Raw genomic sequence first — 144,179 nt, forward strand, 5'->3', positions numbered from 1 at the left:
AAAGCACAAAACACTCTTGAAAACATGGTTCTTGGTTCGTATTCGAAGTTTGCTGAAGAGGTACTAGTGCAACAGGTACTAGTGCAACACTTGTATATCTGTCAGGATTTCCAAAAGGGGGTTGAACAAATCAACATAGGAGATAATCATTCTGTGTATGGTGGGTCAAGGGAACTTATATCAGACATTGTACTTTATTTGTTCTACCTTTTTCTTTCAACACTTTTTTCTTGATGCTGGAGGAAGATCTGCAGTCAAAGTGGCCAGCATAAAAACATCTTTTGTCTGAGTATTGAAACAATTCATTCACTGCAATATTCATCCATTGAAAGAATAATGTAAGGGAAAAATTGTTCATACTGACACTGGAATCACAGGGTTGCTGCTGGTTGTATGTACATTAATTCTGATACTTGTAAATGTAATCAAAGAAACATATATAGTGTAATGGTATATATACATTTTCTTCTTTTGTGAACAGCATGTTGAACTACAAGTTGCAGTTTGAACAATGGACTAGAGACACTACATCATCTACTCTCAGACTATCTGTTTCTGTTTATCATAAAATATCAGTCTTTGATTACTCTGTCACTCAATTAGTTATTGATTGGTTACACTAATTAAACTATATTAAATAAATAAATAATTACATATATGATAAAAATTATTTTGCTTTTAAATTTGTCAATTCAATAACAGACCTAGGATAAGCATGCGTAAGGACGACGATTTTTTTTTTGTTATTGTTGATATTTGTGATTTTAGACAGACTTGCCTTTTTTATGTTTCATCCAAAAATCTTTATATCTAAGCTAAATTATTAATTTGTTTTTCTTAGGCCTGAATCATATTTTATGATAAATAATATTCTATGTAATTAATGAAAGAAGTATTATTACATATCTTCTAAAAGTTATACTTTTTAGGAGGTTAGAAAGATTTGAGACTATTAACTCATACAAAAGTATAATAAATTTGTAAGGTTATCTAATTATATATTATTTAGTTTATTTATTTTTTTATAAAATATGAAACTTCCAATTCACATTTGAATTGAATTTTTTAACAAATATAGGAGATATAAAGTTTGAAATCCTGTTGTACTAATTGCAATGTCAGAATTCTTTCAATAGCAGGTGGCTAATTGTGTAGCAGAATTTTATTTTTTTTCAAAATTAACGCTACAGCGGAGGAGAATTAATTTCAACATTAACGCTACATTTAGTATTTGGATTATTTATTGGATTTTGTTGTTGTGAGACCACTTTTTATTAAAATACTATTTTGAGAAGGGGTTGGGCATGACCTTTTTTAGGCCCAAAGGTCGACCCATTTTGCGAACTTCCAAGATCCCCTTTCAGTCCTAACATCTTTCATTTGTTACCTTTTCTAAAAACAGTTCCATCTCCTTCCTCCAACTCTTGAGCAGCAGCTCTGTTAGGGCACCAATTTTTGCCTCGTTGAGTTAGTGAATCTTCCTTGTTCGGAGCTGCCTGAGCTCACATCTCCATGTAATTAGACCTCCACCATCTTTTACCAGCTGTTTTGTTGTGGCCCTGCCTAGGGTTCGTCTTAGTAACTCTATTTTGTTTCGGGTGTCAATATTTTCAGCCCCTTAATCTGTTCCTGGAGCTGTGGTACTCTTCCTTGGGGTCTTGTTTCATTTGGCTAAGTTTTATTAAGGTAAGGGGATCTACACCTTGTATTCATGTTATTTCTATTTTATGTGATTAGTGTTTTGTGGAATATGAGACAATATTGGGGAAAACGTTAATTTTTGGTGTATTTTCAAGTTAGGGCTTCAAATATTCATGAAACGGTGATATTTGACGTTATTTTTCGTATTTTAGAAGAGTCGGGTGGTCGTTGGGCGAGTGCCTTGGTCGCTGGGCGACTATGTCTTTTTCTGATATGCGCAGTTTTAGTAAAATTGACTTTTCCGACTCATTAACTGTTGAATTGAGCTCAAATTTTGATATTTGGATCATACATTCTATTTTGTGGTTTGACCGGTTGGATAGTCGATTAAATGTCTGTAGCTTGAGAAATGTGTCACACATTACTGTAGTGATTTTGGTTTTGTGATAATAAATTTTCTTAGGAATTTTGGTGTAAGAATTATGGTTGTGTGTTGTGCTTGATTGTATGGAATTGCATGTACTTAAATGTTGGCACTCACTTATTTGAGATGAATACTATTTTGTGATATATGTATGTCATGGTATGCATTTATAAAGTATGAGATTAAATGAAATCTTGTTATATTGAGTATGAAATGGAAAAAATAACTTGTTTTGTTGGTGGTGGATTGGCATGAGATTTGAATGATTGAGATGACATGTGAAAATTGTTGGTAAAATAGTTTCAAAGGAAACTCTTGGTGATGGTGGTTAGTGTATACCTTGATATATGAGATATCTAGATAAATGAAGGCATCCTGATTTATGTGGTGAGAGTGGTAGGAGGTCCTAGTCTTGGGACATATTGAGCCCAAGACATTAGAGGATTAACCATGTGTGTGGTTGGGTGATAATCCCTTGCGTCTAGACTCTACAGAGTTTAGAAACCAGTACAGGCGCATACTTCCTTTAGAATTTTATATCAAGAGTATGATCCAGATAATCGAGTCAAAGAGTCCTGTATTTGTTTGCTTTAACATTATTTGGGTGCCTACTGCTTCATATGATTTTAATCTAATTTAGCTTTTATTTGCCCTGTAACATGATTAAAAAATTTTACTCTAGCTTAACCTGTTTGTTTGGTGTATGTCTTTTGTTTGGTTTTTCCTTTTGCGATGATCATCAATTAATTGGTGTGAGCATATGCGGAAACCCTTGGTGGTCATCAGGATGATGGGAGTGTTGCGGTTTAGATGAACCATGCTTTGGTGCTAGCTCATTAATGAGCCCCTTTTTGGAAGAACAGTAACTGTGTTGTAATTCTCTGCTCTATGGGCAGTTCTTTTGCGTACTGTTAGCTTTTATATTCTGTTACTGGTCATTATTTTGTGCCTTCACTTTTATTCCAAGTATATTTTGGATAACTGTAATAGTTAGTACATGTATGCTTCATGTCATGTGCTCTTTTATATTATAATCATGTGATGTTTAATTTTAGTAGATTACTCTATTTAAAATGGGATGTCACAGTTGTTATCCCTTTATTTTATCTTATTGTAAAATATTAATTTTTTAATATTAGAATCAATATATTTTGAAAATATACTATGTAGTATGAAAACTCAAACAAAGAATCTATACTTGAACATTAATTATTTATTTTGATTAGAATGGCTTCTAATTTCTACTCTTAAATGTAATATTATAAGTAATAGTCTACTAATGGCACTTTTGCATATAATTTATAAATATAAATATATTTTGTTATGAAATTTATGGATGTCCATTGAGTTGCTAGCAGTTACCTATGATTGATTGCTATTGATGTTATCATTAGTATTGTAACTATTGAGTTGTATCCCTTGGGTTGCCTTTTGTATATATAAATAAGGGCTTCTCCTATTGATAAATGACATACAAAAATCAGTCTCTACTCTCTATTTTCTTTCTCTCCTTTATTTTATAACACGTTATCAGCATGAAGGTTATCCAATTGAGTGATGGAGATTGTAAGACCCGGGAAAATTATTAATTAAACAATTAATTAATTAATAAATGCGGGAGGAGAGCGTCTTTATGACATTAATTGATGTATAATGTGACGTGGAAAAGTACTAGCTCATGTGGTTGAGAGTACTTTGATTGTGTGAGAGGACTTGGGTTTGAGTCCTATGTATGCCAATTATGTGTGATTGTTTTTGTTAGTGAGTTTTAAGGATATGTATGAGTATGTGATTAGTATTGTAAGATATTGTTGATTTGTGAGTATCACCAAATGTGATTTGGTATAGTGGTTGTGATATAGCCTTATGAGTGGAAGGTCATGGGTTCAAACCTTGGTGGGCAAATAATAAGCTTTATTTTTGCTAACTAATAGTGGTGATATGAATGTGAAGGGGTAAAGAAAAGCCTAGTAGAATGGGCAGCCAAGGGGCTGAGAATTTATCAAATAAGTAATATTGAAGAGGAAATTAAAGGCCCAAAACTCGTTTTATTTTTAATACCTATTTTAAAGGCACCTATAAAAGCCAAAAATTAGGTAAATGGAAGGGTTTTGGCATTGCTGGAATTTGCTTGAGAGAGGAGCACGAGTTTGAAAGGCTGAACTGAGTTTTGAGGTGCAAGGGTTGAAGCAAGAAAGGGTTTTGAGTCAAGGGGGTTCTGCCTTCACAATTGTTGAGCAATCAATCCAGGTTAGGGGAGCTGAATTGAAATTATATGTTTTTGGTCAGATTTTATGCTTGGGATGTTGTTTTGCCATGAATTTTCGAGTTCTTTATGAGGGAAATTAGGGGATGTGTATTTGGTACTGTTGGATTGGGAATTTCATGTGAATTGGTGCTCATGATGACTATTTTGTGTTGTGTATGCTTTTATGGTATGAAATGTGAGAATGGGAGTCTGTATGGCAATTGTACCTTGTATTTTGTGAGTGTAATGTTGACAATTGAATTGGTGGGTTTTGGGAGCATTTTGTGTCGCTGATGAAGTGCTTGGGTGCATAAAACAGTGCAGAACCTGCATTTCTCGCTCAGGCGGGTGGGACTCGCCCAGGCGAGACATGCAGGGACTCATATTCTCACCTTGCTTGAGGTTCTCGCTCAGGCGATTAGCTTTGATTTTAAGCGACTCATACACTCGCTCAGGCGAGTGGGGTTCGCCTAAGCGAGATAGCGAGGGAGTGACGCGTGTTGAGCGCAATTCCTCGTCCGGGCGAGGGGTTTATTGATTTTGAGCGAATCAGGGTTTCGCCCAGGCGAGATGACCTCGCCTAAGCGAGATGTCTTGGTCGTGTATGGTGTTTTGCTTGTGTTTTAGCCCAAGCGAGATGATTTTGGGCGAACGTGTGGCTCGCCCAGGCGAGAGGATCTCGCCTAAGCGAGATGATGTGTTTTGGTTGATGAGTTAAACTCGCTCAGGCGAGGTGGACTAGCCTAAGCGAGATTGAGGGTCTAGCTTGGGCAAGGGGTCCCTAGCCTAAGCGAGTTTATGCTATTTACTATGTTTCTATGTTCCTGTGAGTGGGTTTGGTTGTTATACCATGGTTAGGTTGTATATGCATGTGTTGTGGTGTGTGGGCTAGAAGGACTAAGTCCATTAGGGGTCTGGGATGTGCTCGGTGGATTGGACACATGATGGGCATGGAACTAGTCGAGTTCCCGTCGGCTACTAATGGGCGAGGAGTCCTTAGTATGGTTATTGCATGTGTCGGGCGCACGATGGGCAAGGAACTGTGATGTTCCCGTCGGCTACTATCGGGCGAGGAGTCCATAGTATGGTGATTGCGTGCGTGCCAAGGTCCAAGTGTGAGACTTGGATGTTTTTACTACAGACAAGGAGTTTGTGGGGCAGGACTATGAGCGAGATAGGCTCATAGGGTTGGACCACGAATGAGTTAGTTTCGTGGGAGCACAGGGAAGTCCCAAGACCTAGTTCATGCATATGACTCATGAAGGACTATGAGGTCATGGTGGGGTGATTATGAAATATGAAATTAGTTATGTTATTTTGGGTTGGGAAACATATTTATACTCATGTTTCTTTATATATATGTTGTGCATAGCTCACCCTTTCTGTGTCTGTGTGGCGATGATCGGGTAACTTGTTATCCGGGAGCAAATGATGTGATAGGTAGGCCAGGAGATGCTTAGACTCAGAGCGAGGGCTAGCATGGGATATTATGTAGATACATATGTATTTTGTTTATTATTTTATCCTTGTGAAGATTATGTAAACTTGGCAGGAGCCATTGACTTTTATTTCAGTTTTATGAATTATGGATTCCTGGTTTTATAACTCGTATATTTAAAGTTTTAAATTTCCCGTGTTTTTGGGAAATGAGGTATTATTAAATGTAGTGTAATTATTTTACTTTGATTTATTTTATTAAATTCGTAATATCCTGACGGGATGTTACAGAGATGTTTTCTCTTTAAGGACAATGCTCTGCGTACATCAATCCAGACTCTTTCTAATCCTTTCCTTATTGATAATTTTGTGTTATATTTTTATTTTTTGTGATAAAAAATTATTTTACTTTATCAAGTTTCATATTTGTCTTATTATCATTATTATTATTTTTATTATGATGATGATTATTTTTATTATTGTCTATATTAATTTTATAGTTTCATAAATAAAATTTGATTATTATCAATATTTTATGAGCCCGTTTTAAACGAGTTAAACCTTACAAAATTTGAATTTGTGAATTTTGATATTACAAGAAAAAAATTACTCATATTTTTTAGTATTAGAGACTGAAATACATCTAGATGCAATGAGTCTTGATGATGCTCTAAAAAAAGGAAGGAGGAAATAAAGCTTCTGAGTAATGATTTGCTCTTGTAACAACAATATCATGAAAAAAAGTATTTCACAAATATTCTCAAATTATTTTATGCCTTCTTATAGCTAAACAAAACAATGAGTTTTTGATGAAAAATCATGAGACTAAATTGGTTATGCTTCATTCCTAGAAGTGAATGCAGCAACATCCATGAGACTAAGTTAGTTATGCTTTATTCACAGAAGTTAATGCAACAACATCTAATCCATATTTTTGTGATCATAAAGGAAATTTCGAAGAGAATCAGAAGTGGCACAGTAGTATGAAAAGGAGAAAAGAAAAAGATGAAAACAATGATAAATAATATGAAAATATAATTTATCACTACGGTGGTAAAGACCATTTGGGTCATACTTGTCTTATATCAAAGCATCCTAAGAAACAGGGAGAAGAACATAGAAACACACTTTGTGTTTATAAAGATGATGACTTTTGATTTTGGCCATATAAATGTCACTCATCTTGATATTATTATTTTTTCTTTGCTAAACTAAATGAAATGGAAGATGGAAACATTAATCACCTCGTTGGTGATGGAAGTATTAAGAATTTGTATTTTTTTTTTATAAAATAGCAGAAGAAGTTTCTATGTGACAGTAAAAAATATATTTTTATATATTAAATTATTTTTATTATAATTTAATTAATCTAAGGTGAATTCTTTATGGTATTATTACTATATAATATATGCATGTTTGATGTTGGTTATGTATAAGGAAGAAGAATCAAATTTTCTTTTATATTATGAAATGTATATGTGAAATGAGTGTATAATGAACATTTATTATTATTATTATTATTATTATTTTATAAACTTTATCCTAGTAAATTATTTAAAAAATAAAAATAATTCAATTTATAAGTAATTGAAATGTTATATTTTAATTTCTTAAGATTACCAAAATCTCTCGCCATATTCATGTTGTTAAGTCTTTGCTTCTCTTTTATTGCATTGGCATTGAGATTATTCTTATAATTTCCTAGTACCTCTCATTTTAGTACATCTTTGCAAGTTGAGTGTTGCATGGCAGAAGAAGAAAGCCATTGGAGGAAAGGGCTATGGGTTACAACTTCTAATAAAGAACATGTGTTCCCCATTAGCCACATTTGGTTGTATTTTCCTTATTCCAATACTCTCTTCGTTGTTTGTTATAACATAGCTTTTGTTCCTCCCTTTCTCTCCATTCTCCTATTTCGATGTGTTGGATTAGCCTGATTAGTTAGCCAAAGTTTATTTACATTACTGTGTTGTCTTCATTAAATTATGCAATCAACTACGATCATTATATAATCATTTGTTTATGTTTGAAAAAATAATTCCCTTAATTGACTACACCAGTGCAGAAAAGGGCTTTTGCCGCGGTTATTTTGGTCATTTGGCCTCGGTTTAAGACCTGAGGCATATCTAGCCGAGGTAAAAAAATCCACCTTTCTGCCCCGGTTCTTACCCGAGGCATATCTCATCATTACTGCCTCGGTTCTGATACCAACCAAGGCATAAAATACGTTAAAAATTAAAAAAAATAATTCTGAAATGGCTGAAACCTGCAATAACACAAGCAAGCAAAAATGCAACTCCACTAGTTCGCAAAACCTCAACACCTCGCGCGTCCAAAATCTCGTGCCAACAACCATTAAATCAACCATTATGTGAAGTTCACCTGCACCAAAACGTGAGGAAACACAGCAAGACGAACCCCAACCCTACAAGAAAAACACCCAAGAAAATGGATTCAAATCGCAAAATGGAAACGCAAAAAATACCCCAATGTGCGGACGAAGGTAAGCTGTTGTTCTCGTCGGAGGAGTCACAGCGCCGGCAGCAATTGGAGAAGGCGGGCATGGCGGCGGATCTGCGATAGTGGGTCGCGGGACTGAACAGTGAAGATGCATCTGCAGCAGTGATGGCAGAACGGCGTGGAGGCACAGGCAGCGCTAATTTTCGAAGGTAGAAGATGCATCTACAGTGCAGTGGATTTGGGTTTTTAAAACCTAACTGGCCTTACTGCCTCAGTTGATTCGAAACCGAGGCATATACTCACAAAAAAAAAATCAGCCACATGGAAAAATTCTGGCACTAATAGGCCTCGATTCAGTGGGACCCGAGACATAAAACTGCCCAATTATTTTCGAATTTTAAAAAAAGCGGGAAAGTGTGAGTTTCTAACAGCGTTACTGCCTCAGTTGAATTTATAACCGAGGCATAAACATTCATAGGCCTCGGTTGTTTAGTTAACCGAGGCATAAAAGTTGTTCGAAATCACAAAAATGCCACCGCGTCCTTATCTACCTCGTTTGCGCAAGAACCGAGGCATATAGGACGCTGTCTAAACATGAAACTGCACTAGTGCTATGTGCATGCATAATCTTAATATTTATTTACAATCTTAATATTTCAAAATATAAAATACATGTGAAAAATAAATTAAAATATATTTTGAAATATTTATTTTCATAATATTTATAATAACTCATATTTTCTAAATTTTAAAAATTTTAGTGTCCATACAATAATATATCTTTTTACCCATACTAATAGAATAAATATAATTAAATATTATATATTGTTATAAAAATATATAATGAATATTTAATATTAAATGTATAAGGCGATTATATATATGTGTTTAAGGTTTTGTTAGATATCGGTATATGTGGCATTGTATTTTATTTGGATTAAATATTAGATACAGTGGATTTTTAATAAAATATGGATTTGATGATTTTTAATATATAATGTTATTTTATTTGACTCATGGTTTGATTCTATATATAAGGTATTATTATATTACGATTTTGTGTTTATATGGATATATGTAATTGAGTTTTAGAATTATTATATTATATCTATACGAATCTTTTAATATATGAATATTGTTTGCCTCGGTGGTTAAGGAAAATATTAATATTGGAATTCAAAGTTGATTTATAGTGTTAGTTTAGACAAAGATGGTTGTTGTTGTTGTCTATTTTAAATATATATATATATATATATATATATATATATATATATATATATATGATCATTTTGATATGCAGTAATATTGGATAGACTAAATATAATGTATTTTGTTGATAGTGCAAGAATTAAACTCTAAAGATTATTAATTTATTTTTCTCTTATTTGCTTATTCGAGAAGTCAATATTAACATTATTTTTATATCACAAATAATGTTTTAAAGGCTCCAGAAGAGCTACTACACTTCTACAAATAAGTCTAATAGAAACTTATTAAGTTCTAAAAATATTTGTTTAAATAGATATCATATTGAGACAAACAATGAAGAAGATATGAAATATCTTTATATCAATGGACTTGGGTTGAATAAAAATAAATAAAATGTGTATTGGAGAAATTATCAATCTTCCCTTATGGCTTGTACTAAACATATATTAGTACAATTGAAATGCATGTCATTGTAAACCTGAAGTTTACGAATCAAAAAGGAATTTCTTGTTTGGCATGATCAGTTGGGTCATCTTAGATCTATCATGATGCGAAAAATAGTTGAAAACTCTTGTGGACGCCCACTTAAGAGTCAAAAACTTCTTCAATCCAATGATTTCTCATGTAATACATGATTACATGGAAAGTTGATAATAAAACCATCAACAACAAAAAACTCTAGAAATGAGTCAATCTCATCTTTTGAAATGAATACAAGGTGATTTGTGGTCCAATGCACCCATCATGTGGATCATTAAGATATTTCACAATTTAATTGATGCATAAGCTAAATGGTCACATGTTTGTTTATTATCAACTTGCAATCAGACATTTGCAAAGTATTAGCACAATTAGTTAAGTTAAAAGATCACTTCCCAGATTATTCGTTTAAGAAATTTTGTCTTGATAATGTTGGTGAATTTACATCTTATGCTTTTCATGAGTATTGTATGTCAATTGGAATTGAAGTTGAACATCCAGTAGAAGATATGTTCATGCTCAAAATGGACTTGTAGAATTATGAATAAAACGTCTAAAGCTGGTTGCAAGACCACTACTTATGAGAGCTAATCTTCCAATGACTACTTGGAGATATACAATTTTACATGTTATAATATTGATTCGCATCAAGCCAACAAGTTACCATAATTACTCTATTATGTAGTTGGTTTTTGGTCAGCAACCTAATTTTTTCATTTAAGAATTTTTGTATATGATCGAATCTTCCCACCAAAAGGGACTATGATGAGTCTTTAGAGATGATTGAGAATATATGTTGGATAGGAGACATATTTACAGTTTGATTTGTCAACTGTCATTTTTTATGAATGAGTTTTTCCAACATTAGGGGGAGAAAGAAAACAATTGGAAAAGGATATTGGTTGGAATGAATTATCATTGTCTCTCTTGATCCTCGTACAAAAGAATGTGAACTCGAAGTCCAAATGATAATTCATTTACAACTTAGTCAATCAATTATTAGATGTTTTTAATGACACAAATAGGATAATTAAATCACATATACCAACTGTTAATGCTCCCAATAGAATTGATATTAATTCATTACATGATTGAAGCGTGGTAAGTCTATTGGTTACAAAGATAAAAATCCTTAAATGAGAAAAGGAACTAAAAAGACAAGATGAACTAATTGAGGAGGTGTAAATCACAAAAGATTCATTTGACATAATTAATAATTTGGTTCTAGAAGAACCTTGGTTCTAGAAGAACCTCAAGTACTTGAAATTGTTGAAAATGATGATATCTCAATAAATTATGTCATGAATAAGATAATATGGAATCAAAATGAAGTCAACGTTGACGATGCTTTAGCATATAATATAACGATGAATTTTATGAGTGACAATGAGGATCAAGATTGTCGACAAAGAAATGATTGGCCAAATGGAAAGATGAAATAAAAGCAAAATTAAATTTGCTTGTTAAACAAAAGGTTTTTGGACCTGTAGTCCGCACACCTGAAGGTGTAAAACTCATTGAGTACAAATGAATTTTTGCACAAAACAATATTATAAAGAATGATAATTATATGAAAATCCCTGAAGGATTTAATTTACCCAACAATGTAATTTCTAAAGTTGATTATTCAATAAAATTGAACAAGTCCCTTTTATGGATTAAAGCAATCAAGATCTATAGTTGTCCTTGTAAGTACTTGATAAAAGAAAGGTACTTATCGTTGTATTTATGCGAAAATATCGATAACTGAATTTGTCATAATCGTTGAAACTCCTAATGAGCTCACAAAGGCAATTGATTGTTTAAAGAAAGAATTTGAGATGAAAGATCTTGGAAGTACACAAGTTTTGTTTAAAATTACAAATTGAGTATTTAAATACAAGTGTTTTTGTACATCAAGAGGTTTATATAATGAAGGTGCTTAAAAGGTTCTATATGGACAAGTTATATCATTTTTGCACTTCAATTGTGAGGTTCTTAGATGTTGATAAATGTCCTTTTGGACCTTACAATGATGAAGAACTTCTTGGTTAAGAAATACCATATTTTTAATGTTATAAGAGCACTAATGTATTTTGCTCATTGTCCTTTTGGACTTGATATAATATTTGTTGTAAATTTGTTAAGCAACATATAATTCTTCACCTACTAGAAGACATTGAATTAGTGTTAAATACATATTTTGTTACCTTAAGGGTACTTTGAATATAGGCTTATTTTTATCCAACTGATTCAAAATCAAATGAGTTATGTAGATGTAGGTTATTTATATGATCCTCACAATGGTTGATCACAAACAAGAAATTTCTTCACATGTGTTAGCACAATGATTTCATGGCAGTTAGTGAAACAAACCATAATAGCAATAGAGGTGTCAATTTGGCCCAACCCACAGGGTTTGGCCCTGACCCATGTGGGCTAGGGCCAAAAAAACCCATATTGAAAAAAAGCCCCCAACAAAGAAGCCCACAAGGCCAAAAACCCTACAAAACCCTGTGGGCCAAGGCCAACCCATGGACTTTCATCTTCCATATGAAAAATACATTATTTTTTAAAATATATTACTATCTGTGGGACAGGCCCAACGAACCGAACAAGCACGACAGCCCGAATAGGTTGAACGACCCAGACCTGCCCGACGACCTAGACAAGAATAACGACTCGAACGTGCCCAATGATCCAAAGAGGCCCAACGACCCGGACAAGCCCAACGACCCAGACGAGCCCGACAACCAAGACAAACCCGACAACACGGACGGGACCGACGACATGGACGGGCTCGATGACCCGGACCGGCTCGACGACCGAGATGTGCCCAACGACCCGAACGGGCTCGACGAACCAGACAAGCCCTATCACCCAGACAAGCCCGACGACCCGAACGGGCCCGACGACCTGGACGGACTCAACGACCCGGACGGGTCCTACAACCCAGACGAGCTCGACGACCCATATGGGCCTGACGACCCGTCCTTATCATCGGGCTTGTCCAGGTCATCGCGCCTGTCTGGATCGTTAGGCCCGTTCGGGTTGTCGGGCACATCCGGGTTATCGGGCCCGTTCAGGTCGTCGGGCCTGTATGGATCATCGGGTCCGTCCGGGTCGTTGGGCCCGTTCGAGTCATTAGGCCTGTCTGGATCAGCGGGCCCATTTGGGTCATTGGGCCCATTCGGGTCATTGGGCCTGTTTGGGTCGTTGGGCCCGTCAAGGTCGTCGGGCCCGTCCTTGTCATCGGGCTTGTCCAGGTCATCGCGCCTGTCCGGGTCGTTGGGCCCGTCCGGGTCGTTGGGCACATCCGGGTTGTCGGGCCGATTCGGGTCGTCGGACCTGTCTGGATCATCGGGTCCGTCCGGGTCGTTGGGCCCGTTCGAGTCCTCGGGCCCGTTAGGATCGTTGGGCTCGTCCGGGTTGTTGGGCATGTGTGGGTTGTAGGGCCCGTCCAGGTCGTTGGGCTCGTCCGGGTTGTCAGGCCCGTTTGGGTCGTTGGGCCAGTTTGTGTTGTCAGGCATGTCCGAGTTTTGAGACTCGTCCTTGTCGTCGGGCTCATCTTGGTCGTTGGGCTCGTCCTTGTTATCTAGCTTGTCCTGGTCATTGGGCTCGTTTGGGTCGTCGAGCCCGTCCGTGTCACTCGACTTGATCTTTGACTATGACTTAATGTAGTATTATTTGTGGGGCTAACCCACCTTAGCCCTAGCCCTAACCCACTAGAGAGGGGGCTTTATGGGCTGGGGCTTTTTTTTGGCCCCCTCATTTGGGCCCCCCCTAAAAGGGGGCTTTATGAAGAGTGGGTCAAGGCTAGCCCATGGGCTAGGGGCCAAATTGACACCTCTAAATAGCAACATCATCAAATCATGCAACTTTTAGCATTACATGAGGAAAATGGAATCAACAACCATATATGAAAACAACAGTGCATGTATTGCTCAATTGAAAGAATGATATATTAAAGATTTATTTACAAAGTCTTTGCTAAGGAGAATCTTTGAGCAATTGCTTCACAAGATTGCACTCGTCATCTTAAAGATGTAAGTTTACATGAGGGGGAGAAATAAAAGATGTGATGAATAATATTATATCAAAGAATGAAGAATGATGTACTCTTTTTTCTTGACTAGGTTTTTATCCCAAAGGGTTTTCCTAGTAAGGTTTTAACGAGACATGTTCTCTGATCAATGGACACCCAAAGGGGAGTGTTATTAAATTTATGGATGTCCATTGAGTTGCTAGCAGTTACCTATGATTGATTTTTATTGATGTTATCATTAGTATTGTAACCATTGAGTTGTATCCCTTGGGTTGCCTTTTGTACCTATAAATAGGGACTTATCCTATTGATAAATGACATACAAAAATCAGTCTCTACTCTCTATTTTCTTTCTCTCCTTTATTTTATAACATATTTATAATTTTTCTTGATTTTTAAAATGATTTTTACAACTCTTATATCGTCTAGAGGGAAATAAACAAGATATGCGTATATAAAATCTCAACAAATGATAAGTCAAGCATGGGACATATTCAAATGATATCTCAAGAAATATGCTATCCATGGATTTGATGAACCAATACAGATTAACATTTTCTTGGGAGGATTGAGAGCACAAACAAAGTTGGTGCTAGGTGCCTCAACTAAAGGCATGATCAAGTAAAAGACACCTAAAGAGGCCACGACGTTGATAAAGAATATGGCAACCAATGATTTTGAAGTGTAAAATGAGAGAATTCAATTGAAGAAAAAGGTGTATTGGAACTCCAAATTCAATATGTGTTGCTAGCCTAAAACAAGTTGATGACTCAACAACTAGAAGCCCTTATGAAGAAACTATCAACCCTAAATCCTAAACTCTAACCCTAAACCCTAACCCTAAACCCTAAACCATAAATCTTAAATCATAAAAGCACAAAAGCCTCTATTCGCAATCTGGAAACCTAATTGGGTCAATTGGAAAACCATATGGGGGAAAATTTGAGAAAAATTTCACTGCTAACATTGAAGTAAATCCAATAAAGACTGTAAGGCTATCATAACATCGAGTGGAAATGTATTAGAAGAGAGGAAGGAAAAAAGGAAGGTTGAAAAAGTGAGAATGATGAGAAAAAAAATTGAAAAAAATGAGATTGAAGAAAAAATGAGTGAAAAGAATGAGGAAAGTTGAGGAAGGAAGTTAAAAGAAGAAAGAAGAGGAGAAAATTAAAGAGAAAGGTATGTAAAAATTTCTTCCATACCCACCAATTCCTTCAAAGAAAAACAAGGAGAAGCAAGTTACTCGCTTCATGGATATTTTCAAGAGGCTGGAGGTCAACATTCCTCTTTCAAAAGCATTACAACAAATGCCTTCTTTTGCTAAATTCATGAAGGATTTCCTTAATAAAAAGATGAAGTATAAAGATGAGGAAATTGTTGAAGTTCAAGGAAACTACGGTGCTATTATCCAAAAAACTCTTTCTCTAAAGTTTAAATATCCTAGGAGTTTCACCATCTCTTGCACCATTGGGGAACAAGATATGAGAAAAGTTCTCATTGTCTTGGGAGCTAGTATTAATTTGATGCCACTTTTTGTACTGAAGAAGATCGGCGGACTTAATGTTAAGCCAACAAGGATGATAGATGAAGTTATCATCGATGTTGATGGGGGAAAGCTGAAAGTAAGAAGTCAAGATGGAGAGGTGACAGTCAATGTGTTTGAAGCTGAGAAAATTGTTCAGGATTTCTCTTCACAATTTGATAATAAGAATAAAGAGATATCAATGCAAGGAATGGTTAATGAGCTACATTAAGTTAATGGAATCACTAAACTAAACGAAAAGGGTGATAGAAAGAATGCTCATGGTATTATGAATGAAGAGAATAAATTTAGACCAGGCCAACCCGTGAAGTTTTGTCAACCCAAGTGGAAGATTATTCCTAGAAGATGGAAATCCAAATGGTCAAAGATATAGGTTGTTAAAGAAGTCAAAATTGATGGGAAGTGGAAATTGAAGATCCTTATTCTAAAAGGACAAAATATGTGATTGGTAAAGCGTTGAAACTTTATAGGTGTGTTGAAGAGAAGAAATACACTAGTATAACTAATCACAAACCATAAATTACAGACGTCGAGCTAAAAGAAGTTAAACAAGAAAACTAATCACAAACCCAATATTTTCTTTTCTTAAGTTTTATTTTCTAAGTTTTTATTTTCCAATGAATAAGCATCATTGTTTCACAACTCGTTGGGCTACTCTGCTCGCCCAAAAAAAAAAAATTAATTTGTGCCTGAACATGCTTAATTATTAAATTCTATCTGAATTTGTTCTAATCATGTTCTCAAACTATGAGTTGAATGTTTTGATGGTCAACTGTGTTAAGAATATGATTGAGCATTGATTTTCTTGTCTTATAATTAGGTGTTCTTCAATTATTAGAATTTAGCCTTGGTTTTGGATCTTTGAATTCACTCACTACATCCCAATCTCAGTTATGATCATTGTTTTTCTTTAGTTTCATTATTTCAAACATGTTCATGGATTTAATTTCTATTTTGATTCCAGTTTTATGATTTATCCATTTTAGAAAATTAGGTTTTCTAGTTTAGTTAATCCCAACTTAGAAATATGATTCTACCCTTGTTCTTGATGTTGATTTTCTATTTTAGTTTTCAATTAACATGATTATAAACCAATTGGTATGTTACATTCATGATTCAGCCCAATAAATTGCATCATAATCCAATTTTGCACATAAGACTTCATAATGCTTAGTTTGTTATCACATACATTGTTCAATATGCCGATTCTAGTTATTGTCCTATTTTGTTTCTTGGTTTGAATATGATGTTTTATGGTAGTTTTATAGTTTCATATTCATTCCTTGCATAGTTGCATTGATTCAAGTGTGTTTATGCAATTACCACAATTTGTTTCACATTTTTCTTTCACTTAAACAATTCATCAAATGCCTTTGCGTAATTATGTTTTTCACTTAGGCATTTCATTAAAAACTTTCACTACTAATCAATATTTTTTTGTTGTTTTCATTATTTTATTGTGTTTTGTTGACGATACAAGGCAGAGAGATAAACAAAGATAATGAATAAGAGAAAATCATATTTGTCTCATCTTATTCATGACCATGAGTGCCCATTATATACAGTGAAAGAGGAAAGAGAAAAGGCATAACAAAATGAAAGATATTGTGAGACCACTAACAGAATGTAAAAACAAAATACAAAATAGAATATAAAATATCTCAACAGAAAGATATTGTAGCAGATATTGTAGCAGGATATTCACTAAAAGTCCCCTGCCAACTCAAGGTTCATGAAAATAATCAAGAACTTTGAGTTTGTTACGCAATTGACAGAACCGTGTTTGAGAAAGCGGTTTTGTGAGAATATTGGCCATTTGATCACTTGCAGGAATCTGAGTGATAACTAGGGATTGATCTAGAACCTTTTCCCGCACAAAGAAGATGTCCAATTCCATATGTTTGGTGCGGGAATGTAAAACAGGATTGTGGCTTAACGCAACCGTGCTTTGATTGTCACAATATTTGGTAGGAGTAGCATAATTAATGTTGAGCTTTTTAACAAGAGATTGTAGCCATAGTATTTCTGAAGTAGTGATAGCAAGACTGCGATATTCTGCTTCAGCATTGGACCGGGCAACAACTGTTTGTTTCTTAGATCACCAGGAAATAAGATTGTAGCCAAAGAGGATACATGCACTAGAGGTGGATCTCTTGTCATCTATATCAGATGCCCAATCTACATCACAAAAAGCAGTGAGATTGTACTGATTAAACGAAGGAGCAGGTTGAAGATTTAAACCATAGGATATTGTCCCTTTGAGATAACATAATATGCGTTTAACGACTTTCAAATGTTCAAGTAGTGGTTGGGATATAAATTGGCAAACCTTATTCACACTATAACCAATTGTGATTGTAACATATTGCAAAGCACCAACAATGGAGCAATAGAGAGTTGGGTCTTCCATATAAGCAGAGCCATATTTGGGAGAGTTTTAAACCACTTTGAAGGGGAGTAGAAATACCTTTTACTGTTGACATTCCAGCTTTGTCAAGCAAATCATAAATGTATTTACATTGAGAAAGAAGAAGAGAGCCATCATGGAAACATTTGACCTCTATTCCCAAAAAATAATCTAGAGCACCAAGCTGTTTGAGAGCAAAAGTGGAATGTAATTGGGAGGTGACAGATTGCAGCAACAACTTAGATGAACTAGTGAAAATGATGTTGTCAACATAAATAAGAACATAAAGGTAGTGGCTAGCCTTGGGAAGAGTAAATAAAGAGGCATCACATTTGCTATGAACAAAACCAAAGCCAAGCAAAGTAGAAGTAAGGCGTTTATACCATGCCCACAGAGCCTGTTTTAATCCATAGAGAGATCTGTGAAGTTTGCAAACGAGAGTAGAGTCGACATATTCAAAGCCAAGAGGTTGGGCCATATAAACATCTTCAAGGAGAATGCCATTGAGGAAGGCGTTGTTGATATCAATCTGTTGTATATACTAGTTATTGGTAAGAGCTAAAGTAAGAACCAACCGAAAATTAACTGGCTTCACAATAGGAGAAAAAGTCTCTGAATAATCACACCCAAATTTTTTATGATAGCCCTTGGCCACTAAATGAGCTTTGTATTTGTTAATGGTGCCATCCGAATTTTCCTTAACACGAAAAACCCATTTACAACCAATGGTACTACATCTTGGAGGAAGAGTAGTGAGGGACCAAGTATGGTTAGTCATTAAAGCATCATATTTAGCTTGCATCGCTTGACACCAATAAGGAGAAATTAAGGCTTGTTTGACAGTTTGTGGTTCTACAACCGTAAAAAGTAAGGTGGGGAAACGACGTGGTTTAACAATTCCAGACTTGGAACGAGTTTGCATAAGGTGAGTTGAGTTAGAAGATGAAGAATCATCATGAGCCGGAGGAACAGACACAAGACTAGGTGCATGCTGAGGGCTATGAAGTTGAGAAGGAGAGTTATCAAGTGGAGTAGGGTCATCAGGAAAAGTGTCAACATAAAGTTGAGAAGTGTAGTTATCAGGTGGAGCAAGGTCATTGGGAAGAATGTCAACAAGGGATTCGTGAGTAGCATGTTGAGAGGGAGAGTCAATAATAAATGGTATGATGCCAAGAGGAACAATGCAAGAAGATGAAGTAGTGATCACATGAGACTGCACTGAAGTAGAAAATGGAAAAGTGTTTTCATAAAAAACATCATATTTAGAGATAAAGATTTTACCATGAGAATCAAGACACTTATAACCTGTATGGCAAGATGAGTAACCCAAGAATGTACAAGTAGTGGAACGAAATTGCAATTTATTGGTGTCGTAAGGCCGAGTATAAGGATAGCATGCACAACCAAAAGTTTTGAAAAACTTATAATTGATGTTGTGATGAAAAAGAGTGGAATGGGGAACAAAATGAGGTGCAACAAAGCATGGAAGACGATTAATTATGTAAACAGCAGTGTGAAAACCATGATCCCAAAAGGTTATAGGAAGAAAAGCATGGGAAAGAAGTGTGAGACCCATTCCAACTATATGACGGTGCTTTCTCTCAATAACACCATTTTGATGATGTGTGTAAGGACAAATAAGACGATGATGAATGCCAGCGAAAGTAAGATATTTAGTGAATGGCCTGAATTCTCCCCCCAATATGTTTGAAGTTGTTTAATAGAATGATTAAGTTAAAGTTCAACAAAGGTCTTAAATTTTTTAAAAATGGTTAAGGTCTCAGACTAATGCTTTAAAAAGTATATCCAAGTATAGCGACTGTAATCGTCAACAAAGGAAACGTAATATTTATAGCCCATGGAAGATTGAACATGAGAAGGACCCCAAAGATATCAGAAAACAAGTTGTAAATGATGATTGTAATTAGTTAAAGAAGATTGAGAAGGAAACTAATGAGACTTTGCCATAAAACATGCTACACAGAAATCCATAGTTGTATTAAGTGATGAAGAGATATTACATTGCTGAAGAATTTTATTTAAAATAGAAACAGAGGGATGGCCTAATCTATTATGCCAAATAAAGCGTATGGAGAAGGAGCGAGAGGTAGAAGGATGATCATTGGAGATAGTGGAAGAAAAAGTTGAAACAGTAGGTAGATGTGAAGAACTGGAAGGGAGGGCAAGGGAAGAAAAGGAAACTGGTAGAGTCCATCGGGACCAAGATAGCTACAAAGTAAAACAAAATGATCAACCTGAGACTTGACAGAACAAATAGTGGGGTGAAATTCAAAATAAACATGATTATCATTGGCAAATTTACTAACACTAAATTTTTGTTAATGGAAGGGACATGTAAAAGATTTTTGAGATGAAGGGCGAGATGTGGATGAGTAGAAGAGGAAAAGGTTGCAGAACGAGAGAAATGTATGGGCAAACCTTAGCCATTGCCTAAGAAGACATGGCCGTCTCTAGTAGCCGAAATATGATCCATAAGATATGCAGCGTCAGTGGTGATATGATGAGAGGCACCATAGTCAATAAACCAGTTATGACACTATTGAACAATAAGTAAGGGTGAGTAACATAGGCATGTGATTGTGGAGAAGGCATGTGATGTTTATAAGGTGGTGTCAGTGAAGGCAATAAAGGACATGGCTGAGAAGTAGAGCTTGGATGGTGATAGTGTTGTGTCGATTGGGGATGAAATTGATAAACCATATAATTAGGGTCAAAGCGGTGGTAGAAGTGAGTAGCAATATGTCCAAATTTGCTGCAGACTTGACACTGAACATGTCCTCGTCCAGAATGGCCACCTTGACGACCATGGGAGGGTCGACCGCGTGAGAAATAACAACCTCGGGGAGAGGAAATTGGTGAAAAATTATGAGGACTCAGATTGAGTGTGAGTGAGGTGAACGGTGGGCGTAACAATTGTTTGAGAATTTGCATTAGTGAGATTAAGAGAAATAGTATCACAATCATGCTTGAACTTTTTAAGGCAAACTTCTTGAGAAACGAGAAGGGAGGCAATTTCATCCATCGAGAAAATGTCAAGCTTGTTGTGAATGAGCGAAAGAAATGAGTCATACTCAGCCAGAAGGCCTTCAATCAGGACATCAAGGTATTCATTGTCAGAAATTGGTTCACCAATCGAAGTGAGAGAATCAATAAGGGCTTTGATTCGTAACATAAATTCATTAATCGAAAGATCCCTTTTCTTAAGAGTACATAGCTTAGTGCGGCGTTGACGAGCCCTAGCTTTGGTTTGGGAAGTAAAGTGCGTATGGATCTTTTCCAAAACTTCAAAAGAGTGCTTAAAACCAATAATGTGGGTGAGGAACGAGGCAGAAAGAGACGATTGCAACCATGAAAGAAGCAATTGATCTTGGGCCTCCCAGATGGTGTAGTCGGGATTCTCAGTCCCTGTTTGACAATCAGAGAGGGAGAGAAACTGAGAAGGTATTAAAGGGCTAACGAGGAAACGATGGAGACGATGGGCTTTGATGACATGCTGCACTTGTTGTTTCCATAGTAAGAAGTTGGTGTCGAATAATTTCTCGGAAATAGAGTACGAGAAGATGACATGAGGTGTCGCAGCCATGAAAGAGGAGGCTCAGGACCCTTAGCCATAAAAAGTACGTGTTAAGCTCTTGATACCATGTTGACGATACAAGGCAAAGAGATAAACAAAGATAATGAATAGGAGAAAATTATATTTGTCTCATCTTATTCATGACCATTAATGCCCATTATATACAATGAAAGAGGAAAGAGAAAATGCATAACAGAATGAAAGATACTGTGAGACCACTAACATAATGTAAAAACAGAATACAAAATAGAATATAAAATATCTCAACAAAAAGATATTGTACAGATATTGTAGTAAGATATTCACTAACATGATTCTAAGCTAATTGGTATGTTACATTCATGATTAAGCCCATTCCATCGCATCATAATCCAATTTTGCACATAAGACTTCATAATGCTTAGTTTGTTATCACATACATTGTTCAATGTGTCGATTCTAGTTGCTGTCCTATTTTGTTTATTGGTTTGAATATGATGTTTTATGGTAGTTTTATAGTTTCATATTCATTCCTTGCATAGTTGCATTGATTCAAGTGTGTTTATCAAATTAGCACAATTTGTTTCACATTTTTCTTTCACTCAAACAATTCATCAAATGCCTTTGCACAATTATGTTTTTCACTTAGGCATTTCATTAAACACTTTCACAAGCTAAGAACGATTAATCTCAGAATTTATGAACAGAACACAAATTTGGCAGTAGGTGCATTCTCATACATTGCCACTTACCTTCCTCGACGATGCAACCGCAAAATCAGCAGCCTCCCTTGCACCCCGGTCACACGAACATCCCAGCCTCCCTCAGTGGTGATTCACAGTTGAGGGCGCTGGCACTAACAACACCATTGTTCTGATTGGATCTTCACAATTGGCAAGCTTTTTCCAAGCGGGGCGAGAAGGTGGGGCGAGAGATTGTAGAGAATTGGGAGTGGGGATGTTGTGGGGAGATGACTTGATTTGGGGTAGGGAGTTTGAAATGTTTAAGTTTTTTCTCGACTGACATACCGAAGGATTTATTGATGGAAACGATTGTCGGTAAGCCCGTTGGTAAAGGTCAACTACCTTACCAATTACATTATCGACGAATCAGTGGTCCAGTATATATTCTCACCGAATCAGCGACGAATGTTTCCATCAGTAAATTTTCCATACAAATCTGTCGGTAAAGAAAAATTTTCAAAAAAAATTGTTTTGTTGGTAAATATCCGCCGGTAATAATACGTATTTTTGTAGTGACATTCATTTTCCTGCATTTTTTTAGCCTCAATCTCTATGTTTAGTGCATGCTTAGGCAGAATATTTGTAGTTTTAATGTTCATTTGCATTTTCTTTGCTTTATTATCCCACGGTCTTTGCATTTTACACATCTATAGATCAACACTTCACTTGAATGAGATTTCCTTCGATTGACATCTTGGTAGACCCTATAATTAGGTGAAATTTCAGAAGTTCCCGCTTGAATCTAAATGTGACTAAAGGATTAATAAGTTGATATGACCTAAAGGTGGAGATGAGTTAGTCGAGCCGAAGTTTAAGAAGAGTTGGCTCAGGACGAAGGTCGAACCAATTCGTCCTAAGTCGAAGGTCAAGCCAATTCGACCTGGGTCAAAGTTGAGTCGATTCATTGAGAGTTGAATGATGGGTTTAGTCGGTTGTGGTTGAAAGTCAAGATGAGTTGGATGTGTTGAACATCAAGACAATTAGACTCGGACGAAAGGTTGAGAAGGATCGTCGACATGAGTCAAAAGTCAAGACAAGTTGGTTAGATTGAAGATCAAGACAAGTCGGTCTATGTCCATATTTGAGATGAATAGCCTCATACCGAAGGTCAACATGAGTCCACCCGGACCAATAATATTTTGTATTTTTATTATAAAATACCCGATCATATACTTGATTTTTTTTTCTTTAAAATATTCATTTTTCAATGTCAATGTACAAGTTATGGTATATTTAATTGCAGAAATGAAAGAATTAAAGATATATAAAAAGTAATGAAAAATGGGAGAAATAAAATAAAAATAAATATGGTTTAGTATTCGTTTTATTAATAATTCTTTTTACTGCGATTATTTATTTTCAGCGTCTTTCCTTCTTTTTCGTTGGGCAAAAATTTAAACAAGATTTGTTTTTTAAACTTGCAGAAACTACAGAGCATAATTTTAAATATAATGCAAAGCATTTAATTCAAGAGATTAAAAACATTGAAATATTTATAATTTAATTTTAAAAAAAAGCTACTTTACTAAATTAAGATAAAAACTTGCAATCAATCACAGAAACACACAACGATTCAATGGTTATAGTGAACTGAAGCAGCTTGTGTGTGAGAAATATTCTAGGTTTCCTTCTGTGAATGTTGTCATTTCAGAAATTTATGAAGCTTTCAAATCAGTAACTCCCCTCTCTAGGAATTATCCACACACAGGTGCTTGTTTAAACCATGACAAAGACCCTTTCTTCCTCTTCCTGTTTCAACCATGACCTTGACTTAGACCAAATTGTGCACTTCCCTTTATGTTTCAAACACTTCCATTACCATTTTAAGACCTTACTTCAGATATGTGTTTCGTTTTATCATGGGAATTCGTGATTAATTAACCTTCTTCTGATTTGATGGTCCATCCCTGATTATTATACACATTTGTTTGTTTGTGTCCCCCCTACAACCGTTTTTTTTAGGTTTCCTTTCAATAGCAATGTAAATGAAGCAAGTTTTGCTTCTCATGTGAATAGTTTAAAAAACATATATAATTTTGAAAAATCATTTTGAAGGAATAAAAAAATTTATATTAAAAATCATCACAAAGGGACACCGGGAATCAGTTGTAAGAAAAGGCTTTTGATTTTCTAATGTTTTTATAGTTTACTTATTTTAATAAATTTCACGAGTTTCTAAATTAAATTCATGGGTGTTATTATATTTTGAAAGAATTGTATGCAATAAATGCTTAGTTAAACTCTTAAATGTTGTGGCGTAAATTAAACTCAAAAAGTATGTTTTATATTTTTAATTTTTATTGATACTAACACGAGTGTTTGTATTAGAATCTAAAGGAATAACATCTCCATCATATCATCTTATATAGTAATCACATCATGTTGTTTAGTGATCATATATAGGATCACTTTAAAATATCAACTAATAACTTAAAATATTTTTTTCATTTCACTCGCTTATAATAAAAGTCTTCACATTTAATGCTCTCTAGCACTAATACACACAAATTTAATTCTGTTTCATCATTCAAATAAACCAGTTTCTTTACTTTTTAAACAAAATATTATTTATAATTATAAATAGCAATTCTAATCTCTACTTTTCAAAACCAAAATTTTCATTTTTTTTCTCTTTCAAAATCCCTATTCTATCAAGCAAAAGCTTGGCTACCAAATTCTAGCTTGGAAAGTCATGTGCTCATGTATATAACACAGACTTCAATACAAATTAATTACGTGTCGTTCTAAGCTAGCACCAAACCCAATTTCACAAGTCACACAAGCACACCCTACCCTTTCCTACCCCATGATTCTCAACCCTAGAGATAATAAACCATTTAAATAACTAACTAAGAATTTCCAAAAAAAAAAGAGAAAAAATTGCCACAAAGCATAGCAATTAAATGACCATGAGAGTTTGTAAGGAGACCAATGGTTAAGAAAGTGCGACAACTAACAAAGCCAAATCAAACATCATGTAAAAGCTACTTGGGTTGGCTTTGTCACTTTTCCACTGTGCCCCTAAGAAAGTTCCTTATCCTCAAACCAGTTATATCATGTTGTTACCTCTTCTCTTACTTTTATCTTTGCAACCCTCTCATCTTCTCCATTTCACAAGCAAGAAAAACCAGAGAACATAGAAGAGAAAAAAAGTGTGAGAAATGGGGAGGGGAAAGATTGAGATCAAGAGGATCGAGAACTCCAGCAACAGACAAGTTACCTACTCCAAGAGAAAGAATGGGATCCTAAAGAAGGCTAAGGAAATCACTGTTCTATGTGATGCACAAGTTTCTCTTATCATCTTTGCTGCATCTGGGAAGATGCATGACTACATAAGCCCTTCCACCACGTAAGGATCTTATAATGTTTGTGTATACTTTTTTTTTTTGTTCTTGTTCTTGTGTTTCTCATGTCAAGTTTGTTCTTTGTTTTTGATTTCTGTTCTTGATTCATAAAGGGTAGTTTTATGAAGATAATACTATTTGATTGATCTGCAAATTAAAGGTCTTAACTTTGTGATTTTTGTTTTGGTTGAGGAAGTTTGATTGACATATTGGAGAGGTACCACAAGACCTCAGGGAAGAGGCTTTGGGACGCCAAGCATGAGGTTGGTTAATATGTGGCTCCTATTTTGTGTTTGCTTTCGATTTGTCCGAAGGAAAATATGACCTACTTTTGCTAAAAATATGCTATGAAACATGAACTAAGAATTCTCTGAGTAGATCTAAATTTGGGTTGTACCTTCTACCTATTATATTGTTTTTTATTATTATCAAAAAAGAGAAGCAGGAACTACAAGAAATGTAACATCTATGAACAGATCTGGCAGTAAAACGTTACTCGCTTGCTTACTTTTTTACTTGCAAAAAAATGAAACAACATGTGTAGGAATAAAGACCTTATATATGCAAAATAACGTCTTTCACATTTGATGGATCTCTCCCTTGTCTGACATTACAACCACCATAGAGAGTCAGATCTACTCCAAATTGCTCTTTCTTTTGAGAATTTCTGGCTTTATGCAACATCGTACTCTCCCTTCTGTTTTCTATGTTTATTTTTCTTGAAGAAAAGACAACTAGTGTGTTTTAGGGTTTGTGACTACTAATGTTGTTGAACTCAGAACCTAAACGGCGAAATTGAGAGACTCAAGAAAGAGAACGACAGCATGCAAATTGAGCTGAGGTATATTATTATAACATGATTTGCACCTTTTAAAACCATTTAGCGTTCTTATTTATCTCTCTCTCTCTCTTCATCTTTCACCAACTATTTCATTACAGGCACTTGAAGGGGGAAGATATAAACTCTCTGAACTACAAGGAACTCATGGCCTTAGAAGATGCCTTAGAAACTGGTCTCGTCAGTGTTCGTGAAAAACAGGCAAATGAATCTTCAAGAAGCTATTTTTTTAAGTTTTGTTGCTTCTGCCATTCATATGCATTTAGAAAGGTTTAAAAAATGTAAATAATTGAAAAATATAGATCTTGTTTAACTAAACTTCTCCCTAAATACTTTCAAGAAAATGAAAAGAAAAAAATCAAATAAAAAAATTCTTCAATAAACAAAAACTAATTCATGAGTGAAATTTTTTATTGGCATGAATTATTTTCTACATAACTATTATGTGGAAAAAAGTTATAATTCATTGATAATTCTTTTGTTTTCTTTTTTATTCTCTTTTCTTATAAATGTTTATAAAGAAATTTATTTAAATATACCATAATATATAGCTTCTACTGTTAAGGAATGCATTTAGTGTCCATGGTAGCTAATTATTTTGTTCACTGAAAACTCAAATGGAAGCCAAAATCAAAAAGATATATATATGACAGATGAACTTGTTTTTTCTCTGCAGATGGATGTGTACAGGATGTTCAGGAGAAATGTATGTTTAATTGAAATCTTTGATTTATGATTTTGAAATTTTATATATATATATATATATATATATATATATATATATATATATGAAAAACGAACTTTATCATTTTTTCTTGCCATTGCTGTTCAGGACAAGATCTTGGAGGAGGAGAACAGGGAACTTAATTTTCTCTGGGTACGTAATACATTACACAAACCCATTGTCTTAATGCATGGTTACTTCCAAATCTCATACCATGAAAAGTTCCTAATTTCATTTTCTTTCCATTCTAAAACTACTTAGTAATCTTTCCATTCTTGATATAAAAAGTGGCATCTGATAATACATAATTAACTAAAAACATTATCTCACCAATTCATTGAATAAATAGAGGATTTAATAATGTATTTCTTTAGGCAAGGTACACCTTATGAGTTGTTCTAAAGTGAGGTTATGGTTAAGAAACTTTAATAATCTGGTTTTAATAATGTGTCCAAAAGCTTTTATGTTGTGACTACAATTGAGTTATAGACTACAATTTTTTAGAAACTTATAGATTACCATTAAAACCACGATTTATGTGATAACCATGATGCATCATATATGTCCAAAAACCCCACCTCAAAAACAGCATATAAATAAAATAAAAGAAGATAAAACCTTTAATGTGGTTTTCTTCAATGTCATGTATTAGATTCGATTAGTGTTCTAAAATTTTTAATTACATTATAGTCTTACAAAATTGTTCACCACTTTAATTAATTTTCTAGATGTTAGCATCTATATATATATATATATATATATATATATATATATATATATATATATATATATATATATATATATAAATACATGATCACACTTTAAATTGATAAGAGCTAATTTGGCTTCAAAAACTAACATACTGTATTTTGGGAAGAATGAATTGGGGGCTTTCTGAAATACAAATTATATATATATATATATATATATATATATATATATATTAAAGAAAAGGAAATACAAAGTTATACGAGGACTCAGTCTAATTTTTGATCAAAATCTATGGAGACACTTGTACAAAATAAAAAGATAACTTTTATTTTGAAAAATATCATAACTAATACAACTATATATTTATATCAAACCAGTAAGAATTTTGCTCATGCATGGAAAACTTGAAGATTGCCAAAACTATTAGTACAAGAATTACCTTCCCAAAAACGAGAGTAAAAGACAATGTAAAGACATTTCTTTCAATCTAAATCTTAAATTCCAAGAAACCAAATTATCATTTTGAAAAGTTTTTATAAGATAGGACTCACACTTAATTGACAAATTTTGTTATCCCTTAATATTAACAGCAATTGATTAAAAACTTTATTGCATAAAAAATGGAATACATAATTATTCATCACACTTAGTGGATGCCTACTTCTATGCACGGGTTCTTCTAATGGGTTAATGGCAAATAAATTGTTTAAAGATTATGACTTACCAATCTTGAAGGGTAATAAGATAGTTCTAAAGTTAGAACTTCATTTGTAAACTCGTGCAGTTTATTTGCTACTCCATTAACTATTTTTTATTACCCACAATTTATACGTTACCAATATTAAATCTTAGAAAATATTTATATAACGATGGTCTAATATATTAGGTTTATAATAAACCGTGCTCCTGCAATTTTTAAATGATAGAAATATTCAAGCAGCATTTGCATATTGCCATTTTTGACATGGTATTTGTTTTTTTCATTTAGTAAAACTGTTGTCAATTTCATGTTTACGGAATTGTGTCATAATTGTGGAAATTGAAAATATTATAAGAACGTTTTGTTGATGAATGAATATATTATCGTCCATTTTGAACATAAAAATCATAATATCAATCCTTTTAATAATTTTAGTATTTTAAAAAATTATTCTTTTGATTGTAAACTTATATAAGAGATCATGACCATTTTTAACCTAAAATATTAAAACAAAAAATTATGAATCTTTTATTTATACAGTGAAACTTTGTCCATCTTACTTATCTGGAATTCTTAACGCTAACTTGAAATATCCTGGGTTTATCTTAAAAAATATTTTAGTGAATTTTATACTCATTCTTGTCTCCATCCTAACCACTACCTTGACATACATATATGTAAATAAAGTAAAATAAATAGGAAAAAGAATCACCCATTCATGGCATATTTTAATTGCGTAACAGTCCAAGTTATGTTTTGTTTTTCTCTTAATGAAAAAGGTTAAAATTTGTGATTAAATGACATTGTAAGATAGTTTAACCCTGTGCATGGCCATTTAATTCATTGTGTATTGTGTTATTTGAACAGCAACAGCGTTTGGCAGTGGAAGGTGCAAGAGAAGTGGAGAACGGGTTTGATCAGAGTGTGAGGGATTACAACTCCCATATGCCATTTGCATTTCGTGTGCAGCCAATGCAGCCAAATCTTCAAGAAAGGATCTGATATAATAATACTCTCTTTCGCCACAACTACTGAAATCAAAACTCCACCTTGGTGTTTTCATCACAATCTTATGTGCATGTCACAACTTTTTAAGTATCTTTTGGTATCTGTTTGTTCGTAATAAACAACTCAACTTCACTTCGTCATTCAACTCACTCTTATGCGTCTCCGACTTTTGTTACCTATTTGTGTGCTTCTCTCAATATTTTATATATACTTTCACCTTCTCATTTTTCTTATCTCGTGCTTTTATTTGTATATATATGGAATCAAGTTCAAAACATTTTATGTTTTTTGATATACTATCTCCTCGATTATGTTAAAATTCAAGAATCCAACTAAACTTCAAAATGGTGTTTCTTAAAGTGACGTCTTTCATAAAGAAAAATATTTTTTATTGTATTTAAATATAATATTATATATTTAAAATTAATTAGTAATTAAAAAACGAATGAGTATAAATGTCTCTATTGAAAGTGTTTCGAGGTTTGTATTTTTGTAAAGAAAAGTATATTGGATCAATTTTTAAAATAATTATAATCCATGTAATTCGACGACTAATTTAACCAAATAAATAATTATTTGAGAGAAAAAGTCAAAGTTGATTAATTTATTTAAACATGAATTTTCTTCCCTATAAATATGAGATAAATGACTTAGTAAATTAAATAAAGAAAGCATGATTTTTCTCTATTTGGATATACGCTTTCAAGACACATAGTTTCGTCTTTGAAGGTTTGTATCACTAAAAGAAAGTAACAATATTGCATTTAATCCGAAAGGTGAGGGTAGAGATCCATTTAACTTCAAACTAGTATTATAACCGTGCATACGCCTCTTTTTCTGTTAATTTTGTGTTTAAAAAATTACTAAATACTAATTATGATGTGAGACAGTAATTAATTTATGTAATGCTAGTATTTTTTGAATATTTAGTGGAATTTTGAAATAGTTTTTATTATTCTTTAAATTAATTATTGTTCATTATTATTAGGCAATTTTATTGTTGTTGTTATAGAAACATTAAATAGAAATGAATGTTGGTAAGGGAATATGTCTTTTTAGGAATCAAATTTAGGTTTTTTTTCAGGTTGTAGACTTTTGCTTTTGTAAATTATACAATCTTTTATATCAATTTACACATTTGTTTCCAATAAAAATTTCGTTTTCACTCAAGAGTTTCGAATAGTCTTCTGATTTCTTGGTTTTGACGGTGCTTAGATAGATTTGTGGCTTGTGGACGAGTGTCTTCTTCCGCAAATATAGCTTCAAGAACCTCTTCCAGAATTTTATTTGCTTACTACATCCCAATGATGGAAGCTATTTTTCCATATCATTTAGGGTTTTATGTAATACATTTGTTGATGTTGTTGATATTTGAGATTTTATAAACTGAGTTCGCCAAGGTAATTACTTTCCTTTTCATTCTATTTATTGTTATACTGTATTTCAGCATTTGTAAATTATTTCTTACATATATTGGGGATTTTTGAAAATGCATAACGTGTGCCTTTTTGGAAAAGTTAGTTTATTTCTTTCAATATATGTATTTTATTTTCATAGATGTTTGTATGTATGTGTGTTACTTGGTTTTGTTGATTTTGAAGATGATTTTTTGGTTGAATGGGAAAACAAACTATTGGAACGAACTATTTCACATACCCCAATGGGAAATGCTTTCAATATAGAGTTGGAGGAGCCCTTAATTAGAAAAGGAATATTCTGAATATCATTTGATTTTGAGGAATTATATGAATTGGATGACTTGCATTATATTTGTACTTTGTTTTTGTGGTGACAGATAATTCCAATTAAGAATTTTTGATACAAAGTGGGTTGAGATCCAATATCCAGGGTTAGGAAATGAGGTTGTTGTAGAGCAAAATTTAGTATGGTCTAGGTTTATGTCATCTCTTAAGGTGAAGTTACGCCCCCTCAAAGTTCAAAGTTTAGTTTCAAAGATTTATTAATTATTGTTTTATATAATGTATTTTTGTATACTTTGAATAGTCTCTTCTTTTGTTAATACAGTCTATTATTCGATTGGATGCATTTTTCAGTTATTTTGGGAGAAGAAGATTGTTTATGGTTAGGAGATTGATGAATATCACCCTACAAGACTTTTCAGCTTGGGCCAATGGCCTGGCCCATTTAGTTTCTCTTTATGATTAAATAAATAATCATTTTGGGCCTTATACTTTTATTAGGTCATTCTTTTGTGCTATCTTTAATTGTCTTGATTCTTTTTATGGCTAGGAGAATACAAGAGGAATGGGCCTCCAATGCACATACAAGGCACAAGATGAACTTTACATGGGCCAAGGAAGATGTGAAGACTTAGCCTAAAACTCTTTGTTTGTAAATATTAGAATAAGGTTTATTTTTGGGCTTTGTATTTTGGGCTTTGTATTTTGGGCTTTGTATTTTGGGCCTAGTAGAATAGGGTTTTCTTTGGGCCATGTATTGGGCCTTAGAGGAAATTGGGCTTTAGAAGTAATTTTGGACCAAAAAGGAGAATTGGGCCAAATGGGCCAAGAGTAGTGTGTCTACTCTAGAAAAGCCTAGAAGCTTCTCAAACTTGCTCTCCAAGGATGAGAGTTAGCTCCCCATGGCAAGACAAGTGTGACTTGCTTAGGTGGCAAGTCACACCTCCCACATGCTCTTTTTTGGCTCCAAAATTTAACTTTCTAGATCCTTTTTTCCTCCACTTTTTAGAGACTCCTTGGTCTCATTTTAGCCTATAAATTGAGAGCTTAGGACCCTTGTATTTTCATTCATGAATATAGTAGAGAAATTCTGTTGAGATGACTCCAGACTCCTCTCTTTTTGTGAATCAACTTAGGCTAGAGTTCTCCTTCTTGGTTTCCTCTAGCCTCCTTCCTTGAGTGTTGGCCCAACCTCACTTGAGAGCTTCTCCAAACACCATTGGCGCACCACTTCTCCTCTCATCTTCTAGCTTCCGTACCTTCATCTTTCTCCATGGAAGCCTCATCAATTCCGCATGGCTTCTCCTTGGCTTCCTTACTCTTGAAGATGGACTCATCAGAGATGTAATTGATCGATCCTTGTTTTAAAAGTTTTAAGCTTAACTTTGATGTAAAATCGACTGGTATAATTCATTTAAATGGTGTTGTTCCAAAAAATGATTCAAAACTATATTTTGAAGAATATTTTCTTATATAAGCTATTTTCATTAGAAGGGATAGAGATCAATTATTCTGCAGATATCGATTCTTCTTCTGGTATTGGAAATATTCCTAGCAACATTGTTGAGCAACAGGGTAATCTTTCATTGGTTAAAAGTTTGAGTTATTTTTATATTGTTGAATCCTTCCTAGTATTTGTCTGTCTTTCTTGTATTAAGAATATTGTCATTTGTCTTTGTTTTATGTTTTGAATTCGTTGATTGATGTATTTAATGTTAATTCCAGTATTTTAATGCTTCTTTCATTACTACTACATTTTCAAAGTCAAGGAAGAACTATATTTTGTGAAACGGGAATTCAATGTATTGGTCCATGCTCAATCAGATGGTCTCAAGAACTCCAACTGAATGTTATCTCAGTTGTGGATGGAAAAAGTTCATCAATGACAAAAACTTAGTTGTTGATTCCATAAAGTTGGAGGTTGACAAAGATGGAGACAATTTAATTATAGTTCAAAAAACTTAGAATGGTTTTTACTTTTTAGGTGTTGTGAACAATGTTTTTTTATTTTTCGGGGATGTATTAATTTAATGTTTCTATCTTTTCCGCTTAGGTTTATAATGATTATGGTATTATTTTGGTTCAAGACAACAGTCTTAGACAATTAATTTTATTTTTAGTTCACTTTGTTAAATATGAATGTCTTTCTTTAACGCAAATAAAGAAATTGCACTAGTGCAGAATCGTGTTTTTACATCGCCTTATAGGCCTCGGTTATTGTGAAACCGAAGCCTATAAGGACGCGGTGACATTTTTGAAATTTTTCGAACTCTTTTGCCTTGAGTCCCAATCCAACCGAAGCCTATAAGGGCTTTTATGCTTCGGTTATCACTCAACCGAGGCCTATAACATGTCAGAGTTCTCTAAATTTTCAAAATTGTCATCGACAGCAGAGGCTTTGGCCTCGAGTGGAATAGGACTGAGGCCTATTCCACTTTATGCCTCGGTTATTAATTGAACCGAGGCCATATCCCTTATTTAGGGTTCCAAATTCGCGAATCCAGCACTGTTCATCTTCATCCCAAACTCGAAGTAGTTGTCCCTCTCTGCGCGAACTCCACCACACTCCATCGCACCATTGCGCCACCGTCCACCACAACCACCACTGTTCTCCGACGAAGGTTGTCACTGCTCTGTGCCACTTTATTGCGACGTTGTGGCTATACGTCAACGGTGCAGGAAGGTGGGTTCGTTCCAGCAAGTTCGTGTTCGTGGCGGAGAAGAATGAGGTCCTACGCAGTTCAGGGGTTGTTGCCGCAATGGTCTGAGGCAGTTGCTCCGATGAAGGTTCGAAGGTGCTGCTGTGGAGGAACTCTGGTTCGTTCCAGCACCTCACTCGTGCTTTGGGGTTTCATGTTGGTGGCAGATGACTCGCGTTCTTCTATTAGGCGCGATCTGGATTGCTTTTTCATTGAAGATGGAGGCAGCGTAGTGATCTCTCACGATTAGGGTTTCGAACGGTGGTGAGGTTTGTTACGATGGAGTTCGTGGCGAAATGGTGGTGAGGTTCGTTTGCGGTGAACGGTGGTGAGGTTCGCTACGGTGAATCTCTAAAAATTTAGAGACTCTATGACCTCGATTTCTAGGATAACCGAAGCATAAACGTGGATCTATGGCTTCGGGTCACACCCGAGGCCAAAAACCTTCACCTTTTGGCCTCGCCCCAATATGCTTCGTTTCGGGAACCGGTGCAGAACATAAAAAACAACCGTTGCCAAAAGCCCTTCCTGCACTGGTGTTGTTATGGAATTTATCATCTTTCTACCATGAAAGGATAAAGATCAATTTAAATTTTTGATGGTTGATTGACCATTTAACAATGTTTGTAACTATTTTGGATATCACTTAAATTCAAATAAGTAAAGCTTATGAATTAGAATACAATTTACCTCTTTGATTGCTTGTTTCAAAATTACGTATTCATACATTTATCAAAAGCATAATTGATCTATTGTAATGGTTAAAAATAAATTCTTTGTGTTATATAAAGATGAATACATTTATCAATTTGAAACTATGTTGACATGTATTAGTTATTGTGTTGAATTACTTTAAACGTAATAAATATATTTAATTTTAACAACAATTTTGGGATTTATAAAATATTATCAATATTATTGTATATTAGTATGTAGAATTATATATGGAAATATAAATACGTCGTTATTATATTATTACACTAGTACAAATTATTGTTTTTAACTCTTCTTATATGTCTCGGTTAACAAAAAACCGAAGCATATAATGACGCGGTAGTATTTTTGTAATTCTACCAAACTTTTATTCATCGGTTCACAGAACACCCGAAGAAAAAAATGGTTTTATGCTTCGGTTGATAAAAAACTGGTTGTGGAGACCCGAAGCTAAAAACTTGCATATTTGACCTCGGGTGACAAACGTACGATGCCAAAACCAATCATATGCCTTAGTTATTAATTGAACTAAGCCATATAGCTTATTTAGGGTTCAAAACGCGAACCCCTTTTCTTTTTCTTCTTCCCCACACTCTCCATTTCTCTCCTTGCCACCTACACCTCCATCAGACCAGCCACCATTCACGAAGCCATTGCGCACCTCATCCACGAAAAACGCAGCAGGTCCACCACGCCTCGAAGGAGAAGAATGAAACCTCCACTGCAGCGCCTGGAGTCGAATGAAACGCAGCCCACCACTTCGCCTGGAGTCGAACACCTTTGACGAAGCACTCTTCCACGTCCACACGAACCTTCTCCAGAGAGTTTACCTCCTGCAACTACATCAACAAAGATCTGCATAAACAATGTTCACACAGCCAACAAAAACGTGCATTTAGCAGATCCTGAACGCTGGGAAGCAGATCTAGAACGCCGGGAAGCAAATCTGGAAAGCATATATATGGCTTTGGTTCAGGCGTGACTGGAGCAGAAAAAATGCCTTTATGGCTTCGGTTGACACCCGAGACAAAAAATCACCCCCTTTTAGCCTCGTCCCAATATGCCTCAGTTCTAAAACCGGGACAAAATATCAAAAACAACCGGGGCCAAAAGTCCTTATTGCACTAGTGTTATAACCTTACATTTGTTTAGCATATTTGTAAAACTTTTATGATGGCATCCATAGTTAACATGTAATTACAAGTTTGGTACATGTTTGGTGGGTTTTTCTAAGTATTAGTGTTTCAATGTGGGCTCACCAAATTGATTTTGTGAAAACAGACCCACTATTGAAAAAAAATGTTATAGTTCAATTCCTTAATGTATAAATGAGAACATTGTATCAATTGAATTTGTGGTGGTTTGGAAAGAAAAACCATGTGTGAGTTGAGACCATAAATGTATTATTCATTATTATTTTGTTGGTTAGGGTGATGGTTGGTATTGTTTTAAATGATAGGCCATGTTTCTTTTGCTAAGAATATATTACACAAATTGTAAGATAATGATTTGAATGAGAAAAGAAGAGAAATGAAGATTTACACATTGGTAAGATTTTTTTTTTACTGCAATTTGTATTTTGATCTGTGTTAATTTCATACTCCTTCTAGTTACGATTTCACAACAAAGTATACTTTAATTTGTTAGGGTTTTTATAGTTAATTTCAATATGTTGCTCATTGGGTAGTTAATTGAATGAAAGATGGTAAACATGTTTGAGATCTTTGTTTCAATATCTCTCTAGTTGAGTCTAGTTTGGATAGTTCTTTATATTGGACTTATAACATTCATTTTTCGTAGAAGCTGATTTACATAGCTTAAACATGCCCTTAGGTTCATTTTTATTGATTGTATTTTATTTAAAATGAATACAAAAACGCAGAAATATTATATAATCATCATAATTTAAAATATCAAAGTTAACAGATTTGTTATATATTGTACATTTTGAAAGACTTCTTTGAATACAACATTTGTTGTAGAAGTTAGTGGTCTTACGTCATTATCATGGATTAAGATCTTTAATCTTGATTTACTTTAAACCCTAGAAACAACAACATACATTGACCATGGCTAAAAACTGGTTTTTTGGAAAGTATAATCCAACATAACACAAGGATTGACCTTGAGATTTGTTTATAGTCATGGCATAAGATAACATAATAGGAATTGTCTTCTTATAAACTTGATTGGCCATGGAGATTGAAATGGTGACATAGACATATGCGAAACATAAACCTCATTTCCTTGCTTCTATTACATGTTTTGTCAATCTGGTGATAATTAATTTGCTTCCGTTACACATACTCTCTGCTTGATCCAAGTTGTAACATCCCGACCGAATATTACGGATTTAAATAATAAAATAAAGAAATAATAAATAACTTCATTTATTGAAATGTCATTTCCTAAAAACGCGGAAAAATTTAAAACTTTATATTAATAAGTATTCACAAAACCTCTATTACAACTCAAATATAAAATCCATACTCAGTATCAAGTTTAGCATATAAAATATTACACTTTATTTAAAACAAATCATAAAACTCTAATAAACTCTTTTCTCCCATACTAGCTCCGCTCCGGCTCTATGTAACATTCCGACCAGATAGTACGAATTTAATTAATAAATTAAAGAAATAATAATTTAATGTCAATTGATAAAACTTCATTTCCCAAAATCACGGAAAATTTAGAACTTTTATTACTTTCAATAATATCTCAAATACGTTATAAACTCATATATAAACCAAAATCCATGTTCATAATCAAAGTTTACAATCTGTAAAATCCATAATGAAACAACTATATAAAAATCTCCCCGCTAGACCTTGCTCCGTCATTATGCCTCACCAGATCCACCTACAACATCCTCTGTTCACGTGTACCGCGTACACGATCATCGCTAAACACAAGCAGATAGGGTGAGATAACATAATAAACACACATTCGTATATAATTCAAATACATAAATCAAAAACACATCAAAGGAATTACATCCTTCCATCCCACATGGCCACAACCATGTTTGATATCAAAATCACACCAAAGGAATTCCATCCTTTGACCCCACAACTAATGTGCCTCGCCTAGGCGGCGAGTTAAACAAAGCACCACATCAACCCTCGAATTCTCGCTTAGGCTGCTATAGAGCTACCAGGCGAAATTGTAAGACCCGTGAAAATTAAATAATTAATTAATAAATGCGGGTAGGAAGAACATTTATGGTATTTAATTCTGATTTGTATGATGTGAAAAAGTATTAGTTCAAGTGGTTGAGAGTACTTTAATTGTGTGAGAGGACTTGGATTCAAGTCCTATGTATGTTATTTATGTATTAATTAATTATTATTGTTTTAATAATATGTGTAATTATGTTGTGGAATAATATAATATGTGAATTATATTAGTTAGAAAGAAACATGAATTGGCATGATGGTTTAGCATTGATTTGGTATTGACATGGTTGTGAGTTGAGTCTTGGAGAACCCAAATTAAACTTTATTTTTGCCAAACTTTAGTTTTGGATTGAATATGAAAGGGTAGAGGAAAACCCTAGCAGCCAAAGAGGGTTGGAAAACCATCATGAGACAACCAATTCAAGGACATTAACCATAATTTAATTGGATTTTCGTTTTAGACCATTAAACCACATTAAGAGCACTTTTAAAAGGCTAATTAGAGGTAAGAAAGAGGGTTTTGGTGGGCTGTTATTGTGATTGCAGAAGGGAGAACGAAAATTTAGTATTTGTGAGGATTGAGAGTGTTGAGAAGAACCAAAGAGGGCCATTGGTGATCAAGGGAGAATTTTCAAAGTTCTAAGCAAAGGAGACCAGGTTAGGGGAGCTTTTACGCGTTAACTTTATTTTTAATTTGAATGGCATGCTAAATAGGGTAATTCATGCGTTGATTAATTTAATTCTGATTGGTATGCTGAATTTAGTATAATTATGTATGATTCGTATATTCCATTTTTTGGAGTTTGTGATTCTGGGAAATTTCCAGAATTAGTCTGGTTGGTGGTGAACTGCCGCCATACTATCTTTTCATTGTTAGGCCAATTAGGGTTCCTATAAAGGAACCACTTGCCAAAAAATAGTGTAAAAATAGTTTGTTGACTGATGAGTCATTATTTTCTTCTATTCCACTAGCCTTTGTGCACCCATTAGACAGTTGATTAGTGCTTAATTGTTCATCATTAGAGTGTTTTTCATCTGTTGGGCTTTATTGGGCCACTATTCCGAATTTGGACTAATTTCACATTATTTGGCCTAATTTTTGTTTTTAATTATTTTTAGGTATTTGGGTGAAGCAATTTTGGAGCTTGGACATTAATATTTAGTTGAAGAGACTTTCCACATCATTGCCACATCGTTTCCATGTCATTTCCACGTCATCAAAGTCAATGGGTCAACATTTGAGGCCCAGAGTGGCATTTTTGTAAATCTGAGTGGCAGAGTGGCAGTTTTGTAAATATGAGTGGCAGAGGTGATATGACCACGAATTAGGTCTGCATGAAAGGAGGCCAGCCGCTCCATCATCTTCAACCTCTCTTCAAAAACCTCCATTTTCGTTCTCCAAGCTTCCATGGACGCCCCCTTGCGGTTTTTCACGTTTTTGGCTCATTTTTACCGTTTTTATGCATATTTGATAGCACCCATTGAGAGTTTTACGTTTTGAATTCGTTTACTTGCTTGGGCAGTTCATTTTGTGGGTTTTATTGACTTGGAACAATACCCATTCATGGGGTTTTCGTATTTATATATGACAATACCGTTTTGCATTCCATTTAAGCTTTGAAATCTCTATTTTTGCTCTTAAATTGCGTTTTTCAGATTTCATAAGTTAGGGCTCTTAGTTCTGTTTTGTTATTGCAGTTTTGAAGTGTTTGATTGTTCATTTTCCATGTCTAGCTAAGTTTTTCGTATTGGTTCCTTGAAGAAACTGATTTGAAATCATGAGGTTGATGTTTTGCAGTGCACTCCAATTCCTAATTTCTCTTCATCCTATTCAATTTCGTAGCTTTGAATGAAATGGAATTTGTGATGCTTAATCGTAGGTTCATATTTTGCACAATTTCAGAATCCTTGTCATGCTTAGTGAGTTCGGGTTTTGGCCACAGTTGCTTAATCTGTGTGTGTGTGTGTGTGAAATTGAAAGTAGGATGTGTGCTATGCTTAATGGCATAATGAAGCTGTGTTAATTTTCGCATAGTTGATTAATTCGGATTTCATGAGAGTAAATTGGATAAGAGACTTGATTTAGTAACCTGTGATTGGTGGAATTTTAGTGGAATTAAGGGACCAATACGTTTTGAATTGTGTGTTTAATTCTGTTTTGGTGTTTTGATTAGAATTTAGCAAACCTGTGTGAATCTGCCAAACCCCCCCCCCTTGTGTTTTATTGTTGTGTTAATTTGGAAATTTCGCTTTAAATGAAAATATTGGTCGTTGGGAGACGACTTGGTTCACTTTCATATACTATATTTAATATGTTTTAATTTGGTGGGGTAGGGCCTCTATCATTGACCAATTGTGACCAAGCCTTGCCCAGAGTTGACCAATGTTAACTCTTTGACTGTCCGGTGAGAGGCTGCCATGTGTCAGACCAGTCTCCCTCCCAAATCAGATTTTCATTACCGCAATTAGGGTTTGGCTGTCGTGAGGGCTGCCACAAGGTACATTTCACAGTGTCACGAGTGGTTCAGCGAGTTCATGGTGGTTGTCGCGGTGGCTGTCGAATTGACGGGGTGCGAGTTTGAGGGGGGTCGCGACGTGAGTCGCTCGCTGTCGCAGGCATGGAGGCGCCGCAGTGAACACGATTCCTCTCACGGTGAAGGAGACGGATGGAGGTTGCCAAGCTCACGGTAGGGGTGAACAAAGTTGCTGGACCGCGCGGATCTAAAGCAGCGAAACATGAGGGCTGGTTCGCACAGGGGGTAGCGAGTGAGGTGCGATGGAGGCACAATGGGGGCTCAACGATGGTGCGGGAGTGGCAGGTTTGAGCTCCTGGAGCACGACGGTGGCTTCCGCAAGTTCCACGAGTGGTGCGACAATGGCGGACTTCCGGCAGCGTCGACGTTGGAGATGTCGAGCGAAAAGATGGCTGGCGCGGAGGAGACAAGTTGACGAAGGTGTGGTGACGGCTGGCGTGGGGGCAGCGGCTGCGGTGGCTGCGGGATGGAACCGGAAGAGAGAGAAAGAAAGATTTGGGGTTGGTGCGGAAGAGAGAGAAAGAGAGATCAGGGTTAGGGTTTGTGTTGGGAAGGAGAGGATAACGTGGCAACCATTGATTGGTGATTTGAGTTAGTGGAGGAATGATGAAGTAGCAAGCTTTCATTGGTTAATTTAGTAAGTGAAGGATTGCCACGTGGCGAAATCTGGTGGATTGGAGTTTAAGTGACATTAGGGGTGCATAATAGAATTTGAAAGTCCAATTATAGAAGGGGTGAAAACCTGAAAACAGGGGGTGCAATTAGCTCCAGAAATGTTTTTTTTTTCAGAAATAGATAATGCAATTGGAAAAAAGGGGTGTAAACATGAGAATTGGGGGTGCATTTAGTACCAGAGTTATTCCTCTCCAAAATTACTATTTTGGGACTTAATTAATGAATTAAAATATTCATTATTTAAACTCTTAAGGACCTAAATTAAATTATTGTTGCATTATTAAACTCAAGAATATCCAATAATAAATTTGATGCAACTAATATCAAATTTGTAAGCGCAAAAATAATATTAAATTTCCCAAAAGTTAATTATTGAATGTGAGCCAAGGTTTGACTCATCATACCTTCTAGGCGGTCTCGAAGCGGCAGTGCCTGGCGGTACGTGTCCCCCGCCAGACGATTTTACTGTCGTAGTATTGGTGTGATTGTGTGATATATATATATATATATATATATATATATATATATATATATATATATATGTATGTATGTATATATAATTGTGCAATATTTATATATATATGTGTAATTTGTTAGCTCACCCTATCTGCTTGTGTTTGGCGATGATCGTGTACGCGGTACACGGGAGCAGATGTTATTGCAGGTGGATCTGGTGAGGCCTAGAGACGGAGCGGAGCTAGTTTTGGGAGAAGATTTTACCAGAACTTTTATGAAGTTTTTATTCTTTCAAATAAATTGTAATTATGAATATTCTAAACTTTTAGAAAATTAGAATCTTATTTATACTTATGAATTTTGGTTTAGTGTTAAAGTAATAAAAGTTTTTTTTAATTTTCCCGCGTTTTGGGAATATCAGTTATAATAAATGAATTTTTATTATTTACTTCATTTTTTATTATTTAAATCCGTAATATCCGAACGGGATGTTACAGAAATCCACTTCCAGACTGCTTGGCGAGGGACACATTCCGCCAGGCACCAAGTGCCTTAGAGCACCCAGACTTGCAAGCATCGCCTAGCGGGACCACCTTCATCGCCAGGCGATACACGCTCCAGAAGGTCACTATTTTGTAGTTATCGCTTGGCGGCTGTAGTTCTACTACAAAGTGCTACACCAATACAGTGAAGGGTACTGATTTTTCACAACCATCTAAGTTTCTTACACACCATTCACTACCTTAATACTGATCATAATCCAAATATGTAGCGAAATATAACCAGCGTTGTCCTTACTCATCACATTCCATCCTGGTTGCATTCCATTAGCTTTAGGTTGTTCCAAGGGTACAAGCTATTACATTCATTCTTATCAATTTCATTGACCAATATTACACCCTTTCCAAACACTTTAATATACTCCTGATTTGCCATTACTCAGTTATTCTCTTCAGCTCATGCCACATGATTCAACACTTATACACACTAGCTACACTCTTAGCTAATTAAGCATTTAATAATAATCCCAATGCCTAATCATTTCTCTTTTGCCTTTCCCAGCCCACCTTGTCCATTGATCCTACTTTAGGCACTAAACTGTAAAAGGCAACATTCCAATTCTTCCTACTCCATCTCCACCCTCAAACTTATTCATTTCTAACCTACCTGATAAATTCTCAAAATCAAATTTTCACCAACAACTGGACGCCCAATTATCCTAAAACCATAATTGTACCTCGCAGCCACGCAAAACTCACTGTCTTTGCGTTGCCGCCAGGAGGTGCATGTAGTTCTAGGAAAATTCCTAGAATTTTAGCACCTGCGAATATCCTTTTACACTTTCCCAATGCTTTCCTCTGCCTATCTTAGCTTTTTCGCATATGAACATAATAACTGTGATACCCTTAATCAAGATAACTATTTCCAGCCACAATTATAGTGCAATTAACAACCATTACGCTCAATTCATCAAAACCCTCCAATTCTTCCAACCCTAAAAGGTGTTTATGGTAACCTCATCAATTTTGACCCCTAATCACCTGAATTCCAATTCTATAAGCATTCAATTTTCAATTAATGTTGAAAGCTCTTATTTTCCCCAATCGACCTCAACCCAGGACTCTAAAAAACCTCAAAAATCGAGCCACATTACTCGTGTCGCTTGGCGGGTATTCATCACCGTAGGCAGTTCAAACAAAACCCAGAAACTAGATGAATCAGCCACGTGTCGACTAGCAGTTCAACATGATCAAGCATATTATTAAAATAATAATAATTAAATAACGCATAAATGGCGCACATAAGACTTGAACTCAAGTCCTCTCAACACAATCAAGTACTCTCAACCAGTTGAGCTAGTACTTTCTCACATCACAATAATCAATAATTGATGTCATAAAGGCTCTCACTACCCACATTTATTAATTAATTATTTAATTAATTAAATTTCACGGGTCTTACACAAGTTTCTTAGAAGCGTTATAGGTGCTCCGATTTTTAGTTTTGTTTTATGACTGCATATTCCTAAAGTCATCAATCAATTTAGGAATTCGGGAGTAATGAAGTCGTAGTCATCAGTTACTAAATCCTCGAATTTATCAATTGAATCTTCACTTAGATATTCTTTCTCTTCTCCTGCATAGTATTATTAATAATAGTTATTTGACATGTAATACATATAAAATATATATGAAATGTCAAAAAATGTAAACATATTTACTAAGAATCAAGGATAATATGTGTTCGTTGATTTCTTCAACTATTTCTATTCTATTTGGCCAATATTGCTCTATTCTACAAGAAATTAGTATTACTATAGTTCTCTAATATATTAGGTGATACTATTGTTTGGATTGGATCATTAAATTCTGAAATAAAAATTCTAGTGGTATTTCAATATCCATTATACCATCATTTGCTTCACATAACATACCATCACCAAGTTTAACTATCCAATCTGAGAACTATTGACTTTCTGAAGTTGTAGTTCTTTGTAAACCTGTTTGTAATAGTCTCATGGCTTTGGTCAATGTCAATACCTGATAGTGGTCCTATAAGTATGATGCATTGATTGTTGTATGAACAATCACTACAAAAAATTATTATTTAGTAGAGGTTTTTTCTTTTCAATCTGTTAGGGTGTTCGCTCTCCACAAATTAATTTGTGGGGGGTTTTCTAAATCTTTGCAGTTAGAGTCGCCACAAGTTATTTGTAGAGGTTTTGGGCGACCCTGGTATCCGAGTTATATTGTGGAAGTTGTTTTGTGGAGGGTTTTAACCTCTTCTATTGGTGACTATATTTTGTGGAGGTTTGAAACATCCTTTATTTGTAACTACCCACCTACATTCATAATTTATTAATTTAAGGAAATTATTTTTTCTTTTCAATCTGCGGGGGGTTTCGCTCTCCGCAAATTAAGTTATGGAGGTTTTCTAAACCTTTGTAGTTAGAGTTGCCACAAGTTATTTGCGGAGGTTTTGGGCGACTTTGGTATCCTAGTTATATTGCGGAAGTTGTTTTATGGAAGATTTTAATCTCTTTTATTGGTGACTATTATTTTGTGAAGGTTTGAAACATCCTTTATTTGTAACTACCCATCTACATTTATAATTTATTAATTTAATGAAATTATTTTTATCATAAAAATTTAATAAAATATATAAATTCATAAAGTATATAAAATTAACCAAAATTAATTTTATTAATAATTTGATAAAGTTCTGACAATTACAATGTAAATATAAAAAAATAAAATACATCATGTTGAAAAAAGAAAATACATAATGGATTTATACATTTAACAAAGAAGACAATAATGTTAGGATTTCGTAATGAGCTTTGGAACCATAGTAGACATTCCGATTGTTGAATTCATTGTGCTGTGTTTGAAAACTTCCCGTTCATTGGAGAATTTTTTTTTTCGTAGTTATAGAGATAAGTAATACTCATTCTAGAATGGCACGAAAATGAAAAAAATATTGTTCCTAAACCTTTTGCTATAATGTCTTGTCAATTTAATAAACGAAAAAATGCAATGAGTGTTGATAATTTTGTGGATTTAAGAAAATAAAATATATAAAGGACAGATCATTGATTACATTCTCATTACCCACCATCAATTTAAACCGTAACTTTCATATATTTCTATATGTTTTTGGCATTTGAGTTTCTATCATCTATTGGAAGAATCGGAAAAAACAAAATATGAAATTCTCATTGCAATGACTTCATCTCATAACTGTATAATCAACTAGCATCCATTTTGGGTTTCCATACTTAATCTGAGCAAGGTTGTTTCTTTCTCCATAACTATGGTATTATCCGTGAAAGAAAAAGCAATAAATTGTTTCATTTGATCATGTTGGATTTTGAAATATAAATGTATATTCTTATTGTCTTCTTCGTCAAATGATAAATAAGTACTCTTATTGTGTTTGAGAAATTTATTTTGCCTGACGCAATTGACATTGAAATTATTAATATTATTTTATAGTATGTACAATTGGAAAATAATTCATTCTTTTTATATAGTTAAGAATGTCAGATGATTTATCATTTTCTAAACGTATAATTTCTCTTAAGATATTTAATTATGAATATAAATCAAATCCATCAATATCCAACAATTTATCTTGTTTGAAAGATTTAAGCAATTTTTCATTCAAAATTGTACAATCCAGTGACTTTAATTTTTAACACTAAATAAAAAACAAAAATATATTCATATATTTTAAATTGTTCAAATCTACCTTAAAGTGTGGTGATTGTTTTGTCTACAATATATAAAATGTAATCAATTCTAATTGATTATTGAAGAGATTTTACGATTTCATTCATAATATTTTCATCAAATTGTTTTTTTTTTGCATCTAATACTTTTTTCACGAAACTTAGGTTCTTTTCAACTTGATAGTAAGTCTTTTTTTCCTAAACTTGGATTATCTTTCTACAACAAACCTAACTTTTAATTATACTCCAATTAATCTATTATTCATCAAAAGACTAACTCCTAATCTAACTAATAATTTCATAGAAGAATTACAGTTCCTCTTTAAGATATATGCAAAAAAAACTATCAAAACTCATAAATCAAAAAGTACTGAAAAAAAAAATTGAGCAAACGAAACAAATTTCTAGTTCTAATACAAATCCAAAAGAAGATAAAAACAACAATACAATAGAAATAGAAAGAAAAAACATACTAACCAAAAATAATGACGATGGAAAAATTGGTAAACACAAGCAATATGAGATTCAAGGAATGTAATATGCCAAAACTAAAAAAAAAACTCTTAAAAGAGAATAAAGTAAGGAGAGACAAAAGAAGTCATAAGAGAGATAAAAAGATAAAAAAAAAAACTAACTCTTTTCTTCGTAAACAAAATTATAATCTTTTAACTCATTAATTATCATTTTTAATACCAATAAAAGTTAACAGACACTAATAATAATTTAATTGAATTTTATTCTCAAACAAAAACTTATAATTACTTTAATAGAGTTATATTAGTGATAAAATATTTTTTTGAGACTTTTTTTAAACATAATTTTATAATTAACTTAATAGGGTTATATTAGTAAAAAGAAAATTGAGATCTTTTTTCTTAAATAATTGTATAATTAATTTAATAGAAAAATATTAATAATAAAAAATATTGAAATCTTAAGAAAAAAATCGTTGTTTTTGAGTAAAAGTGACTACTTCATTACAAGAGTCCAGAGCAAGTGGCAGATATTACACCAAGCTATTGAAGATTGATGTTTTTCATAAGCTTTTGGGATGACTGATATAAGCTAATTACTTCAAAGCATTTATTGTAAGGAGGGAAAGTGAAGACGTTGCAATTTCTGTTTTAGAATAATATCTAGTAGTTACGAAGATATCGTGGCCTTTAGGGATTTCTTTGTTTCTGTTATTTTGTTACTACTAGCCTATGTTTATGTTAAATATGGGTTTGCATTTTACTGTTACATAATATTTACCGCATATCAATAACATAAAATGCAAGTCATTTGTTACTTGCAATTTCGGTCATTATTCATATATCCACTTTTAACATAAATACTCTAATGACTTCATACAACAAATGAAAGTCGTTCTTCCATGTGCATGTATGGTACATATAGGGATGGCAAAAAAATCCGCGTCTGCGGATATCTGCGGATAAAATCCGTGACGGATAATTAGTACCCGCAGGTAATAGATACAATTGGATTTGGGCCTGTATGAAATTTGTCTTTCACAAATGCAACTATTGAATGTGTTTTGTTAGAACTTATTGATAAATAATTTAATTATATGACTCATGTGAATATTACGATGAGTTCAAATCCTTTATAGAAAAGATACAGATATAAATTCATGCTAAAAATTTTAATTTATATTTTGTACTTTAACAATCAATTGCAGAAAGTATACAGAGAATTATGGTTTATCTGGAGTCAAAGTCTGCGTTTTCAGACAGCTTTTTTAAAGGAAAAAATGAAGTTGCTTAAGTAGGTGCGAAGAATTGTCTTCCCAAAACAATAATTCAATGATAGCCATACACAACACGACCTTATCAAATTCTTCGAAATTCATGCCCCCAACTGTGTGATGGAAGCTTGGTATAGTGAGTTAAATTCCTGTTCAGGTTGTCATTTATCTTCTACGCGTAATAACGAAGAAAAGTCAAGCCAAAGGCTAATGAATACTACATGTGACAATGACAAAAGTTTGTTCCAAGAAGTAACTGAAGTCTGTTCCAAGAAACACATAAAGACCGATAAGTATTCTCTCTTTTATTTCAAAATATACAAAAAAAAAATGATGAATTTAAATATCATAAGCAAATTTCAACATCCTCAACTATAACTATCTTTATACTTAAGTATATTTTCCGTAAACACAATTTTAGGATAATTTAGTAAAAGTATCTATCTCTCTGTTATAAATGCCAACAAGTAAATTTCCCTTAAACATAATTTTAGGATAATTTAGTAAAAGTATATCTCTCTTATAGATGAAAACATGTCATGTCGGATATGAGTGTTGATCCACTATGTTAAGAATTTGAGAGACCTAAAATAAATTTAAAAATAATTTTTTTTATGTAATTTTATTATTAATTTTTTTATGCAAAATTATGTTGTAATTAATTTCGTACAATACTTTTTTAATAATAAAGTTAATATATTTAATCTTTGTTGAGACATTAATTTTATTCGTTATCCGTTGTATTACTTTATTACTCGTTCATTATCTCTATCTTGATAGCATCTCCATTATGCACATATCCTATATTTCAAATTCACGTGATTTCAACCTTCTAGATGGGTTATATTTTTTTCATATGATTTGATTATAATCATTGACCAAGAAATTGTGATTATATATATATATATATATATATATATATATATATATATATATATATATATATATATGAGATTAGTTTTATACACAAGACATTTGACATCATTTTTAACTAAAAGAATGTATGTCTTAACAATTTTTTTTTTAAAAGGGTTAGTGCATATTTTATTCTTTATCGGAAAAAAAAAACTCAAAACCTTAAGGAAATAGTATTGTGAGTCTTTATTCTTATATAGTGTTTAATTTTGTCTACTTTATCCAGTATGAAACTTTTGACTCACACTTGAACTATTCCCAACGTGAGACTTTTGACTCATACTTGGACTATTCCTAACACTAATCTTAGTTCGATATCGAGATGCAATCAACATGTCATGTATGTAAAGTAATAGGTAGACAAAGGAGACAAAGGATTGTAAAAGGCCTTCTACAATACCCTTAGGAGATAATAAACCAATAAGACCACTTATACCATAGTCTATGATATTTTTTAGTCCATTTAACTACTTTCTTTAGTCTACATATAATTCTCCTAATCCTCCAACACAAAACCTTCCGAGTTTGAATATCTTCCTCTTGAAGGCTATGGAAAATTGTTCTCTTAACTTTTAGCTACTCAAGTTTCATTCTCAACTTACCACAAGAGCCAACAAAAAATAATCTCATTGTACCAACTCCTTCTTTCTGGTTGTGGCTCTTGGTTACCGATCAACATTGAATCAAACAAAATGCTCTACTGGTTAACAATTTCTTTTATCTCATTATAGTTTCTTATGGATGGAAGGTTCCTTTGTGCCACTGAATGCACCAAGCCCAAGTCAAAGAGTGGATAGAGACCAATATTCTCTTAAAGGGAGTCAAGTGGATAGGTTATAAACCCTCCTTGAATTCAGTGCAAGATTGAGGGTATCCTCTAGGAGAGTGTTGTAACTGCATTATGATTTGTACAAACTCTTATTGTTGTTAGTTAAACCAATTTTTTCTTGATGGAAATGCATAGAATGGACATAGGATTAATGATGATCCCAAACCGTATAAATGTTTGTGTTTAGCCCTTTTTTGTAAGACCCACTTTTTTCAACCCTAATGTTTAAGGGCCTACCCTAATCAGTTGGGCCTAAGGCTGGCCCATAGGGTATCCAAAGCCCCTAAACCAGCCTAACACTCTCACTTTCTACCACTTTCAAAAACCTGTTCCTCTCCTTCCTCTCACAACTGAGAACGTAGTGCTCTGCTAGTGTTTGGTCCCAACTTTGGTCAAGCTAGCTCAAAACCATTTCTTCTCCATGTAAGTTGTTCCTCATCTAATACATTTCTCTTTTCTAACTCTGTTGTCGTGATTCCAACTAAGGTTCACTTTGGGTAACCATTTTTTAAATCTATTTCCACTATTTTCTAGCTCGCTAAATTGTCCTAGGAGCTGCGGTGCTTCTCTACTTGTACCTAAAACCTCTCACAGCAGCTTTTCCAGGTAAGGGAAGCTAGGGTTTCACACTTTTAATGTATATTTTCTGTTTTTCAACTTTGTTCCGTGTTTTTGGTGATTATATGATGTTTAGCATGTTATGAATATGTATTGTGCTTGGCGAACTGTGTGTTGGCCTGCGTGAACTGGAGAAAATCTGTGTGTTGGCCTGCGTGAACTGGAGAAAATCTAATATTCTTGCCCAAGCGAGTGGGTCTCGCCTAAGCAAAAGTATCAGGAGCTCTCCTAGGTGCTTGCGCGAACTGTCGCTCAAGCAACGAGCTCCAATCTTGAGCGAGAAGCCATCTCGCTCAGGCGAGGAGGTCTCGCCTAAGCGAGAGAATGCAAGAGCACCACTGTTCCTCTTTTCGAGCTCTCGCCTAGGCGAAAGGAGCTCGCTTGAGCGAGGCCTTTTAGCCTGAGCGAGAATTCGGCGAGAACGTGCTCATGTGCTGTTTTCTTCTCTGTTCTTGAGTGATGGTCACATGCCTGGTTAGATTACTTTATTAAAGTATGAATTGGGTGATTTTGCATGTATTCAATGTTTTATGGTTTGGAATTGATGAGTTTGGCATGATCTGGTTGATTATAAATATTGGCATGGAATTGGTATGCATGATAACTTTATACTTAGTTGGTGAGACATGATCTTGGTGTGGTTTAGGACGAAATTCCATGAATCTCTAGGTGAGATCTCATGGTGGTGCCTTATTGGTCAAGATGTAATTCCACGATGGTTTTGTAGTGGTGCCTCATTGGTCAAGACGTAATTCCATGACCCCTGTTAGTGGGAGTTCATGGTGGTGCCTCATGGTTAGGACGTAATTCCACGGGATTTCATGGTGGTGCCTCATTATATAATTTAGTAAGGATTCAAGTTAGGATTGCATCCTGACACTTTAAAGAGTCATATAGTCTCACGTAGAGCATACTGACTCAAGTGATGAGAGTAGTAGGAGGCCCTATAGTCTTTGGCAGGATAATGGCCTTAGATGTTTGAAGGCTAACCTTGTGAGTGGTAGGGTGAAACCCATTGACAATAGCTCTGCAGAGTAGTAGAGGTCACCACAAGTGCAAGCATCCGATGAATCCAACTGATTATATGTATCCGGATAATCGTGTCCTTGAGTCTTAGTGTTTTGCTTGTCGGTCATTATATGTTTGGTTGATTTATGTGCTCATGACTTTTAAATTGTATGTTCCATATTATGATAAAACATTTTTCCACTCTAGCTTACCCTTTCTGTTTGTTTGTTTGTATGTTCTATGTGTGGTTTTCTCTTTTTGGGATGATCATCAATTTTATTGATGTGGGCAGATGCGAGAACTCCCCGTGGTCATCAGGTGATGGAGGTGGTTCCTGCTTAGCTCGTCTTGGTTCAGAATCTTGTTTCTTTCTGAGTTCTCTTTTAGGGCCGTAGCCCATGTATTGCCTTGTGTTTTTGGGCATTTATTTTAAGTAATGTTGAACTTTTATCCTGTTTTGTATTGCCATCATGGTGTGCCTTAGTTTTCCTTCCTAATTATGTTGGATTAATGTAAGGAGTAATATTTCCACTCCTATGCAATGCTCTTTATATATTATTTTGTGTGATGTTTCATTTAACTATGTCATTATTTAAATGGGACGTTACACTTTTTTTATCATATTTTATTGTTTTTCTTTACATCAATTGGGTTCGGTGAAGTCTGAAATAAGTTTTGAAGTTAAGTTTGAGTAAAAAATATTTTAAAACCAATTGAACCCATCTTTATTGGAACAAAATCAACTTTTTTCTATAACTGTAGTAACTAACTAAGTAACTAAAAGAAATACAAGATAACCTTTTTTTAAGTACTTTTGCATATTGTTGGATTTTACTATTTTGATTAATTTTATACAAAGATAATGATGACATTTAAACTCTTAAGATGAATTAACTGTAATAGTTTTCTTCTGGAGATATCAAATGAAATTCTCACTAGTGCATAATGGGTTTTTTACAGCGCCCTATATGCCTCGGTTCACTTCCAAACGAGGCATATAAAGACGCGGTGGCACTTTTGTAATTTTTTCAAACTTTTATGCCTCGGTTGTATTTAGAACCGAGGCATAAACCCCCTAAAATTTTTATTTTTTCCGCTACATTGATATTTTTAAATTGGTGGCAGACTTTTATGCCTCGGGTCAATTCTAACTGAGGCAGATAGATGTTTATGCCTCGGGTCTATTTTAACCGAGGCATATTTGATTGCTTTTCAAGTGGAATACGCCTCGGGTCACATCTAACCGAGGCATATAGATGTTTATGCCTCGGTTTAAAATCAACCGAGGCAATAAGCCTTCTTAGGGTTTAAAATAAATCGTGCCACTGTTCATCTTCTTCGCGTGGAGCAGCAGCCATTTTTCTCTCTTTCATTTCCGAACGCCATTGTTCCAGATCGCAAAGGTTCCTTCTTCCACGTAGTAGCAGTTTCGTCTCTCCACCACCGGTCTGCCGTTGAACGAGCCTCCTCCGTCACGCGAGCCTCCTCCACTATTGTCATCGCAGAGGTAAACCGCCTCCATTGTCGTCATTCAATCTCGCTTGTAGGTATGTGCTTTTCATTTTTCAAATCGTAAGACTCTTCTATGGGTTTTGAACGTCGATGTGTGTGTCGAAGTCGCGATTTAGCTCACGATGGTTAGTCGTGGGATGTTTCCGTTCAGATATGATAGTGAAGAAAGGGTGTTCTGCATCGCTGCCGAGATGAATGAAGGCGTCGTGAAGTTGTTCCGGCGTGATGCGGTGGTCGAAGATGGTGGTCATGACACATTGGCGGCATTTAGGGTTTGAATGGTGGCTAGGGTTTCTGATTTGGGAGAAGGTTGAAGATGATGATGTGGCACACTGTGATTGGTGTAGGTGTGTGTACAAGGATCATGGCTATGTGTGATGCTGTTATTGGGTCAGAAAATACTTTTTTTTTTTAAATCTGCGATGCACATTAGGCCTCGGTTCCCTCTAGAACCGAGGCAGTAACCCTTGCATATGCCTCGGTTCATAACCGAGGCATAAACATGTCTCTTTTTACCTCGCCAGCATATGCCTCGGGTGTAAAACCGAAGCGAAAAAGTCAAAATAACCGCGACATAATCTCTTTTCTGCACTAGTGTCTATCTTTATGTTTAAAATCTTTAGAAGGTGCCTGTCATAATATAGAAAACTATACATTTAATTCTATCAATGTCAAGGTCCGTGCATATTAAGTGCCAAGGATTAACTCCCCCAAACAATTATGCAATGAGAGTCAACAACACGACCTTATCAAATTCTTCGAAATTCACAGCCACACGAGTCCAATTCACGTTGTGCTTTATCTTCTACGCGTAATAACGCAGAAAAGTAAAGCCGAGGCTAATTAATAGCATGTGACAATAACAAAAGTTTGATCCAAGAAATAACATAACTTTGTTCCACGAAACACAAAGACTTATAAGTGCTCTCTATTTAGTTTCAATATAAACAAAAGGAGAATGCTAACCAGTGCCCTAAGGACACTGGTTAAGGAATCATTAATGTGCATTGGTACTATAGTTTTTACATTGAAAACTGAAATAATTAAATACATTAATTAAAATAGTATAAATGCATATTACATCTTTTTTAAAGACAAAAATATCCTTTTAATTTTTAGACAATATGTTTTTGATACAATTAGGACTTTAGAATTTTTAAAGTCTCTACTCAAAATTGATACTTTAATTATTTTTTTTTTATAATTTTAGATGTTCAACACTATTTTTTTTTCCTGATTTTTTTGTTAATTTCAACTTTTTTATGTTTAATTATATTTAAACATTAAAATACATTTATTTTATTAATAAATATTAAATAAATTATTAAATACATATGTACATCACTTATGGATATTTTTGTCCTTTAATTAAAATAAAATTGCATTAATAATTGTTAGATCAGATTTTAATTAATATCACACTTAATTATGTACTTTTGTAAAATTTCGTGTATATTAACTATCCTTAACCAGTATCCTTAGGGCACTGATTAGCAATACCCAAAAATATTGGGGAACTTAATTATAAGCAAATTTCAACTTCCTAGACTATATTTATCTTTAAACCTAAGCACATTTCCCAATATATATAATTCCGGTCATTTGGTAAAAGAATATTTATATTGCTTAAAAATAAAACCATTAAACAAACTTAACATCAATGTAGAAAAAAGTATTTGTGGTCCATTTATCAACAATAGTTGCCAAGATTTTTAATAAAGAGAAATAAATAAGTTAAGAAATTAAATACATTGACAAAGAGTGTGTAAAGCTGAGTCCGCCAAAATTCATAAAAGTAAAATAAAAGAAGAGGTTTTTCTGGAAATTATGAACTTATGATGAAAGTTATTAAGAGAAAATTGTTTAATGGACACATTGTAACATCCCATTTAATAGTTTTCCATACTATCAAATAAAACATTATATTATGATCAAACATAGCAGATAGTAGGAGCAAACATACAGACGTAGAATAAACATATCTAGTACAGTCCTCCATACTGATACATCTATGAACTCATATACATTAGGTAAGAGTGGGTAGAAGGGATGCTAGACTACATTCAAGACCTCAAAATGTACAGTAAAAGTCTAACTATGGTGGCACTCCTTGCCAAACTCCAACTTCTGCTCAAGAGGAAACGTCTCCATCTGGTTTCAGCTCTGCTCCCACCAAACATAGGTGATCATTGCAAAGGGGTAATATGCAAAAGCAGACACACAACAAGAAGGGTAAGCTAACTGAAAGAAACAAATATCAACACATTTCGCAATTTAAGATGTCATTTATAGCATGTAATTCAATCAAAAATCCTAGACTCGATATCCGGATTGTGTAAGTGACGTTGGAGCTCTTGGTGGCCTGCACCTGTAACGGTTCCCAGACTCTGCAGAGTCTGGACACATGGGGTATTCACCCGACCGTTCCCAGGGTAAGTCCCCTCCACGTCTAAGACTTGATCGAGTCCGACGACGAGGACCTCCTGCTACTCCTCACGACATAATCCATTCTACTCTATCTGAGCTTGAACGATTATTGGAGTTTCAGGATACCAACCATTATAGATTCCTTACATCCTTACACACACTACAATTTCTACTTGGATTTCCCTTGAAATTCCATTCAAACTTCATCTCTCCATACTTACATTCATCCAATTAAATCATTCAATTCATCACTGGTAGCATTCCAATCATACAGAGTCTAATTTGCACAAAAATGCTCTAAAACATACAATTTTACTAAGGAAAACAGAATTGAAGCACTTCAATTGCAGTACCACTCGCTCAGGCTAGAAAGTCTAGCCTAGGCGAGGGGCTATCTCGCTCAGGCGAGTCATTCTCGCCTAGGCGAGACACTAACAAGGGCAAAAAGAAAAACCTGGGCGAACTCTCGCTCAGGCTAGGCTGGTTCGCCCAGACGAGGTCGTTATCTCGCTCAGGCGACCCCAGCTCGCCTTGGCGAGACTTCGTGCAGGAACAAAGGTGCGTCCCCTGATGCTTTCGCTCAGGTGAGAGTAACTCGCCTAGGCGAAAATACCAGGTCATACACCTGTTCCCACATGCAACAAACCAGTTTCCATCAATCATTAAGTAAATTTTCACCAACACACGCAATACAAACACGAATTCATCACTTAATTACATAATTCAAGCTCATCCACGGATTTTCTATACAAATTTGAGGAGAGGGGTTAGCTTCCCTTACCTATATATATCCTTCTAATTAATTAGGATCCTCCCACCCAAGAGCTTCAGCTATACCACTCAATGAGCTGAAATTACAGATTCTAAGATGAGGAGGGTTCCCAACAACAGGAAGGGACACTAGTGCAGATTTTGCTTTTTACCTCGTCTTATATGCCTCGGTTGGCCAGGAACCGAAGCATATAATGACGCGGTGGCATTTTTGCAATTCCAGGCAACTTTTATGCCTCGGTTCACCGAAAACCCGAAGCAAAAGAGGGTTATATGCTTCGGTTCAAAAAAACCGGTGCCAAAAGAGGGTTATATGCTTCGGTTCCATAGACCCGAAGCCAAAAATGTGGCTGGATATTTCAAAAATGCCACTACCCATTACGTCTTTGGCCTCGGGTGTCACTGAACTGGGGCCAAATAGCGCTATATGCCTCGGTTATTAATTGAACCGAGGCCATATAGTTTAATTAGGGTTCAAAATTGGCGAACCCCTCTTCTTCCCTGCGCTGCATTTCTCCTCTTTCTCTCTCTCTCTCAACCTGCTACTTCAGCCACCCACCACCACCACGTTGTGCTGCCACTGCGCTGCTCTGGCCACCGTCTCCGCGAGCCGTCGCCGGTGGCTCTGGTGGACCGGGAAGCTTGCAAGGTCATACATTTCGAGGAGTTTAAGGATGAGCAAGAGAAGAGGGGTTGCGTTTCTGAAGAACATAAAGGGCGTGAAGATCTGGATCTGTTCTGGTTTATGGTCGTGCGCGAAGGATGGTGGAGTGTTCGCGTTGTTGCTGCAGATGCGGAGGCGAGAAGATGGAGGTGTGGTGGTTCTGCAGTGGTGGCGCGCTGCAGCATTTTCTGGCGAAGAGGACGGCAGGGAGGTAGTTGCGCCGTGGTGTGCAGGTTGGATGCGCGTTGGTGGAGGTGCGAAACAAGATGGAGATGGTCACGGTGGCAGCGGTTGGATGCGCGTTACAGCAGATTCACCTGACTGTAATGTATCATTTGGCAATGTTAAATGTGAATAGCATTATGTTCCGTAGGTTGGATCTAATGTTCTAGTAGTCAGTGGGTGTGAGTGCGGCAGAGCTGGAGGTCGCAGAAGGAGGTGTCGGCATTGCATCTGTGTCAGGAGCTTCAGGGGCACGAGGGGTCGATTTGGACGATAAGGTTAAGTTTGGATGGGAGGTTTCTGGCGAGTGCGGGAGAAGACAAGGTGATACACATTTGATGGAGATCCAAGTTAATGGTGGAACAGTAGCACAGAAGGTGGACTACGCATACACCTTCTTTGAGAAGCAAATCCCAGTGGATACAGTTTTGCAGAACTGGCGAGTGGGTTGAAGATGTGACTATATGGCCTCGGTTCTTACCATAACCGAGGCCAAAGGCTCTGCAAAATTTTTAATTAAAAAAAAATATTGTGAATCTATGGCTCCAGTCCGTCTGCAACCGAAGCAGAAAAGTGTTTTTATGGCCTCGGGTGACAACCGAGGCCAAAAGGCACCCCCTTTTGGCCTCACCCCAATATGCCTCGGTTCTAAAACCGAGGCAGAATGACGAAAATAACCGAGGCCAAAAGCCCTTATTACACTGGTGGGATTCTAAGATTTTCGAATTGAAGGAAAAATGAAATGGTTAGGAACAACTTACATGGAGGAGGGGGAATTGTAGCTGAGAGAGAAGATCCTGGACTAGCCTCAGGTCTGGACTCTGCAACAATTGAAGAATGAGTTCAAGCTTTTGGTAGAGAGAAGGCAGAGGAAGAGGGAAGGGAGGAAATGTGCAGTGCAGTGTAAATGAAGTTCAGTGGTGTAAGTGGCAAAGAGAGGGGAGGGAGTTAAGGGCTGAAAGTTGGGTCTCCACACACATATCATTATTACTCGTATGATAAGTAGGTCGTCGACAATGTTGTTTTAGATGCTATGCGTAATTTATAGTGTAAAAAATATTTATCAAATAAAGGTCAACAAACAAGATATTTGTATATCCTCGAAGTTTGTATTGTTGTGTGGCTAGTGAAGTTTATTTTCTTCTGTCTCTCGTCATAAACTTCATTTTTAGTTCAAGTTTTTCAAATAAACTATAGTTCCCTTAGAATTACATATTTAGTTATGTGTGTTTATTTTCATTAAGTACTTCAATCTTTTTCTATTTTTTATATATTAAAAATATCTCTTGCATCTCAATGAATGTCTTTATTCATTAACAAAAAAAAAATCTCAATTAAAATCTAATTTAAAAAATAAAAAATAGTTAGTTATTATAATGACCAATTTAGATATTAATTTACAAAATTAAAAATTATTGTTTACTAAAATAGTTACTATTATAAATAAAAAATTATAATTGGTACTAAATTGATTACTAATTAATTAGACACCAATTTAGAAACTAAGTTAGAAACTAAGTCATTTTAGTAACTAAAATTTATATAAATAATTTTTAGTGACTAGATTTCTTTGGTAGCTAAAATCATAATAACTAATCTTAAAGAGCGATTTAGTAACTAATTATAATTTTTTATTCGTAATAGTAACTATTTTAGTAATCAATAATTTTTATTTTTATGAATTAATATCTAAATTAGTTACTCTAATTAATAATTAATATTAATGATTAAAATTTATCGGTATTTAAAAGTTTTCTTAGGGTGATTTCAACTTGACATATCAACACTCACCGGTCATATTCCGATCGAAAGCTTTTCTTAAACTATCTCCTGAAAACAAAAGAATAAGGAATTTCACCATAGAAAATCAAATATGGTATATTAATAACTACATTAACTAAATTATCAACTATAAAAAGTTCTAAAATCCATAAAACAATTTATAGAGTTGTATATATTCCATCTACTATCTTCCAAGGGACCTCAAAGTTGGAATAAAAAGCTTGAACCACAACAGGTCAGTAACATTCCAACCATAATCAATTATATCATTTCAAATGGAAAAGTTCAATAGGGATCATTGTTGTGATAGCCTCAGCAAAAATTACATCGGTAACAACATTAAAAATAGTAAAAGCACCTACTCTAGTTGAATCTGTAAAAGTACCAATACTAATAGAAAGACCCAGGCAACCCTAGTAAAGTAACAAACTAGCTTTAGAAGAATAATTCAGTTCAACTAATATTTTTTGTTATATCACTTGTTTGCTTCAATGCCTCATAAACTTTCATTTTTATTTGTAATTAGGTTTGTTCCATCAAGGTAGGTTGCTCCATCTTCTATAAGTTTTGTACAAATTGAAGATAATTTTTTCCGGTGTAAATCATTCTTCAATCACTTCCAAATGCAAAGGTCGTCTTGTGGAGGTGGGTCCCTTAACTGTAGTGGAAGTTGCTGAGTGAAATGGATTAGGAGGCACAGCAATCTGGTTTTCCTCTTGAGTTTCTAGCATGTGTATCACAGATTTTATGGATGGACGATTCCCTGGCTGCCACTGAATGCACCAAAGCCCAATAATTGCTAGTTTCTTTGCAATCTTAACATCACCTTCATCCTCAACATGGATATGCATATCTCCATCAACCAGGTTATGGATCCAATCCGGGTATAAAACATTGAAATCTTCTGGAGAAGACATGTCCACATTCTTCCTCCCTCCAACCATTTCTAACAACAACATTCCATAACTGTAAATATCAGATTTGTAAGACACGTTCCCAAAGTTTCTGGAGAAGACTTCGGGTGCAATGTATCCCAAGGTTCCCCTAGCAGCTGTCATAGACACCACGCTGGGATTCTTGGAACACAATTTGGCTAAGCCAAAATCAGATATTTTTGGAGTGAAGTTGTCGTCAAGTAACACATTGTGAGGATTGATGTCAAAGTGAATAATTGGATGGTTGCAACCTTGATGAAGATACTCAATCCCTTTAGCTATACCGAGAGCAATGTGTTGAAGCGTCTCCCAGCCAAGGAAATGGTCCTGGTCTTCTGGTGGAAATATGAAGCTCTGTAAGGAACCGTTTGGAAAGAAATTGTAGACAAGAGCACGATGGAATCCTTCTGCACAGAAGCCAAGCAAACGCACCACGTTGATGTGATGGATTTTGCCCATAATGCCCACTTCATTGATGAACTCTTTCCCTTCAACATCTGTATTGTTGAGGATCTTCACAGCCACTTGAATCTCACTGGAAAGTTTTCCTCTGAAGACAGCCCCATGAGCTCCTTCTCCGAGGTTTTCCTTAAAGCCATTGGTGATTCTTTTAAGGTCAGCATAGGTGAATCTTGCAGGCTTTTCTGCTCTGTAATCCTCTAAGAACTTGTCCACCCTTTCTTGGTCTTCTTGCTTTTTCCTAAAATAGAGAATGCCCTTAAAGACAGCAATGACCAGCAGCCCCAAAAAGATGGAACCTACAATAGCAGTTGGAGACTTCATTAAGAAAAGAAAAAAGAAAGATTTGCTTATTTATTTCAGTCTTTGTTTCAAATATTTGTAGGAAATAGGAACAAAACAATATTAAAAAGCGAACGTGCAAGAGTCTCTGATCTGACCTGAAATAGCAAAAATAAGAGATTTAGGAACGTGAATTATTTTCCGTGTGCATTCAAAACATTCGATATCTCCTTCTGTGTCGTTGTTGTTGGACTTCCATTTACATCTCTTGCCTTTTTCTTCGCACTCAGAACAATTTGGTTTGGGCCATATCAAACGCAAGTATTTAGACTCGGGGAAACGGATTGGCGAAGGGATGTGGAACATCTTGGTACAGGATGTTATATCCATTTCCAGGACACTATCATAAGGATTAGAAATGAAAATCGGACAGGAGACCGTGTCTTGGGAATATGAGTCTCCGGGGTAGCGCTTTATGGGATGCCTAGCTGAAGTACAGTTGAAGAAGCTCAAGTTACCGTGCGGTTCATCAAATGGTGGTGATTCAAATTGGTAACTCTGAACAAAGTTGATGATTTGCATAAACTTGTTGGAAAAGCAGTTTTCCGGGTCAGAAAAGAAAATTTCCTGAAATTGGTAGTTTATGTAAACGACTTGGAGTTTGATGGTAGGAAGCAGAAGCATGGTCTGAGTTTTTTCAGTACAAGAAAAACAAAGACGGGGATAAGTGCATGGCTGCTCCATCTCCTTCACCAGTTGGAAGGGAAATCTAATAAGGGGTTCGCCCGGCCCACAAGACAAATTCTCATCGCACTCGTTATGAGCGCTGCCACTTCTGATAAGCAGAAGCATTAGCAATAGCGTCATCAATACACAATCACGTTTGAGGAGCAACACACTTGCCATTTCGTTTTCTTAGCTGTTATTTTTAACAAACCAAGCTGAGTGCCTTTTTTAGTTTATGCTAACACTTCTAATTTGTATTGTTTACTTTTGCGATCAATTGCAGAAACCACATAGAAAAGATAAAAAAGACTTGTGATTTCTCACGAGTCAAAGTCTGCGTTTTCAACAATTTTTTTAAAGGAAAAATGAAGTCCCTTAGTTAGGTGAGTGTCATAAATATATTAGCATATATTTAACTTATGAGTTAGTACAAATTTGACTCTAAGAAAAGAACTTCCATCATAGTTTTTGCAAAATAGGCCTTACATGTTAAATTTGGCTTTAAATATGAGCTTCTAACTCTGTTGGCAGTAGAAGCTGAGAAAGAAAGGAGTTAGGGGTGATGATGTGGAGAGAGATAGCAGTGACGGTGTTGGTGTTTCTACTGCACCAAATAGACGGAGAAGATGGTTGCTCCCCCTGTGGCAAAATCACCAACATATCTTCATGTGGGAAAATCAGGAACATATCTTATCCATTCCGATTGAAAGGAGATCCAGAAGGGTGCGGTCTGTTTGAGCTATCTTGTGAAAACAATATAACGCTCTTATCTTTGTTCTCTGGAAGATTTAATGTGGAGGCCATCAACTACAATAATTTTACAATCAGACTGGTGGATCCTGGACTTCAACAAACAAACTGCTCCTCCCTTCCTCGATATTCCTTGTCTTGGTACAATTTCTCTGATTATTCTTACCCCAACATCCTGGGGTATACGTATTATTTTCCGGTCGAACATATAGTGTTTTTGAGTTGTAACCATGGAGTGAGTGGGAACCGAAAGTACGTGGATACTGGTGGATGCCTGAATTGGGACTCCAAAAGTTACACATACGCTATGGCTGGTCACCTATTAGCAGAGGACTTAGAAGTTGGTTGTGATGTAAAGCTGGTTGCTCCCACATCGTGGTGGGATTTCGACAAAAATAATTATTCCTACGCCATGATGCACACAGCGCTACTCTATGGATTTCAGCTTTCGTGGCCTGATGGGGGATTTTATGAGAATAGATGCTGCTATTTCAATTCTTCCGATGACATGCTTGTATGCGAAAGTAAGGCAGGCTTTCTGTTCATAATTTTAATTAAATTTAAACCTTTACTAAATTAGAATATTTTTAATTAATTTTTTAATTTTCAAAATTTTTATATTTTTCATTTGAATTGTTTAATACTTTTTTATTTAATTTATGTCATAGTTGTATTGTATTGTGATGTTGTTTTAGTTACTTGTTTCCATATTTTAATAATATAAAATATTATTATAAGTATGACATTTTTATTGGTCATTATTTTTAATTAAAACCAATGAAAATCAATTTGTTTTTTCACATATATAAATTCATACATAAAAAAAACAATCTTTTTAATTTTAATATATTTATATGACTAAAGCCGCCTTTTATCTATTAAAAATGAGTTTCAAAAGTGTATGTTTATTGATTACCTTGCATATTATCCATAAAGTGTCACTCTATAAATTAAATGTTTTTAAACAAAAACTAATTTATCAGTTTTTTATAGTCTACCTACATTATATATGCATCAACTCATGGAAAACATATTTTGGTTTTGAAAAGAAATAAAAGCATTTAGACCGTATGAACATAATAACCTTCGTGAAATTATGTAAGTAGTCTTCATTGTTGTGTTTTTTTGTAAGGGTTAGAGCACCTTCAAATGCTCTACTTAATTAAATTTTATTTTTTATTGATAAGAAAAAAAAGTCTTCATTGTTGTGCTGTGATTCTCTGATATTGATACTCTCTTTCTTTTTTGGCTGAATAGAGATGAGACCTTCGAGGCTGGTGGAATCTTTAGAGGGTAAGAATTCTAACTCTGGATTACCTATGTTAGAATTGGCACGTATTTCCGACGACTAATTTTTATCTACATAACTATCATATTACCTGATATACATCTTTCATGTTTAAATATAGTTATAATCTCTTAATTTAAATTTGATTTTTTATGTTGGTTGTCTAATTAAAATTGTTTTCCACTCCATTTTGAAATTTCTTTTCCCTCTGGCAAATGTTTAATTGATCACAAATATTGTGCATTCTGAAGATTTATAAAATATGAATTTTAATGATTTTTAATCAAAATTTTTAATTCGAATTATATAGTTATAAAATGTTGTGGAGATCGGTAATATTGATAATTGAGAACAATGAAACAAAAAGATAAGAAAGCTTCAAAAGAAAAGAAAAGTAATAGAGGTATAGGAAGTCTAAAGATACAAGACATAATAAAAATATAAATATTACAATAAAATAAGTTCAAAAATCTTTAACTATATATATTATATATATATATATATATATATATATATATATATATATATATATATAATATTTTCTTAAAACTCACAATCTATTAATACGAAATATAAAAAAATTTATCAGTTAAAAAATGTAAACAATTAATCAAATGAGGTTTTGTAAATAAAGATGATACCCAATTGTAATGGTTCCATGTGGAGATGATAACAAGTGAATGTGTACCCTCATGAAAGATTTAATTATTACGAGAAATTCGAATAGCACTCTTGTTGTACCATGTACCAATACATGGGCCATGGCCTAGTAAGAGACATACACATGTCGGAAAGAAACAATGCAACCAAGCTATCTCAATATAGGTTAGAGTCATTGTACAATATTCAAGTTTAGTAGAGGACCGGGAAACAATATTTTGTTTCTTGCTCATCTATGAGAAAAGAGATGTAAAAAATCCTATATTAGACTTATGATTTGAAAGGCCACCAACCCAATCAACATTAGAATAATCACATAAGGAAGGTGATGGTCGAAAGATAATACCCTAAACTGAGTAAGAAAATATGTAAGAGAAGGAATATATTATCTCATAACAGACACAATGTAAGAAATATTAGGACGAGTAATAATGAGATATATTAGATTGTCAACAATAGTAAGATACATAATGAGATCATAGAGGGACACCATCAAAAGAATTATATTCCACATTAAGGTCAAAAGTAATGGTATTAAGAGAAAATATGACCTTTAGGAAAATATGAGACTTCTATCCCTAGGATATAACAAAGAGAATCAAAATCTTTCATTTCAAAATTTTTCATCTATAATTTGAAGGTAGAATTTAATCTACATCAGCGCCAGTGATTATAATGTCATCAACATATAAAGAGAGAATAATACAACCATGAAAAACAGACTCATAAACAAAGTAGAGCCACAACTACTAAAATAAAACCCAAGAGATTCAAAACTTTGGAGACCTTCTCAAACCAAGCTTAGGGAGCTTGTTTGAGACAGAAAAGAGTTTTTCTTAACTTATACACTTCCCCTAGATTATGAAACCTAGTGGAGGTTTCATGAATACCTTCTCTCTCATATCACCATTTAAGAAAGCACTTTTGATATTAATCTAAAAAATATCTCACTAACGAAGAAAGGGAACAATAATAAGAGTACAAATTGTTGTCATCTTAGCAATTGGGACAAAGGTTTCTACATAATGTAGAACATATTCTTGAGAGAATCCCTTAAAAACTAAATGATAATTTTAATCTCAATAAACCAATCCAACGTTGTTTTCACTTTATAAACCCACTAAGGGCCAATGACTTATTTTCTGAGAGGATGGTATATCAAGTACCAAGTAGCAATTTTATATAAAGGTGAAAGTTCCTCTTTCATAGCTTGTTGCCAAAGTAGATTAGGGAAAACCTCTTGCCAAGGTCTCAAACAAACTATCAATTATGGTTAAGTAGGAAGAAAAAGGAAGAAGAATAAAAAGAATAAACAAAACATGTTGATTTGGTGGACTTACAAACACATGGAGGATACTTAGGATGTGGAGGATAAACAATCACAAGATGCACTTGGGAAACTACCAAAACATCTTGATTTCTAGTAGCATTTATATCATCCTTGTAATTCTCGATTTCAAAACTATTTACAAGATCATCATCATTTCTGGAAAAAAAAATGATCAATACAGATGAGATCAAACTTTGTATGGTTGTGGAAGTTAGAAGAAAGTGAATAAAATGTAATGTCCTTATAACAATGTTTTACAAACTAAGTCAAATAATAAAATGTATGATCAATAAAAGAGACATAATAGTAGGATCCACCTTTGGTAGAAACCAATGATGGATCATATACATCATAATGAACCAAATAAAGAGATGTATGAGAGGTAGAAACACTCTTACCACTAGTGCATAATTTTCTTTTTACCTCGCCTTATATGCCTCGGTTGGCCAGAAACCGAAGCATATAATGGCGCGGTGACATTTTTGCAATTCCAGCCAAGTTTTATGCCTCGGTTCAGCTAACACCTGAAGCCAAAAAGAGCTATAGGCCTCGGTTCGCCCAAAACCGGTGCCAAAGAGAATTATATGCCTCGGTTCAACAAGACCCGGTGCCAAAAAGGGGTATATGGCTTCGGTTGTTAAAGGAACCGAAGCCATAGGGTTTATTTAGGGTTTCAATTTCGTGAACCCCTTTCTTCTTCTCCGCGCCTCTGCAACTCTTTCCTCTCTCTCTCTCTCTCTCTCTCTCTCTCTCTCTCTTTCCGCTGCTACCAACCCAATTTTTTCTCCTCTGGTTCATGTGTGTAGGTGCTATTTCTCTTCCTCCCTTTAATTTTCAAACCCTTTAAAAACACTATTTTTCCACAGATCCACACCGGACCAACCCTTCGCTCCACCGCAAATGGAGGCTCCGTCGCAGTTAGACCCCTTCGTACTCTCCAAACGCTACGACACTCTCTCATCCGACGAAGCCTTCGCCACCGCTCACCAAATCGAGGGTGAAGCCTTCTCAGCCGCGGGTGCCTCTGCCGTGACCTCCGCCGACGGCATTGAGACCCTCCAGCTCTACTCCAAGGAGATCGGCTTGTTGTTTCACGCATGGTGAAGGTAGTGGTGGCTGCTGGTTCTGATGCTATGGTTGTCATTGAGTGTTGACTTCTTGCACTCTAATTGGACCTGACCACCTAGTCCTCAATTTACTTGGAAAGAGTTTTAATCTTGAATTGAATAAAAGGAGTGGTTGCCCTTATCTAAATTCCCTCTTCATAATCCTCTTGTCATGAAATGTCTTCACTTTGATCTTGTAAAGAGAGGCAACTTCATATGCTTATGGTCTCATTTCTTCCAAACCATGAATTTTACATTTCCTTTTTTTCACTAGCAAGCTTTAGATGATAGTTCAAATTCTTTAGGGCCCAGAGTGCCTTGTGCTCAAGCTCTATAGGCATGTGACAAGATTTGGCATAATACAAGTTGAAAGGCGGTTAGGCCCGTTGTAGTTTTGAATGTAGTTATGTATGCCCATAGTGCATCATCAATTTTCAAGGCCCAATCCTTCCTAGAACAAGTAGTTGTCTTCTCTAGAATTTTTTTACATTCTCTGTTGAAGACTTCAACTTGGCCATTAGTTTGAAGGTGGTAAGGTGTTGCTATTTTGTGTCTTATTCCATATGTTCCAACAACCTTTTTAACTGCCTGTAGCAAAAGTGAGTGCCACAATCACTTATTATCACCCTTGGTGAGCCAAATCGACAAATTTTTTTAAGAATTTGATCACGGTTTTGGCATTTGTTGTCTTGATAGATGCAACTTCTACCCACTACCACCAACATGTATTCATTGGAATAGGATACTGGCAGTGACCCTACAAAATCAATTCCCCAACACTCAAAGATTTAAATCGCAATTATGCCCTAGAGATGAAGTTTATGTCTTTTGGATAGGCCTCCTACCCTTTGACATTTGTCACAACTCTTACAATAGTCAACTGCATCTTTGAAATTGATTGGCCAATAAAAACTAGACTACAACACTTTAGCTATAGTTCTTGATCCACTTTAATTACCTCCATAACGTGAGTTGTGACAGTGCCACAATATATCCTTGCTTTTTGCACCAAATATGCATCTTATGAGTAAACCACCAAGGCCAATTTTGACCAAGGTCTGTTCTGAATTGCAAATAGCTTCTCATCAGGAAATTCTTCAAAACTTTTCCTTCTTGATTAATGATTTATTTGTTACTTAGCCTTGATAAGTGGTATGCCACAAGGTTTTCACTTCCTTTTTTATCTTTGATGGTCAAATTGAACTTTTGTAGCATCAAAACCCACCTGTTAGGCTTGGAATAACTTTTATTCATCAGATATTCGATAGTTGTGTGGTCAATGTAAATTGTTATTAGTGATCCAATTAAGTATGCTTTGAAATTTTCCAACCCAAATACAATTGCTAGAAGCTCTTTTTCAGTTGTGGCATAATTCACTTGAAGTTTTCCTTAACATTGGTTGGAGGAGGAATTTGGATATAATGTCCACCTTATTTGGACTAACTTTTATCCATTTTTCAGAGATTTTATGACCAAGCACAATACCTTCCTTAATCATGAGGTGGACTTTTCCCAATTAAGCACTATGTTGGTTTCTTCACATCCTTTTAAAACTTTGTTTAGATTTTGTAGGCATGATTAAAAGGATGAACCAAATATTAAAAGGTCATCCATGAAAACTTCTATGCATTTTTCACCAAGTCCCAAAGATCTCTAACATGCATCTTTGTAATGTGGCTAGAGCATTGCACAACCCGAAGGGCATCCTTCTATAAGAAAAAATCCAAAAGGACTAGTGAATGCAATTTTTTCTTGGTCTAGTGGATCTTTCTAGCATTTGATCCACGAAAGGTGGTGAAAAATCATCTTTTCTAGTTGCTTGATTCAACTTTCTATAATCAATGCACATTCACCACCGGTGATTGTTCTTGTAGGGATCAATTCATCATTCTCGTTGTGAACTACTTTCATCCCCCATTTCCTAGGGACAACTTGGACTGAAGTAAATCATTTACTGTTTATAATTAGGTAAATCATACCAACTTCTAGTAGTTTTATAACTTCTTTCCTCACTACTTCCTTTATTTTTGGATTAAGGCATCTTTGAGGCTAAGCTATTGGCTTGTAATTTTCCTCCATCAGAACTTTATGCATATAATATGAAGGATTTATTCTTTTTAGATTAGAGAAGGTCCAACCAATAGCTTTCTGATTGGCCTCCAGAATTTTCACCAGTTGTTCTTCTTCACTTGCTGTAAGTGAATTGCTTAGGATGACATATTTGTTATGATCTCCCTCCAAGAAGGCATATTTTATATGTGAGGGCAATTATTTTGTGAATTGTCTCTCTTTATCATTCATTGTAGGTGCGTAGGATAAAGTAGTAAATTACTTTGACATTGATGTAATTATATGGAGGAAAATATCTGGTCAGAAATTTCCTCTCAACATCCTCCCACCTAGTTAAGCTTTGATTGGGATGTGATTACAACCATGTCTTAGCCCTCCCTATTAGTGAAAAAGGGGGAAATTCTAAGATAGGTTGCATCTTCATTTGCATTATCCACTCCTATAGTGTCAATGAGTTCATAGAAGGTAGTCAAATGATTATAGGCGTATTCATTGTCCAAACAAGAAAACTGGTTTTTTTGTGATCAATGACAACACTCCTAGTTTGATTTCAATTACTTTAGTTGGTTTGACTATGCTAGAGAAATGTCTTGGTCCAATATGTTGAGCATAGTCTTTCAACCTTCTTTGTGGTACAACCTTTTCTACCATGGTTTGCTATGAAGTTGTTGTCTCACTTGTGTTAGTTGTTTCTTCTTCTTCTTCTTGGCCTTATTGTTTCTTCTTGCAGTTCTTTCGATCTCAGGATCAAACAACAAATCTCCAACCTGATTTCTTTTTTGCATACACAAGAACTCCAAGAACAAGTAAAGCCAACAAAATAATAGCTAAGCTAAACTTAACTTTATATATATTAACAAATTTACAACAAATCCAAATTGATCAAAAAATTTTGACAAAAATATATAATCAAATACCTGACAATGGGACCATAAACTTGATGACATATCAGTCGAGATCAATCACACCAGCAAGTGCATTGTTTCGACTGTAGTGCCATGTGTCGTGTCCACAGGGATTTTATCAACTTCTTATTACAACTTGTGAAATAATTTGGATTTCTGAAAATCAATGTTTGGTTGTAAAGTAATGGTGATCCATAACTTAAAAGTGGTAAGAAATGTGCGACTGAGATAAAATAAAGTGTGTTAGGATTAGATTTCATTATTTTGTTCTTATGCACGGTTAATGTTTCATTGGATTATTGTAACATCCCGACCGAATATAACGGATTTAATTAATATCATAAAGAAAATATAAATAATCTTCATTTAATAAAACATCATTTCCCAAAAATGCGGGAAATTTAAAACATTTAATACCTCAGAATTTATTACAAAAAAAAACATAATTATAACTCCAATTACAAAACTCAAGTCTGATAATTTAATAGATTACAACTGATTCAAAAACATATTAAAACTCTAATAAATTCCTAAGCTAGCCCACGCTCCGAGCCTATGCTTCACTAGCACCACCTGTAATATCATCTTCTCCCGTGAACCGCGTACACAATCATCGCCAAACACAAACAAATAGGATGAGCTAATATCACACAATCATATGTATATACAACAATTATATATCCAATTAATTGTACCAAAGAAACTGCCCTTCCTTCATCCCACATGGCCACAACCATGTTTTGATATCAAAAGCACATAAAAGGAAAATCCACCCTTTGAACTGATTACTCTAGACTAGGTGAATGAGAGTTGGCTTCATCTCCATATTGGTGGCATTGACTGTTGGCCAAGCAATACTATTGAAATTGATAGGGCTTGTGAAAACTGCATAATCTTTTAAAGTGCGTCTTTCACGACCTCTACCATCGCCATGAAGATTTTCATCCATTTCTTCCTCTGGAGATGAGTCAAGAATCTAAGAAGTAGAATGAAGATTGTGTGAAGAAGAAGGATGAGGGGCAACTTGTTGTGCTAGAGCTCGTTGTCGCCGTGTGACACTTTTTTTTTCTGCGGGTAGTTTTCTTTATCTCAAGATCAGCAATAAGTGGTTCTAAAGACCTAGTCCTCCTTGTACGGATCTTACCCTGCATACACTAGACAACAACAAGCTCGAACTACAAGTTAGCCCAAAACAATGAATATGTACTTACTATAAAAGTAGTAAAATATGTACAAAAGAATAAAGTCTAAATAGGTTAAAAATCACACAAAAGTCAAGTATTAGACACGGGTCCTCGGCAACAGTGCCAAAAACTTGTTAAGACTTTGGTAAGTGTACCAAGTCGCACAAATAGTAACCGGCTAGGATATTGTTTCCCAAAAGACTCGTGTATACTAAATAATCGTGTAATTAATAACTAATTTAAAATAAATAATTAATACATAATTTGAGCTTTTGTGCAAGAAAGTAAATTTTGCATAAACAAGTAAAAGGTGAACTTCGATGTTTGAAAATCTTAGAAAATGGAAAAGACTAAAAATGAAATGGATTGATATTGTTGGGGTTAGATTTCACCAACTTCACTCTCAAGCGTATAAAACAGACAACTCTTCTCCATTAAGTTACTAATGTCAACCCACAAGTTTACTCAAGCCTTAATCTCTTAGTTGAATGAGCTTAGGTTTCTTTATTAAGAGTCAATTCCTTGAATCCCTAAATAAGTAGACCCGCTTTACGAAATAGGTTTTAAGACAACTAATGAGTCAAGCTCTATTCCTACATACAAGTTCCATTAGGTATCTTGTTCCAAGCCTAGGTTTCAAAAGATATTACCCAATACCTAATGACCCAAATATCATACAATAATGGTCAAAACAAAGCAAACATTAAGTAAAGAAACAAAGATACTAGCAATTAATGGAAGAAGCATATATATATTCAAAACATTCACAAATGCATGGGAGTTTAATGGCTACATCTACCCCCAACAAAATAGTTTCGCTCTCCATTATCATGGAGAGCATAAGCTTACAAAATGAAGGTGGAAGAGAAAGGAGATACAAAGTTGAAGATGGGAAAGTTCCCACAAGCCCTAGCAGTCCTTAAAGCGTTCCAAATCATGTTGTTCGAGCTCCAAAACGTCCAAGATGAGTTTCCCTCGTGAAAACACAAAGAAATAGGGTCAACTTTCCACATCAGCAAAGAAGAGAAGGAATTTGTGTCGTGAGCCGCCTGGCAGCCTGGCGATCTCCTGGTGCCGCCAGGCAGTGATTCCTTGGAATGATTGACGCCTAGAACTAGTTGTGATTCGCTAGGCGATGACTATTTCTTCCATATTTTCATGTTTTTAAACTTCTTCTTGTTGCTCAAGCTCACTCACTTGACTAGGTTTTTGGAACAAAGCTTTCAATCTATAAAAAGATACAAAATTTGGGGATTAGTGGTAAATTAGATCAATGTAACTCAAAATGAATTTATTTGTAAAAATAAAGTAAAATTGAGGATTAAATAGGTTAAAAGATATGGAAAAGTTGATTTTGTTAATAAAATAAGACTTAGATAATGGTAAAAATTAACATTATCATAGGATCCTTAGCGTAGATCACATTTGTGAGGTTGGTTCTTCAAAAAGATGAAATTTTAATTAGGAATTTGGAAGAGAAAAATGGGAGATTTTGAGATTACAAGATTTTAAAAATAAAAGGGACTTTCCTGAGAAGAAGAGAATTGGGGCTCACTTGTCTGCTTGTGTAATTAGGTGAGCCTACTAATAAGCAAAGAGAGGTAGAGTGAGACTTTTAACATTCACTTGCACATAAATCTGTTAAATCATGATAGTCTATTAGAAATATCAAATGAGATATAGGCTTTTAATAATGAAACAAAAATAATGATACGTGAAAAAAAATAAAACTTCTAATATTTACCTCAATAAAAAGTCTAAAAATACAAAATCAAAATAAATATATAAATATGATAATAATATAAAATGTTAATGTAATATTATCTAATAATAGTGAACAAGAAAAATAAGGTAAAAGGCCTATTGAGATATGGAGGCCCGTTTCCAATTGCAGCTCAAAATTTAGACAAAATTTATATATAATGGAAGCAGAAAGAAGATGGTGGGAGAAAAGTAAAGCAAAAGAAAAATTGAAAGCAGCTGACTAAAAATCCTTAAACCCCAAGATCATTTCCAAACCAAATTATCTTTGGAACCTAAAAACTAATCTTCAGCCAATTAACTATTTTATTTCCTACAAATTTAACATGCCTTGTTTTATAGTCAGTTTAGACGAAAACCGTTTTTAAAATTTAAATTTAGACAGTTTAAAATTTTAGTGATTAGGAAAACCAAAATCACCATAAGCGTCTACGAAGAAGGATAAAAATAACATTTTGCAAATTATGTAACAACAAAATATTTTTTTAATGTAATAAAGAAAACAAAGGGAGTTAAAATTGTGAAAAAGACATATTTAAACTTTTTTTATTAAGTTTAAAATATAAGTAAATCCATATTTACAAAATAAAAAAATATTGTTTCCTAAAATAAACATTATTATAAATAAAAAATTATAATTGATCTTTAAAATTTAGTTCTCAATATTTTGATTATTAAAGAATTAGTTTATAAATTGATCATTAAACACTAACTATCAAGGTTTTGACAAAAAAGAGAGTTAGTCTCTAATCAATTATTAACCAATTTTAATTTTATAAATTAATATTTAAACAAATCACTATAAGAATTAACAATTTTTTATAATTAAAATTAATTATTATTAAAAAAGTTTCCTGTATACTACGTAAATAAGATGATTAATGTCAATACTATTCCTCAATATAAAATACATGAATATATATATATATATATATATATATATATATATATATATATATATATATATATAGTGGCGGAACTTCATACAATATGTTGGGGGTGCCAAAATTTTGTTTAAATTATTTTTTGGTTTATTTTTTTGTCTAAAAATATCTTATTGGTCCTTTAATGTTTTTTAGTTTCAATTTGGTCTGGATTTTATACAAGTTAATGCAATTTTATCTTTTTCGCTAATTTTTTTCAAGCGGAACAAGAATTTTTCATCAAAATTGATACTACGATTATGCCAATTACACCAACAAAGCAAATCATTCACAACTTCAATTTTGATGAAAAATTATTGATTTGATTTAATAAATTTAACGAAAAAAGAACAAAATTACATAATTTTTTAAAATTCGAACCAAATTGAGATTGAAAAAACTAGATGACCAACTTAATATTTTTGAACGAAAATAGGAATCAAAAAAGTAATCCTAAAATTTTTATATAAACTAGTCAAAACATTGTATTTACTTTTTTTATGATAATAAAAAATAATAAAATTGCAATAATTATTATTATAATTATAAAATTAGATATAAATAATTTTTATAATTTTAGTATAATTAATGGTTAAATTTTAAAAAATAAAAAATGATTAAATTAAACAAATAACCATTTAAAAAATAATATTAATAAAATAATTATTTTTATTTAAAAAATGTTTAAAAAATTAAATTAAAAATAAATGTGAAAAAAAAAACTTTTTCTTATGTATAAATATAAATGTGTAAATATTTATTAAAATATTAAATTTGAAAAAATTTATTTAAAATTATTTAAAATTATATATTAAATTAAATGTAACAAAAAAAATTGGGGGGGGGGCATGGCCCCTTAGTCTCAACGTTGTTCGGTCTCTCTCTCTCTATATATATATATATATATATATATATATATATATATATATATATATATATATTTTCGTACACATTAGTAATTATTTCAAACAAGTGTGTGGATTACGCATCTAACAAATTTAAACAATATATAACATAATTCAAAAAATGAGTAAAACACCAAATTTCCTAGATTTTGCATTACTGTTTATCTTTATACTTTATATAAAAGAATATTTTACATTTAAGTTTTCATACTATTCATTAACTCAAAGATTTTGTACTTTTATTTTGCAGCGGCTATTTTTAGTATCCTAAAAGGTGAGTTCCTCTATTTACATATGTACATATTGTTTAAGTAAAAAGGAAAGAGTTTACTTTGTCTCTATCACAGGTTCCATCCTCTATTTCTATATGTTATAAATAATAGGTATGATGGAATAAGTTTCTTTATAAATATAATTTTTTGAAAATATATATATATATATATATATATATATATATATATATATATATATAAACTAATTTTTAGTCCTTATTTTATATAACTTTTTAAAACTTTTATTTCTAATTTATAGATTCAACTTTATCTTTCTGTTTTTCGTTTATAAAAAAATACTTACAAAAAAAATTGTCCAAATATAACTAAGATTATTTGTACGATTCTTTCCAAAATAGTTCTATAATAGTTTCGCACTATTATTAACTTTTTATTATGATGACATCTATCCTTTGACTCATGAACACTTCTAATATACTTTTAAAAATAGCAATGTGTATATGTGGTAAGCGAGTCATCGCTCTTTTTTTCTATTGAAATACGTGAACAACTTAATATGTTTTATTAATATGGTAATAACAATAATAATATTAATAAAAACATAAATAATATAAAAGTTTAAGTATTTTATATTATGTTAATAAATAAAAATTAATAAGTTGTTACTTTTTGGTTAAATTATTCTTTTGGCCCCTCTATTTGTCATGAAATTTAACTTCACAGTTTGACCAGACGGTGTTAAAGTCAACGCCACGTGTCCATTTCTGATTTTTTTTTTGAATTTTTTAAATTTTTTACACGTGTCACTTCATAGCTGTGCCACGTGTCACACTTTGACACGTGGCACAACTGTGAAGTGACACGTGTAAAAAATAAAATATTCAAAAAATATTCAAAAAAATCAGAAATTGACACGTGGCGTTGACTTTAACATCGTCTGATCAAAATTAACGTGAGGACCAAATTAAGTCATTTTTAAGAAAATGAGGACCAAATTGAGACAACAAAAAACTTGAGGAGCAAACCGAAATTTCATGACAAATACATGGACCAAAAGAGTAATTTAACTTTACTTTTTTATCTTAAAAAATGTATCAATATTTGTTTTTTATTACAACTTGATAAGATTTGTTATTAATTCGCAGGATTGGCTAAGGTAATATTTAGACCAAATCAATATGTTTTTATTAATTTAGATGAAGACTATGATGAAAATCGGTATGAACCAGGATTTGTTAGCTTGGGACACTATGTTATACCATACTTCATAGTTAGATATTTTGGTGGCATGATATTGTTTATTGTTCTTTTGGTATACAAATGGAGAAGAAGACATTTGTCTCTATATGAAAATATCGAAAATTATTTAGAGCAAAATAGCTTAATTCCTATTCGATACTCATATAAGGAGATTAAGAAGATGACCAGAGGTTTCAATGAAAAATTGGGAGAAGGAGGTTATGGATCTGTATTTAAGGGAAAGTTGCGTAGTGGACCTTGGGTTGCCATAAAAGTGTTACGAAAATCAAAAGGTAATGGACAAGACTTTATCAATGAAGTTGCAACAATTGGAAGAATACATCATCAAAATGTAGTGCATTTAATTGGATATTGTGCTGAGGGCTCAAAACGTGCCCTTGTTTATGAGTTCATGCCCAATGGATCTCTTGACAAATTTATATTTTCTAAAGAAGGAAATATACATTTAACCTATGACACAATACATGATATAGCAATTGGAGTAGCACAAGGAATTTCATATCTACATCATGGATGTGAGATGCAAATTTTGCATTTTGACATCAAGCCCCACAACATTCTACTTGATGCAAAATTTACCCCAAAGATTTCTGACTTTGGATTGGCAAAACTATATTCAACAGACAAAAGTGTTATGACTATGACAGCAGCAAGAGGAACAATCGGGTACATGGCTCCAGAATTATTTTATAAAAACATTGGAAGAATATCACATAAGTCTGATGTTTATAGCTTTGGAATGTTTCTAATGGAGATAGCAAGTAGGAGGAAAAACCTAAACCCCAATGTAGAGCATTCAAGTCAACTTTACTTTCCCTTTTGGATTTATGAACAACTTGACAAAGGGAAAGATATTGAAATGGAAGATGCCATAGATGATGAGAACAAAATAGCAAAAAAGATGATCATAGTTTCACTTTGGTGCATACAATTGAAACCAAATGATCGTCCTTCCATGAATAAAGTAGTGGAAATGCTTGAAGAGGACATTGAAAACTTGAAAATACCTCCAAAACCTTCTCTATATCCTCATGAATCATTGGAAGATGGTCAAAGAACAAGCTTTAACCAAACAACAGTTTCTGACTTTGTTAGTTCTTCAAGTTTCCATGGAGACCGTGACTAATACTCCACTAAATGAAAGTTTTTGATAATGTATATTAATTATTTATTTGCATCCAACTTATTTGACTTGAACATTTTTCTTCTATAATGTTTACATTGTGTGAGTTATTTCCAATTGTTTTAATACTTCATAGTTTGGTTTACCAAATTTAAACATTTGTTTAGCTTTTCGATAGTTCATTATACCATGGTATTCGTAGCAACCTAACTTGATCCAATATAATAACACTACAAGAAAATCCCTAAATAACAATAAACTTTAGTGACCTAAAATAATTAGTCACTATAGTGATCAATTTAGATATTAATTTAAAAACTAAAATATATTGGTAACTAAAATAGTTTCTAAATTAGTCTCTAAATTTGTCACTATAATGAATTGGTATCTAAATTGGTTACTAAAAATAGCTATAAAGGTTTTGGCTACCAAATAAATTTTTCTCTAAATTGGTTTCTAATAGTGACCAATTTAGTGATCAATATTTTTGGTAGTCAAAACTTTGGTAGTTAATGTTAGTGACTAATTTGGAAATTATTTAAGTTATCAATAACTTTTAGTTTATAAATTGATACCTAAATTGATCACTGACTAATTATTTTGTGTCACTGAAATTGGTCATTAATTAGAGATTTTCTTGTAGTGTAACGAGTGAGAAACTAAATTCGGTTAAAAATAATAAATTAAACAAGTATATTTTCTGCTAAGTACTACTAGAAAATGATAAATAGTGACAAATTTTAATGACAAAAAATATTAATCACTATTAGTGACTAAACTTATTTTCCTAAATTCGTGACCAATTTGGTGATTGGATTCTCTTTCAAAAAAAAAAAAATACTAACTAAAACTTAGAAAAGCTAGACATTTTTTTAAGTGAATAATTATACTTGAGAATAGTTTTAATATATATATATATATATATATATATATATATATATATATATATATATATATATAATTTATAAACTAAAACTTACCGGTAACTAAAATAGTTTCTAAATTGGTCTTTAAATTAGTGACTATAGTGAATTGGTCTCTAAATTGGTTATTCATTAGCTAACAAGGTTTTGACTATCAAAAATATTGGACTTTAAACTGGTCACTATTAGAGACCAATTTTGGCTACATCCAATATTCTTTTAGTCATTCACATTAGCTACTAAGATTTTGACTACATCTTTTAGTCATTAAATTTGTTCACCATTTATTACTTTTCTAATAATAGTGACAAATTTGAATACCAATTTTTGGGTAATAAAATAGTCACTATTATGAATAAAAAAAATTATAATTCATCTTTAAATTGGTTACTATAATTTAGCTACCAAGTTTTGGCGACCAAAGAAATTAGTTTATAAATTGGTCACTAAACATTAGAATTAATTTCTAAATTAATCTCTAATTAATTAGTGTTCAATTTAGTGACCAATTATATTTTGTTATTCATAATAATGACTATTTTAGTTAACATCATTTTCTTTTTATAAATTGGCGTCTAAATTTGTAAGGCCCACTTTTTCTGTCCTTAATGCTTAAGGGCCTAGCATCATCTGTTGGGCCTAAGGGCCAGCCCATAGGGTGCCCTAAAGACCCATTTCAGTCTCTTCATTTCCATTATGCCTTTACTTTGCAAAACAACTCCTTTTCTCAATAACTCTTCTCTCCAACAGAGCTTTGTTAGGGCATAACTAGTTCCTTCGTTGGGTAATCGAATACTACTTCTGAGTAAGTAGAACTCTAGACCCTTATCCCTTTTTACATTTCCTCTTCTGTTTGGAAGCTCTAGTTCTGCTTTGACCTCAACTAGGATCTCAGTTTCGTTCTCCTTGCTTGTTTTTCCAGTTCTGTAAGCTGCCATGTTTTATGGTGCTCTTCTTTGAGTGTTTGTGCAGATTTGCTAGCGTTTTCCAGGTAAAGGAAGTTAGAACTCAAAGATTTTCAAAATGTCTGCTTGGTTTTCGATTTAGATTGAGTGTGAAATATACTGGATTTGTGTTGTGTGTTGTGGGGATGATTGATGCTTGCTTTGGACTCTATTAGCTGGTTTGCATGCGTGAGCATGGAAGAACCTTGCTATTTTCGCCCAAGCGAGCAAGTCTCACCTAGGCAAGAATAGCAGAAGTTCGCCTTAGGTTCCTGCCGTAGTTGTTGCTTAGGCTATGTGCTTCTGTTTGAGCGACGAGTGATCTCGCTCAGGCGAGGAGGTCTCGCCCAAGTGAGGATTCATGAGAGCCTGATGTGCTTCGCTTCAGTTGTAGCTTAGGCGAGGGACCTCACTTTGGGCGAAGAGAAATCTCGCTCAGGCGAGGAGATCTCGCTCAAGCGAGAACTCGCGAAACCTAAAGTGCTCTATGTTGGTAGTCTCACCTAAGCGAGAGCCTAAAGCTTGAGCGAAAGACCCCTTTCGCCTTAGTGAGGGCCTATGGCTTGAGCGAGACTAGTGCAGGAACATGCTCTAACGCTGTTCTCTTCCATGTTTTTGGTTGTTGGTTGCATGATTGATTGGATTACCCTATTTAAAGCGTGAAGTATGTGAAAATATGCATGTATTATTTGATTGTATGTACTTGAGTTGAAGAGTTTGGTATGAATAAATTCATGAATCCTGGTTGGTTGGTTGTTTGGATATTTGCGTGAGATTGTTATGCTTGATAAATTGTGGTTGGTTAAGGAGACATGGTCGTGGTATGAGTTTGACATAATTCCATGAAACTCTTGGTGAGATTTCATGGTGGTGTTGGATGTGATGGACGTAATTCCATGAATCTCTTGGTGAAATTTCATGGTGGTGTCGTAGTGTATATAATTAGGTAAGGATTAAAGTAAGGAGTGCATCCTGAAACTCTAAAGAGTTAGTTAGACTCATGTAGAGCGGACTGACTCAAGTGTTGAGAGTAGCAAGAGGCCCTAGTCTTTGGTAGGATAATGGCCTTAGACGTTTGAAGGCTAACCTTGTGCGTGGTAGGGTGAAACCCATTGGTAATGGCTTTGTATAGTAGTAGAGGCCACCACAAGTGCAAGCATCCGGTGAATCCGACCTATTATATGTATCCAGAAAAATTAAATCTTAGAGTCTTGTTGTTTGCTATTACATGCTTGGTTGATTGATGTGTTCTTGACTTTTAAATTGCATGCTTAATTGTATGATAAAAACATTTTACTCTAGCTTACCCTTCTTGCTTGTGTTTGTCTTCTTGTGTGGTTTTCCTTTTTGCAATGATCACCAATTCCTTGGTATGAGCAGATATGGGAACCCTTGGTAATCGCAGTGACGATGAGAATGCTGCAGCTTAGTTGGTCATAGGTTGATGTTGGGCTCATGTTTGAAGGACTTTGGTTATTGTTCCTGTGGAGAACAAATAAGAGACGTCAGACACAAACATTACCTTACCTCAATCCGCAATCCTTATGTCTTGCCACGTCATGGGCTAGGCCCCTGTTTGGGCCGCAGGTGGGCCTGGGCCTTGGTCCAGGTCGCTTAGTTCGATTATCATGGGCCCTTGGGTTTTTGCTAGTAGTGCTATGAATTTGTGAAGTTCTCGCTTAGTTTCCTTAAGTTACCGGCTTAGGTCGGTTACTCTTTAATGGTTTAGGCCGATTGTTGCTCATTTAGCGGCTTAGGCTGATTACTTTTATTTGCTCAGCATATATATGGTGATTATCTGAGTCCTTAGGAATTATGTAGACGGATTTTATGGTCATGGTCAGGCTAAGCCGCCTAGGTGTAGTACAATTATATTGTAATTTCTTGCTCCATGAGCAAGCTTTTGGACATCGGTTGAACCTTTTATATTCTGTTCCTGGCATTGTATAGTGTCTTTGCTTTCCTCTTTGGTATGTTTGGATGACTGTAAAATCCTTTATACTTTGATCCTCATGCTCTTTGGATATTATAAACTATGCGATGTTTTATTTAATTAGATTTATCTATTAATTAGGATGTTACAAAATTTGTCACGATAGTAACAAACATTTTTTTGTCAGTAAAACTGATTTTATTATTTAAAAGTTTTCTTGTAATGTATATTTTAAATTGTATTTTCATAATTTTTCAACTACACTGTTTTTAGCTTATATATTTTTTTAATATTAAAAAATATAATATTTTATTATAAAATTATTAACTAAAATATTTGAGTAACGAAATTTTATAAAATTGTAAACTAAATTTTTTGTCTCAATTGTAAATTCATAACGTATTTTAAATTATTAACACTAAATTTAATAATTTATTATTTTTATTATAGCCTTAAAATAGTTAATGTTAATTTAAAAATTAAATTTTTAAAGTAATTTTTTAATATTTTAAAATTTATTTAAGCATAAATGTAAATTAATAATATTGAATTCAGAATATTATTTAAACTGAAAATTTTACTATTTAATTTAATATTAATGTAATATCAAAACTATTTTTATTATATAAAGTAATTAACTGATATTGAAATTAAAAAAATCACCTCAAAATTTCACTTAAGAAGTTTTAATTAAAAAATTTCTTAGCCCTTTGCATAATAATGTCTCAACTTTGTTGTTGTAATGTCTCAGCTTTGCAAAACCAATTCCTTCATTGAAATGGAAGCTTTTCCTGAAAGAGCATTGTCACATCTGGGTGCAAATGAATACCCACATATTTCTCACAATAAAGCTATTCACATCCTTAACGCACTGCAACTTATGGTTCGTCTCCTTCCACACATTTCTCTTAATTTTGTCCCCTTTAAGTTCAATACATCTCTTTTTATTTACAAATCATCTATTTATTGCTCTTATTTTCATATTTTCACATTGACCCAAATCGGGTCTTGGCATTGCAAAATATTATTTGTGTTCTTTGTATTATTTTGAAGGAGATTTATTAAATCTCGTTTTATGTGATCAGCTTAACCATCTTCAAATTTGTTTCTTATTGGTGTCTTTCTAGTTCAATATGTATATTAACAAAGCCAACTGTGTTTCTCTATTTGCATCAGGAGCAAAACTAATTTTCTGAGTGTTCCTTATTTTGTTTCTAACATAGTTTTCACATGTTAAAATCATTAGCAACTCTATTGGTTATATTAACTTGATTTGTACCTCTTATCACTATAAATAATAAGATTTTCTTTCACAAAAATTGAGTGATAAATGTAAATTTTATCACTATTTATACTTTATTTGTCACTAATTTCTTATTTGTCCCAAATAGTATTCACAATATTACAAAATTAAAAAGTTGTCACTATAAATATAAAATTAATAGTGATAAATATAAAAATATTTATTTGAAAATATAAAATATACATGTCACAAACAATTATTCAATAATATAAAATGTCATTCGATAGAATTATTTTTATTTTAAAAATAATATAATTCATAAAAAAGTATTCAATGTTTAGTAATTAATAATAATCATATAATATTAATTTTAATTATAACATTACAATTGTTAAAAAAAGTAAATTATTTTTCTTTTGTAACAATAATAGTGAATATAAAATTTGTAACTATTTATAAATAATTTGTAACTATTTTTTAATTTATCATTAAAATGACAAAATATACTTGGCGAAAATAATTATTTATTGATATAAATATTATATGATAAAATTATTTTTTATCTGATAAGAAATTTAGTTAATGTTTATAAATTAAGAATGATCATATATAATATTAATTATTATTATTATTATATTATTAGTAATAGTAATTGTTAAAGAAAATTAATTTACATTAGAAGTTGAACTAAGATCTTCCATTCAGAGATACTCTATTTCTACTATGCCACTTTGTAATTACAATTTTTATTATCCTAATATATTATATTATCTATTAGTTCATAACTTTTATACTTTATATTATTATATAATAATAACATATCCACTTCAAATTAAATTTAACATATAGTGTTTGAATTATTACCATTATATATATATATATATATATATATATATATATATATATATATATATATATATATGAATAAATAAAGTAAATAGTTATAATTAGTATTATCATATTTTTATTTTAGTTTATTTTTATGTTTATTGTTATTTTATTTTTAAATTTGATTTAATATTTCAAGTTTTATTCGGTGGAAAAGATAAATACATGGAAATCTTAGATATTTAGAAAGATTATCGACAGAATGAGTAAAATATTCAATAGTCAAAGATTATCAATAATACCATATATTCATAAAGTTGGTTACTCAAATTACAAGTCAGAATAATTGAAGAATAATTCAAACATAAGGATTATCTCTTACAATTTATTCAAGTATTAATCAAGTCCAAGTCTAATTATGAAAGTCTATAAATTGAGAGCCTGACATAGGTAAAAAACATACACTCAGAGAGAAAGAAACTTGATATCTCTACACTTAACAATAAAAGGGCATTTTAAAGGATGGAGGCACTAAAATTCATCATCAGTCTAGTATTCAATATGCCTAGGAGTAGCTAACTCACTCATTCATGGGGGTTGGGTGTAATGTGTTAGTTTGAAATGGTGATTTAAGCCAAGAAGAATGCCTAGGAGTAGCTAACTCACTCATTCATGGGGGTTGGGTGTAATGTGTTAGTTTGAAAAGGTGATTTAAGCCAAGAAGGGAGGGGGTGTGTAACATCCCTGGCTACCCCTCCTCGGGCCCCAGAGGCTGTCAGGTTACTACAGCCCAATGCACCCCAAACCCTCACCCTTCTCCGTCCATTCATACTGGGTGGGTTGTTGCCAGTGGGAATCGAACCCCCAACCTGACCTTTAACACCTCTGGCTCACCAGCAGATGCTACCAGTTGTGCTGCAGGTTACTACAGCCCAATGCACCCCAACCCCTCACCCTTCTCCGTCCATTCATACTGGGTGGGTTGTTGCTAGTGGGAATCGAACCCCCAACCTGACCTTTAACACCCTTGGCAAACCAGCAGATGCTACCAGTTGTGCAGCACAACTGGTAGAATCTGCTGGTTTGCCAGGGGTGTTAAAGGTCAGGTTGGGGGTTCGATTCCCACTAGCAACAACCCACCCAGTATGAATGGACGGAGAAGGGTGAGGGGTTGGGGTGCATTGGGCTGTAGTAACCTGACAGCCTCTGGGACCCGAGGAGGGGTAGCCAGGGATGTTACAAAAAAAAAAGTGCACTTTTTTGTAACACCCCCGGATCCTCTTGGGCTTACTAGGCATCCCACCTGCCACCCTCAAACCGGTTGTGTTAGGTCCGCAGCCCAATACACCCCAACCCCTGCAGCACAACTGGTAGCATCTGCTGGTGAGCCAGAGGTGTTAAAGGTCAGGTTAGGGGTTCGATTCCCACTGGCAACAACCCACCCAGTATGAATGGACGGAGAAGGGTGAGGGGTTTGGGTGTATTGGGCTGCGGACCTAACACAACCGGTTTGAGGGTGGCAGGTGGGATGCCTGGTAAGCCCAAGAGGATCCGGGGGTGTTACAAGGTGGGTTGAATTGGCTGTTTAAAACTTTTTCGAAAGCTTAAAACCTCTTTCAATTGAATCAAATAGTTTGTGAAATTCAAATGCAAAAGTTGTAGACCAGTACACTTTCAATCGGTCAAAAAATAAAACAGCAGACTAATTTGTTCTTGAACTATGAAACAATTGATTACAATTTCAAATCAATTGGCTAAAATTCTAGAAATTTATGCAGAATGCAAAATTCGCAAATTTAATATAAACAACAAACTTTTTCATGCAAGACTTGTTCCAATTAATATTTCTAACAGGTAATCAAGCTTAGATTACACATGAACGCATTAAAGCATAACAAAGAATGTATTACTTGGTTTTCTTGAGTTTTTAGAGTGATTCAAAGTGAGTGAGGTGAAGGAAAGAAAATTGCACATTTGTTTTTATACTGATTCACTCAATCACAGAGTTACATCCATTTTACCAGGATAACCTGAGCCTGGTTTCCATTATATTTAAAAGTTTTATAAATCACACACTAGGATTACACTTTTGAACAAAGAAACTCATAATATTTTTGACTCACAAAAATCTAGACTAACACCCTGCAAGAATCACACTTATAGACTTGAAATCATATCAGGCAAACAACCAGAGGCACAAGAACTACAAAACCTGATGGTGGCTCTCCCAATCCAACCATACATGTGTTCTTCAAGCTACTCCCAAGCTAAAAGCCTCCAAGATCAACCAAGATCTTTAATCAACACGTTGCAGTTGTGTATTGCAGAGAGAGAAAGAGTTTTCCAGTGATGAATGATAAGTTTTCGCGCTATAAAACTCAAAATGACCCCTCTGATCTCGAAAACACAACTTATATAGTCTAGTTTAAGTGAAATCAGTTGGTTGAATTTTCCATACAATAAGTTGATTTCACTTGACTTAAATGAAATCAATCGATTGAAAAATAATTCAACTGATTGAATATATTCATACTAGAAACTATATACAACAAGCCTTTTAACTTGTTAAAACCCATTTTAACAGAATAAAACGGACACACTAAGACTAAGAAGACATCTAACCATTGTCATATAGCCTACCAACATGATATAACATCTAATAATTATAATTAACACATTATTTCCAGATTTAATACACTAGAAACATATTGTTCAAGTGGATCTTCAACAATCTTCATCAATCACATGAGATCTTTGCTTCAAGCTTGCTTGTGCCAACAATCTCCCCCTGATTTGATGAAGTCAATATCCTCGAGTTAAATTGATGAACTAAGATCCATAGAGAAACCTGAAAAAGCTTTTGCACACAAGATACCAATATACAAATATACTTCCAAGAAAAAGCACACAAGCATACATACATATCACATATGCATATGTTCCTCGTAACACTAATAATATGATTTAAATTTATATTTCATATCAAGTTAACTATATTACATGGTTCCAACAAATTTAATTTCAGGTTTTCCAACTTTAACCCAATTTTACTCATTTTTAACTCATCTTTACTCATTTTTCTCCCCTTTGGTTTCATCAAATGAAAGTTAATGCACATATCAGTTTAGAAAGAGTAAAATTTTCATTAAAGTAGTAACATAGAGACTATCAGAGCAAATGATAGTGGATACAAACACTATAGAATTAAAACAGAAATGAAAAGTACAACATAAATTTGAGACTTATATAATCAATCGATTAAAACGAAAACAAGCAATTAAAATTCTAGAACAAACAAACAAACACACAAGTGCAACACTAAAATGCAATGCATGACCTATGAGCCATCCCCTTCACTCATTCATGGGTTGTCTCTTTTGTAGACATTGGAGAGGAGGTCATGAACATTATGTAGTTGATCATCCATGTTTTGAAACCTTGTTGTGCAATATGCATGATGTGCATTTTGTGTCAAGTTCAAATCTTGAAGTTTGTTGAGAACCATCCTCTCAAACTAGAAATATGCAGGTGCAGTGTTCTCAGGAGGTTGGTAGGTCTCAATTGCCATGGGTTGTGGGTCATCTTCTCCTTGGTTTGCTCTACTAGTTCCCGCTTCATGATCATTGGCTCCAATTATGAAAGTTTATAAATTGAGGGTCTGATATAGGTAAAAAACACACATGGAGAGAAACAAACTTGATATCTCTACACTTGATGGTAGAAGGGAATTCTAAAGGATGGGGACATTCAAATTCATCATCAATCTAGTATTTAGTATGCCTAGGAGTAGCTAACTCCTTCATTCATGGGAGTTGGGTGTAATGTATTCTTAATTCTCTGTGAATTCTTCATTCAATATAATTCTTTTCCTTAATCTCTTATGTAATTCTTTTTTTAACTACATAGTCTATGGAGTTTGCACTTGTGAGAGTACATCCTGATCCGAAAGATAGTTTGGAAACCTAGATTATGATCTTTAATTTCATGTTCTAGATATGGTGCATATTTTTGGGTATCTAGTAATTGAAGACGATATTGGAACCTAAACTAGAATAGACAACTAATTGATTGTGCATCTAGACATAGACTACTCCATTGGTCATTCTTAACATCCAAACATAAGGCCTAATGCGAACTTTTAATAAGGAAAGGTTTAATACATTAGGGTTCTTATCAAAGTTTAGATTTGTAACTAAGACATAGGGCTTGTTATATAGTGGCGTAATGTGAGAGACAAAAATAGAGATATATTATTTGTATTTTTTACTTTGAATGGAATTATGAAACTCAATCCTAGTGAAGCTAAATTTATATTTTTCCTTTATATCTAAATTTATATTTTTCCGTTAAACCACAAATGTTTTGTTATTCTCACACTTTATCAGTAACTAACCAATACAATGTTTAGACTTGTTAACTTTATTAATTGTACAATTTGGTATACTTGTCAATCACGTAACAATAGTTAAATAGATGGATGGATAAAAATAAATAAAAAAGTAACATTCATTAATCTAAACCACCAAAATAATAAACATAACTAATAATAAAGTTTTAGATAGGGATAAAATTTGCTAGGGATCAACTATGGATTAGCTAGGGATCAACTAAGGATTAGTTAGGGATAAAATTTGCCACGGATCAATTAAGGATTAGCTAGGAAAAAAATTTGCTACGGATCAGCTAGAGATTAGCTAGGGATATTAGCGAGAGAATAATTCCCTCGCCATTTATTTACTTGTAATTTAGCTAGGGAAGAATCCCTAGCTAATCCCTCAAAAAATGGTTTTATGATGGATTAGCAAGGGATTAGCTAGGAATTTTGCGAGAGATTAGTGAGGGATTAGCTAGGGATTCTTCCCTTGCAAATTTATTATTTTCTCATAGTGATATTTAGTACTATGCTTAAAACTAAACATAAAATTGTTATTAATTGTTTTCAATGGTATTTCGATGGTGAGTGCTTTTATAATATATATATATATATATATATATATATATATATATATATATATTCTTTTTTTTTTCAATTACTTAACATTATTAGTACTCTTTATCAAACTTTTTGTACTGATACTTCCCAATAGGATGGAGTTAGTGAAAGAAAACACTGCCATAATCTTGAATCTACTAGTTCTAGTCTATTATATGCTTGAGTTCCTAGTCAAATATGAGGTAAATTTGTTTTTATTATTGTTTATGTTATGAAATGAATTTCAACTTTTGTTATCACTACAAAAAAACATGTAAATTGTAACGTTTTAATGTGACAATTGTTTAAAACCATTGCTTTTTACCGTATAATACCATATTTGAAAAACTGCCACATTTTACATGTAAAATATGACAGTTTTAATTGTCATTTTTTAAACTCTCATGTTTTAGACGCAAAACATGACGTTTTTAACTTCCATTTTTTAATATATCTCAATATTTTATTTTTACTCTTTCTCAATTTTCACTTTCCCTCTCACTTGATATTTTTTAACTTCCTCACGCCCTTATTTTCAAATTTCGCCCATTACCCTCTCTCATTCTCTTTATCACTTAGGGTTTAATTTAGGGTCTTGAAATGAAGGGTTTCTCCTTGCCTTCACTCACTGCTCCCACTCTCACCATCCTCCTAATGCAATGTTAGTGTTACAGTTTCTCTTGCCAAAAAGTTCTTCCAATTCCATGAAAGTGATTTCGTTGTTGGCTCAATCGGGAAAAGTCGCATTGCGCAGAAGGTGATGCTTTCAATACCAAAATTGTGATGGTGCAAAAGGCCCTCAGAGGCTAAACGCTTTGCCATCAGACTTGACAAGATTGGTTCGAAGGAGCTAGGGTTTATAGTGGGTTTCCTCCTTCCTCTTTGCAACAATGGTGAAACTTGGGCGAGGTCGTCGCTCTCCCTCTAGTTCAGTCGCCATCCTTTCCACTTGCTCACCATCCCCTACTACTTCAAATCATGGTCGATGCTTGTATATGTGTATGCTGCATCAAATTTGGTTGCAATGTGCTTGTGGTGATTCTGTAAATCTTGATTTTGCGGGGTTAAGGGTCTCTTAGGTTTTCTTTTTTCTTTTTTTGTTTTATGAGTTGTGTGCTGTGATATAATGTTACTTTTTTTTATTTTTTTTATCGTACAGTCTCGCTGAAGCAACAGTAACGACAGTTTAATTTTTTTTATTGTACAGTCTCGCTGAAGCAGCAGTAACGATAGCTAGGCGTGGTCGGTCTCCCCCCTCAGTCAAAGAGAGCTTCACCGTCCCCAAGGTATTTTTATCTTACTTGTTATAGTTATTATTTCAAAATATAATTTAAAGGCTAGTGCGATTGTGAATATTGATGAAGTCAGGATGTGTTCCTTGTTAAAGTTAACGGGATATAGGGAGTTGGCAAGGTGCAAATAAGTATTGGGAAAGCGAAGTTGACGAGTTTTACTGTTAAATTCTATTGGGTGTTCTAGATGTTATTCTTTTTTTTCCCACGCTGCAGGTTGGTGGCAGCTCATACTCGTTAGTGTATCTGGGTGGTGGTAGCAGTTATATAGGTGGTGGCAAATTGGGATCATATTATTGAGGTGAGTCATCTAATAATTACTTGTGTTATGGATTCATGTTCAATGGAGTTTGAAAGGTTTTGCAAAAACACTCCTAATTTAATTATTACCTAGGTTACTCAATATTAATTGGTGTTGGTGCTCATTACTTAGCTATCCTTTCTGGAGCAAAACAGGGGAACCAATATTGATTGGTGCATAATAAACAAAGCAAATAACAACAATGACAATGATGCTTTAAGAAAAGAAAAAAGCCAAAAGAATACGGCTCTTGGTGTTGCCATTTTTTCAATCAATCATAATTGTATATAGTATAATTGTTTTGATGATTTTTTTGTTTGTTGTGCAGCTGCCATAGAATCGTTTATAAGCTTTTTTCCAAAAGTGAAGGCAATGGCATGCACAAGACTACTGTCGAGTGGGTTCGTTAATAATGCATGATCCATTTCTTCATAATGATTCACTGGTTACCAAGAGAAATAATGCTAGTTCATCACGTTCTCCTTCATCTAGATGCAGCCACGACCAAGGCAGAAATGTCTTTTTTATTTGGAAAATGCATCTATTAAAAGTTAAGCATATACACTAATTTATAAAACTTTTTCCTTCGATTTGTGTTACATGTTTTATATCTATTTCAAGCCATTTTCATTAGCTTTGTCATTTTTGAAGGGGAAGTCACTCACATAATTCTGAACTTTTTTTGTTATATAGGTTGAGGAGATGATTCATACATTCAGACAAAAAATAGCCCAAGCAAAAGATATGGCCCCAAAGGAAGGTATAGTGTGTGTTTTCTCTTTTATTTTATATTTGCTTTGAATGAATACTTTGGTTTGCTAATTATTTTAGTTAATTATTTCATTTTATTGTTTTGAGGATAGAACACCTTTTCCCTTGTAAGGATCTCTTAAATTTATTTGAATTTCACATACTCATATATACTTATATTCTTTCTTTATTGTAGGCACCGAATGTTGGAAGTGGTGTGCCATCTCCACACAATATACTAAGATCAAGTGGTGGAAGCAAAACAATTTTATAATTGCCTAATGAAATTTTAATGTTGTCTTTTTTTTGGATGATTGAATATTTTGGTACTTTGGTGTAATTATGTTATGTTGATAATAAAATAATTTAGTCTATTAATTTCTTTTTTTATAATGTTATAATTTTTTATATATTTTAAACTATCATAAAAAATAAATTTTACTAAATTATGAAAGTATGAATGTAGGTGAAAAATAATAAATAATTAAATAATTAAAAATATTAAAATTATGACACTTGATAATGACTAAATTTATCTAAGAATTAATTATAGTATTGACAATTAAAAATATCATAATATAATGATAATAATGTCAGTTTTAAGTGTCATTTTTTCATTATATTTGTTTTCTATTAAAAATATTACGTCAGTTTTAATTGACGTTATTTACTTCTTTAAATTGTCATTGTATACATAGTATAAAATGACGGTTGCTGCGGCGATTCATCTTAAATCGCCATATTATAGTTTGTGACGGCAAGAATTACGACATTTTTGGAAAATGTCGCTAAAGTAAATAACGGCGGTTAAAAATGACGTAAAATACAAAAATAACTGTCGTTACTTACACGTTTTTTTGTAGTGTATCTTAGGTGTTTCTCCATTTCAAAAGTTGTATGGTTATGTTCCTAATAACTCTTCCTTGACAAGTTTTGTTTCTAGTTGTTTTGTTCGTTGTCCATAAGTTACATACTATTCTTCTCCCATTTTGTAACTTGTTTTCCTTGGTTATGGGGATCGTCAAAAGGATTATCATTGCTATGATCTTACCAATCACAAACTATAGTTTCTCGCCATGTTATTTTCATTGAGGGGCATTATCATGTTTTATTTTTTGTTTATTTTTATCTTTTATTCTTTTTTTATTATTATCTTCTCAGATATTTTACGTTTTATGTAATAAATTTGGAAAGGATAAATATTAGGTTAATATTTTGTAGGTAAATGGAAGTCTCAGCGATTTAGGAAGATTATCAACAAAATCATCCACCAAGTTCGTTACTTTAATTACCAGACATAATATTTGAAGAATATCTCAAAGATATTGAGCTTTAGAAGATTAAAAGATATATTCAAGATATTCAAGATAATCCAACACAAAATCAAGAACAAAGTTGCAAGCCCAATCCAATTCAAAAAATTTATAAATAAGGGGCTTGGCATATAGTTTAAAAAACAACCATTCAGGCAGAAAACAAACACATTTTGGGGGAAAAACCTCTTTAGGGGAGAGAGCGATAAAAGGTAGAGGCACATTCTGAAGGCTAGAGGTGTAACATCCCTACCTGATATTACGAATTTAAATAACAAAATAGATAATTAATACGTAAATAATACGTCAACATCATTTATGAAAACATCATTTCCCAAAACGCGGGAAATTTAAAATTGTATTACGTCATCATGAAATACCTCAATTCCAAAATTATATAAAAACTTCATTACAATATCCAAATCTGATAATATAAAAGTTTAAAACTGATTCAAAAACATTATAAAAACTGTGATAAACTTTCTCCTAGACTAGCCCCGCTCTGGCGCTATGCCTCACCAAATCCACCTGCAACATCATCTGCTCACGTGTAACGCAATACACGATCATCGTCAAACACAAGTAGATAGGGTGAGCTAAAGAATAAAACATTATGCATAGAAATCATATAATTTCAATCACACCAAAGGAACTTAATCCTTTGATTGCACACACATGGCCAACACCATGTTACCCGTGTTCTACGTCTTCTGATGAGTACCTCAAGTGCCTTGCTGCCACACCTACCAACCACAACTATTTGAGCACGTGCGAGAAACCATGCTACGAACCACATTCTGTATCGCCAGGAGGAGTTCCTAATACAAATAACATTCGTAACATCCCAAGACTACCAAACTCGTCAGCTTAATACTAAGGAGGGCAATCTAACTGAACCCATCTGTACATGCCACAACGCGCAAAACTCACACTGACAACACTCGCCAACCCGAGCCACAACTCAAGAGTTCTTCGTGTTCGTCCGCCATCCTGAGCCACAACTTAAGAGATGCCATTCTGAGCCACAACTTAAGAGATGCCATTCTGAGCCACAACTTAAGGAATGCCACGTGTTTAACCCCTATCCCGAGCCATAACTCAAGGGATACGTTCCGAGCCATAACTCAAGAAACACCAGCAAGTCGACCTTTAAAGTATCACCAAAGCCTTTGTAGACCACGCACACTCAAACCAAGCACATAAGAGGCATGATCTCTGCGTTATTGTCGGTGCTGCTCCAAAGCCGCCAGGGAAAACATGCTTCCAGACCGCTTGGCGGGGGACACGTGCCGCTAGGCGCCAAGCATCTAGAATACACTAATGCTGTAGACATCGCCTGGCGGGACCACCCTCACTGCCAGGAGCACGCGTTCCTGGAGCCCAATGTTTTTGCAGCTATCACGTGGCGACTCCCATTCTGTCGTCAGGCACTACACCAATACAACCATTGTTCTGGTTTTACTGCACTTCATTCCAATGCTACCCTCAATCACGTAACTGCACACCTCCAGAGTATCTATTACTCCTCTATTTAGTACTTCCTAGTTCATATTTGGTACTCATTGACACACACTTGCCTTCTTTAATTTATTCACTCATGTTCCACTAAGTCAATTCTAATTACCCTTACATTCTTACTGATTTACACTACCAACACTCATTTCATTACCAAAGTATCTTCTTCCTCTCAATCTCAGCATTTTCCCTTAAATTCAATATCACTTATTTCCCAATCCTTAACAATTACACATACTATGTATTTACTTGTACAACTCCTTAGCATCACCAAGTCCTAAGCTCATCATGTTTTCATTACTCGTGCTTGGTACTAGTTATCTAATACAAGTTTGTACTATTTTCAGTCCACTATCCTTACAATTACCAAGTCACACTAAAATCAATTCCTACTCTAATCTCTTGTCATTTTTTGTCACCCTAAATTCTCATCCAAAAATCAACAATTCCAATTTAATTAAAGAAAATTGGTTCCAGCAGAACCCCAACCTTACATCTATGCCTCACAGCACCAAAATGTCCACTTCTCCTGTCATGGCGCCTGGTGCCACACAGCTTGCCGCCAGGCGATGTATAAATTCTGGAATTTTCAAAACTTCTCCCCACCCTTTGCGAATCAAATTCCCAAGTCTCCAAGGTTTCCAGAACGAATTTCTTTGTTCACAACCATACTTCATCCGGCCATCGTTCATCTAATGTTGTTTACTATCAATTAAATCGTGAACCTACAATTACTCAATGTAATTCTTGCATCGATTCCCGTTTACTTGAAAATCCCCAATCTTTAACCATAAAAGAGTGTTCATAGCCATTTCCCCAATTTAGTTCCAATTGTCAGCATCATGCCCTAATTTCGAGCATCACACAATCAACACACAATTAAGGTTCCTTCCCTTACCATTTAGAAATCACCCATAACACACGAAATCCCAAAAAAGCTAAGCCAAATTGACTCGTGTCGCCTGGCGGTAGTTCATCACCGCCAGGCAGATCAACGAAACCTAGAAATTTGGGTGAATCAGGGATGTGTCACCTAGCGGCACGTGTCTCACCGCCAGGCGGTTCCTCGTAGGAACCGAAAAACACTCAAGAACAACATGAGTCACTTGACAGTATAATCATCACACATCTTGTAACAAATAATAATTCAAGTAAATACACAGGGTCCAGCTCCCCTAACCTGTATTCCTTTGCTTGAAATTGGAGATTTTTAGAGTTCCTCCTTTAGCACTATGTCACCCAGTTCTTTCTTTCAATTCGACTCCCAATTACACTCAATTCTCACAATGCACTAGCTAAATTCATTCTCCTCTCACTATGCCACATTGGCAACATTAAAATACTCTCTCTTTCCCTTAATTGGTCACTAAATGTTGTCTTAATTGGCAATGATGAAAGGAAAACGAAAATGGCATTAAGCTAACTTAATTGCCATTCAAGGTCCATTAGTGGCTATTTTTCCAGCCTCTCATGGCTGCATATTCAGCTAGGGTTTTCTCTACCCTATCACATTCATGCCAAAACTAATTTTAGCAAAAAAGAAAGTTTAATGTGGTTCTACCAGTCAACATGAGCAAGCATATTATTAAAATAATTATAAATTAAACAGCGCATAAATGGCAAACATAAGACTTGAACCCACGTCCTCTCACACAATCAAGTACTCTCAACCATTTAAGCTAGTACTTTTCACATCATACATGTTAGAATTACATGCCCTAAAGGCTCCCACTACCTGCATTTATTAATTATTTATTTAATTAATTAATTAAAGTTCACGGGTCTTACAAGAGACACATTCTGAAGGCTAGAGGCATTCATCTTCATCATTATTCTAGTATTCAAAATGTTAAGGAGTAACTAACTCCCTTATTTATGGGGGTTGGGTGTAATGTATACTTAACTATTTGTGAAGTTCACTATTGAATATAATTCTTTTTCATCACTCTTGTGTTCTATTTGGTTTAATTGTATGATAATTATTAATTGCATATTTGTGGGTCTCTATTTATTGTACACGATATTAGAACCTAGACTAGAGTAGACAACTCATTGATTGTTCATGTAGACATAGAGTACATCATTGGTCATTCATAACGTCAGAATTTTAATCATTAAGGCAAACTTATAATAAAAATTACTAAGATATTAGAGTTTTTATTATTCAAGTTTAGACTTGTCGCTAAGATATTTGGGTTTGTTACATAAGGTGTGAATGTCAGAGTAGGAATTAGAAGAATATTATTTAGTGTTTTTGCTTTGAATTGGATCACGAAACTCAATTTTAGTGAAGCCTTTATCATATATTATTACACACCATATGTTTGATAAACATATAAAAATACAAAAAGTAGTTTTATTTTTGTTTTTGTGAAATTTTTTGTCTAATTGAGTTATGAATTGCAAGAGTTGTCAAGTGTTTCACAAGTCTATTGGAAAATGATACTTCAACTTTCCACTTTATTACTTGTACGATTTGGTACACTTGCTAATTCCATAACCAGTTTTTGGCACTGTTGTCGGGGACTTGTGTTCAATCATAAGGAAATTTGGGAATTTATATATTTTTTAGGCTTTGTTATATGTTTTATTTTTTATTTTTGTGTTTTCTTTTATGTAGTTGGTCTATAGATGTTTATGATTTCCATTGATTTGGTTTGTGAATAACACTTGTCTTAGGGTACGCCTAAGAGAATGATGTAGTTGTTGAAAGGTCCTAGACATGGGTGATAGAGGTCGTACCCCACCAAATTAAAACATATTAAATATAGTATATGAAAGTGAACCAAGTCGTCTCCCAACGACCAATATTTTCATTCAAAGCCAAGTTTCCAGATTAACACAACAATAAAACACAGGGGGGGTTTGGCAGATTCACACAACTTTGCTAAATTCTAATAAAAACACCAAAACTGAATTAAACACAGAATTCCAAATGTACTGGTTCCTTGATTCCACTGAAAATCCACCAATCACAGGTAACTAAATCAATTCTCTTATCCAATTTACTTTCATGAAATCTGAATTAATCAACTATGCGAAAACACAACTTCATTATGCCATTAAGCATAGCACACATCCTTCTTTCAATTTCACACACACACACAGATTAAGCAACTATGGCCAAAACATGAACCCACGATTAAGCATCACAAATTCCATTTCATTCAAAGCTACGAAATTGAATACGATGAAAAGAAAATAGGAATTGGAGTGCACTGCAAAACATCAACCTCATGGTTTCAAATTAGTTTCTTCAAGGAACCAATACGAAAAAAAAACTTAGCTAGACATAGAGAATGAACAATTAAACATTTCAAAACTGCAATCACAAAACAGAACCAAGAAACCTAACTTATCAAATCTGAAACCGCAATTTAAGAGCAAAAATAGAGATTTCAAAGCTTAAATGGAATGCCAAACGGTGCTATCATATATAAATGCGAAAACCCCATGAATGAGTATTGTTTCAACTCAATGAAATCACAAAACAAGCTGCCCAATGTAGAAAACAAAATCAAAACGCAAAACCCTCAATGGGTACTGTCAAATGTGCATAAAAACGGTAAAAATAACCCAAAAATGTGAAAAACCGCAAGGGGAGGCATCCATGGAAGCTTGGAGCACGAAAAAATGGAGTTGGAGAGAATGTAGAAGATGAAGTGGTGGAGCTCCAAAGGTGCATGAAGAGCTCCATGGGCAGCGGAAATGGATGAAGGAATGGAGGCAAGTTGGAAGGCACTTGCAAGCAATGGAAGGTGAAAGAGAGGTGATAGGATTTCCTAATCTATGCTAGCCTAAGGAAGGTGGCTAGAGGTAGAGAGAGGAAATCTCTAGAAAGTGGTGACTCTCAAAGGCAATAGAGGGAGGAGTGCTCTCAACTCAAGTTGCATCTATTGCATAAAATTTCAAGAGTGTCTACAAATGAGTGAAATTTTGGCTTTTATATGAAGCCATTTACACATGAGAAAGGAGAGCCATTGGATGGAGTGGGCCTTGATCTTGGCCCTTAGATCAAGCTAGGAGAAGGAGATAAGATCATGCCCCTTGGATCTTGGCTTGAAGAACAAGAAGGATTCTTAGCCTTTAGATGTGATGACCAACTTTAGTCAAACTATGAAGCAAAGGAGCCTCCTTGTCTTGAAAATCTTGGCCATGTATGAAGAGAATTGGGCCGAGCCCAATTTTAACCCATCCTATGTTTCTTTCATGTCTTATGTATTATTGGAAAGCAAAGCCCAAACAATGGCCCAATTTAAATCTACACTACTAGATTTACATGCACTTCTTCAAGTCTTTGTGATCTCTTTGGCCCATGTAAAGAATGTGAGAAGCCCATTGATTTTGTGATCATCTAATGGGAGGCCCTTTTGAATCGTTTTCATCATTGATCTTGTAATTGGGCCTTTTAATGGGCTTGGGCTTGGGCTTGGGCTTGGGCTTGAAGGTGCAATTGGGCTTGGTGGGGTCACATCATCCCCTCCCCCTTGAAGAGGATTTGCCCTCAAATCGTGGTTGTCATCCTCATCAGCTACAGTACCTGTAAAAGGAACTAAGTCAGTGATATTAAAAGTAGGATGCACACCATATTCAACTGGAAGATCTAATTGATAAGCATTATTGTTGATCTTCTTTATGATTTGGAATGGACCATCACCACGGAGACTAAGTTTGGATTTTCGTAATTGAGGAAATCTTTCCTTCCTTAGATGAAGCCAAACTAAGTCACCCTCATTGAATGACCGAACTCTCTTACCCTTGTTTTTAGAGTTGGCAATCTTTTCCATTTGAGCTTGAATTTGACTTTTAACCTTCTCATGAAAATCTTTGATAAATTGAGACTTAGAAACCCCTTCTTTATGAACAAAGTCAAAAGAAGATGGAAGAGGTAGCAAGTCTAGAGGAGTGAGAGGGTTAAAGCCATAGACAACCTCAAAAGGTGAGAGTTTGGTGGTGCTATGGACCACTCTACTGTAGGCAAACTCAATGTGGGGAAGATACTCATCCCAAGATTTATGGTTCCCCTTAAGCACAACCCTAAGCAATGTGGAGAGGGATCTATTGACTACCTCTGTTTGCTCATCAGTTTGAGGGTGACAGGAAGTAGAAAAAGAAAGTTTAGTTCCAAGCCTAGACCACAAGGTCCTCCAAAAGTGGCTAAGAAACTTAGTATCCCTATCAGACACAATTGTTTTGGGTAAGCCATGAAGACGAACCACTTCTCTAAAGAAAAACTTTGCAATGTGGCTTGCATCATCGACTTTGTGGCATGGAATAAAATGTGCCATTTTCGAAAACCGGTCCACAACCACAAAAATCGAATCAACACCCCTAGAAGTCCTTGGAAGCCCTAGGACAAAGTCCATGCTAATATCCTCCCAAGGGGTGGAAGCCACAGGCAAAGGAGTATACATTCCAGCAGGCATTGCGCTAGACTTAGCATGCAAACAAGTCAAACAACTAGCGCAATGTTTTTGAATATCACGTTTCATGTGAGGCCAAAAGAATTTTTCTTTAAGCATGGCCAACGTTTTGGTGACCCCAAAATGTCCCATAAGTCCCCCCTCATGCATCTCAATGATTAAAAGTTTACGATGAGAACCACATGGAACACATAGGCGGGCTTCTTTGAAAAGATATCCATTTGAGACATAGAAGCCGCCTTGGGACTTATTTAAACAATTAGAATAAATAGGGGCAAAGAAGGGATCTTGACTATACAATTCACATATATTGTCAAATCCAAGAATTTGAGATCCAAGTTTGGCTAAAAGAGTATATCTTCTAGAAAGTGCATCAGCCACAACATTGGATTTCCCTTTCTTGTATTTGATGATATAAGGGAATTGTTCTAGAAATTCAACCCACTTTGCATGTCTCTTGTTGAGCTTGTGCTGGCTTTTCAAATACTTGAGAGTTTCATGATCAGTGTGAATTATAAACTCTTTAGACACAAGATAGTGTTCCCAAGTATGAAGAGCTTGCACAAGAGCATACAACTCTTTGTCATAGGTGGGGTAATTACGAGAAGGGCCATTGAGTTTTTCACTGAAATAAGCAATTGGATGGCCTTCTTGTAATAAAACCGCACCTACTCCAACCCCAGAAGCATCACATTCTAGCTCAAAAGTTTTCTCAAAGTTTGGAAGAGCTAGAACTGGTGCTTGGGTGAGTTTAGCCTTAATATCCTCAAAGGCTTGTTGTTGCTTATCACCCCACACAAAAGGTGTGTCTTTCTTGACAAGTTCATTGAGGGGTGAGGCAATTGTGAAAAAGTGGGGTACAAACCGTCTATAGAAGCTAGCTAGCCCATGAAAGCTACGGATGTCCCCTACATTCTTTGGCACAGGCCATTCTTGGATGGCTTTGATTTTGTCGGGGTCAATATGTACCCCACTTTTATTGACCACAAACCCAAGAAAGATGACACTCTCTACACAGAAAGTGCACTTGTCTATGTTGGCATAGAGTTGATGGTCTCGAAGGAGAGACAGGACTACCCTAAGGTGTCCTAGATGAACTTTGAAGCTGTGGCTATAAATTAAAATGTCATCAAAATAAACAACCACAAACTTCCCCAAACAATCCCGTAGGACATGATTCATTAGTTGCATGAATGTGCTAGGAGCATTGGTTAGGCCAAAAGGCATGACTAACCATTCATATAGACCAAATTTAGTTTTGAAAGCGGTTTTCCACTCATCACCTTTGGCAATTCGAATTTGGTGATAACCACTTTTAAGGTCTATTTTTGAAAACATTTTGGCCCCATGCAATTCATCCAACATATCATCTAGTCTAGGGATGGGGTGCCTATACTTTATGGTAATGTTGTTGATGGCCCTACAATCACAACACATGCGCCATTTGCCATCTTTTTTGGGCACCAACAACACGGGAACAGCACAAGGACTAAGACTCTTTTGGACCCATCCTTTGTCTAACAACTCGATCACTTGAGTCTCTATCTCTTTAGTCTCCATTGGATTTGTCCTATAGGCTGGTCTATTAGGTAGACTGGCCCCTGGGATAAAATCAATTTTGTGCTCTATTCCTCTAAAAGGTGGGAGGCCTTGGGGACCATCCTTAGGGAAAAGATCCGCAAATTCATGGAGAAGAGCACGGACAGAAGAAGGTAGGTCCTTAAGTGAAGGATGTTGGAGACATGTAAGGACAGCATGACACAGCAAAAGGTAGGAAGGGTGTTCAACATGAAGAGTTTGTAAAAGAGTTTTATGAGTGAGAAGTACTTCATGATGAACATCCTTAGAAGGAGAGACTTCCTCTACCTTTTTCTTAGAAGCCTTGGATAATTTAGTAGAGTTGGTGGAACTCTCTTCCTCCCTCCTAGCTTTCATTTGAGCTTGGTCACTAGCAACTTGAGTAGGAGTGAGGGGATGTAACACAAAAGTTTTCGAATGATGTTGGAGGGTTATCTCATTGGTATGGCCATGGTGGGTGGTTTTGCGGTCAAATTGCCACGGCCTACCTAAGAGAATATGGCAAGCTTCCATTGGAATTACATCACATAAAACTTTGTCTTTGTACTTTCCAATAGAGAACTTAACCAACACTTGATGCTTGACTTCGAGATCCCCATCTTCATTAAGCCAATGAAGTTTGTAAGGTTTGGGATGGGATAACAAAGTCAAATTCAACTTCTCAACCATTCTTGTGCTACAACAGTTGCAACAAGACCCACTATCAATGATCAAAGAACAAGTATTGTTCAAAACGTCACAGCGAGTGTGAAAAATGTTTTCTCTTTGATCATTGAGAGGAAGGGTTGGTTGGTTATTGAGAAGCCTCCTAATCATTAAGAGAGACCCTTCTTGAGGGTAAGAATGATGTCTATCTTTGGAGGACTTGTCACTGTGGGAGTCACTAGAAGAGGAAGATTCCTCAGAAGACTCCTCTTGACTGCTGTAGAGGTCTTGGCCCTTTAGCACAATGGTGCGCTTGGTAGGACACTGTGATGCCACATGACCTCTACCTAAACACTTAAAACACTTGATCTCACTACCTCGCTTGGAGGCGTCACCCTTATCTTGACCTTTTGCTGGGTGTCTATGAGCGGTCTCCTTGACATGAGAAAAATCTTTCTTTTGAAAATCAGATTTTGAAAAAGAGAGTGAAGAATCCTTGCGAATAGGTTTCCTCAAGAGTTGTTGCTCCACTTTGATGCACATTTGAACAAGTTCATTTAAATTTTGATATGGGAGCAACTCAACTCTATCTCTTATGTTGTAGTTTAGACCACTCAAGAACCTAGCAATGGTTAGATCTTCTTCCTCATCTATCCCAGCCCTCAAGATGTATAACTCCATCTTTTGCCTATATTCCTCCACAGACATGGTTCTTTGTTGGAGCCTTTGGAGTTTATCCATAAGCTCTCTTTTGTAGTATGAAGGAACATGACGAGCATGGAGTGCCTCTTTGAGATCAAACCAATATTCAATCTCGGGAAGGCCTTTTTTTCGCTTTTGGAGGACAAGGGCTGTCCACCAATTTAAGGCATGACCTTGGAAGCTGAGAACAGCAAGAGAGACACGTCTCTCTTCCTCAACCACGTGGCTGTCAAAAAGTCGTTCAATTTTTGCCACCCAATCTAGATATGCCTCAACATTGTCTTTTCCATGGAAAGGAGGCAAATCTATTCTTGTTTCTTTAGGGTGAGGAGGAACACGCCTTTGTCTCCTAGTGTGAGGAGATTGCCTTGGAAAGGGGCGCTGTAAATCCTCCTCCTCGCCACTAAGATCATGATGATGTCTTGATGGGGGACGAGAAGATCTAGGAGAAGCACGGTGAGTGTGTGGAGGATTCCTTAATTGCTCAGATATGAAGTGCAAATTGGCTTGCATGGCAGCCATTTGAGCCTTGATGTCACTCACCTCTTTGGTGAGTTTGTGAAGCATACGAGGGGAAACATCACCCTCATCATCCGCACTAGTGTTATGTTGTGTTGGTTGTGGTGAATTTTGTTGGGTTTGCACCCTTGCACGTGTAACCCTTCTAGTGCTCATGATTGACACGATCTAGCACTTGAGACAAAGTGTGAATAAAAGTTTTAAGAACACAAATGAACCTCCAGGTAGGCGAGGTGAGTCGAAAAAGACCACTTAATAACCAAAGCCAATCCTAGCCGAGGCACACTTGGGCAAGTTTGAAAGAATTTCACACAATGGCTAAGTGCTAAATGATGAGAATCACTAGACACTAGTTGTCAACAAAGAACAAAGAACAAAGAACAAATAAATCTATAAAACACTAAAGACGGACCCCTAATTGGCCAAAAATATGTAGAGACTTTGGTCTCAAAATTTTAAGCCACTAAACAACGTGCAAACTTGAATATAAGCTATGCGGCCTAATGTAAGGTGAGAAAGCACTTAGAACTTTCAACACACTTACAACTAAAAGCGAATTACTAATGGAGGAGAAAGGTTCTACTTAGGAGATGGGATTGAACACCTTGTGGTTCCCCAAGACACCTAAGTAGGCCAAAATACAAGTTCAAAGAGAGTTAAAAATTGGTACACAAAATTTAGGCAAAGAGGAGCAACCCAAGAGCACCAAACTTTTAGAGAACTTTGAGTAGAAAATAAGACACAAAGGATGCTCCAAATTGACCAAAAGAAGTGACCAAATTGTAGAAAAACTAGTAAACTAAAAGATGCAACAATTACAAGCCACAATGGCCAACAAAAATGCTTGAAATTGGTGTTGGAAGCTACTCCCAAGGCCAACTTGAACACTACAATTTTGGACAGCAAAGTGATGCACTCCCAAGAGCACTTTGGTGCCAAATGAAGCCTTAGTTGATGGCTTTGAAGTATACACCAATTGGAGGAATATTTGGACCCCTTGTGGATGCAAAATGCAACACCAAACAGCAACAAAACCTGGCCAAAATAATGAACAAAAATAGCAAACAAACTATGCCAAAGGCATTGGTTAGCTCTCACTCAAGCAAGAAATTGATGGCTCAAAACTTTCCAAAAGATGGTGAAGGTGAGAGGAAGAATTCAAGCACACTCTCTAGAGTTTTACTTCTCAACCACCACCTAAAATGCTACCTTAGACTAGCAACCAATTTGGAAAACAAAATCACTTAATTCACAATCAAGAGCATTGAAGCCAACATTACTTGCCAATTGAAATGTATAACACAAGAAAAGCTAATTAAGAAAGCTAAACCACATTGAATATGATTTGACAAGACTGAATTGAATAGCCAAAAACAAGGACAAGCAAGAAATTAAGGCTTGAAAGAAAGGAAAGCACAACAAAAGGAATCCTAGAAAGGAACTAGAATAGAGTAAAAACCAAAAACAGAAACTGCAGTGCTCATAAAATGCTTATGGTATTCATTGCATGTATGCCAATGTGAGGGAAGTAATCCACTCCAAATGAAAGCAATTGATGGCAATATTGAATACACATATAAACAAGCAAATGTATAGACCAAGAGCACTGAAATTCTGAAGCAAAACACACCAAAAACGCACTAAACAGTGATTTTTCCGAAAACACAGCACCAGAAAACGCTGACAGATGCCTTAACTTTGAAGAATTTTCATATTTTTTGTACTGGACATATTTGAATGATTCTTTTTGCTACTTTTTCGTCCAAATGTTAAGAAAATTAGGCAAAAATCAGAAGGTGATTCGGTGCTATGAATTGTTACAGTTAAATCACACAAGAAAAGTGTGCGTCAGGACACAAGTGAAAACAGCAGCAAACTGGCACTGAAAAACGCAGAAAGTTGCCTCTACTTCAAAAATTTGTATAGAATTCAATTCTCAACATAATTGAATGATTCTTGTTGGAGAATTTTCGTCTATGACTTAGCTTTTCGAAGCAACAATCAGCTTAAAATTTGGTGCACTGAGTCACTCGTGACACTTCTCAAACAGAAGGTGTGCAGTGGAAAAAAAGTTGAAAACAGAAGCAAAAGCAGAGTGAAAGGGGAAGATGTTCAATAGACAAATCAATTCGATTTGGAGCTTGATTATGATCTAGAATCAAGCATAGATGAAGATGAACATCTTAGGACACTCTAAGGCACAAACCAATCGGTGAAATGGCATTAAAACAGTGAAGAAAGCTGACTCAAACAACCACACGCATAGCATGAAGCTTCATTGCATTTTGGAGTGGAGTTTGGCACGGTTTCACTCAAGCAAGTGCAGAAAATGAATGTAAACAGTGGACAATTGAAGAAACATGTAAAGGAAAGCATGAACAAGACATAGAACACAACTTGAACGGTGGAAATTGAAAAGAAAACAGAATCACCGAATAAAAATGACAAGAAACACAATGGAAGCAAAAAAAAAAAAAAATGGTGCTGAAATGTAAAGGAAAGCTAGTAAAATATGTGAACCATAGCAAGCAAGGAAATCTACAAATAGAGTGTAGAACACTCTTGTAGTCTCATAGTTGCATGGAATCAATGGAGAAACACAATATAATAGACAATGAACGGTAAATGTGAAAGAAAAACAAAGAAGAAGAAGAAGAAGAAGAAGAAGAAGAAGATGAGAACAAGACGAAAAATGAAGGAAACACAAGACTAGGAAAGAACCTAACCAAACCTTGAGAGACCATGGTTTGATGGCTCTTGATACCATTATGGTGGAGCTCCAAAGGTGCATGAAGAGCTCCATGGGCAGCGGAAATGGATGAAGGAATGGAGGCAAGTTGGAAGGCACTTGCAAGCAATGGAAGGTGAAAGAGAGGTGATAGGATTTCCTAATCTATGCTAGCCTAAGGAAGGTGGCTAGAGGTAGAGAGAGGAAATCTCTAGAAAGTGGTGACTCTCAAAGGCAATAGAGGGAGGAGTGCTCTCAACTCAAGTTGCATCTATTGTATAAAATTTCAAGAGTGTCTACAAATGAGTGAAATTTTGGCTTTTATATGAAGCCATTTACACATGAGAAAGGAGAGCCATTGGATGGAGTGGGCCTTGATCTTGGCCCTTAGATCAAGCTAGGAGAAGGAGATAAGATCATGCCCCTTGGATCTTGGCTTGAAGAACAAGAAGGATTCTTAGCCTTTAGATGTGATGACCAACTTTAGTCAAACTATGAAGCAAAGGAGCCTCCTTGTCTTGAAAATCTTGGCCATGTATGAAGAGAATTGGGCCGAGCCCAATTTTAACACATCCTATGTTTCTTTCATGTCTTATGTATTATTGGAAAGCCAAGCCCAAACAATGGCCCAATTTAAATCTACACTACTAGATTTACATGCACTTCTTCAAGTCTTTGTGATCTCTTTGGCCCATGTAAAGAATGTGAGAAGCCCATTGATTTTGTGATCATCTAATGGGAGGCCCTTTTGAATCGTTTTCATCATTGATCTTGTAATTGGGCCTTTTAATGGGCTTGGGCTTGGGCTTGCGCTTGAAGGTGCAATTGGGCTTGGTGGGGTCACATCATGAAGTGGCGGCTCCCTCCCCATGCAAACCTAATTTGCGTAGTCCTTTCACCCCCTGCCATTCAGAATTACAAAACTGCCATTATGAGCCACAGAATTACAAAAATGCCACGCTGGGCCTCAAATGTTGACCCATTGACTTTGCTGACATGGAAATGACATGGAAATGATGTGGAAATGATGTGGAAAGTCTCTTCAACTAAATATTAATGTCCAAGCTCCAAAATTGCTTCACCCAAATACCTAAAAATAATTAAAAACAAAAATTAGGCCAAATAATGTGAAATTAGTCCAAATTCGGAATAGTGGCCCAATAAAGCCCAACAGATGAAAAACACTCTAATGATGAACAATTAAGCACTAATCAACTGTCTAATGGGTACACAAAGGCTAGTGGAATGGAAGAAAATAATGACTCATCAATGGGATTTCAGGAGCCTAAATAATAAAATTAAACCAAATATTATAATTCAACAGAAATGGGATTGTGTGTTTGGCCCCCACTGCTATGGTTCTTAATGCAAGTTTTGATGCATGCTTAGTCCAAGAGATTTGGTTAGGTATGTCAAACTTATATAGGCATTCGAACAAACATTTGCGTGTCTAATCTTAGAGAACATGAAAAGTAGAATTCATGACAAATGAGAGTATTGAGTAATTTTGCAACAAGAGACATCTAAGTGAGGTGTTCTCTTGCAAGAAGGACATCCTATAGCTTATTTTAGTGAAAAAATGAAAAGGACGGTGGAAAATTATTCCACTTTATGACAGATTTATATGTCCTTGTGAGAGCTTTGAATACTTGCCAACATTATTTGCTTCCCAAGGAATTTGTAATTCATAGTGATCATGAATCCCTTAAATATATTAAGAGTCAAGGTAAACTCAATAAAAGACATGCTAAATGGGTAGAATTTATAAAACAATTTCAATTTGTTATTAAGCATAAATAAGGCAAGGCAAATGATGTAGCTGATGCTTTATCTAGAAGACATGCATTATTGTCCATGTTTGAAATTAACATGCTTGGTTTTGAAATGATTAAGAAATTGTATGTTGATGACCATGACTTCGGTAAAATTTATATAGATCACAAAAAAAGAGCTTTAAAGGATTTTTATAGACTTGATGATTTTCTTTTTAAGGGAAGTAAATTGTGTGTGCCTAAAAGTTCAATGAAGGTAATTGTCTTAATTTCAAGATCCATCAATGTTCATATTATGTTGTCACAAACATTTTTTTAATGTGAATGGCATCTAGATTGTGACGTAATTTTAGTTTTAGACATATGCAATAAGGCAACTTAAAAAAATACTTTTTTTCTTCTAATTCTTGGGTAATTGTATTTTTCCTCACTTTCTTTTTCTAACAAGACTTACAAAATGTCACCTAGATACAATTCTTATTAACAAGAGTAAGAATACTATTTAAATGAAAAATAGCAAGTTAATTAATGAAAAAGGATAACAAGATTGTTCTATTTAAATGAAAAAAATATTAATTGTTATTTTTTAAATGTATATAGTTAATACATTTTAAGTTAAATACTAATTTATTTTGTATATTCAAATATACAATAACATAAAATGATATTATTCAAATATATAAATTTATTTAGATAACATAAAATGAAAAATAATGTTATTTTATCTTTTAAAATATACCATTAGAAAAATTTAATATATTAGACTCTTTAAATAATTTAAAAACTAGTGGTCTCTAAACTTGCATGAGATGTGTAACGAGCATAGGACAATGAGTTTAATCATTGCTAATATAAGGTTGTATGATAATAGTTAGATTTGAAATATTTTTTAGTTTTATTTAAGTGACAATAAAATATGTGCAAGTATGAAGAATAAAGACTATAAAGAATTACAGAAAATAAAGCAAAGTATGAGATTTTGGGATTATCATGCAGGTAATCTCTGGTTGATCCTTAGTTAATCTCAAGCTAATCACTAGGTAATTTTATCCCTAATTGATCCTTAACTAATCTCAACTAATTTTATTCCTAGCTAATCACTAGTTAATCCCTAACAAATTTCATTGTCTAAATAAACCAAATTGTGCCATGTTCTTGTTTGTATCTTATAAAATGCATTTGGTAAATATAATGCTCAATAAAAAATATAATAAATCTTGTTAAACATTTGGGAGTAATATGTGAAATTTTACTATATTCAAAATACTTAGTCATATAATAATAAAAGTAAATTTGTAACATTACGATCGTCAAGATACATGATTAAAACAAAAATAAAGATCATAATCTTTGATTTTTTTCTTCCCCATGTTTGTTGATTGATGGTAGTGATAGCATTTTTAAAACATAAATAACTTGAGGTTCGAGCAGCCAAAACCGGATCATAACAATGCTGGGAAACTCCTGATAAACCCCATTTTCCATTGATCTTTTCCTTAAAGCCTCCACATCCACTATGACATATGCTCAATCACCATCAAATAAAAATCACATATTAAAATTTCCTTAGTATGTAAAATTAAGTAAATGTTATGCAATATTAATATGTAGTATTGTGTTAAACCTTTTTTTGGTTCTAGTTACAAGCAAGAGTAGCAATAAGAATATAGAAAGTAGAAACCAAACCACTAGCTACTTATGCCATTTTATACTCAAGTCAGCTCTTCCTTTATGCATGGCATGAAAAATGTACAAATAAAACTTCTAATAGCTTGAAATTGTAACCCTTTAACCAGTCTTCGGTGATAGCAGCACTTTATCGTGGAATACCATGACGATTCAAACTTCAACAACCTCAAACCTACATAACTCAACTCTTCCAATGACTAAATAAATATATTATAGGCTTTTACTTAATAACTCTAAATTCACGTTTGTGAAGAATTAAGCAAACCTGGTTGCTACTGCAATAAGGAAGGCAAGGGAAGCTATGGTGTTGACCATGGAAGCAACAGAGGTCAGATTTGTGTAATTAAAGCTTGCAAAGTACATGTTAAGGGTTATTTTAAGTATAGAGAAATACAGTGGAAAGTATATCAGATTTGATAGACTTATATAAAATTCTTAATTTATTAAATAGGGTTATTAACTTCTTCAATAAACCAAGTACAAATTAAACATATTAATATAGACAACCAGGTGATTAACGTAAGTTGCACATAGTTTAAACCAAATCTCAAAAAAATATAATAAGTTAAAAAATGCCTACTGATCAACATGCTTGTGTGGTTAATAATGATATAAAAATAGTAAACACATTATTAATAACCACAAAAACAAATATGACTGTTTGATGAAAATAATAGTGAAGCAAGAATACTTTACCTCCTTAGACACAAACACAATTGGCTACGATGCATAATATTAGTCAAAGAATCAGGAAGAAGAAAGAATAACAACCCTTAATTACAATTGGCTTTGCAGGCCCATCACAAGGATCATCCATCAACCGCACATTGTTATAAAGCTCCCCATCATGATAAGTGCAGATTTAACATTTTACTTCGCCCTATAGGCCTCGGTTGTAGAGGAACCGAAGCCTATAAGGAGGCGGTGGCATTTTTGCAATTTCGTCCAACTATATTGCCTCGGGTCCACTAAAAACCGGTGCAGTAAGGGGTTTTAGGCCTCGGTTACAAAAGAACCGAAGCCTATAAGATAACCTAGTAACCCTAATTTAAAAAATGCCACCAGCGTCAGTATTATTGGTCTCGGGTTTTTATTGAACGAGGCAATAAAGGGCTTTATGCCTTGGTTATTAATTGAACCGAGGCCATAAAGCCTCTTATAATTCCCAATTTGCAAACTCTCACTGTTCATTGTCTCCCACAACTCTCTTCCCTCTGCGCGAACCCTCCAATTTCTGGTCTCCGGCGAGCTTCATCCAGCGGCTGTGCCAGCGGCTAGGGTTTTTCATCGGAGCCGCCTTGCCTCAGCCCCCTGGAACCTCCTCCATCACGACCGTTGCGTCGCCTCTGAACGGCTTGCTCCTCCGTCTCTTTCTCTCGCGCATAACTCAGCACCTAAGCCCTAAGCTGCCATCTCTAGCATCCCACAGTTGTTGGCATCGACGAGCCTCCACCTCGAGCGTCTTTAAGCCCACCGTGGTCCGCTGCGATTGCCGCTCTCGCTCAACTCCCGCATCTTATCGCTACTCTGCCACTTCGGAACCCTTGTCTTCCGCTGCAATTTCCGACGAAGGTTTCACTCTCTGTTCTCGTAAGTCAAGTTGGAGCTACGACAAACTGGTTTCATCCTAACCCAACTCCATTGATGTTGTTCTGGTGTTTTATTCATTCTATTTGTTGCTCGCTGCATTTTGGGGACTCTGATAGGGTTTTGAAAGGGGAAGCATGTATGTTATTTCTGGATTGGTTGCAACGTTCCGAGTATATGGAAAATCAATCGCAGGATATGTATTGATGAAGAATGGAAATTAATGATGAACTCCAATCGAAGCAAGGTTTTGTGAAGCGAAAATTAATCCTCCTAATTAAACACAGCGTAAACACACAAGAACAGTGCGAAGGAGAGTCCACTGAACGTAGCTCTGCTCGTGCCTCCTTCATCACCTCCCACCGTTGCTGCAAAATCATGGATGAATAAATGAAAAAAAATGATGGTGATGAATGAGAAAAAGAAAATTGAGAGAATTCTTACCTGGAGGCGGAAGCAACGACGGAGGCGGAGCCAAAGAGAAAGGTGCTGAAATTTTGAAAAAAGTAAAATAAAATAAAATTTGATATGTTGTATAAGATAGAAAGGTTTGGAAGCTAAGAGCAAATTAGAATGCAGTAATAAGGAGTAACCTTTGCAGGAGGTGAGTTTGAAGTTGACGCCGCAAGATTGAAGAAGTTGAATAGCGTGAGAGAGAGTGGTACCTAAAGCTTCAAAGGCTCCAGGAGTTAATTGAATATGGCTTCGGTTCGACCACAACCGGAGCCGAAAAGAGGGTATTTTTGCTTCGGTTGACACCCGGGACCAAAAGTTACCCCTTTTTGCCTCACCCCAATATACCTCGGTTCTGGAACCGAGGCAAAATATTAAAAATAACCGAGGCAATAAGGCCTTACTGCACTGGTACCCGAAAAACAAGTACACTTAAAAACCAATCAAATTCAAATGCAGGGTCGAGGAAAATTATGTTTTCATAAGTTTATGTTTTTAATTTATTGATTTTTATTTCATATTCAATACTATTTTCTTTATACGAAGTATTTATGCAATTGTAAGACCCATTAATTTTGGCTTACTAATTTTCTGCCCTAAAGTTAGTGGGCTGCCCTACAGTCCTAAAGGCCGACCCATAGGATAAAAGCTTTCATGTTGCCCTAATCCCACACTTATTTTCATTCTCACAGATCCAGCCGTCAACCCTTTCTCCCTCTCATGAAAAGCTCTGCTAGGGTTAGGTTTTTGCCATCTTCAAGCTAGCTCGAAGCTATTCTCTACTCCATGTAAGTACTATGCTAGCCATTCTCGTCTCCATTGTTCCTTTTCGTTTCTTTCCGTTAGGGCTTCAAGTAACCCATATCGTGCTCCTGTTTCTCTATCCTTTCAGTTCTTCCATTCGCTTCTTGAGCTGTTGTGCTCGTGAGTTCGGTGTCGAGGGAGTGTTGGGTCGTTTGCTAGCTTATTCCAGGTACGGGGAAGCTAGAATCCTCTGTTTGTTTGGTGCGAGTATGCTGTTTTGTGTGCTTGGTGATTCTCTTTTGTGTTTACCTGTTGATATGGATGTATGATACGGTGGGATTGTTGCTTGTGGTACGTATTAGCGTCTGTTGCAGGTGAAAATAGTGGCGGGCACTGATAAACTCGCCCAAGCGAGCTAGTCTCGCCTAGGCGAGATTAACAGAGGCTCGCCTAAGCCTTTTTCTCCACGAATGGTCGCCCAGGCGACCTGCTGTGGCTTTTGAGCGAGCAGGCAACTCGCCCAGGCGAGAGGGATCTCGCCTAAGCGAGATCCCGCATTGCCCACGCTCTTGTTCTTGTGCCCTCGCCTAGGCGGAGGGGGTGGCTCGCCTGAGCGAGATCCCTCAGCCTGAGCGAGCTGCTGGGCGAGACTGTGCTGTGTTTGAATGTCTATTGGTCCCTGAATGATCTGTTTTCGTTGAGTATGATTGTATGATGAGTGATCTGTATATAACGGAGCATGAAGTATATTTTTGGCATGATTCATGAATTGTGAATGATGGGTTGGTATGAGACTTAGCATGTGAAATGAATGTGTGGATTGAAATTAAAGGAACATGGTATTGACACGAGATGAGACCCTAGACTCATGGGATGGTGATGATCAGTGGTATGGATTCAAAATGTGATGCGTATGAGGAATAAATCTCATGGATGGGTATGGAATTGTAAACATGCTTTTGATGTTCTCCTAATGTTGTTTTATGAATGTTGGTCCATGTCAGCGTGTAATTCCTTGGGGTCTCTAGGTGAGACCTCCGGGGCTACGCTTCAGTGGTCGGGACGTAATCCCATGGCCCCTGTTAGTGGGTGTCCATGGTGGTGCCCCATCTGTATAACTAGGTAAGGATTCAAGGTAAGGTTGCATCCTGACACTCTGAGGAGCCAGTTAGTCTCACCTAGAGCCAGTTAGACTCACCTAGAGCCAGTAAGGGCTAACCTTGTGGTGAGGGAGATTTGATTCATCGTAACACTTGTAACACATAGCTCAGGATCGAGCAGCTCAGGGTCGAGCAGAGGTATCCACCACAAGTGCAAGCATCCGCTGAATCCGACCAAGTTATACGTATCCGGATGAGTCGAGTCGAGTCGAGTCGTAGTGTATTGAATGAAGAGTCATGACATGCTTGGTTGCTATATGGATATGGGATGATGATAATGTATTTGACTATATGATGAATATGTGTTGGCTCTAGCTTACCCGTTTTGTTGCATGGTTGTGTTGTATGTGGCTGTTCTTCCTTGCGATGATCATCAACTTGGTTGATGGGAGCAGATGGGCGAGGTCCTCGTGGTCAACAAGGGAACGGCGATTCTGCTACCTAGCCATCTGGGTTGTACCTTATACTTCTTTCTGTCATGTTTCCTTTAGGGCTATGGCCCCTGTACTCGTGGTTATTAGATTGTAAACTTTTAATTGAACAGTTTTCTGCTTTTGTTGGCATCGTGGTGTGCCTAGTTTTGTAGGGGTGATGTTGGAAACCCCAAGACTGCGTGGTTATACTATCTTATGTGTGGCGTTTCCTTTAATTGCATTTATAAATTAAATAGGACGTTACAACAATTATCTTCTTTATATTGGTATTTATATAGATATTAAAAAGTTATAAACTAATATCAATAATTATTTATGAAAACATATAACTTATGTAGATATATAAAAACTACATACTAATATTAATAATTTTTATAAAAAAATAGTTATTTACTAAAAATAATTAAATATTAGACTATTTTTAAATATATAATTAAATTAATTAAATTATTTATATTTTATAAATGAAATACTTACATATAATTTATTTATAATTATAATGTATCCTAAATAATTTAGTTAATATTTAAAAATCTAAAAATAAATAAACTTATAAAAAAGTATTACAGTAAAATATAATAAATTTATAATTATATAAATCAATTAACAATCCTTTATTTCAAATCATAATTTATAAATACATAAAACAATTGTAAATACATTTTTAAAAAATATAATTCCAAAAAAATTTATAGACATTTTTATGAAAAATATTTTACAATAAAAATTACAAGTATCTTTTGTAAATAATTATTTTAAGAAAATTTGTAAAAAAAATCTACAGGTAATAATATTACTTATTTACAAATAATTTTCTATAATATTTTTAGAGACTTCTTGAAGAAAAAAATAATTCTAAAAGATTTTCATGAATATTTTTTGTGAAAAATATTTTATAATAAAATTTGCAAATAGTTTTTATAAACAATTTTTTAAAATTTTATATTCTTTTAATAATATATAGTAATATAAATTAATTAATATTTTTATTCAAAATAAATTAACATATAAAGATATATAATAAAGTTAATAATTTATATAATAATAAAACATATTTTTAATAATTTATTAAAATATTGGTAGTTTATAAAATTTGCATAAAAAAGTTAATTTTTTAATTTAAACAATGATGAATAAATTAGTGTGAAAATAGTTTTTGTATTATTTCCTCACTAAGAAATTTTATTCATTAGTTACGAATTTGTAAGTAAATATTTTATGATTAAATAAATCTGAATTTTATGAGGGAATAGCGATAAAATGACATATCTCTCTCAAAGCAAAGCTAATTAGCTTCAAAGTAGTTTTAATTGTTTTTTTAGCTAATCTCTTGGTAAATAGTGAAAAATATTTTTACTAACTAATTTCTCTTACAAATTAGTTATAGAATTTTTTATCATTGATCCTTCGCTAAATAGATAGACATTAGTGAGGAATAATTTCTTTAGCTATTTTCCCTCACAAATTAGGTACAAAATTTTTTGGGTCGCTAATCTCTCGCTAAATAGAGAGACATTAGTGAAAAATAATTTCTCTAGCATATTTTCCTCGCAAATTAGCTATGGAACTTTTTTGTCGCTAATCCTTCACAGGGGGACATTGGTGAGAAATAATTTCTCTAGCTAATTTTCCTTGCAAATTATCTACGAAACTTTTTTTCGCTAATCCATCACTAAATACTGAGACAATAGTAAGAAATAACTTTTCTCGCTAATCCCTAGAAAATTAGTTACGGGAATGCTTTTATCACTGATCCCTCGTTAAAAAGTGAGAAATTAGTGAGAAATATTTTTCTTAGCTAATTTTCCTCGCAAATTAGCAATTTCGTTATAGTGTATATATACATAAAAAACTCATAAGGATGTTTCACAAACTAAATCAAATAATAACAAGTATGATCATCAATAAATAGTAGGATCCATGATATGTTTCTATCTAGGAAAGAGTACGATTATTTCTGAATTTGAATCTTCAAAAGACATGACAAAAAGAAATCATTACAAAGTCTAAAATAGCTATATCTACACAAATAAGAGTATGATCAACAATTAGAGCATGATTTTATGATCTCTATCAAATATAGATATGCCTAGAGCATAGAAAAGCCACATACAAGAAGAAAAAATATTGCTTCGAAAAAAAAAGGTAAAAAATGAACTTACTCAAAAGAATAAATTGTTTAGTCCAAAATGTTCCTTAACTCCTCAAATTTTTCATGGTGCAATTTGATTGTGAAAATAATAAAAAATTGATGATGAAAATTGAGATGGAAATAAAAGGAGAGAAAGAGATGGAGGCACGAAAAAGAGAGAAACCAAATAAAGAAGTAAAAGAAATTATAATAGAGAGGGAAAATGTGACATCCCATTTCAAATAGAATAATTCTACTGAATTAAAACATCGCATGGTTATAGAAATAAACAGAGCAATCAAAAGAATACATACATAAGGAATTCACGGTTACAGTCATCCATAAACTTTGCTTGGGAAGTAAAACTTAGGCAAAGTCACAGTGCCTTAAACCAAACATAAGATAAAAGAGATTAACAGTTTTCAAAAAGAGGTTGCTCCTAGAGCAAGAAAGTTCAAAAAGGCTTTAGGGCCAAGACGTCTCTCCTAAGAGCCACAATGAATGGGTCCAGCTACACAGCGTCGCTGCCCCCATCAGATCTACCACCAGGATTAGCCCCATCTGCTTCCACCAAAAAGGTGATCATCGCAAAATAGATAGCAAGACAAATACACAGAGAACGAAAGGGTAAGCTAATGAAATATTTATAACATATTACAAAACATGTACAAGCAAAACATGTGATTAGTGATTAACTCGTAAACATTCAAATCATGTGAGGGCAGACAAATGCAAGTTACTACAACTCGATATCCGGATCATACTCTTGATATACAATTCTAAAGGAAGTATGCACTTGTGCTGGTTTGTAAACTCTGCAGAGTCTAGACGCAAGGGGTTATCACCCAACCATACACAGGGTTAATCCTCTGATGTCTTGGACCCAAACTATCCCAAGACTAGGACCTCCTGCCACTCTCACCACATAAACCATTTTGCTCTATGTGAGCATGAATGCACTAGGCATGCACATATATACATATATATATCACTAGGGGTTTCCCATGAAACCCCTTCCCAACACATTTCACATGCCTATTCATCACCCAAATTCCATGCAATTCCATCATCAAAGATATTATGTTTCTCAACTCATGCTCATCACATGCATACCAATACACCATCCAACATCAAAATCACAGATCATACATAACAACACTTTAATTTCAGTCCCATTCAAGTAGACATACCAAGCATGGTCACATTCTATGAGCAAAGAAATTAATTAACATAAGCATGGAGTAGCATCAGCCAACACAACAGCCCCTATTGAGGATTCTCGCCCAAACTAAAGGTTCTCGCCCAGGCGAAAGGGTTCCTTTCGCTCAGGCGCCCCCTTCTCGCCTAGGCGAGAGCTCAACAATGGCCACTGCAGGATTTCATGTGGGTTCTTAGGCGAGGGTCACTCGCTTGGGCGAGATTAGCAGGTTTCTCACATGTTGGCACATGCACATCTCGCTCAACCAAACATAAACACGCATAAATCATTTCCATACACCCAACAACAACATTCAAGCCTTTCCGGCACAATACAGTCTGCAAAATAAACAAAAATACTAAAAGGAACGAAAATCTTAGCTTCCCTTACCTTAAGTAGAGTTAAGCTTAGGGGAGAGAACACGTAGGAGGGGGACTCCAAACGAGGACAATTTTTAAGAAGCTAGAAAAATTTCAGACAAGGATGGAGGACGAGGTTAGGAACGGAACCCACACAAGACCACTTAAGAAAAGAAAAGGAATCAATAAGAGCTCAAGCTTACGATTCTAACTTACAGGAAGTGAGTTTGATTCTCTCCGAGGGAAACCAGTTGTGCCCTACCAGAGCTCCTGCTTCAGCACCAGAGAGAGGGAAGAGAGGAACTGACTTTTCTGAAAAGGTGACAACTGAGAAAGTGAGTGGCTGAGCAGAGTATTGGGGTTCCTTGGTGGGCTGGCCTTGGGCCTACAAAAAGGCCAGGCCCACACACTTAAGAGCTGAAAAACAAAGGCTTACAGAAAACATGATTTTTAAATTTTAAAAAAAGTTTTTTAAAACTAAAGTAATATAAATAAAGTTATAATTTATAAATATATTTTTTAAAAAGATATAGAAGATTAAAAAAAACATTGGGGGAGTTGTGGCTTCCCTCTGTCAAAGCTATGTCCCGCCGATGGTTAGGACACTATGTTGCATACTTTATAGTAAGATATGTTGTTGGCACAATATTGTTTATTGTTCTTTTGGTTTACAAATGAAGAAGAAGACACTTATCAGCATATGAAAATATTGAAAATTATTTAGAGCAAAATAACTTATGCCTATTTGATACTCATACAAGGAGATAACAAAGATGCCAATAGATTTCAATGAAAAATTGGGTGAAAGAGGTTATGGATTTGTATTTAAGGGAAAATTGCGTATTGGACCATGTGTTGCCATAAAAGTGTTACCAAAATAAAAAGGTAGAGGAGAAGGCTTTATCAATGAAGTTGCAACAATTGGATGAATACATCATCAAAATGTAGTGCATTCAATTTGATATTGTCTTGAGGGCTCAAAATGTGCCCTTGTTTATGAGTTCATGCCCAATACATTTAACCTATGACACAATACATGATATAACAATTGGAGTAGCACATGGAATTTTGCATTTACATCATGGGTGTGATTTACAGATTTTACATTTTGACCTCAAACCCAACAACACCCTGCTTGATGAAAAATTCATACCAAAGGTCTCTAATTTTGGATTGGCAACACTATATTTAACATAGAAGATTCTTTTGAGTATGACAACACTAAGAGGCACAATTGGGTACATGACTTTAGATTTATTTTATTAAATTATTGGAAGAGTATCACACAAGTCTGATGTTTATAGCTTGGAATGTTATTGATGGAAATAGTACGTAAGAGGAAAACGAAAACCCTCATATAGAGTATTCAAGCCAACTTTACTTTCTCTTTTGAATTTATGATCAACTTGACAAAGGGAACGATATATAGAAATGGAATATGCTACCAAGGAAGAGAACAAAATTGTAAAAAAGATGGTCATATAGTTTCACTTTGGTGTATACAATTGAAACCGAATGACCCTCCTTCCATGAATAAAGTAATGGAAATGCTTGAAGGAGATATTGAAAATCTAAAAAATTCCTCCAAAGTCCTCTCTTTATCCACATGAAACATTGGAAGAGGGTCAAAAATTATGCTCTCATCAAACAACATTGTCCTACATTGTTGGTTCTTCAAGTTATACCATGAAGATTGCCTCTAATATTCCACTAGATGAAAGTACTTGATAGTGTAAATTATTTATTTACATCCAACTTATTTGACTTGAACATTTTTTCCTCTATAATGTTTACATTGGGAGTTATTTCCTATTGTTTTATACTTCGTACTTTAATATTATGATTTACCAAATTTTAGTATATGTAGAAACATAACTCGATCAAATATAATAAGAAATGAGAAATTAAATTTAGTTCAAATAAATAAATTAAATAGATATATTTTCTAGTATGTGTATCTACTAAATTTTAGAATAAAATTGAGATTGTGTTGTAGGCTAGGTGATAGTGAAAGCTTATATGTGATGTAATCAAACAATCCAGGAATTCATCAAATCAATTATAATTAGTTACTTTAATCAGCTTTATTTTAATTTGATTCTTAACATGTATTTTAAGAAAAGTTTTGACGACTGTGAAATAAAAATGAGTTTTTGAAATCTATTTCATCCCAAATGACATTACATTAACTTATATTTTGGCGGGTTTTTTATAACTAAATTTCTCGAATAAGTATAAGTAAAACCATGTGTCCAATGTTACCAATTCTATCATTCGACGAAAATCCACTCCTTAAACTCGTATGGTGGAACACTATTAGTATCTTCATAACTAAAATTACCTTCCATTGTGCATTACTAATTTTTTCATTCTTTTTACCACAATCACCTTCCATGGTGTATTACTAATTTCTTCATTCATCTTACCATTACCACCCATTCTTCATATACTGAGAACAAAAAGGATATTAAATGTCTATTTAATATTTGTGATCAAATATGGAGTCAAACAACCTTTGTTTCTTATAATTGAGTTGCAAGAGTAAATTAAAGAGATCAATTTTAATAGTATTCAAAGACAATCCAACATAAATAAAGTTCCCCCCGATAAATTGATAAGTCGGGCATTCCCGGCTCATCAAGCGACATCGGTAGTTTCCTGGTCACGACTAGTTAAAGGTAAAGTTTCATTAAAGAGTGTTTCCATGTGGTAGAACCTCTTTAGCGAATATAAGGTTTTCATGAAGCTAATCTTGAACTCCCATCCACCCACGAATACCTTCGTTTAAGAAAATACTTTTGGTGTAGAAAGTCTCAAATAAGGATCTTCTGCTCCACGAATTTCTTTAGAAACAAAGTCATAAGCACGTAGGTTTAGGGCCAAACTAACTACCCCAAAAGTAATGATCCGTAAACCAGTTACTGGTACAAATAACATACAGAACGTAACCAACATTTATTGAAGAAAGCAACCTTAAAGATTTATGACCAAAAGCGATTAGTAGTAACCATTGAATAAGTTTCTTTAGCTTAGCTTGGGTTAAAACCACAGAGTGATTACTTACTCTCAACGCCAAAAGGCACGCACACACTACTCATGAATCACCATCAGCCCGAAACTATCTCCACCGGGACGAAACGCCTCCTGAACCCACTTATACACCTTCAACATTAAAATAACTTTAATAAACCTTGGATACCAAATCAACTTTCAAGTCTAACAAGATCAAGTTCAAGTTCTTGTTTGAATAAACAACTCAGTCTAAATACTCATAAGAGAAGAAACCAAAAAGATAAAATAAATTAAGTGTCTCTCATATATGTTAAAACTTTTTTATGTATAAATTAAAATTAGATTTGGAAGAATTTAAATTAGAACCAATTGAAGTATGTTTACGTCAATTTTGATTTACGAAGTCAGCCGACATAAGTCACAAGACTCTGATCTTAAATTCTTAAGTTAGGGGCAATTAAATGAAAGGACTTTGCTATAAACAGTAGTAGCCATTTTAAGAAATGACAAAATTATATTAACCAATGCTCAACACTTTATTGTTCCTTTTAACCATTTAGAAATATTCTTTTCACCTTTAATTGTATGAAAGTGAATATCACCATCAAAAATATATCTTGAAAAGATCCTAACTGTAAAAGTGAAATAAGAGTATACTCTTAAAAGCAAATTCAATAATGGCCGACGGTGAAGTAAGGTTCATTATTTATCTACCATAATATATATATATATATATATATATATATAACATAAAGATACCAATTTCCAATCGTCTGTTAAACTAATTAAGGGTTCATCAATCTAGGAAAGGGTTTTGACCGCAGTTCTTTTGGCTATTTTGCTTCTATATAAGAGTCGAGGCATATCCAACCAAAGTAAAATTGGGTGACCATTCTACCTCGGTTGTGAACCGAGGCATAAAATTAAGCGTTACTACCTCGGTTCTACAAGCAACCGAGGCATAATAGTCATTAAAAATAAAAAGAAAAAATAAATCAGAACCAGAAACCTTAGAGCTTCCACCACTGACAATATCACAACCACTACGACGCCACCATCTCCACCTCATGGCACTAGATCTGTTTAGACCACCACGTCGACAATGCACCTGCAATCACCGTGCCTAAACGCGAAACCCTCAACGCTGCATAAGCATGAACTGATTGCGCAAAAAGCAAAGTAAAAACTGATGATGCATGCATATTCAACAAAAAATGATGAAAAAGGCAAGACAATACCCCAAAAACACGAGGTTTAATGGTAGACATCAATAGTGGCCAAGTGGTGGTTCGTTGGTGGTGTAACTATGACAGAACTACTCCGTAGGTGGTACAACGCTGCTGTTGGATGAGCTCACAACAGGTGAAGAAGAACATGAATGATGTTTGTAAAAGACAAAGAATAGTGCGTTCTGAAAAGACTTTTAACCTTCCGCCTCATTTATTTTAAACCAAGACATAAAGGCCAATTTTGCCTCAGTATTAAGGAAGACAGAGGCGTAAAGTCCAATTCTGACCATTCTACCTCGATTTTGAGACCACCTAAGGCCATATATCTCGAATAAAATAATTAAAAAATTGTCACTTTTATGCCTCAAGTAATATGCAACCGAGGCAAAATAGCTTTATACCTCGGTTTGGGGGGAATTGAGGCCTAATCCTTCGAATTCAAATTAAAAAATTCAAAAGATCCCAAATTTGAAAATTTTGAGAGATATTAGACCTCAGTATGTTAGAACTGAGGCAAAAAAAACCTTTTATGTCTCGGTTATTTGGACAATTGAGGCATAAAAGTTCACTGAAATTGCAAAATGCGATCGCGTTTGAATATGCTTTTGTTCTTCTTTATCCAAGGCATAAAGGACGTTGTAAAAACCCAAATATGCACTAGTGCCCACATTGGTTGAATGTTCTGGCTCTTCCAAAGTCTTCTTCAATTTCAAACACATCAGCACTACATTAAATTGGCTATTATTTACGAAAAATTATCTTCAAAATATTTTTCGTAGACAATTTTATTTTATCTACGAAAACTGATCGTAGATAAAGTAAAAGTTTGAAGATAAAACAAAACTAAGTTACATATGAAAATTTCGCATGTAAATATAGTCAGAATTTTTTATACAAAAATATTGATTGTAGTTCAAAGAGTAGGGTGAAGTGAAAGTTTTTATTGTTGGGGTGGAGGCTCATACACTTGATTACAAGCAACCCATTTATTTTCAATTTTGTGACAATACCCTTGATGAGGATGAGGCAAAAGGACATGCTGAAACTAAAGTGACCGATTAATCCAAAATAAGTAATTTCTATCACCGACTAAAGGATCAACCTAGAAAAATGTTTCAAGAGTCAAGCCATAAGGCAAAATTATAAAATTTGGCATTAGTGAACTTGATATTTTAATTTTTTTCATTTGTGAAGACTATCATACATCATTTGTGTTTATTGTTTTTAGTTATGGATTAATTATGAAGTTGTTTGAGTGAAATTTTCAACATCATTTGCCTAGTATAATTGAAGCATAGTTTAGTAATCCAATGTGTGTAGAAGGAGCTAACTACTTGCTTACTCCTCACTAAATAAGTGTCAAACTAAGTTAAATGATTTCCATATTAACTTTGCAGGCTTATTAAAGTTCATTCTTCAAGTGACAAGTTGGCTTTGTGACGAATTTGTACAACTTCATTCTCCAAGTGTTTATACTGATTTCTAAGTTGTCATTTTTTGCTATCCAATAATGACCTTTTTTACTACATAAATTAATTGTTAACAGTACTTCATTACCCATACGCAAATAAGTGAAAACCCCATAACATTGGCTAACACTTATTTGGCTCCTAGTTTACACATGGTTATGATACTTGGTGGACCATCCATCCTATCTATACAATTATGAAGAAGTTACTCATCCCCGTCCCAACAAAATCACTATGTAGTCTTTGACACGCGGACACGTCAAGACTGAGAGGCTGATGGACCATTCGTCCGAGTTGTACAAAATCCGTTGAAAGGAAATCGAAGCATAGCTGGGTCGGACCTATGTCGACCTCAGCAAGGCAACATATAATTTGGATCATGTGTGTAAGTCAGACATCTAGCTTAGCCAGTGTGGTTATCACTAACGAGTACATACATAATTAGGCAATGACTCATAAATTATTGTTCAAATTGTTTTCAATTCTAACTATGTTGAATAAGTTAAAAAGCCATAACGTAGGTTAACACTTATTTGGCTCCTGGTTTACACCTTGTTATGATACTTGATTTATTACTCTTGGTTTCACCCATTTACGGTTACATGTTACTGATAATGCCAATCACTCACAATATGGTGAGACTTGTTTAATTAACACAGACAACTAATGCACAATTCAAACAGCCTAGGTTGGCACTTAATACCTTATAACCTGACACATAATGTTCAAAGTGGATTCAACAAACAAGAGGCATCAATTTGCCTTCAATAATAAAGAAACTTCCCATTAACTATTTTCATTGACCTTGTCATGTTAAATAAACATATTCATTTACAATATATTAAAATTGTAAAACTACAATTATTTACAAGATGCATTCCTCTATTAAGATATCGAAAGTGTTATTGTATTGGATGAAAAATCGTATCACAGTGAAAATTTTATGGATGAAGAACCCATTCACATATGTAATCTTGTCTAAATTGTTGTAGCTCTTCCTACCATTAAGAAATAGTGTGTTAGTAGAACCTCTTGTAAATAATTAATCGTGCAATGCAATGTAATATTTACTACATTGTTTGTACTTACACATGTGTAAGGAGGCATGTTATTGCCATCGTATTTCTTCACATCGTCCCACAATTGCATATATTTCAAGACCATAATCACACAATCAAACATGCATATAGCCTGGCGATCCCAACTCGCTACCTAGCATCACACGCTGCAGTGCCTCCCTAGTCATTTCTATCGCTTGGCAATCCACTCCACACCATCAGGTGCTACACTAGTACTGCGACACTACAGGTTTTAGGCACTCTAAGCCAGTTCCTAACAACCAAACATCCAATTCTCATACATCTAGAAACCAAAATATGCATTTGTATATTTCTCATGCTCCAAATTGCATCATCACAACTCATATGCATCATTCAAGTATCAACCCACATGCAATCATAACTTTGAACCAAACCAACACATGAATTTTACATGGAATATAACATGCTCATCAAAGACTTTTGCAACAGAATTAAATTCTGCATACCACTCCTATCAGTCGTAGCTTATCTCAAACATTGATTGCAACATTTCATGCATTCAATTATCTTATTCTTAAACAAATTGAGCATGATTATCCAGTCATATTTCATGCAATTTAAGGACTTCAAAACCAGCAACCCCCCTCCCCCGAGACTCATAAGTCATGCAACTCATATTGTCGCCTCAAACAAAACCTGCACTAATCCTTTTATTCCTATGACTCAAAAAAATAAATGTTAATATTATTAAATGTTCATCAATCACACATTAGACATGCCATAGTATAATTCCACACATTTTTGCATTATACTATTTTCCTGATTCAGATTGAAGTCCAATAGGATCCCAACTCGCTGCCAAAATGCAAGAACCCAAAAGGTTGTTAGACATTCGCCATCGCCTGTTGCATGTACCGTTAGGAGGGACATCAATTTCTAGGTAAACCAAGATTTCGTTGCACCTGTGAGAAACCTTAAAACCCCCAAATTCAATCAATTTGTCCAATTTTTTACTTAGGCAGTCAATCAGTTGTTGACATAAGAAGCCAAGGTGGTTTGCTTCTTGAAGATTTGATGAAGATTGAATGAAGCTCTTTTGAATTATCTTGAAGTCATTACCATTGGAATGAAGCCTACATTGATGAAGGAAAGGAGATTTGATGATAACCATCTTGATCAAGGCTGGAACGTGTGCTCGCCATATAGTTACATCATTTAGAAAGTGTATTTTAAGTTTGTAATTCATGTTGTAGACCTTATAGCATTAATTAGATGTTTTTGGTCTTAGGTGTGTCTTTTAATCTGTTGAATGGTTTTTCAACAGGTTAAAATGTCTCTTTTAATCCGTTGAATGGTTTTTGAACAGGTTAAAAGGTTGGCTACAATAATCTTAAACTACAACAAATTCAATCAATTGATTTAGTTTTTAATCGACTGATTTCACTTAAGTCAAGTGAAATCAACCGATTGATTTGAAAATCAACCTATTGAATTTCGTAACAGTTTGACTATAAAAGTTGTGATTTTCGAAAGAGAGGTCAATTGATCATTTTAGAGCGCGAATTTGTTCTGAAAACTTGTGGAAACTCTCTCCTTTATGATCATACATGTTGCAGCTATTGAAGATTGATCTTGGATCAATTCTTGGAGCTTTTGGCTTGGTTTGAACCTTGAAGAAAGTGGTTTGTGGTAGGATGGGTTTTGCTACCATTGAGGTTTGATCTTTCTCAAGCTTTGTGTGTGTGTTTGGTGGTTTTCCAGGTCTGCAAGAGGGTTCTTGCTGTGCTGGTGTCATTCTTGTGTGATTCAATTGTCTTTTGTGGTGTTTTTGCATATTTTGGAAGTGTAAGGGTGAATACTTTGTAAAACTTTTGAAATAGTGCAAAGTCAAGCTAAGGTTGCCTTGATAAACTGGATGTAGCTCAGGTTTGAGTGAACCAGTATAAAAATCTCGTGGTGTCCTCTCTTCTCTGACCTTTCTCTCTTGCATTTTCATTTTAAAGTTTAAAGAACTTGTGCTTTAATCATCTTTTTCATGTTCTTGCATGTTTCCATGGCATCTGCAGCATTGAGCATGTTTGTATAATCATTTGGAACTAGTCTTGATCATTCTTGAGCATTGTTTCTGCTTTAAAACTCGAATTTGCATTTCTGCATTTTTCCCAGTATTTCAGTCAACTGTTTTTCTATTTCAATCGATTGATTATACCAAAACAAAATTTGTTTAGTAAAATCAATCAATTAACTCTGTTTTGATCGATTGAAAGTGTACAGTTCAGTACTGTTTGCATCCTAACTTGGTGATCTATTTGATTCAATTAAAGGTAGTTTTTAACTTCAAAAAGATAGCCTAAATTTTTAACTAGCTAATTCAACCCCCCCTTCTTGGCTTTTCAACCATTTCAAAACTAACATCAGTGTTCCAGACTATATCTATACATAAATGAAAGATCAACACACATGGTATCACACCCCTTTCAATTATAAAAATCATGCTTCACATTATCCCCAGTCCCACGCAACACCTCAAGCTCATGTAATTGCCAAATCATCAGGTTAAAGTCAAATAGTAGCCATTTCATTATTTTACATCAACAATCATGTAACAAAACTCAAGGAGTTAAACAATTACAAAACATTTGCACATCCAAAGCACCATTCAAACCCACAAAAAAGAACCACAGAGTCTGTGCTACCTGGCACGTGAAAAGAAGTTATTTCACATTAGCCAAGGTTTGAACTCACCTTCGCACAATTACTAAGCAGATGCACAACCAACAAGCCAATTCATGTTTCTTAGCATTTCATGCACACAAGGATGTATAATTTCGTATCCCACAACCATGAATGCATGCAAAACAATTAAATAATAAATAAAAACACTAATGGTACAAACAAGACTCAAACCCAAGTCCCCTTAACATAACCAAGTACTTTCAACAACTTAAATTAATATTATTCCTTCTCATAACTCTCTACATTAATTTCTATAAAGGTTCCTTCTATTGCATAAATATTTATATATTTAGTTAATTTTCCCGGGTCTTAAAACCTGAACCGGGTAATAGGTAAATACTCGTACCTATAGCCTTTTTCTTATTGTTTCAATATCAATTAATTAAGTTTTATAAAATAGTAAATATTCAATATCAAAAATTTAGAAAGAAAATACAATTGTATACATTTCAAATTAGAATACCGAATAAAATTTCATAAAATAAAAATATTTATTAAATTTGCAAAGATTAATGAAACCTAGTTGATAAAATTTTAAAAATATTTAAAATAAATATAAAAGGAAAACAAGTATTTAAATTAAAAAATATTTTAAATGTTTGTTTAATTCAATTTTTTAAATGCTTATGAAATCTATTTTTTTATACTAATAAATGTTATATTACATTATTTGATTGAAATCAAACAAAGAACAAAGATTAAATTAATAATAATTGAAATTTAACATAAATCTTTCATCTTTTGAACTTCAATATATATTGGATGGTGATAAAAACGATTCATGGCAATTACATTAAATTATTATATTATAGTAAATAAAATTTATTTATACAACTACAATGATAAAATTACACGTATGATAATGAGTTAGAAAATAAAAATAATTATATAAAAAATATATAAGCAGTATTCTACATGATAAAAACAAACAATAAATGAAAATATTAAAATAATAATCAAATGAAAAACATTTGATAGACTATTGAATGAAATCGCATAAAGGAAAACAAATATATAATTAAGGGTATGATAAGATGAAAAGTATCTTAGAGGTTTAAGAAAAATTTTCAAAACCTAGTTGAACGGTTGAGAAATTACAAAAAATATTTTAGGGAGAGAGAATAGTTCTCAAATGAAACAAAAATTAATAATTATAGAACAAAAGATATAGGATTTTTATATTACCTAGTAAATGAAATGTCTATGATATTAAAAAATTACATTGATAGTGTTAAGCATTCTCATGTAAAAAGAAAATAAAATATTAAAGAAGAGTAAAAATATTCAAATGTGAGACATAATTAACATACATCCTTTGAACATAGTTGCACAAAGATTGGGGTATGAGGAAAAATATTTTGGAGATGTGAAATTTCATGACAAATCAAACAATTACATAATATAAAAAATAGAAAGTGTGTAGTGTGTGTGTGTGTATATATATATATATATATATATATATATATATATATATATATATATATTTGTTACTTAAAAAATTATGAATATTTTAATAATTTAAACGGGGACAAGATAATGCGAAATGGGTATTATGGTAGGTATGGGGATAGGGATAGGACAAATATGTTCATTTACATCTCCATCCTCATATCCAATTGAAAAAAATTGATATTTCTCATACTCATATACTTATACTTATATCCAGTCAATGTTGAAATCTTCTATCAAAACAGAAAAAATTTTGAATAATATCTACAAGAACAAATTTATTTATCATCTATCTTATCGTAGACCTGATATACGAAGTCTTTTCTATACCGGTTGTATACACAGAAATTACTAGTGTTCGTCTCTCATTTTTCTACAGTTTATACTAACACTTTTAATTTACATTTTTCATTTTTACTTTTTCGATAAGAAGTAGAAGCCACAGAAAAGATAAAAAAGACTTATGATTTCTCATGAGCCAAAGTCTACATTTTCAAACAATATCTTTTATAGTAAAGATGAAGTCCCTTAATTAGGTGCGAATAAGTGTGAATGATTGCCTTCCCCAGACAATAATTCAGTGAGAGTCACACTCATACAAGACCACCTTATCAATTCTTGGAAATTCACAGCCACACAAGTCCAATTGTGTAATGGAAAATTGGGTATATAATAAGTTAAAATTTTCCTATTCACATTATCTTCTACGCGTAATGATCCACAAAAGTCAAGCCAGAGTCTAATGAATAGTACTTGTGACATTAACAAAAGTTAGTTGCAAGAAATAACATAAATTTGCTCCAAGAAACTCAAAAATAAAGACTAATAAATATTTTCTCTGTAGTTTCCGATATAAACCAAAGTAGAATGCTAATATTGTTTAAAGTATAATTGATAAACGTTGAAACTTGTTAAATAACTATAATATTAAATGAATGATAACTTTAATAATTATTATTTCATTTTTATTTTATTTAGAGAACAAAAATATTCATGTGTTATATATTTGTAATTGATAATTTACTTACTTGATACAAAAAAAGTTATAAAACAATAAAATAATTATATTTTTATATTTTAAAAAATTAAAATATAATTAAAAATAAAAAAATTAACAAGAATAAAATATATATTTTTTAATATAGATAATGTTATGTTAATTATATTTTTTCTTAAAAAACAAACGATATTTTATTTTCTGTTAATTTAAAAAAAATTACGTTTAATTATATTCTAATTTTTAACAACCTTAAAATATAATAATGTTATTATTTAACTATTTTTTTCGTTTTTTTTATGCAGCAAATAATTTATCAATTATAGATGTATAATATTTGTGAATATTTTTATTCTCTAAACAAAGTAAAAATGCATTAATAATTGCTCAAGTCAAAATTCATTAATATTTCAATTATGTATGAACTTTTAAAAAATTCAATACTCATTGGTTATACCTTAAGCAGTACCTAATGACACAGGTTAGCATGAGCATGAGCTGAAGTTAATTATAACAAATTTCAACGTCCTAAACTATACTGTCTTAAACCTAAGCACATTTTACAATAAATATAATTGGGGTAATTGGGTAAACTATCTTATATTGAACAAAAATAAAACCATTAAATAAACTTAACAATGTAGAAAAACAATTAAATAAACTTAAATAGTTGCCGAGATTTTTAATAAGGAGAAATAAATAAGTTAAGAAATTAGATACATTGAGAAAGAGTATGTAAAGTTATGTGTTCGACAAAAATCATAGAAGTATATAAAAGGAGAGGTTTTTGAGGAAATTATGATGAAAGTTACAATAAGAGAAAATTGTTTAATGGACACATATCATTACTCGTAATATAAGTGGGTCGTCACGAAAAAAATTCGTATCGCGGGTATCAGCAGATAAAATTTGTAACGGATAGAAAATGAATATTAATAGATACCTGCTACTTGTGGGTACGGGTATTTTTGATACCCGCATGTTAACGGAGCGGGTACGGGTATCATAGTATCTGTACCCGTGGATACTCGTACCCACTAAACTTTAATTCACAAAAATACCCTCATATATATATATATATATTAGTAAAAAACATTCTGACCTAATTTTTTCTAAGTCTTTTGTCAAATGATGGAATCAAAATAAGAATATTTATTATTTGTTTATTTTGTTTAATTTTCAGGAATCAATCGGAGAAAGTAGACTTGTTAATCAAAACACTAATTAAAGAATTTCCATTGTGTTGAACGTCATCTTATATTTACTTTTATAATTATTTGGACTTGTACGAATTTGAGTTTATTTGAACTTTATTTAAAATTTATGAATTTGATGTATTTTTTTATTTTATTTGAATTTTATGATTAAATATTTACTTTTTAAATAATTTTGTAAACATCCGTGGATACCCATGAATATGAAAAAAATAGGCAGATACCCACATAACATATACCCGACAAATATAAATATAGATACAAATAAATATTTATCTAATGAGTAGGGTACGAAAAAGCTACTACCTTCTGTTTTAGTGCTATGCATAATTTATAGTGTAAACAATATTTATCAAATAAAGGTGAACAAATATTTGTATATCATTCTCGAAGTTTGTAATACATTATTACATTACTTCCACTATTTATCAGGGTTTTCTTTTATTCGTATGTAATTCAATTTAAAAGAGAAAAACATTCGACATTAACCAATGTTTTATTACATATTTTTACGTAAAAATTATACATAATAAAAATTATAAAAAAGAAACCTGATCTAAAAGCAAATAAATATAAATTTGGTTAATTAATTATTTTAAATAAAATTACTTGTCCAAAAAAAATATAATTTTAAAAAAATAAATAAAAGTACTAAATTTTTTAATAAAAATTATTTTGTTAATTGAAAATTATAGTTACATAAACTTAAATTTTGTCCTAAAAACATTAGTTTTATAGACATGTATGCCAAACACTAATAGTTAACTTATGAGTTTCTACCATTTAACTCTAATTAAATAGACTTTATGTCTCTTCCTGGACCGGGTTACCTCAAATCACTACCACAAAACAAGTTTCTTAATTATGTTATTTTGGATTTTTTTTATGTCTGTTTTACTACTTATTTAAATTCAGCAGACTTAAATTTTGAGTCTATTGTTCAATAAGAAACTTAAATTTTCAGTATATTGTTGGAAGTGAAAAAGGTTCAAGGGTTTGGCATAAATGTATCAAATTTTTCGGTAGGTTAAAAAACAATTACAAGATTTAAAAAAAAAAAACTAATTTAAATCTATTAAAAAGATAACATTTTAAAAAAGATAACATATGTAAAAATATATTTACTTAAGTATGTTAGTCAAACTTCAATAACTAGCTTTTAGTTTGCTTTTTTATAAATGGAATTAAATTTACATTCTTAAAACGTGTTTTTTACACTAGTGAACGGCCTTAAATTTAGCTTTAAATATGAGCCTGGATTCTGTGGACAGCACTGACAAGAGATTAGGCATGATGATGCGGAGACAGAGAACGTTGATTGTATTGGTATTTCTACTTATAACCGGCAAAATGGGTTGGAATCTGCGAACCAATCTGGCCCACCACAGATTCGGGTCAGATTGGGTTGAAATTCTTTTACAAATTTTAATACGGTTTGATTTTTGACCTGACTCATCTAGAACCCGACTCATCCGGGTCGAACCCGTTGGCTCACCAACCCGCAGATAAAATGGTACACAAGAGTTTTTTATTAAGTTGGGCTTTACATTTGGGTCATGTTAGGTTTTTTTTTAGCCAACACATAAATAATTTGTATTTTTTTATTTTGCTTTGTATTTGGATTATATTAAAGTTTATTTAGATTTTAATTAGAATTATGATTTAGTTTTGATTGAAAAAAGAATAAAAAATTGTATTTTTTTAAGTGAACTCGTGAGCCAACCTGTTTAACCCGCCAACCCGTGGTGGGCCGGGCCGGGTTCAAATTTTTTTGGCTCGCTAAAAAGTGAGCCGGGTTGGGTTGACTCACTAAATGATCAACCCGTGGTGGGTTGAGTCGGTCGGGCCAGGTTATCCATTTTGACAACTCTATTTCTACTCCACCAAATTGTTGGAGAAGATGGTTGCCCAGCCTCTTATCTAGTCCGATTGAAAGGAGATCCAAAATTGTGCAGACTAAGCAGGTATGACCTATCTTGTGGAAACAATATAACGCTCTTATCTTTGTTATCCGGAAGATTTAATGTGGAGGCCATTAACTACAATAATTTCACAATCCGTGTGGCGGATCCTGGACTTCAACCAACAAACTGTGAGAAAAGAAGTCTCACATCGATCGAAACTTACTTTAGGACTTACTTTTAATATTATAATAGGAGACTGGTGTTTTCTTAGGAAATCATCCCAAAAGTCTCTTCCTTTCTATTCCTTTTGCTTTATTGGCTTGAGAGAATAATTAAGAGAGAATGTTTAGTTTCTCCTAAGAGGTTCTCCTTGTATTAGTTTTCCCTATTTCCAAGAGAGGGTTTTCATTGTTTTCTCCTTGGGATTAGAGAGAATGATATGTAATTTTTCTTTTCCTTGAATATATTATGTACTTTTTGTTCCTTTATTTTCATTTTTTATTTTAGTTGTGAGTACTTGTGCTAGTACTATGATACCCAACAGTGGTATCAAATTTGTTGGTTCGGAATTACCTGGTGCATTGGTTCACGGTCTGCCTCCATTGTTCTAGTAGATAGTACTATTCATAGTGAGCAGTGCATAAGTCGGTTTTAAAGTTATGACAACAATATACAAGATAGAGAGGTTCAATGGGAAAATTTTCTCATTGTGGAAACTGAAGATGAAGGTAATTTTGATAAAGGACAATTGTCTAGCGGCAATTGAAGAAAGACCTGCGAGCATTACAAATCAAAAATGGAAGGAAATAGATAACAATGTTATAGCAAATTTGCACTTAGCATTGGCAGATGCGGTTTTATCCAGCATGGCGGAGAAGACTACAGTGAAAGAGATTTGGGATACTCTCTCAAGCCTTGGGATACTCTCTCAAGCTTGTACAAGGTTAAGTCACTTCACACAAGAATATTCTTGAAGAGAAAACTCTATACTCTTCGAATGAGTGAGTCTACATTGGTGACTGATCACATCAACAATCTAAATACATTGTTTGCCCAACTTTCAGCGACAAATTTCAACATAATTGAAAATGAACGTGCGAAGCTTCTACTATAGAGTTTACTTGATTCGTATGATCAGCTTGTCATCAACATTACAAATTACAACGTTGCTGACCTCCTACACTTTGAGGATGTTGTCGGAGCTATTCTTGAAGAAGAATCTAGGCGAAAGAACAAAGAGGATATGGTGGAAAGTGCAAGGCAAACGCAAGCTTTGGTGATGACGAGAGGTATATCAATAAAACGTGGATCTAGTGGGAGTCAGTTTCATGATAGATTTCAAAGTAAGGAGCATCTCAAATGCTACCATTGTGGCAAAAGAGGGCATGTGAAGAAAGATTGTTGGCATTTGAAGAATGGAGGAAATAACTCTGAGGCATCAACCTCACAAGGTTGTACAACAAGTACCTCGAAGGACGAAGATATTTTGTGAAGAAGAGGAGAGATCTGGTAAGTCATGATAGCTCAGAAGATCATGGCAGATGTGTATATGCTTTTAGGAGAAACGATGCAAGAAGCTAATGCAATGGTTGCATCGACGAGTCAAGAAAAAGCGATGTTGACGTGACATCGTAAACTTAGGTATAAGTTAGAGTTAAGTTTGCAAATCCATGCGGAACGTAATCTCTTACTCGGGCACAAGAAGGTTGTTTTACCTATGTAGAAGCACTGTGTGATAAGCCAACAAACAGAGTCATAGATTGCAGATTGCTAGTTTGACTACCAGAAAAAAGTAAAACACAAGAAGACTTGGTTCATTCTGATGTAAGGGAATCACCAGAGTTATCACTAGGAGAATCAAAGTTTACTCCAAGAGATTATGGGTGTACTACATCAAGAGGAAGTCAAATGTGTTGTTACCAGTTCAAGGAATCCAAAGCACGAGTAGAGCTTGAAACTAAGGGAAAGTAAGTGCTTGGGCTATGCTAACAATGTGAAGGGGTACCACCTATGGGTCCCACTACCCATAAGGTTATTGTTAAGCAGAAATAAAATGATACTCCAACCAAAAGGTGTTAAAGAACAAGAAAACTTGGTTTGCATGGTTGAACAAATCTCAATACTATTTTTAAAAAGAGCGCTCAGGTGTTCGTACAAGAGATTTGATTCCTTCATAAGCCTCGGTTACAACAAAATGGGTGTTTAGACCATTGATGTTGTATGTTGTAAGATCCGGGAAAATTAAATAGTTATTTAATTAATTATTTAATTAGAATGGGTAGCGAGAACATTTAAAGCAATAAATGCGATGAGTTATGACATGGAAGAGTACTAGCTCAAGTGGTTGAAAGTACTTTATTGTGTGTGAGGACTTGGGTTCGAGTCCTATGTGTGCTAATTGGATGTTATTTAAATTATGTGTTTTTGTGTGCTTATATATTGAACTCGTGTGGATGATGATAAACTCTTACAATTGTAGGATTTAGCATGAAATAAGGATTGGTTGAGTGGTTTGGCTTTGGTTTGGTATGTGCATGAGAGGGGGTTCAAACCTTGGTGAGAACTAAATAATTCCTTTTTGCCAAATTTTTCTTGTGCATGAATGTGGAAGGTTAAAGACTTAGCAGCCAAGGAGGGGTAACCTAAGGGCTGGAAAATAGAGGGTTAATTAAGCAAATTGGTTAACCTTAATATCATTTTTTATTTAAAAATTCGTATAAGCATCTAAAGGAGTAATTAAGGGAGAGAGATAGTAAGAGCAAGGGTTAAAAGAGAGGAAATAGCAGTGAGGGTTCGTGGTACTCATAAGCAGAGGCTTTTTCTGAGTTTTGGGACTGATTGAGAGAAGTGGTTGGGCTGAAATCACCAAGGCTTGGACTGGAAACAAAGGCTAAGGAGGCTTAGTGAGAGGATAGGCATACAAATTCGAATTTAGGCAAAGAATCCAGGTTAGGGGAGTTGCTTTGTGTGTTTATAATTGTGATCGATTAGTTTTGTGCTGCCATGTGTAAATGTATGAATTTTCCCCTCTGTCTGACGCTGTTTTCTGGAAATTCTGGGTTCTGCCCAGAAACCGCCTGGCGGGCATGCATATGCCGCCAGGCGGCACGTTAATTTTGTCCCCGTTTTTGGATTTCTGGTATGAACTGCCTGGCGGTGAGTCCGGGATCGCCAGGCGATGCATAACGATTATCATTGTTTCTTTGTGTTGTTGTGAATTCTGTGAAATCATGAACTCTCCATTGTTTTCCGATGTTCTGCGATTGCATATAGTGATTGTAATCTTGACTGTTTGGGTGTTGCGAATTAATTGGAGTATGGGCAGAGAGGGTTTGTGATTGAGATCAAAAGGTCATTCTGAATTTTGATGTGTTGATTAGAAGTAGTTGTTATATCGGGTATAATATAATTCGATGATGATTCTAGTAATTCATGTGGGAAGTGCTATATACGTGTTATATTCAATGGTAATTGGGTGTTTGATCAAGTTCTGGAGAAATTGATGGGCTGTGCAAGTATGGAAATTAGGGAGCTGTTTCAGGGCCTGATGTGCCGCCTGGCGGCGTAATGGTGGCCGCTAGGCGCCAGTGAGTGATTTGGGACTGTTGGGGTCTCTGGGGCAGTGGCGGAGTGAAAGGTGAAGGGTGAACTCGTAATGGGGCAAAATCCAGTATAATTGGAGGGTAAGGGTGGAGGAAGTGAGAATTCGTGATATTATAGGTACGCCAATGTGCGGAAAGAGAATTGAGATATAAAGAGGCCATTAGGTACTGGAAATTTTGGTGGTAAAGGATAAACCGTTGTAAGCAAATGATGACAAGGGGAAAATACCCAAGTTAGGTAGCGAATGGTGTACCTTGGATATGTGGCAATAAAACTAACCAATTAGCTAAGATAAGTCTGTATGTCTAATGTGATGATAGGACCATCCTGTAGGGTGAAGTGAGTTGAATGCAAAGGATGGGGTAATCTCTTAAAAATTATTGAATTATTACTCTAGAGGAGAGGTCTTAGTGAATCAAAGGTTGAGGATGAAACGTCTCAAGAATGAGATATAGGAAAGTATAATGATAGCGGGATGATTGTAAAGTCAATAGGTTTGTGATAGAACCAATAAGAAATGTTCCTTAGAGTCATTTTTGAATGCAGAATCAACTGAATTGAGTGCCAAAACCAGCTGCAGAATGCTTCTGGTATGGCGCCTGGCGGTCTACTGATAGCCGCCAGGCGATAGCCTTAGCGTGAGAGGGTCTGCACTGAGAGGCGCCTGGCGGCACGGTGTGCTCCGCCAGGCGGTGACGAGAAAACAATGGGGTCTGGGAGAACGCTGGCGCCTGGCGGGAGGTGAGTACCGCCAGGCGGTCTGGAGCAATTTCGCCTGGCGGCGTATGGGCCGGGCCAGGCGGAAACGCTGTTGTTCTTGCACTTGGTGTGTTGTTTTTGACTGACAATGATGCTTTGCTTGGATCGGGAGGTGTTGTGCCATGAGCGGGTAGGTTCATGGATGGTGTGACATGTGATGATATGAGCGGGGAGGTTCATATCAAGTGACTCTCACGTGGGGATACGAGCGGGGAGGTTCATATGTTCCGTGCTCACGTTGAGAGATGCCACGTACGGGGAGGTACGGGGGTTGGTGGATCACATGTGTTGGACTACGGGCGGGTAGGTCCGTAGAGCAGGACTACGAGCGGGGAGGTTCGTAGAGGCAGGACCACGAGCGGGTAGGTTCGTGTGAGCATCAGATTCCCGAGTCCAAGGCTAACCAATTGTATGACTTGAAGACTGTTAAGTCTTGGGGTTAGGGTCTTGGCCAAGATTTATAGATAATGATTAAGATGGGTAAATGATCTATCCTGTGATTATATGCTTATTATTTTATTTTCTCAGCTCACCCTTTCTGTTTGTGTGTGGCGATGATCGTGTAATTCGTTACACGGGAGCAGATGTTGATACAGGTGGTGCTGAGGATGCTCAGATGGCGGAGTGAGGGCTAGCATGGGAGTAGTGCTAGGGTTTTACTAAATTGTAATTTATGTTTTAAATGCAAATTTTGGAAACTTGTAATGAATTATGAATTAGTTATGAGTTTTGGCGCGCTAACCTAATGAAATAAAATTTTCCCGCGTTGGGATTTTTATCGAGATGATTATTTAATGAAATTATTTATTTTAATATTTATTTTTAAGTAATATTCCCTAGGGATGTTACATATGTGGATGACATGTTGGAGGTAGGCCCCAACAAAGTTCAAATCTAGGAATTTAAGGCATAATTGGCTAGGAAGTATGAGAAGAAGGACTTGGAACCAACAAACAAGGATTTCAGGGATGCAAATTCACCAAGACAAAAAAGATAGGAATGTTTGGCTTTCTCAAAAGAAATACTTACTGATAATCTTGCGGCGCTTCAACATGGAAAATTGTAAGCCAATTTCTACCCCATTTTTTATCAGTTGTTCCTCACGTATGAGTCCTAGCAGTGAAGCAGAAAGGATGGAGAAGTCTCGAGTACCATGCATCGGTGGTGGACAACCTTATGAATGTTATGATGTGTACAAGACCATACATTGCATAAATAGTGGGAGTGGTTAGTACGTTATAGCAGGTTTGGTGGAGAGCAGTGAAGTATTGACAATAGGTCCTTAGAAGGAACCTCAGGTGTTGCATTGCGTTTCGGAGGATCAGAATTATGTGTCAATGAAGTCTACGTGGATTCGATCCTACTGAAATCTATCAGAAGAATAAGCAACATGAAGGCAGAGAATAAAACATGGTGTGAAGATTTGATTAATTTCATCAAAATCTTCAAGTGGGAGATTGTGAGAAAAGAAGTCCCACATCGATCGAAACTTACTTTGGAGCTTACTTTGAATGTTATAAAAGGAGCCTGTTGTTTCCTTAGGAAATCATCCCAAAAGTCTCTCCCTTTCTATTCTTTTTGCTTTATTTACTTGAGAGAAGAATTAATGGAATATTAGTTTCTCCTCTAAGAGAGAATATTAGTTTCTCCTCCAAGAGAGAATATTAGTTTCTCCTCTAAAGGAGAGGGGTTGTTATTGTCTTCTCACTACAAGAATGTTTTAGTTTTAGCTTCCAAAAAATGCGTTGGATTAGTTCAGGACGCAAAGGCGTCAATTTGACCTACGCAAATTCGACTATAATAAAAAAAATAATTCAAAAACATACCAGCCAACTTTAATAAAATGCTTTTATTTGTAATTTTAGTGTGGCGTTAGTTTAGCCGACAAATAAGAGATAAAATCGTTTGCGTTGGATGACTGACGCATAAAAATGAAATTAACGACGTCAGATGGTGAACGCAAATGTTATACAATATTAAAAAACATTTTTTTCTTAGGTTTACTTATATTAATATTAGGTGGGAAAATTTGAAGAGTTCACTTTTTCTTTCCTGCAAGTCTGAGTTCCCCTTTCTTCCCAAACACGAGTTTGAGACAGAACGAGTGCGAAGGCGAATGAATAGTAGCTTGAGCGACGAGGTTCTGCAAGAGCGACACGGCTTGAGCAAGCATTGAATTTCTCTGTGAGCTTGAGTGACAACCCCTTTCCGTGTGAACAACTCCAAAGTTCGAAGAAGAGCGCAACGTTGCCCTTTTCACTTCGAACAATGACTCCCTTCTCTACGACGGGGAGATGGTTAAGAGGCACGACTGGGAGCACGTTAATTGGCAAAACCTGGACTTTGCGAGGCGATGGGTTTTTGTTCGCACCAGGTCCATTTTTGAAGCATCCAAGTAAGTGATTGAAGCCCCATTTACTACATTGTTGATTAAAGCCCCATTTGCTAATTAATTTTATGGTTTAGGGTTCCCAACTAGTTCTTGGTGATTAAGAGTTTTAGGTGGAGGGAATGAATTTTTGGCGAGTTGAAATCTTGAACCTAGGTGTGTCAAAGTTTCTTTCGAATTATACATGAGTTTGATGATTTGTTGGATAATGTGTTTTGAACTTGCCTTTTGCTTTCGGCATCTTCAAATTTTGTAGACTTGTTGTAAATACATTATTCAACAAAAGTAGTTTGTTTTGATGCACATATTCTTGTAAGTAAGAAGAACAAGAAGGAAAGGTACCAAGAGGATTTGGAAGAACGCCTTGTGGTACTAGGTATGATGAATTGCAATTCCTTTGTAAATACACAATGCTTCCTACATTTGACTGGGTGTGATGAATCTTGAACACAAAGGTTTTTTTTTTTCTTTAAACGGGTTACTGAAATTGTTTTAATGCCTGGTTGTCATTTGTGAAGGTGTCTTTACATGTCTTTATGGATTAAAATGTTATTGGTTTCTATTACATGTTAATATGTATCGATGAAATTGGCAACAATTTTTTTAATTGTTCAAAGTGACACCAGGTGCATCCAATAATGAAATTGAAATATGAATTTTAGTGAGATGTGAATGTGTGCCATTGTTATCTCAGTATATCATGTGTGCATATGCTCTCTGAAACATTTACTCATTAAACCATGTTAAGTAACTACTCCCTTTTATCATTCATCATTTCTTCATTATCAATCTTCTCGAACTCACTGATATTTTGATCTCGATTCTACAGAGTTGGTGCTCTGAAGGATGCAACTGCCTCTGCTTTTTGATAATTCATCCGAATAATTGGCCCTCAACTTGATCAATCCACCCTCAAATATTGAAGGAAATGTGGTGCTGAATCTGAATCATGACTTGATGTGTCCTATGATCTAACTGGGACGGGTTATGTATTGACTTTGATATGTTTCTTCATGTTAAATTGTTCCTTGATGTGTCTTTCTATTATTAATCATGAATTCATGCTTCCATACTCAATGTTAGTTGTGTATACGATTTTAATGTTATTATTATTGGTAATGAACTTTAGATTCATGAGACAATTTGATCAATAGTTCGAAAAATAGGCTTTCCAATCAATGTTTTGAATCTTGATTCAATTACCATGATGTATATTTATACCATTTCTGATATTAAACTTTAGTGCTTTGTATCTTTGTCAGGTAGAATCCTGAGGGGTTCTAGAAGAGAAAAATTATTAAGTAAATTTGTTGAAAATGAGTGTGAGAAGATAAAGAGACTAATGGAACCTTAATAGTGCTTTACTTACACTGTTTAAGAAGTTAAACAGTTTTTAAAGGAAACTATTGTATTTAATGTTGCCAAAACACCTCTACTTTAATTTCCAATAAAAAAGGGACTTTCATTTGTTGATTCATTGTATTTAATGTTTCACAAATGATTATGACTAGGATCATGACTCTAAAGTCTCCTACAGAAATTTGGAATACTTGAAAGCAGAATATGAAGGGAACGAGAAGATTCGAGGCATGAAAGTTTTGAACTTGATAAGGGAGTTCGAGATGCAAAGAATGAAAGAGTTTGAGACGATTAAAGAATACTCAAACAAATTGTTGGGTATTGCCAACAAGATCAAATTTTTGGGAAAGGAGTTTTCAGATTCCAGACTGATTGAAAAAATTCTGGTGACGGTGCCAGAAAGATATGAGGCATCTATTGTTTCCTTAGAAAACACAAAAGATTTGTCTACAATTACCTTTAGAGAGGTGATACATGCCTTGCAAGCACAAGAACAACGAAGATTGATGAGAGAAGATCATGAGGCAGTTGAAGGTAATTTAAATTACACTAAAGAGAATGCTCTCATAGTCAAGAAAAATAGAAGGAGCAAATACAACAACACACAGGTTTTTCCATCCTGTCCCCATTGCAAGAGAAAAGGTCATCAACCCAACTGGTGTTGGTGGAGGCCAGATGTCAAATGTCACAAATGCGGTCAATTGGGATATGTGGAAAAGGTATGCAAATCTAAAGATTCTCAAGAAGATATTCAGATTCTAGAGAATAAATCAGAGGAGGATAAATCAGAGGAAGAACTACTTCTTACAACATCATCTATCACAACCAACGAATCTACAAAAGAGTGGATTATAGATACTGGTTGCACAAACCATATGACTCATGATAGAGAAATTTTCAAGGAGCTGAATAAATCAAATATTTCCAAGGTAAGAATTGGGAATGGAGAACAACTTGTTGTGAAAGGTACATAAACAATTTCAATTAAAACTCATTCTGGTATCAAATTAATTTTTTATGTCTTATATGTTCCTGAGATTATCCAGAATTTGTTAAGTGTTGCTCAATTGTTAGAGAAAGATTATAAGGTCTCCTTTGAAAATAAAGTATATGTGTTAAAAAATGCTAACAACATAGAAGTATTCAAAGTCCACATGAAAGACAAAAGATTTGCGCTGGATTTTATGAAGGAGGAATTTACTACAAAGAAAGTGAGTATGGAAAAAGGATCAAAATTAGAAGATAAATATCTTTGGAAGAAAGTAGATGTCCAAGTAAAGAAAGTAGATTGAGGTTCACATTCTAATATTCACAAAAGGTCTAATGCCACTCCAATGAAATCCACACCAGACAAAGAAAAAGAAGATGATGTTAATATAAGAAGAAATATGAAAGATGATACCAAATTGAAGAAATATGTGATGCCATGGAAGAAAGATAAAAACAAATATTACAAGCACAAAAAGAGGAGAAAATCAAGCCTCAAAAGATGGAGAATCAAATCCGAAGATATAAAATTTAAATAAACAAATATTAAGCAAGGAGGAATGGTGAGAATATTACTTAATATCTTTTTTTATTTAAATTACTTTTTAGAAAATATTTCAGTTTTAGAAATTAGTTATTATTTTAAATTAGGAGTGAGATATTTTAAATATTTTATACTTGATATTTGTTATATTTTGCTCTATATATCAGATATATCATCAAAATACAACAATATGTTCCTCCGTATAACATATCACATATATCTCTCATATATTTCATATCTCTCGATTATAAGCAGTTTTTTTTACGAGTATATAGTGTTTTTGAATTGTAGCCATGGAGTGAATGGGAACCGAAAATACGTGGATACTGGTGAATGCCTGAATTGGGACTCCAAAGGTTACACATACGCTATAGCCGGTGACCTATTAACAAAGGACTTAGAAGTTGGTTGTGATGTAAAGCTGGTTGCTCCCACATCTTGGTGGGATTTGGACACAAATAGATATTCTTATACCATGATGCATATAGCGCTGATTTATGGATTTTAACTTTCATGGCTTCCTCTCGTCTGCAAGGATCATTGTGGATTTGGTAATGATTATCGCTGCCATTTCAATGATTCCACCTAGAGCGTTGAATGCTATAATGGTATGGCGTTAAGGCTTTCTCCTTTTAATTTGGCTAAGCCGAAATCAGATATTTTTGGAAAGTTGTCATCTGATAGTATTTTTAGGTTGTTAGTTGAAGGGATAGAGAAAATGTGTAGATAATAGAGTGTAAAAGTAGTAGTCGGAGAAGTGTATTTTGTAGTTGAGAGTAGTTATATTGGATGTTGTGTTAGTTGTTCTTGATGTTCCAAATGGTAGGATACATGGGGTATTTATAGACCCATAGATTACTCTAGAAACTTCTAGCTAGAACTTGAGAAAATGGTTCTAGATTTTTCTACATATTAGAATGTTCTTGAATTTTCTTCCTATCCTAAGCTTTTCTCCAATACTCTAGAAGTTTCATTACATTTCAATAACTCTATCTTAGATTTTTCTAGATTGTTCTAGAATTTGCATTATACTTTAATACTCCTCCTTGATGCAAATTCAGTAACTCCAAGTATAGCTCGTAGTAGTTCAGATCTTGGTCTTGGTAAGGCCTTTGTGAAAATATTTGCAATTTGATCTTCTGTCGTGCAGTACTCGAGTTGGATCTCCATATTTGTCTCTGCTTCTCTAATGAAATGATATTTAATTGTTATGTGTTTTGTTCTACTATGATGTACTGGGTTCTTCGTCATTGCGATAGCTGATTTATTGTCACAGGTGATTGTAGTAGGTCCACTTTGTTTTTCTCCCATATCTTTGAATATCTTTCGAAGCCATATAGCTTGACTTGTTGCTTCAGCAGCAACCACGTATTCAGCAGCAACCATCGAAGAGGATCTTGATATGAAAGATCGATGACCAGTGTATTTGCAGAGGGCCTCAATATGAAAGATCAATGACCAGTACCTTTGTATAGGGCCTCGATATGAAAACATATGAAAATCAATGACCATTCCATCGAAGAGGGTCTTGATATGAAAGATCGATGACCATTGCATTTGCAGAGGGCCTCGATATGAAAGATCGATGACCAGTACCTTTGTAGAGGGCCTCGATATGAAAACATATGAAAATCAATGACCACTCCATCGAAGAGGGTCTTGATATGAAAGATCGATGACCATTGCATTTGTAGAGGGCCTCGATATGAAAGATCGATGACCAGTACCTTTGTAGAGGGCCTCGATATGAAAACGTATGAAAATCAATGACCATTGCTTTTGCAGAGGGCCTTGATATGAAAGATCAATGACCAGTACCTTTGTAGAGGGCCCCGATATATATATATATATATATATATATATATATATATATATATATATATATATATATATATATATATATATATATATAAAGTAATTTGAGAGTATGATATCCTAATTTACAAAATATGAATGCATGTTATGCATGAATCACCTAGAACCTTTGTCTCTTCATTTTTTTTTCTTTTCATCCTCAATCATTCATTTGTCATCATCATTTTTCATTTCATTCATTTTTTCATTTCATTCCTCATTTTTTCTCGTTTCTTTTCCTCATTTCATCATTTTTTAAGAAGACACATGTCTTTATAATTATTTGCTTTTGCAGTCATCAAATTCAATGCATGCTCATAATTTGTTTTTCTCATTATCACCTCACACTCTATATTAGAATCACGAGGGATTAGGCAAATCTTTGAGCAGAATGAGAGCATCGTATACCTTACATTCTCTTTCTTGATGCACAATACATCTCATGTATGTTTGAACCTGTGGATAGGTGTTACATAGCTGATGCAATCTTGTGGCAACAACGTGTTTCAAAAAACTTATGTCGAAAAAGGATTGCCTCAAAAACTTTTGACTACATTTAAGAACTGACTGAGTTTTTTCCCTTTTTCTTTTACATTTTGTAACAAAGATCGTTTTGCAAGATTATCACCTCGACTATCACCTAGGGTCTTGAACTTTTAAAGTTCTCTTCATTCTTAACTTTTCCTTCTCAAGTTCTTTTTTTCGCCATTACTTTATGATTTTCTTTGAATTTTCGACTTTTGGCTTTTTTCTATTGAAATACTTTTTTCACTTTATTGAGTCCCTTTAATAGCCTTGCAATTCTTGACATGTTGATGATCCTTATTTAGAGGTATTTTTGGGAAACATTATTATTTTTTGACTCAAAGAGGATACAATGGAAACATATTTTAAATCATTTTTTGGATAAGAAAAAGATGGCTGCACATCATTTTAAATCTTGACTGCCCCATTCTCTTCAAAGAGCTAACTCAGTGACAAAAACAAATGGCATCAGACACACATCACTGTTTATTTTTGTTTGTGTGTATAACTCTCTTTTTCTTCTCCCTCTCTCTCTCTTAGTTACTTTTTTTTAACTCAGAACAGCCTTTTTAGTCAAACAGGGCTATCAAAAATGTGCCCCAACATACTATTTATATTCTTTTTTCTTTTGGCAAATCCTTTATCTTAGGGAAATCTTCATGAATTGGGGGATTCAAACGACATGAGTGTAAAAATGCTTCAAAATAGGAAGTATTTGATCCGCTACCCTCAATGCCACAAAACATGAACCATATCTCCTCACTCTAATTAACTCTCTCTTCACTTTCTTTCACCTCTTCTAGCGATGCAATGTATTTTCAACTACATAGTCAAACAATTTTGACTTGTGATCTTCTCTATTTATTTTGCTCACTTCCATGACACCCTTCAAGAACCACTTTAGGCTATACTAAATGACTTGTACTTCATGATTTAAACCCATGGTATTTTATTTCAAAAAGCTCAGTGTGATGACAAAAGACACTTACAAAAGAACGTAAAACAAAATTACAAAGAAATAAAAATCTAGTTTTGACTACAATAAAGCATAATACAATGAACCATAAGAACAATGTCAATATTTCCCAATCATTATCAGATCATTATGCATAGAACTTCTTTACTGCATCTGAGTTGACAGGTAGAGGTAACTCTTCCCCATCCATTTTTGTGAGAACTAGCGCACCACCTGAAAATGCCTTCTTCACTACGTATGGGCCTTCATAATTTGGAGTCCATTTCCCTCTGTGGTCTTTTTGTATAGCCAAAATCTTTTTCAAGACTAGATCACCTTCATGAAACTCTCTTGGACGAACCTTTTTATCAAATGCCCTTTTCATCCTTCTCTGATACAATTGACCATGACAAGCTGCTGTTAACCTTTTTTCTTCAATTAAGTTAAGTTGGTCAAATCTAGCATGTACCCATTCTGCTTCTTCTAACTGAGTTTTCATTAACACCCTCAAAGATGGGATTTCTACTTCAAAAGGAAGGACCACTACCATCCCATATACCAAAGAGAAAGGTGTTGCACCAGTTGAGGTCCATACCGATGTACGATATCCGTGTAGAGCAAAGGGAAGCATTTCATGCCAATCTTTATATGTAATCACCATTTTTTGCAAAATCTTCTTTATATTCTTATTAGCAGCTTCAACGGCCCCATTCATTTTCGGGTGATAAGGAGACGAATTGTGATGTTGAATTTTGAATTCTTTACATAACTCTTTCATCATTTGATTATTTAGATTAGTTGCATTATCAATGATAATTTTATTAGGCAACCCATATCGACATATCAACTCCTTTTTTATAAATTTTACTACCACCTTTCTAGTCACATTGGCGTAAGAAGCTGCTTCCACCCATTTGGTA

The 144,179-nt window shown here is 34.4% G+C and overlaps 5 protein-coding genes across 7 annotated transcripts in view; 3 read left to right on the plus strand and 2 right to left on the minus strand.

The window, feature by feature from the left end:
• LOC114195650 (glutathione S-transferase TCHQD-like) overlaps positions 1–537 on the plus strand; it is a 2,721-nt gene extending 2,184 nt beyond the window's left edge. For all 3 annotated transcript variants that reach the window (XM_028086191.1, XM_028086192.1, XM_028086190.1), the window contains one exon: positions 1–537. This exon is cut by the window's left edge and continues 528 nt beyond it. In XM_028086191.1, the coding sequence (XP_027941992.1) occupies positions 1–67 (67 nt within the window). In that variant the 3' untranslated portion in view covers positions 68–537.
• A 24,646-nt stretch (positions 538–25,183) lies between these two features.
• On the plus strand, positions 25,184–29,748 carry LOC114194006 (floral homeotic protein GLOBOSA-like). Its single transcript, XM_028084030.1, has 7 exons — positions 25,184–25,539; positions 25,731–25,797; positions 26,314–26,375; positions 26,474–26,573; positions 27,049–27,078; positions 27,205–27,249; positions 29,375–29,748. The coding sequence occupies exons 1-7, from the start codon at positions 25,352–25,354 to the stop codon at positions 29,507–29,509; spliced, it is 627 nt and encodes a 208-aa protein (XP_027939831.1). The 5' UTR covers positions 25,184–25,351; the 3' UTR covers positions 29,510–29,748.
• Positions 29,749–58,505: 28,757 nt separating this feature from the next.
• On the minus strand, positions 58,506–60,650 carry LOC114194057 (rust resistance kinase Lr10-like). The gene is made up of 2 exons (XM_028084101.1): positions 60,033–60,650; positions 58,506–59,891 (listed from the first exon to the last, which is right to left on the minus strand). Exons 1-2 carry the CDS (start codon positions 60,616–60,618, stop codon positions 58,801–58,803), a joined length of 1,677 nt encoding a protein of 558 aa, XP_027939902.1. The 5' UTR covers positions 60,619–60,650; the 3' UTR covers positions 58,506–58,800.
• Positions 60,651–60,745: 95 nt separating this feature from the next.
• Positions 60,746–76,153, plus strand: LOC114193423 (rust resistance kinase Lr10-like). The gene is made up of 4 exons (XM_028083214.1): positions 60,746–61,874; positions 62,608–62,643; positions 73,733–73,756; positions 74,861–76,153. Exons 1-4 carry the CDS (start codon positions 61,163–61,165, stop codon positions 76,099–76,101), a joined length of 2,013 nt encoding a protein of 670 aa, XP_027939015.1. The 5' UTR covers positions 60,746–61,162; the 3' UTR covers positions 76,102–76,153.
• Positions 76,154–109,028: 32,875 nt separating this feature from the next.
• LOC114194838 lies at positions 109,029–114,263 on the minus strand. The gene is made up of 4 exons (XM_028085249.1): positions 114,193–114,263; positions 109,349–109,563; positions 109,200–109,244; positions 109,029–109,123 (listed from the first exon to the last, which is right to left on the minus strand). The coding sequence occupies exons 1-4, from the start codon at positions 114,261–114,263 to the stop codon at positions 109,029–109,031; spliced, it is 426 nt and encodes a 141-aa protein (XP_027941050.1).
• Positions 114,264–144,179: the final 29,916 nt, after the last annotated feature.

Source organism: Vigna unguiculata, chromosome 8, assembly GCF_004118075.2.
Source record: "Vigna unguiculata cultivar IT97K-499-35 chromosome 8, ASM411807v1, whole genome shotgun sequence".
NCBI lineage: Eukaryota > Viridiplantae > Streptophyta > Magnoliopsida > Fabales > Fabaceae > Vigna > Vigna unguiculata.

What these genes read in the sequence shown, in the direction of transcription:
- LOC114194006 (XM_028084030.1), top strand. Translation starts at nt 25,352, where the DNA reads ATGGGGAGGGGAAAGATTGAGATCAAGAGGATCGAGAACTCCAGCAAC. An exon ending in TACATAAGCCCTTCCACCAC is followed by an intron (nt 25,540 to 25,730) that starts GTAAGGATCTTA and finishes TGGTTGAGGAAG; the next exon opens with TTTGATTGACATATTGGAGA. An exon ending in ACAGGATGTTCAGGAGAAAT is followed by an intron (nt 27,079 to 27,204) that starts GTATGTTTAATT and finishes ATTGCTGTTCAG; the next exon opens with GACAAGATCTTGGAGGAGGA.
- LOC114194057 (XM_028084101.1), bottom strand. Translation starts at nt 60,618, where the DNA reads ATGGAGCAGCCATGCACTTATCCCCGTCTTTGTTTTTCTTGTACTGAA. An exon ending in TCTTATTTTTGCTATTTCAG is followed by an intron (nt 59,892 to 60,032) that starts GTCAGATCAGAG and finishes CTGCTATTGTAG; the next exon opens with GTTCCATCTTTTTGGGGCTG.
- LOC114193423 (XM_028083214.1), top strand. Translation starts at nt 61,163, where the DNA reads ATGATGTGGAGAGAGATAGCAGTGACGGTGTTGGTGTTTCTACTGCAC. An exon ending in TGACATGCTTGTATGCGAAA is followed by an intron (nt 61,875 to 62,607) that starts GTAAGGCAGGCT and finishes TTGGCTGAATAG; the next exon opens with AGATGAGACCTTCGAGGCTG. An exon ending in TATTTTTAGTATCCTAAAAG is followed by an intron (nt 73,757 to 74,860) that starts GTGAGTTCCTCT and finishes ATTAATTCGCAG; the next exon opens with GATTGGCTAAGGTAATATTT.
- LOC114194838 (XM_028085249.1), bottom strand. Translation starts at nt 114,263, where the DNA reads ATGATCACCTTTTTGGTGGAAGCAGATGGGGCTAATCCTGGTGGTAGA. An exon ending in GATGGGGGCAGCGACGCTGT is followed by an intron (nt 109,564 to 114,192) that starts GTAGCTGGACCC and finishes CCTCGGTTCCAG; the next exon opens with AACCGAGGTATATTGGGGTG. An exon ending in GTCGTTGCTTCCGCCTCCAG is followed by an intron (nt 109,124 to 109,199) that starts GTAAGAATTCTC and finishes ATGATTTTGCAG; the next exon opens with CAACGGTGGGAGGTGATGAA.